The sequence below is a fragment of the Sturnira hondurensis genome, unplaced genomic scaffold (assembly GCF_014824575.4).
Source record: "Sturnira hondurensis isolate 20B ecotype Veracruz unplaced genomic scaffold, ASM1482457v3 Scaffold0021765, whole genome shotgun sequence".
In the NCBI taxonomy this organism is placed as follows: Eukaryota; Metazoa; Chordata; class Mammalia; order Chiroptera; family Phyllostomidae; genus Sturnira; species Sturnira hondurensis.
The window spans coordinates 1,485,829-1,588,916 of NW_028094396.1; the positions used below are offsets into that span (position 1 = coordinate 1,485,829).

Genomic DNA, 103,088 nt, shown 5'->3' on the forward strand with positions numbered 1-103,088 from the left:
ATAAACAACAAATGTTGGAGAGGGTGTGGGGAAAAGGGGACTCTGGTCCACTGTTGGTGGGATTGCAGACTGGTACAACCATTATGGAAAACAGTATGGAATTTTCTCAGAAAACTAAAATTGGACTTGCCTTTTGACCCAGCAATTCCACTGCTAGGACTGTATCCTAAGAACCCTAAAACACCAATCCCAAAGAACATATGCACCCCAATGTTCATAGCAGCACAATTTACAATAGCCAAGAGTTGGAAGCAACCTAGGTGCCCGTCAGTAAATGAATGGATCAAAAAGCTATGGTACATATACACAATGGGATTTTATGCTGCAGAAAGAAAGAAGGAGCTCCTACCTTTTGCAACAGCATGGATGGAACTGGAAAGCATTATGCTGAGTGAAATAAGCCAGGTGTTGAGGGACAAATACCATATGATCTCACCTTTAACAGGAAGCTAAACAACAAAACAAACAAGCAAGCAAAATATAACCAAAGACACTGAAATAGAGAACAGGCCTACAGTGACCAGAGGGGAGAGGGGAGGGAATTTCAGGGGAAATAGGGGAGGGATTTAAAGGAACATATATAAAGGATACATGGACAAACAACTGAGAAGGGTGGAAATGGGAGGGAGGGGGGGAACACAGGGGTGGAATGGGATGGGAGTAATAGACAGAAAACTGTACTTGAAAAATAATTAAATTAAAAAATTGGAAAAAAATAAAATAAAAAGACGAAAAAAAGAAAGAAAGAAGAAAATAAATAAAAAAGCAGTGTTTTAATACATAAATAATACATAATGGTGCAAAAATTCCACCAGTACTGAAATAATGTAAAAAGAGGCTGCTATTCCAACCAACTGCTGATCTATACCCTAAATGTAACCACTGACTCATTTAGTATCTTACCAAACATGCCCAAACCATCTGCAAACACACAAACACAGGAGACATAATCAAATCCTCCTTAAATTAAAATATAAAACTGGCTCATGCTGTACATACTGTTCTGCTACTTGGATTATTTGCTTTCTCTACAGGAGATATATTTTAAAGTCAATTCAGTGTTTTTAAGTCAATTACTTTTGTTTATTTTTAATCAGTTATCTGTCACATAATTTAAAAATTAAATAGTACTTAAAGGCTTAAGATAAACAGTAGCCCTCTCCCACTTTTATCTATTCCCCATTCTTCTCCTTTGCTCTTTTCGTTGTTTCTTCTGCCATTTACCCTTCTAAGCAATGTTTCTAATGTTATGTCTTCATTTATCAAGACATACATGATGATCCCTGGCCAGATGGCTCAGCTGGTTGGAGCACTGTCCCATACCCCGAAAGGCTGCAGGTTTGATTCCTAACTGGGTGCACACAGGTAGAAACCAATTGATGTTTCTTTCTCACACTGATGTTTTTCACTCCCTCTCTTCCTCTAAAATTAATAAAAATATTCTTGGATGAGGATTAAACACACACACACACACAGATGAGTATTTGGCTCTCTTAATCTACCTTCCAAACCAAACGAAAATTGTTAGCACCATGTTTGGATAAGCATCATGGCTGTCATGTTTCCATGACTATAATTATGTAAATTTTCTTAATTGTATTTATTTATTTTTAGAGAGAGGGGAAGGGAGAAAGGGAAACACTGATATGCAAGAGAAACATCGATCAGTTGCCTCTTGCATGCCCCCATCTGGGGACCTCGCCTACAATCCAGGCATGTGCCCTGACTGGGAATCGAACCTGCAACCTTTCAGATTGCAGGCCAAGACTCAGTCCACTAAGCCACACCAACCACAGAAATGTAAATATTTCAAACTGCACAGGCATGTAGTATGTTCTGATTATTATTCCCTCCCTGAAAAACTTTTTCTACTGAATATTATAACAGCCTTGGTTATTGCTTATGACATTTGCAATGATAGTTTTCTCCCCACCAGTGGCTAAATCAAGCCAGTCAACGGCCTTCAGATACAATATTCCACATTTGCCAACCTATACACAAGCCTACAATTCTAGCTTTTTCCCTGGTGATCTTTCTCCTTGCAGCCCTCCATCTGTGGCTCCACTGTGGACAGTGTCTTTCTGGGGCTCCTTTTCACCTTATCCGGGACATACCTGCCATCTCTCTTCTATGTTGGATCTCCTGTTTTCTATACCCCATGTCTTCCTGATTTTTGATCTATGCTCTTGTACTTCCTTTATTCTGCTAATATAGTGGATTATGGTAACTGACTTTTAATGTTAAACTAACCTTGCCTTTTTAGATAAAGTCTACTTGATCATGATATTTTGTAATGCTCTTTATATACTGTTGGGTTCAATTAGCTAACAGTAATGATTTTTGCATCTGTGTTCATCATGTATATCGATATGCCACTTTCTTTCCTTAGAATGTCTTTGGCCCATTTTAGTATTGTGGTAACACTGTTTTCATAAAAGAAATAGCAATACTCTTTGGTCATAAAAGAAATGAAACATAGCCATTTGCAACAAATGGATGGACGTTGAGGGTATTATGCTAAGTGAAATAAGTCGGGTGGAAAAGGACAAAAAGCACATGATTCACTGTTATGTGGAATACAAAAACACACAACAAGCAAAAAAGAAACACACATAGATACAGACAACAAATTGGATGGTTACCAGGGAAGAGGAATGGGTAAAGGAAGTCGAATGCATGATAATGAATTGAAACAAGACTGTTGGTGGAGTATGGTATAGTGTGTATGGATATGGAGTTATAAAATTGTACACCCGAAAATTATGTTATAAACCAATGTCACCTCAATTTAAAAAAAGACTGGGAAGAAAGTACTTCCTTTTCCCTATTTTCTGAAGTCTGTATAATTAACGGTTTTTCTTCTTTAAGTGTTTGATAGAACTCACCAACAGAGCTATCTGAACCTGGTGTTTTCTTCTGTAGGAAGATTTTTGATAATACATTTCTTTGATATAAAGCTATTCGTATTTTCTATTTCATCTATTAACAGTTTTAATAAGCTATATTTTTCAAGGAACTTGCTGACTTCATGTAATTTATTGGTTTAAAGTTGCCCATAATATTCCTTATTATCCTTTTATTGGCTGTAAGGTCTATAATAATATCCCCTCCCTATTTCATTCATGATAGGAATAATCCATGTTTTCTTTTTTCATCCACTTTTGCCAGAGGTTAAACTTTATTAACGTTCTCAAAGAACCAACTTTTGGACTTGTTAAGGCTATTATTTTTCTGTTTTAAATATCATTGATTTTTTTCTCTTTAAATGTTTCCTTTCTTCTACTTACTTTGGATTTAATTTGTTTGTATTTCCCTAGCTTCTCCCTTCCTTTCTAATATATACAAGGTCCGGCAGAAGTAAGGCCTGCTTGGGTGTGGTTGGTAGGGTTGTGGACAGCACAACTTGAACATTTCACCTGAAATGTCATATGGTGCATGTGAGTGTGATATTTCTGTGTTACAGAATTTTATGCTTATGATTTTGTAATAAAAGTTTCGTGATAAAAAAGGGGTGTTATTTGTGTCAGGCCCTGTATTTAAAGCTATATAATTTAGAAAATAAGTATAATTCTACTGATTTGGCCTTTATTAGTTTATTTCTATGGGTTATTCAACCTTGAAAGAAATTCTTAAGTCTATTTTAGGGGAAACTTTTTAGGAGAATCAGTAAATTCCACCCAGGAGGAGATTATTCATAAAAACCTAAAGAATGACTATAAGGATATCAAAAGCCTAACATTCCCATTACATAACTCTTGATTTTTCATTCCATTCCAATCTGGGAGTGTGTTTAGTCTAAGGATGCTCAAATCTTAAATATCCTCAGTTCCTGTTTTGGATGTTATGTTGTAATTACAAGTGACTCATTCATCTATACTCAAGCTTTTGGATGCAAATGATAGTATGACTTCACAGTTCATTTTAATTCTTTAACTAGATCAACTGCACACACTGTCAAGGTGAACTCTTCCTGTTGCTAAGTATTTCAATTAATGTAATGAGTGACTTTTAATTATTGTTTACATTACCTTTTTATATTCACCTTTGGAGATCTAACTTTCCCTTTTTAATAATTCATTTTGAGTTCTGATTTTTAAACACCAGAAGGGTTGTTGCATACGGATTTTATTTTCTTTACACTTGTTCTGGATAGTAGCAAACATTATTTCCATAAAATTCTTTTAAAAGTTTTTTTAAAAAAGAAATGACTGGTTTATAAAACGAATTTTTCAAAATCAAACCAAGCCAAATATTCCTAAATACACCTACAACCAAGTGAAAGTTTGTATATTTCAGAGAAGATAATACTTTTTTCTAATTCATTTTTAAAACAATGGCCTTATCAAATTAAAACAGCTAGTAGGAAAAAAATCTAATACATTTACATTTAGCCTAAGGTTAGTTTGAACAAGGTGTAGGGGGCTTTTGATTTTTTCTCTTAAGATTTATTTATTTATTTTTCAGAGAGGGGAAGGGAGAGAGAAGGAGAGGAGAGAGAACATCAGTGTGAGAGAGAAGCATCAAGAGGTTGCCTCCTGTACGCGCCCCAACTGGGGACCAAACCTGCAATGCAGCCATGTGCCCTGACTAGAAATTGAACCGGTGACCTTTTACTTTGAGGGAGGGATGCACAACCAACTGAGCCACACAGTCAAGGCAGGCTTTTGGTTTTTAAATCACAATGGAAAGTTATTTTATTCCATGAGTCAAGATATGATATAATTCAATGGAATGAAATGTATTATCTATACAGACTTTTGCTTCTAACAAATTTATCCTTAAAAAATAAGAAAAGTTTAAAAAATCATGTCTCATTTCAGCATATTTTTAAAAACCCAACATTTTGCCATAAGACAAGTTTGTATAATTAAACACTTCAAAATATAATGTATTGTTTTCTCATGGGGCATCACATACTAATATTTATAGATCACTTTAAAAATAACAGAAATTGTATGAAAATCAGCACAATACTTCATTTATTTATTGTATTTGGCAGAAAGCACAGAAATCCAGCAATATTTTAAACATGTAAAAAAGTCAAATGCTGAACAGTAATGGGGGTTTTCATTTTTTTACGTAATTACTAGTAATGAGCACACGTACGATTCTGCAAAGCTAGCAAAATAAGGGTGGCTTGGCTTCTGAACATATAGCACAAATACACACACCAAAAAACAATATAATTTATCTTTACAAAAATTACAGCCAAGCAATAGAAAAAAAGAATGTTAATAATGAAGATACTAACACATATGTTCACTACATATATCTCATACACTGAAATGCTACATCTTGTACCCTGAAATGCCATGTGTAGAGAGCCAAGCACAGTAAATTTAGGCTCATCATTGAGGTTGAGAATTATCTAAGAATTTAATGCTTATTTGTAACATACTCAAATTCTATGTAGCAATTCCTAGATCATAACAATGTACTCCACTATGTATCTGAGTAGATTCTTTGTTGGCAGTATAAAACTTCTGACCAGTACCAAAATTCTGGTAAAACACAAACTGAAGGCATTTTTTAGTGTATGCAAATGTTACAGGGGGCATCCACAACCGTGGGAGAAGGTCACAGATTTCACACTAAGTTTCTGCTGAGCTTTGTCAAACCAAACAGCTCAACTATAAGGCAAGAAAAAATACCCCCCTATAACAGATTAGTAGGTCTTACCAAGTAAAGATAGGAATTTAATTTTAGGAAAAAAATATCTATATAAACAGATCCAAAACAACTGGAACCGAAATGAACATCTAGAAATTACCCGACATCTTGACATTCAGTCCTTGGTTCAGAAGCCTGACAAACAATCTGTTGGTATATTTTATCAAATTAAGTTGGAATCAGCACCAGTCCCCAAAACCTAAAATTATTATATTTAATCTTCATTCAAATAGATCCTTTTGTGCTATTTAAACACATCTATAATTAAATTAAAGAAAGCTGAATTTACTCAACTTATGTATTTTTGTGTAGACTGGGTAGCAACTTAAATTTTGATTTACTTGTGCTTCTGTTCTGGGGCACTTTGATTGAAGAGAAATTCAATTCACAAGATTACATTTTGCTAAAGCATTCCTTAGCATTGGTCCAAACTTGAATTCCCTTTAAAAAACAAACAAAACAAAACAAAAACAACAGAATTTTAAAATGTTATTTTGAAAGGATCCTGGAAGCCCAAGTATTTAGATTGCTGGTATGGTACATTTGCTTTTTGGAATAATCAACAAGTCTAGCAACTATTGACACTTTCTGGAAATGGCTAATATAAGTGAAGGTCTAACCTAGGGGTGTCAAACTCATTTTCACTGAGGGCCACATCAGCCTTGTGGCTGCCTTCAAAGGGCCGAATGTGATTTTAGAACTGTATAAATATAAGTATTCCTTAACTAGGGGCAAGGAGCTTGGTGCTGCTGCTGGGTAGAAACAAGGTGCTGGGCCAGATAAACAAGGTGGGGGGCCGGATTTGACCCACAGGCCTTGTGTTTGCCACCTGTGGTCAAACCCCTTCTTTAAACAAGTAAGAAAATAATTTGTATGAGCCTACCTTCAAAATGCAGACAGAACTACCACTTCTTTTTCAAAAATTGAGTTTTCAAGGTTCAAAACATAAACTCATTTACTCACATTACATATTTATATCATTTCTATCTGTAAACCAAACATGTTTTCATACAGTTTTTCTATATAATTTTTTTAAAGGTTTTATTTTATTTTTAGACAGAGGGGAAGGGAGGGAGAAACAGGGAAAGAAACATCAATGTGTGGTTGCCTCTCACGTGCCCCACTACTGGAGTCCGGGCTTGCAACCTTGGTAGGCATGCGCCTTGACTGGGAATCAAACCAACGACCCTGTGGTTCACAGGTTGGCACACAGTCCACTGAGCCACACCAGCCAGGGCTCCATGTAATTTTTGGAAAAAAAAAAACAAAAAAAGAAAAAAAACCCATAAAACCCTTATTAGTCTAACAAATATAAATGAACAAATTATTGAACCATTACTCTAGAAACTTCTTTTAAAAGATTTATTAATTTTTAGAGAGAGGGAAAGGGAGGAAGAGAGAGAGAAACATCAATGTGTGATCGCCTCTCGCGCACCCCCAACTGGGGACTTGGCCTGCAATCCAGGCATGCGCCCTGACTGGGAATCCAACTGGTAACTCTCTGGTTTGCAGGCACCAGCCCAGGTTAGTAACTAATGTTTTGATAGAAACTAATTATACTAAACTATCAAATCCCTCTCAATGGTTCCTGGTAGGCGACTTTGCACAAAGCTAATGTGGATACAATATACCTAATATGCTTAAACAAAAGGCATGTTTGGAGAAATTTAACAGTAAAATCTAAGGAAGTGGTAGAAATGAAAATATTTTTTCAATAACAAGATACATATTCTCTAATAATTACTAAACTATGAAAAAGACATACTTTGATATTTAAATGTTAAAACATGTATATATATATATATTTTTTAATATTTTATTTGTTTATTTATCTTTAGAGGGGAAGGAGAGTGGGAGAGAAACATCAATGTATGGTTGCCTTCTGTGCATCCCCTGCTGGTAGTTAGCCTGCAAGGAACCGGCCTGCAACCCAGGCATGTGCCCTGACTGGGAAAAAACATGTATATATTTAACGAGGCTTCAAACAACAGAGGGGAAAAAAAACCCCCACAAGAATCCAGGCCCTGATCAGGTTACTCAATTGGTTAGAGCATTGTCCCAAAACACCAAGGTTGAGGGTCGATTCCCAGTCAGGGCACATACAAGAAACAACCAATGAATGCATCAATAAGTGGAACAACAAACTGATGTTTCTCTCTCTCTCTCTAAAAATCATTTCTAAAACAGAATCTTTTCAATTTTTTTCTTCCTTGATGGAATATAAAAAACACATAAATTTAAAAACACACAAAAATCCTTCAAAATGCCTCAGATTGGCTGGATAAAGTGGTATCTAATGAACAGAGTATCCATTTTTAGAAAAGATAAGATGGACCTCATGCACTGTCACAGCAAGATGTCCCTGAGACATCAATGTGAAATACCAGACTGGTGCAGTAATGCATACAATGCCATCTGGTTTGCTGTGGGGAAGAGGAAAGTGTGTATTTTCTGAACGACTGTATATGTATAAAAACGTCTGAAAGGATATACATGAAGCTGTAACAATGGTCAATTTTCTAAAAGAGATTTGGGTAAGAGGATAAGAATTTTTACTTAATAATACTTCTGGATTACTTGATATTTTTACAATGAACAAATGTTAATTTTAACACTTAAAATATTTCAAAAATTTATTTTCATCAGTAACATTGTTTAATTTAAAAATACAGCTTGAAAACCAATCATTCTTTAAAAAGCCTCGGCCTCCTGATTCAACAAATTAGACAATTCACTATCAAAAAGGTTGACCAAAGAAATACAAGTGATATTTAGTTTTAATGTTAATACTAAAATTTTATTAAAATTTTTGTTTTGGTTTATTACTACTGTAATTTAGTATTTGGTCATATTCAATCACCATTATAATTACATTATAACAGAGTATGATTTTAAGTTATATACAAGTAAAATATATAAAATATGGCCACCCATATTTATCCACAAAAAAAACTAACGTTATTCTTAACTTCTTGTACTTAATTTTTAAGTTTCAAAAGAAAAGAACACTGTAGCTCTAGCCGAGTAGCTTAGTTGGTTAGAGTGTCATCCTGATATGCCAAGGTTGTAGGTTCAATACCCAGGCAAGGCACATACAAGAATCAAATGATGAATACATTAAGTGGAACAACAAATTGACGTTTTTCTCTCTTTCTCTTTCTCTCTCCCCCCCGAAAGTCAATAAATTTTTTTTACAAAAAAGAACACTGTAGATTTTCAAATATACAATTTTTTTCCTATTATGGAAAATAAATAAAACATGACAAAACTTCATAGTACTATTCTTGGGAAATAAGGTGAACACACTCTTTATTAATCTCATGGGAGTAAACTACTGCTTACTATAGTTATTCTCTTAGGATACATGAGCTGACCCACAAGATACCCAAGGCATATCCAAATGTACCTACAGTAATATTCTTTTTTTATTCAGAGATTAATTTCTAGCACCCTCAATGGACCCAGTCTAAGCAAATGGGGGAAAAAGTTCTTTGAATGATTATATAAAGTCTGCATTTTGTTTTGGGGAAAGAAGCAAATGGGAGATCACAAGGAGCTTATTCATAAGTCATTTATAGGAAAGCAAAATGAAACCAACTCAGAAAACCTTTGTTACCTGATCTTTCAGACCACCCAAGATTGAAAAAGGCAGATTAGTTAAGACTGTAAATAAGAAGCACCCTGTGAAGCAAGGCAGGCGGTAGGAGTTGACAGGATAACAGCAACAGACAGAAATACCACCAACCTGCAATTGACTCAACCATCAGCATTTGCAGATTGGCAGGTCATGATTTTAACTTCTCTTAAGTGACCCAAAGATCCACAACATGAATTAACTTACAATTTCACTGAATCAAAAATATTATGTATTAGTCCAATACAAAAGGAGCCCACTTGACTATAAGTCTGGTATTTGTACCTGAAAATACGTTTGATCTTTACCGCTATTAGTGTTGATACAAGTGAAATGGTCTGGGTGGGAAGTGATGGTTCCTAGCCGTAAAAAATAGATTTTGGATAAATTAAAGCATAACAGTGTACATGAGCATGACTTTCCTTCTAAGAAGGTCTTCATAAATATGGAAATTCATCTTACTATATGATTTTCTGAGATAATGAATGTAAAATCACTTGATGAATTGTGAAGTGCTAGACAAATGTAAAGCACACAGGCAGATCTTGGGTTACGAAAAGAGGTTAAGGAATGTTTTTTATTTTTATAACAGCATTTTAGAAAGAGTTCCACCACTGGTGAAACACTTATTTTAACTAAAATGAGCTTCAATATTTGTATCTTCTATAGACAGCATTCTATAGCTTGCATTCATTTAAAAAAATGAGGTTATTTTTCAACCAAACTACTCATCTTTGTTAGAAGTCGTATTTTACTGCCCCGCCCAAAGACCACCATATAATACAAAGTGACAAATGGAACACACAAGTTTGGAACTTTGGATGAGTTGGAGACTCAGTAACTGATATTTTGATTATGCCCCTTCTTTTAAAGTTAAGTAGATAAATTGGGAAGTCTTTGAAAGGGAGGAAGAGTGGGCTTTAAAAATGAAAACAATAGATATTTTGATTCAAATATAAATAGTTTTTTAAAAACCTGTAGGTACTTCTGCATATACTTGTGTCTTCACTGAAATCAAAACGTACCTTTTTACACATACTGATCTGCATAACTGCATAACTTATGAGGGCCTCCTTCAAATCATGGTTCTTTTGCTCCTTGAAGCGTTCAATATCAGCCCAAGCATTTTTCACAAATTCTCTAAAATAAAAAGTATAGTCATTGTTATTATTATTTAAATTAAGTAAACTTATTTTATAAATCCAAATAACCAGTTCTCATTTGAGTTGGTTTTTATTTTTCTATACATGGGAAAAGGCTATTCCTTGTGTAAGATCTATTTTTCTCTTCCTAAAAATTAGTGGGAGAAAAAACAGACAAATATTCTACTACATTTTAATAATCTATATTTTTGCCACAAGAATTCCAGCTTCAAATTATTCCTATAAAACGGACAGAGCTAGCTCACTGCACCAGTTCACAAACCTAAAAGATACCACACGAAGTTGCCTGCCTGGGGTCACTGGAAAATATATACTCATCTTAACAAGATGGATTATGTATCACGTTTATCATGTACTTGCTTATAATGACAACTAAGTTTTTAAAATTCTGATAGGCATTTGTCTTTTTAACTGTATTCATGAAAGTTTACTTTGACTTATTTGGTGCCAAGAGTTCTACAAATTAATAAAACCACCTCCAAACCAATGACATTCTCTTTGTCTGCCTCAGTCTACTCACTGACTAGCATGCGAAAACAATAAGAAAAATGAACTGAACGGTGATGGCAGATCTTTGAGAACTGAATTTCTAGAAACATTTATGTAATAATTACATAGCAAGCCCTATGGAAGATGTTGGAGCATAAAAATGAAAAAGACAGTCACTGGCTTTGAAGAGCTTGTAATTTAGCTAGGGACACACACAGAGCAACTAACCACCAGTACAATGCTGTAGCGCGGCAGCATTACAATATTGAACCAAATGTTACAATAGCCTGTGAGGAAAACAGAAGGCTTCACAAAGGAAGTAATGCAAGAGCTGGGCACTAAAGAATGATCAGGCTTTTGTTTAGTGACAGGAAAAAAAGGCAGAGGGAATATGCAAAGGATAGAAATCATGAATAGTATAGCAAAATAATATTAGAAGCTAAAATTTTCTTCCTCCCTTCCCCATACTAAAACAACTGCTTCTATAACATATTTTTGACAACTCAAATTTCTTAGGAATTCAATAACTGCATTTTAGAAGAACGTGCTATATGCAGAGATACTAGTGAAACTGGGCATTATCATAAAGCAACAATCCACCATGTAGTTAGTCTACACAACTGGCTTTGTTAAACATCTCATTTTTACCTGCCTTCCAGATTTTTAGACTTTAGCTGCTGTTCTCCTTCACTTATTTGTTCTTCAAGCACCTTGATTCTGGCTTCTCTCTGCTCCGGAGTTTCTTGACCGAAAAGCTTCGTGGTCATTCCCTTCAAAGAAAATGTTCTCACAGTCTAAAAGGATACAGAAACAGATGAATGGATTAATATGATATATACACACAAAGAAATTTCAGTCATAAAAGGAAGAAAATTCTGACATATACTACAATATGGATGAACCTTGAGGACATTGTGGTAAGAGAAAATAAGTCAGTCACAAAAAGACAAATACTTTCTGATTCTACTTACAGGCGGTGTCTAGAGTAGTCAGATTCACAGACAGAAAGTAGAATGGCAGGTGCCAGGGGTGGCGGGAAAAGGGAAACCGACAGGTGATGTTTATTGGGTACAGTTTCAATTTTGCAAGGTGGAGAGTTCTGGAAGTTGGTTGCATGATGTGAATATACTTACTACTGAATTGTACACTTAAAAACAGTTAAGATGACAAATTTTATGTTATGTATATTTTACCACAATTAAAAACTAAAAAAAAAAGAAAAAGAAACTTTTCTCATCCCTCCCACCCCCCGCCCCGGATCAGACAGAGACACCATAAGCGTATAACCAAGGGGCTTCTAACACGACTGCTAGCACTGGAATAATATGGAATACACAAAAAGGTTAAAATTCTAACAGAACTTCTTAAAAGAATGGAAAACTTCTAGCTGAAGTAGTAGACAAATTATTTTTTTTTAAATTTTTTTATCTATGTTTAGACAAAGGGGAAGGGAGGGAGAAAGTGAGGGAGAGAGACATTGCCGTGCAAGAGAAACATGAATCGGCTGTGCTCATGTGCCCAGAACCAGGACCTGGCCCGCAACTCAGGAAGGTGCCCTGACTGGGAATCTAACTGGTGACCTTTCAGTTTGCAGGACAACATCCAAACCACTGAGTCATACCAGTCAGGGCACGTAAATTATTCCTTTATATTAGTAGTCATATTTCTCAAAGTTACTCTGATTCAACAGGCCAAAAAAAAAGAGAAATAAACCAAACTAAAAAAAAAAACAAAACATTTAAAATTGGCTTAATACACTGAAACTTGGGTATCTTCAATAAATACGATGCCCAAGCATTAAGCCTCACTGCAGGCTTCACACCTTCTTACTCTCTACAGTTTGCAAAGGGAAACACTTTTCCCATCACATGTAAGAGCAGAGAACCAAGATCCCTGAAAATGTACTGGGAATTTCCCCTGAGTTTTAACAATAAATTAAGCCTAGTATAAAACCATTTCATGGCCAAAGGTGTTTTCCTACATAAATCTATAATTTTTCATACATGTAGCAAGTGAGTAACCTTATAAGCACTTTTAAAATTAAAGTACTTGTTAGCTATGAAGTGACTTATAAATGGTAGCACAGCCACTGTGTCATTACTTCCAGATTGGGTACTCTCACTGTGACAGCAAATTTACTTCAATGACAGCCGGTAGAGTAGAAAGCTGGTTATAAAAATGATCTAAGCCCTGCCTGGGTGACTCAGTGGATTGAGAGCCAGCCTGCAAACTGAGAAGCTACCAGTTCAGTTCCTGGTTTGGGCACATGCCTGGGTTGTGGGCCAGGTCCCCGTCTGGGGGCATGTGAAAGGCACCTGACCAATGTCTCTCTCACACATCAATGTTTCTCTCCCTCTTCCTCCCTCACTTCCCTTCTCTCTGAATATAAATAAATAAAATCTTAAAAAAAAGATCTAAATCTAATACAATAAGATACAGAATTTTCTTCAAAAGACTCACTGTAAGCATTCGAGAATAAAGTAGACAAAAATCTCCCTGTAGAAAGATGGACAAATTCTAACTGGGTATTGCTTTACAAAATAAACTAAAATTTCTACAACATACCTTGTAATATTAAACCCGATGGAGGTCATTACTTCAATCCCCCAAATTAATGTTTTTTTCACGTGCACTTAATCAGAAATGACACTACACATAGAAAGGTTAGCAAAATATCTTACAATACTACAGCTTACATGCTTTTATATCAAGATCACAACCCAAAGAATTACCAAGTTGCCCCAAAATCATTCTCCTGTAAAAGCTATAGGTATCCTGAGTATTACAACTGCAGCTCATCCCACATTAAGGCTTGCTACGATAATACCAGAAACCTAAATGGAAAAACACTCACCCCAGTTGCCAGTTCCTCACATTGCTGCTTTTTGGATGCTAGGTCCTGAGCAGCCATCTCCAAGTCATACTGCATAAGTTCATGTTTCCTGCACACAGCCCTAGGGGATGGAAAAAAGGGATGCCATTTAATTTTTGTGGCTTCTCTTTTAATATATTAAAATTTTTTTCAGGGGAGGCATCGCAATGTCTTGGCAGAATGAGAAACTGTGTACCCAAAATTTCCAAGTTTAAATGTACTAGCCCAATATTAAAAATTAAATCTAGCAGGACCTAAGCATAAAAACCTTATATGACTTCAAACAAAAAGTTGTATTCTAGATACTTGTAATTTTTTTCAACATACAAAATTATCACATCATAAAAAAATATTTTGTACAACACAGAGACTAATGCTATAATCTCATGCAGCAACTGAATATTCTTTAAAATATATCTCAAAGCTTTCTTTTTTATTTAGATAATTCTATTAATTTTTATTATCATAAAAGTAATCCATGCTTATTGTGAAAAAAAATTCTAACACACAAATGTACAAAATAAAGTTTCAAGAACGCTGTCTTTTCCCCAGTCCCACTATCTGGACACAACCCATGTTAACAGATGGTACATACTCTTTCAGACTTTAGCTAGGCATCTACAAATACATTATCTACATGTCCCAAGTGATTCCACAGCTTTTCTTACTTAGCTATAGACCGTGAACACGTTTCCATATCAATACATGTTAATCTTTTCCGTAATTTTTAAGAGCCTCAGAAAATTCCACTGTATTGAACAACTTTCTACTGCTCGGTAACTTGAAAATACCTTGGTGAAACTACTTACTACTTAAAGCTCTAGAAGGAAAAGGGCTAATAATGTTATGTTTTCATACCAGCTACTGAACAGGTAAAGAAACAGTACCCCACTGTTTTACTAACAGAATATTTTTTGTAATAGAATTTTTATACTGCTTTAAAAAGTAACAGGAAAATTACCAAAAGTGGTTACAAACAAAAGCCATCTGTCATAAGAAAATGGCTCACTTTTCTAAAATCCAAAGAAAAAAATATGGAAACTTCTTAATTAATATGACTGCCTACCAGAGGGTTTTCTGTTAGGCTGTGTAGGAGATACCACAAAAAGAGAAGACCAAGTCCTGATACAAAGAAGTTTTATACACTTACTAAGGAGGTAAGATATGCAGGTGTGAAAAAATTACAGAATAAAAATGGCAACATACAACCTAGTAATGGGTAGTGTTACACACATACTCATCTGTTCTTTCCTTCTGATCTTCAAACAAAAGAAGTACAAAGAACATACGGAGACCTGATGCCTGAGAGTGACAGATTTTATCAATATAATATTCAAGGACAGGGATTATCTTAAATTTCCATGCCTAGCACTCTGCAACACAGAGGACTACAGAGAGATTTTATTCAACACCTGGAGGAATGAGTTCAATTAAAAATTTTACTACTTGTTAAAAAAAAACTCACTATTGCTATTTTGGAGAAGCATGTATGAAGACTGACTAGCCAGAGGGCTGCATCTGGAACATTTACTATACTCACCGTAGGGCTTCTGCATAAAAAAGGTACTCCTTTAACTGATCTGCATAATGCTCTTCATCTTCCAAAATATCATCAATAGAAGATGCATACCTGTTTAAAAAAAAACACTGAGGAAGTAACTTTTACTAGTTAGGACATTTTAAATTATGAAGCTATTCAAAGCATGGTCCACAGACCATTTGCTACCCATCAGTAACAAAGGTAGGTACAGAAAGTGAGAATAAACATTTAGAAATATTTATAGAAATTTCTAATTACCAAAATTTTGTTGCATTTTACTATAATGTTTCGATCAGCAATGGCTTGGAAATAGAAAACAAAACAAATCAGAAAATGGTCCTTTTTACAGGTAGCTTAAGAAACATTGTTAAGACTGTAATATATTTTGTTCAAAGATATTATAAAAGGGCTACAGCCCTGGCTGGTGTAACTCAGTGGATTGAGCACGGGGCTGTGAACCACACGAGCACGGTTCGATTCCCAGTCAGGGCACATGCCTGCGTTGCAGGTCAGTTCCCAGCAGGGAACTCACCAGAGGCAACCATACACTGATGTTTCTCTCCTCTCCTTCCCTTCCCCTCTAAAGATAAATAAACGAAATCTTAAAAAAAAAAGGGGGGCTACAAAATCTGTAGAAAGAATAACAGTTTAGTACAACTGGTGCACAAATGTTCTTGGTAGCAACCACATACAGTATTGCCAAAAACCTATCAAACGAAAAGTTAAGCAAATAATGATTACAGAAAAATTTAGAAGCCTTATTTTAATCAAATTCTCAACAAATCTCTGCTTTGATTCAAACAACCCCTCATTCTTATACTATTCTTGTTCCTGGACCTGAATCTTTCCTTGCACAACGATGGTTCCCTACATTGCCTCCCCAAATCCTACAAGGACATAACCTGAACACCTCTAGGAAATCCTGACAGACTACATAAGTCCATATTCATCATGCTACTTCTGATCTCTTACCAACAATATAAAACATATACTGTGCTATCTCAAGTATTGGTTTTATTTCTCTGATCACACTATAAATTCTGTAAGGACATGGGTCATGCCATTTACTGCTTCTGCATAGTATAATGGTCATGCTTTTTTCAAATTAATTCTGATTCCTTAGCATGGGAATAAAAGAAAAACTGTCTCTAGGCCTGCTTCATGTAGGTAAGCAAACAAACTCCACTGAAGTTCTAAAAATAAATAAGTAAACCTAAGTTAAGGTTCACTAAAAAGTGATGTGCTTATAGGATTTATACAAGTAGCAAGTTACATATTCTATACTAGTGCTTTAAAAATAGGGTAAATGATACATTCTTGGGTAGGAAAGTTTAACTGGTGAAGTATTTTAGCTATAAGTACTGCCCTGGCTGGTGTAGCTCAGTGTATTGAGCACAGGCCTGCGAACCAGAGGATCGCGGTTCAATTCCCAGTCAGGGCACATGCTTGGGTTACAAGCCAGTTCCCTGCAGGCCAACTCCCAGCAGGGGACGCCAAAAAAGGCAACCATACATTGATGTTTCTCTCCCTCTCTCCTTCCCCTCTAAAGATAAATAAATAAATAAAATCTTTTAAAAAATTAAATAAAAAATATTTTTTAAAAAAAGTACTAATATTAATTTTATTTAATACTTTATAGTCAACTGAAGGGATAATACTAAATTTCTGCAAATACTGAAAATGTTATGTCAACAGAATGAAGACTTCTTAACAAACTGGTTGAAAAGTAGCCAGTTAGCTGAAATATGGCCCACAGAAAAATAATATCTAGATAAAATTTATTTTAAAATTTTTTATTATTGAGCTGTGGTTCTTTACATATTAAGGTTAGAAATGTTTAATACTAGTCTGTGGCTTGCTCTTCATCATCTTAATGGTGTCTTTTGCGTGTATGTGGTTAAAAAATATGTAACATAAAATTTACCTTTTTAAAAAAAGTTTTAGCCCTGATTGGTGTGGCTCAGTGGATTGAGTGTTAGCCGGTGAACCAAAGGGTCACCAGTTCAAATCCCAGTCAGAGAACCCAGCGGATGCCTGGTTTGCAGACTAGGTCCCCAACAAGGGGAACATGAGAGGCAAGCAGATACTGATGTTTCTCTCCATGTCTTTCTCCCTCCCTTCCCCTCTCTAAAATAAATAAATAAAATCTTAAAACAAAATTTTTTAATCCTCACCCAAGAATATGTTATTGATTTTTTAGAGAGAGAAGAAGATTGATCAGTTGCTTCCTGTACACACCCCAATCAAGTACCAAACCCACAACCTAGGTATGTTGTGGGGATCAAATCCACAACCTTTCGATGTACGGGATGACGCTTCAACCAACTGATCTGCCTGGCCAGGGCCCTTTTTAAGAATTTTTAAGTGTACAGTATGGTGGCATTAAGATAGATTCGCATTTTTCAAAATTGACTAGAGAGACAGAGAAAGAGGAAAGGAGAGAAGAAGAGGTGGGGTGGCGGGGGGGGGGGGGGAGAGAGAGAGAGAGAGAGAGAGAGAGAGAGAGAGAGAGAGAGAGAGACAGAGGCATCAGTTTGTTATGCCACTTGCTGATGCATTCATTGGTTGATTCTTATATGTGCCCTGACTGGGAATCAAACTTGCAACCTGGGTGTATCAGGACCATGCTCTCACCAACTGAGCTATCCGGCCACAGCCAGGTCAGTCCAGTACATTCACACTGTTGTGCAACCATCACCACCATCCATCTTTTCCAACTAAACCAGTACCCACTGAATAGTAACTCCTACATTCTCCCTCCTCCATAGGATCAATTTGCCCTCTGATAGGCAAAACTTTAAATTTTGATGAAAAACAATTTACCACTTTTTTTTCTTCTGATGTCCTCTTTCAGAAATCTTTGCTAGCTCAAAGGTTGCAACAATATTTTCATGTTTTCTACCAAAAGCTGTAATTTTAAGTTTTGCACTTATACATATGGTCGAAATTGAATTAGTTTTTATACAAGGTATGAAATATGCCTCAAGGTTCATTTTCTTCCCTCCATGCAGATACCTAGTTAATTTCCAGAATCATTTCTTGAAATGAACTACATAAATGTAAGTCTATTTCTGCACTCTATTCTGTTCCATTGATTTATTTATTTCAATACGTTACTATCTTGGTAACTAAGTCTTGAAATCAGGTAATATACTCCAAGAATTTTTTCAAGATTATTTTGCCTATTCTGGATCCTCTGAATTTCCATATACACTTTAGAATCAGCTTATCAATTTCTGTTACAAAGTCACTGTCATTTTGATTAGGGCTATAATCCAGAAGAATGGTCATATTAACATTACTGAGTCTTCCAAACCAAGAACATGATTTCTCTCTCCATTTAAGTCTTCTTTAATTTCTCTTAGCAATGTTTATATATAAAGTTTTCAGTGTAGAGGTCTTTCACATCTTTCATTAAATTAATCTCTTAAGTACTCTGATTTGATGTTATCACAAATAGTACTGTTTCTTAAATTTTTATTTTTCAGTTGCTAGTATATAAAACAGTAATTTTTTTATATACTGCTAGCTCTGTAACATTTTTGGTTGATTCTTTGTTTTTTCCCCAAAGACTTTATTTATTTATTTTAGATAGAGGGGAAGGGAGGGAGATAAAGAGGGAGAGAAACACCAATGTGTGGTTGCCTCTCATGCACCCCCTACTGGGCACCCGGCACGCAACCCAGGCATCCACCAGGTGCCCTGACTAGGAATCGAACCAGTGACCCTTTGGTGCACAGATTGGCACTCAACCCAGTGAGCCACACCAGCCAGGAATGACTCCTTATGTCTTTTAATGTAAAAGATAATGTTAACTGCAAATAAAGACAGTTTTACTTTTTCCTTTCTAAGATTTATTCTAAGATTGATTTTCTGGCCACAACTAGGACCTCTAACACAATAGCAGACAACCTTGCCTGTTCCTGATCTTATGAGAAAGTGTCAATATTTCGCTATTAAGTACAATATTAGCCGTACATTTTATTTATTTTGTTTTTTGTTTTTTTTAATAAATATTTTATTTATTTATCTTTAGAGGGGAAGGGAAGGAGAGAGGGAGAGAAATATCAATGTATGGTCGCCTCTCCTGTGGGAACTGGCCTGCAACCCAGGCATGTGCCCTGACTAGGAATATACATTTTAGATTGAGGTAATACCTTTCATTCCTAATTTGATCACTTTTACTGTGAATTAACGCTGAAACGTTTTTTCTACATGTACTGAAATAAACATACAGACTTTCTTATTTATTCTGCTAATATGTGAGTTAGACTGATTGGTTTTTAAATGTTAAGTTAATCTTGCAACTCCTGAGATAATCTTCTCTAAGACAGATCTATCTACACAAAGCATAATATAAATGCCAGAAAACTTGGTAACAGAAGAACAGAAGAGTCACTAACACTTCACCGCTAGACTTCACCTTTGGTTCTACCTCATGCTCTCTGGGCACTTACACGTCCATGTGATGACCAGCGCTCTGCAGTCCATCGCCCATTTCTTTTTCTATGGCGCTCCATTCACTAGCAAGAAAAAGATAAAACCAAAAACATCTTGAATTAGATGTGGATTATTAGTAAATACAATCTTTTATAAGGCTTTTTTTCTAACTAGCTTTTAAACAATGTATAGTATCTACATTTGGATTTATTTTCTGTGACTCAAAATGCTGCTTTCCCCTTAAGTTTAACAACTAAATGCAAGTGAAGGCTATAAAATGTTAGTTCAAAGGTTGATAACCTGCTGCTGACAAGTGCAAAGTAAGTATCATACAAAACAACTTCTACTTATAGACAACTTTCTCAGTGAGGGTGCCTACTTAAATCAGTTGTGGAGCTTTTAGAAATTATGCTCTTAATCAACTTAGACAGAATCTCTGGGGTAGAGCTAGTCATACATTTTTAAACACTCCACAGACGATTCTGATGAACATACCTGATTACATGACACTATATAATGCTAACACAAAAAGATAATTGTACAAAAACATTAGGTGCACAGAGATTTCAATTATTTTCAGAAAGTTTACTAAAAATCACAAATTATTTTGTTGAAATGCTCCATGTAAATATTCCTTTTTATAGAAGTTATATATGTATATTACAGCAAACTGGGAGAATCAATATATGTGGTACAATGGTTTACAGCTGTATTTTACTTGCTGTATTTTGCTGCGTATATTGTGCACCCATGTTTCAGACCCAAACTTTCAGGGAGAAAAAATCTTTCGTTTTAACTTTGTAACTCCATTTTTTAGGTATTTATATTTAGAAACAAAACCAATTACTGTATTTCAGTGTATTATTCTGCATACAGATATCATTATTACTTTCTAGAGTGACACTTTTAACACTTAAACATAAATAAAAGAATTAAAAACATTTATATTGATATGGAATCAGCACTACCCATGCATGTATAATGAGCATTTTTATTTTTCCCTCAAAATTTTTTTGGGGAAAGTGCACATTATACATGGCAAAATGTGGTATTTTTTTTTATCCTCACCTGAGGAAATTTTTTTCATTGCTTTTTAGAGAGAAAGAAGGTGGTGAGGGGAGAGAAAGAGAGACATCTATTAGAGACATTGATTGGCTGCCTTCTCGTATGCGTCCCAACTGGGGATTGAACCTACAACCTTTTGGTGTACAGTACAGGACAACAACCACCTGAGCCACACCAGCCAGGGTAGTTTAACAATTTTAAATTCACTTTTTTATGACTTAAGTAAAGCTGTTATAATCCACTTGTTTACAACAAAGACAAAAAAGCAGTTGTTTTGCTATACAAATGAAGTAAGTTATTTTAGGATGTATCATCTCACCTAATGCCCCTGTTAAGTACCTCAGCAGCCGAACTGCTGAGGGGCCCTACTGGGGTCTAATCAATAAATATGTGTGGAGAGCATGGTAACAGATTTACGGTAGGCCTTTCTCTGTCGGCCTGTCATAGTGTTCCCACATCAGAGAAAACTGCAGCCCCCAGCCACTGCTCTGCCTCTTTACCAGTGGACTGTGAGCAATGACGGGGGTTGTACAATTTGAAAAAGGAAAGAGGAGGAAAGAGGAAAGGAAAGAGGGGGTAGGAACAAAAAAAGAATGTGTGGAGAAGCCATTATGGCCAGGGGACATTTAGACCATAAATACTGAGTTTGTGGGGACTATTTGAGAGTTCAATTTGGGTGAGGTGACTCTTCATCAACCAAAAATTTCTGAAGTCCCTTGGGGCATTAGCTCCTGCTATGGGCAGTGGCTCAGTGGCCCCATAAAGGAAGTCAACCTGCCTATCAACACCAGCTTCTTTGTTCCCAGCAACATGCTCTGGCAACAGAAGAATTTCACTTTTGCATGGGCACCTGGAAATCAGCTCTTGGTAGGTCACCAACTCTGCCTTGTATAAAAAGGTACACCTCATACTAAATTTGGACTTTATTCCTTCATTGCCCCTTACCCAGAACAATACTTGGATTAATCTGTCATTTGTTTAAAGTATGTTTTTTCTTTATTTGGTTTATTAAGAGATACTCTTTATTGGCTATTATCCTTTATGCCACTGGCGTGTAAAATTATTATAATTTCCACAGCTAAGCTGTGCTAAACAAATTGTTGCCAGCCCTGGCTAAGTAGCTCAGTTGGTTAGAATGTCGTCCCAATACACCAAGGTTGTGGGTTTGATCCCTAGTCAGGGCACATATAAGAATCAACCAATGAAAGCATAATTAAGTCGAACAACAAACTGATGTTTTTCTCTTTCTGCCCCTCTCCCTAAAATCAATAAATAAAAGCTTTAACCACTTAAACAAAAATGGTTGCCAAAAACAAAGTTTCTAAGTATAACTTTTGCTCCCCAAACAAAACAATCTATAATCCCAAATACCAAGAGATGACATAAGTTGATATATTTCCTATTCTTTTTATTTGCTCATTTTACTGTGTCTGAGATCACACGATATATACAACTTTATATCATGCTTTTTCTCTATAACAGTATTTACCCATATTACAAAAATAATTTGTTCTAAGCATTGTTACAAATAGCAACTTATAATTTTTTAAAACCATTTTCCTGGACGTTCATGTTGATTCCAATTTTTCTGCTATGTAAAGGATGTCTGATGAACATCAATTGTACCACAGCTTAAAAGAAAACAAAAACTTTAAAACACTATATACTACTCCCAAAATAATCAAATTATATGCTTATTGTATTAGAAGGAAAAAAGTCACATGTTTAACATTGCCAAAGAAGAAAACAAACACGTAAATCGTCTACATAACCAGTATAGTTACGATGAAATAAAATAGGCAGGAATACTTCTGATAATTTTCTTTCCTCATATGTTTAACTATTCTCAAAAAGTAAAGCAATAGTTAAACTTTTTTTAGTTCTTTGCTGTTTATGAAATGGATTTTTAACATCTCTAGCTACAAGCTCTAAAGCTGCATTTCTAATGGTTACAAGACAATTCTGCTTTTATATAGCTCTGTCACTTCAAATTCAACATATTCAAAACCCAGTTCGTTATGTGAAAAAGAAAATCTAGGAGTTTTGGTGGATTACAGGTGTGGTAGGCAAAGAGACAAAAGCAGAGCAAGGTTGATGGGCCAAGTACAGAAAGTCACTGAGATTGAAAGTCCAAGATGCCTAGCAATGGGCAAAACTTAAACAACAAGGCCCTCGCCCCCCATGTAACCTTTCCTCCCCTAGCAGATCTCTGGACAATCAGTTTAGACCTACCTCCGCCCACTCATATCATTCCTCATCAGGGTTAGAACCCTCCCAACCTTTCCTCTTTTCATGTCACTAGTCATGTGGAAGACCCTCTTACACGGGGAACAAGGAGCAGGAAAACAGCCTCCTGAGACACTGGTACAAGCCCTCGCACAACGGCTTTCTTAAGCATTACTCCTGGAGATAACATCTAAGCCTCAATTGTGTTTTAGCTGCAGCCCCAAAAGGCAGAAAAAACAGATGAGATACAGCCGGCCTCAGGAAAGGCTGTATTGACTAATGACCCCCTACACTGACACCAACAATCAGTGGAGACCATGACCCTGAAAGGACAAACCTGGAAAGGACACACCTGGAAAGCTGATGACTAGTCTATTAAAATTATCCTCTGGCAGGCCAAGATGGGGGCGTAGGTGGAAACACTGTGCCTCCTTGCACAACCAAATTTAAGGACAACAAAGATTTACAAACAAAAATACAACCAAAAGAGACAGAAAACTGAACTGTACTTAAGTCTGACAACAATGAACCACTCATCCAGACCGGTAAGAGGGGCAGAGTCGGCGGCCAGTGGAGAAGGGTTCCAGCAGGAGGAGGCGGTGATTGGCAACCAGGGTGGGCGTGGGACAAAAACCCAGTAAGGCTCGAAAGGCAGCTGGCTGACCGCAGACACACATTTGTGAGCAGAGAAATCAGGCAGGTTTAAAAACAGTCAGTGAGACAGACCTTACAACCCAGGGCACCAGCGACTGGAAATAAAGCCTAAAAGCACCGAATGGAAAAACTTTCAGGGGTTGAGGTGCTGGGAGAGGCTCCTAGACTCACAGGAGAGTTCGTTGGAGAGACCCGCAGGGTCCTAGAATGAACACAAGGCCACCCACACGGGAATCCACACCAGAAGGGCCCAATTTGCCGTGGGAAGTGGCAGAGGGGACTGAAATCCAAGCTCGAGCAGAAAAAATGCCATAGCTCCCTCTCTGACCCTACCCCCAGTTACAACCCAGAGACTGGGCTGACCCACCCCAAACTTTGAACACCTAAGCTTTCATCCCTCACACATAACAGGCACGAACAGACCAAAACGTTATGGCTCAAGCCGAAGAACAGGTCAAAGCCCTAGAGCCAATACTTCTAAGCGATCAAGAGATAGCCAATCTATCAGATGCACAGTTCAAAACACTGGTGATCAGGATGCTCACTGAACTGGTTGATTATAGTCACAAATTAGATGAAAAAATGAAGGCTACACTAAGTGAAATGAGGCAAAATGCACAGGGCACCAATAGTGATGGAAACAAATCTGGGACTAAAATCAACAGAGTGGACCAGAAGGAAGGAAGAAATGACCAAACAGAAAACAATGAAGAAACAAGAATTCAAAAAAAATCAAGGAGAGGCTTAGGAACCTCCAGGACATCTTTAAACTATACCCCCAATTATAGGGGGTACCAGAAGGGGAAGAGGAACAGCAACAAGTGGAAAACTTATTAGAACAAATAATAAAGGAGAACTTCCCCAGTCTGGCAAAGGAAATAGACTTCCAGGAAGTCCAGGAAGCTCAGAGAGTCCCAAAGAAGCTGGACCCAAGAAGGAACACACCAAGGCACATCAGAATTACATTAGCCAAGATTAAAATGAAGAATAAAATTCTAGAAGCAGCAAGAGATAAGGGGACAGTTACCTACAAAGGAGTACCCATCAGATTATCAGCTGATTTCTCAAGAGACCTTACAGGCAAGAAGGGCCTGGAAAGAACTATTCCAAGCCATGAAATCCAAAGACCTACAGCCAAGATTGCTCTATCCAGCAAAGCTTTCATTTAGAATGGAAGGGCAGATAAAGTGCTGCTCAGATAAGGTCAAGTTCAAGGAGTTCATCATCACCAAGCCCTTATTATAGGAAATGTTAAAGGGACTTATCTAAGAAAAAGAAGATAAAGAAAAATGAACAGTGAAAGGACAGCAAACTCACAGTTATTAACAACCACACCTAAAACAAAAGCAAACCAAGAGGACAGCTAGATCATGAGTGGAACCATAGAAATGAAGAACACATGGAGGGTTAGCAACAGGGGGGTGGGAGGAGGAGTAGGGGGGAGAAGGCACAGAAAATAGCATAGATGGTAGGTAGAAAATAGACAGGGGGAGGGCAAGAATAGTATGGGACATAAAGAATCTAAAGAACTTGTGACACATGGACAAACTAAAGGAGGGGAATGGTGAGGGAGGGAGTGTGCAGGATGAAGGGGAATGAAGGGGGGGAAATGGGACAACTGTAATGGCATAATCAATAAAATATATTTTTTTTAAAAAAGATCCTCCGTTCGGACCTTCCCTAAAATCCCTGCCCTTAAAAGCCCTCGGGATGGAGGAACCAGCAGGCTCTCCCTCCAGGAGCACACCCTCACCTCTTCCCTCCTCCTCATCTTCCCCGCAGGCACAGTATCTTTACCTTTCCCTCTCCCAAACTCCAAAGGCCCTTCTTTTGCCTCTGTAACTTGTTTCTTAAGCCCATTTATGCTACAGATCACTTCTATATCTGTGACTTTTAGATAAATTTTGTCCTACAGTTTGAGTCTTGGCTCTGAATTCTTTTCCAGCCAAAATTCAAGCACCAAGGTTGCAAAACCAAGGTCCAGTGTGACACCACCAGTCTAACACCTGGTACTGTTCTTGCACTACCAACACAGGCGTAACAAGCCCAATGTGTGATGTAGCAATCACAGTCAGTGCAGCGGTAGCTCCATTAACAGAAATGAAGGACAGTCCAGATCAACTGTCTATTGGATGCCCCACAGGTACTTCATCCATCTAATATCTTTGAGCACCTTTTTATGTACGACCAACTTGAAGTCAACATAACCAAATTTAATACCTTAAAAAAAAAACAGATGAAAAACTGCCCTGCCTGGTGTGGCTCAGTGGATTGAGCACCAGACTATGAACCAAAAATTCGCTGGTGAGATTCCGAGTCATGGCACATGCCCAGGCTGCAGGCCAGGTGACCAGCTGCGGGTGTGCAATAGGCAAAAGACTGATGTTTCTCTGGCACAGTGATATTTCTCTCCCTTTCTTTCTCCGTCCCTTCCCCTCTTTCTCTGAAAATAAATAAAATCTTAAAAAAAAAACCAGACTAAAAACTAGTTCAAGAAAAGGAGGACCTGCACTCAATCATCTATGTTTTCCTGTTAAGTAGTTTAGGTCCTGATAAATACTTGGCATTTACAGTTTGCAGGTAAAACGAAAGAATGAACCAATAAATAAGTAAATGTGAGAAGGGAAACATAATGAGTTCTTATGTATCACCACTGGTAGGCATGAGATCTAGTCTAGGCACATGTATAGTCTAGCCCTGTGCTATTCAAACTGCAGCCTAGCAACAGCATCACCTACAAACCTGGCAGATTGCAGAAGTCATTCCAGATCTGCTGAATCAGAATATTTAACAGTTCTCCAGGTGACCTGCATACCCATTAAAATTTAAGAAGCTCTAGCTAGGGTCGGCTTTAGCTCAAGTGGTTAAGCTCTAGCTAAATACAGGTCCTATTCTGGGGTCCATGGATATGTCTAGGACTGGAAATAAGAAATGTTAACAACCATTAATATTCAACGAACTCCTAAAGAGTAGAAGGACTTAGCATCAACTTCATAAGAGATAAGATTATTAATGGGTAGATAATTATCATAGATGAACCAGATCAAAGAGGGACCTGTGAGGATCTTTACAGCACCTAATTAAGACTATGGACCTTTCTCTTAGGAAGGAAAAATCACAAATGCAAAATTTTGTATATAATTTCAGAGACTTAAAACAACCTGAAATCCATCCTCACCTCTTATATTATGAACTCTAAACTATAAAACATGACTGGCCTCCTCACACAACCACATGAAAATTTCAACTAAAATATAGAACACCATTACTCAGAACCATCAGAAATCAAGCTGAACAGAAGTCTGACAACTATAAAATTGAAGAAACCACATGCAGACTTGTAGGAGGGATGGAAACATGAAACACGCTGGTACTACATTTACCTGTGGTGGATAAAAGTGTGGGAGGGGATATGCTGAGAGGGAGGAGTGCCAGCCCCACACCAACCCCTCCAACCCATGGTTTCAGTGCTAGGAAGGTTAAGACCCCATACCTCCTGACTGCAAAACCCAGCAGGGATAGAATGAATGGAAGAAACTTCTAGAGTCCCAAGCAGTTCCTCTGAAAGAACCCACACATAGACTTACTCAGACACACTCCCTCCGAGGTCCAGCACCAGGACAGTAGCTTGAAAGACACCAGTGGCAGACAAGGAGGAACTGAAGTGTCTGGGATCAAGGCGAGAGCTTGCGAACAGCTTTCTCTCAGACAGACAGGTGGTAGAAGCCATTGTCCCTTTTCAGGACCCTCCCCCCAAAGAACCACACAGGCGGCAGATGGGTGCCATATCTGTGATTACATCAACCTGGCTAACATTGTTTGGCCCACCTTGGAGATCCCACCCAAGCTGTTAGCTATAATTTTCCATATGATTGGCTGGTGTTGGCTCATGTTTCACAACTTCTTAAATCCTCTAAAACAAGGAACAGCCAGCATCAGGAAGACCCTAGTCCTTGTACCTCTTACTAAATGGCCCCAGGCCCAGCACTAGCAGCAACCAGCCTAGGCTCATAGCTTTACTTTGCATGGGAATCTTCAAGGCCAGCACAAGTAGCAGCCATCCCAGACTGCTTTATAGCCCAGGCAGGGCTGCTCTGGGCAAAACACAGATGGGGGCTGACCTTAGCCTACACCACCTGGGAAACCCCAGGGCCTATGCACCCAGTAGACAGACACAGATCATGCTGGAGCACCACCACCCTGCCCCTGCACCACTGATCTTCAAAGGAAGGTGGAGATTGGTGGTCAGTGGTCACAGACAGTTCTTGCAACTGACTGGCCTGGGTAAATCCTTCCCACTGACATGCTAACGGCAACCAAGGCTCAACTACAAGAGGAAGGTGTACCCAGCCCACACAATGGGCATACTTTAAGTACCCAGCTTCAGTGATAGGGGAGACTGTACCACTGGACCCTACAGGACACACCTCCTACATTAGGTCACACTACCAAGAGAGAAAGTCATGGCAGTTCTACCTAATACATAAAAACAAACACAGGGAGGCTGCCAAAATGAGGAGACAAAGGAACATGGACCAAATGAAAGAACAGATCAAAACTCTAGAAAAAGAACTAAACAAAATGGAGACAATCTATAATATGCAAAGTTCAAAACACTGTTTATAAGGATACTCAAGAAACTTAGTGAGTACCTCAATAGCATAAAAACAATCAGTCAGAAATGAAGGATACACTAATTAAAATAAAGAACAATTTACAGGAAAACAACACTAGAGAAGATGAAGCCAAGAATCAAATCAATGATTTGGAACAGAAGGAAGAAAAAAAAAAAAACCATTGGAACAACAAGAAGAAAAAACAATCCACACTGCCATGGCTGCCCGTGGCGCCATCACCCCTGCCAGCAAGGCTCTGTAGCATGTGGAGTACTCACTGCCCTCGACCAAACAACTGGATGTGGAAGTCGATCAGAGACTGGCAAGAAGCTTGATAGTTGTAGGGCTGGGTGTTGCAGCTTCTGCATTTGCAGGTCACTGTGTATTTCAGATCTGGAAACCTCTAGAACAACTAATCACAGAAACTGCAAAGAAGATTTCAAGTCCTAGCCTTTCATTCTACTTTAAAGGAGGATTTGAATAGACAATGAGTAGGCGAGAAGCTAAGTCTTATTCTGGGTATAAGCCCATCTGCTAGCAAGGCCATGATTAAAATAGCTCACAGAAGACTCATGATTTTTGAATCACCCAGATAAAGGTGAATCTTCATACTTAGCAATCAAAATAAATGAAGCAAAAGACTTGATAGAAGAAACCACCAAACACTGACTGATGCTTAAGGACTACTCTGAAGGAAAAAAGCTAGGGGAGGAGGGGATGTGAAAACAAAGTCCAGCAAATTTAATCAAAACCACCACTGTTATAATTTTCATACATGTACTAACAATAAATAATAATTTATTCCACTGTTAAGTGATATAATAATAAATAAAAGATTAATTATAAAAAGAAAGGAAGAAATAAAATAAGGATAGTGTAAGCAGCTTCTGGAACAACTTCAAGTGTTACAACACTTGCATCATAGGGGTGCCAGAAGGAGAAGGAGCAAGAAATCTGAAATGTATTTGAGAAAATAATGGAAAACAAAACAAAACAAAACACCTCCCTAATTTGCTGAAGGAAATAGACATGCAAGTTCAGGAAGCACAGGGAGTCCCAAACAAGCTGGATGCAAAGAGGCCCATTCCAAGACACATTATCATTAAAATTGTAACAGGGTGCAGCCAAGGGGGTGGGGCCCAATAGGGATTTGTAATGGGGTCTAGAACTGAGGGTATCCAGGAAATATTAGAAAAAAAAAATATATATATATACAGGATGTCCTCACCCCCACAAGTCTGAGCTGGGGGATGGGATGAATGGAGCAAGGCCATGGAGAATTGTTTTAAATAGCAACAGTTTTGCAGATAACCTCTAGAACATAAAGGTAACATATCTATAACCTTTAACTGGTTTCATAGATATGTTAAATAGCTGTGGTCATGCTTTGAGCCAGGGGGATGGGAGTAACTTCAATCCATGATATAACTGGGAGGCAAATCCCTCTGGGTACAGCACCTGCACAGAAGCTTGCAGATGTTTGGGTCCACGCGATAGGACCATGCCTGCCCAGATTTACTGTGGCAGCCCAATAAAGCTGCAAGAATACGGGAATGCTGGCAATAACTGCTTGTGGGAGGAGTTGGAAATGCTGCTGCAGAGGAAGACTGGTGCTAGGATTTTAACCCAGGTGCAGCAGCCATGAAGGAGCTTTTTGGGACCGCATGGCTTTGGCAAAAGCTGGGACCCTGCAGCTTTAGAGTGTGCCCTTTTTGCCACGTGGCTTAAGAAGCAGGAGAGACTTTTCCTGGAAGAAAAGGGATGAAAGGATTCTTGCTGGTGGGCCATGAGAAGGTGCCACATGGTTTTGAGTTAACTGGAAATCACGGCAGTACAGTTGATGGCGCTGGAACCGAGGGGCTGCCTGAACCATGGACTTCTACTTCTTTTCCTGAGATAGGGTATCCCAAACTGGGCAAAGGGGAGAAGGAAAGACTACACATTTGTGGGTATTCTAAAGGACTTTAGTATTTTTAACGAATATCACATTTAATGACATTAAGTCATTACTTTAAGTCTGTATAACTTTTAAAATAAATAATCCCTTTCCTTTTCACCAATCTTTGGCATTGAGAGACATCTTACCCTTGTACTAGGGCAAGGCGAACCTAGTACAGTGGGGAGACCCCAAGAGCACAAGGGTAGGTCCATTCAGTAATAGTGTATCATTCAATCCCTCCCTGGGTCTGTTCTATAACAAAATGCCAAAGGTTAAAGATAAAGACAGAATCTTAGAAACAACAAGAGAAAAGCAGAGAGTCATCTACAAAGGAGTTCCCATAAGACTGTCAGCTGATTTCTCAAAAGAAACTTTGCAGGCTTGTAGGGATTTCCAAGAAATATTCAAAGTCATGACAAGCAGCCAATACTGCTCTACCCACCAATACTATCGTTTAGAATCAAAGGGCAGATAAAGAGCTTCCCAGACAAGAAAAAACTAAAGGAGTTCATCATCACCAAACCATTATTATTTGCAACGTTAAAGGGGCTTATTTAAGGAAAAGAAGACCGAAACTAGGAACAATAAAATGGCAATACATACATGTCTATCAAAAATTGAATATAAAAAACAAACTAAGCAAACAAGAAAAGAGACAGAATCAAGGATACAGAAAGCATTTGATGGTTGCCAGATAGGGGCAAGTGGGGAAATGGGTGAAGAGGTGAAGGGAATTAAGAAGTACAAATAGGTAGTTCCAGAATAGCTATGGGGATGTAAAGTACAGTATAGGAATGGAGTAGCCATATAACTTACATGCATGATCCATGGACATGAACAATGGTGTCAGGATTGCCTGAGGGAGTGGGTAGTGGGGGTAGAGAGGGGCAAAGGTGGAAAAATTGGGACCACTGTAAAAGCATAATCAATAAAATATAATTTATAAAAATAAAGCCACCAAGGTACCTCCTGCTCTAGTATTATACAATTCCATTAAAGACAGAAAGGAAAAGACTCCAAGAATACCCAAGTGGCAAATTTTGGTACGAGATGAAAAATATTAAATTGCAATATATTTAACAAAGTACAGCCAGGGTGCCCCCAAAGAGGGATTTGTAATGGGGTCTAGTACTTGGGGTGTCTAGGAAATACGAAAATACAGGATGTCCTCACCCTCACAAGTCTGAACTGGGGGATGGGACACACGGAGCAGAGCCACTGAGTTATTTTGCACTTCAACAGTTGGCCAGCTTCATACCTGATATGCAAAATGGTTATTTCACATACCTATAACTGCTGGCTACCTTCAGCAGAAGGCTAGATCTGTTAAGTAGCTGTGGCTATGCTTTGAGCCAGGGAGATGGGAGTGACTTCAACTCATGATGTAACTGGGAGGCAGCTCCCCCTGGTTACAGTGCTTGCATGAGAGCTTGGAAATGGTTAGCTCCACGCCACAGTGTCACACCTGCCTGGACTAACTATGGCAGCCAAGAAAGGCCTGCAAAATATACGGGAATGCTGGCAGGTGTACCCGATTGTGGGAGGCGCTGGAAATGAAGTTGCAGAGGAAGATTTGTGAGGGGATTTAAAACCAGGTGTGGCAGCCATGCAGGTTGGAACAAAGCAGTTTTGGGGCTCTCTTTACCACACCGCTTAGGAAGTAGAAGAGACAATGCAGGACTTGAGACAGGCACAGTGTGAGACTTTGCAGGAAAGGAAAGGGTTGGAAAGGACCCTCACTGGTGGGCTATGAGAAGGTGCCACGTGGTTTTGGATTAAGAACTGGAGATCAAGGCAACACAGCTAATGGTGCTGGGAACAGCAGGAGGCCCACCAGACCAGCACAGACGACTGAGAGGAACCAGGAGAAGTGAGCTACAGACTTCTCTTTTTTCCCCCCTGAGCTATAATACCCAAGACTGGCCTGCCAAGGCAAAGGGGGAAGGACTGTATGTGTTTATGGGTGTTTTAAGGGACTTTGGGATTTTAATGAAGATATTATGTCATTACTCTAAGTCTCTATAACTTTTTTAAAAATATTTTATTTCTTTATTTTTAGAGAGAAGGGAAGGGAAGAAAAAAGAAAGGGAGAGAAACATCAATGTGTGGTTGCCTTTTGAGCATTCCCCAATGGGGACCTGACATGCAATCCAGGCATGTGCCCTGACTGGGAATCAAACCAGCAACCGTTTGGTTTGCAGGCCAGTGCTCAATCCACTGAGCCCCACCAGCCAGGGCAAGTCTGTATAACTTTTGAATAAACAGTTCCTTTCCTTTTCACCAAATTCTGACTTTGAGAGCCATAATTCCAATTTTGTGGCAATGGGCTAAGAATCCACAGTGACAGAGGAAACCCATAGCCCCTGGGTCCATTCTGTAACATATACAGATGATACACTTATAGACCTGTACACTTGACACTTATACAATGTTTTTAATCAACGTCACCCAATAAATTTAATTTTAAAAATTTATACATTACTACAACAAAAATAGAGATTTAGAGCTAAATTTAGTCACCTGATCTGGTGTTTGTTAGGAATACAGGCACAAGAGGGAAGTCTCCAGCCCCAAGCAGGTCTGTGGTAAAAGGTCTTATTTGTTTATACTTCTGTATAAGATTTCATTTAACAAAGTTCCATGCTAAGGGTTTGGAATAAACTCTCCTCATTTAACCCCAAATTTGAATAATGACATGAAGAAAATTCTGAAATGTCCTAAATTAAATTACAGCAGGCCAGAGGATGAAAGGTAAAGACAAGAGAAGTTAATCAGTTAACAGTTGCAGGCCAAAACCAGCAGAAGACTTCTTATGTTCCTCAATACACGAATGTTCAAACTTCAAATGAACGTCCAGGTCCTTATCTCCTCTGTTACATAGAGAAAACAGCAGCAGAGCCAACCATCAGGGGCACCAATGCACCTTGCCTGCCCATGAACTTTCAGACTGTTGCCACCACCAGTCCGAATGAGTGGCCACCTTTTCCTTACAGACTCTGTGCCTACTGCAGAACTAGCCCTGCTTTACCTTCTCCCACCCCTTACAACTTACATCTTTCTTCTTCAGACTTAATATATCAAAGAGCTCTGTCAGCTCTAGTACAGCAGCCTTGTCTTCTGCATCTAGCCCTGCTGCTGGTGTTTACAGTAAACATTCCACGACCTGGTCCTTTTTTTCTGGCTAGCATAAACCCTTCTTTCAGAAAAGCTTGAAACCATGAAGGTTTTTGTTTAACAACAAATACTTAAAATCAAGCTCAGAGATCTAATACAGACCTTTCTAAAAGACAGGCAGCTGATCAGAGACACAGCTGATATAAGAATTAATTGCCAAGTGTTCTATCTGCTAATCCCAACATACAACACTTTCGGTTTTGTTTTGTTTTTCTTATTCAAAACTATTCTTCCCCTCCACTCACCATGCAACTGACCAGAAAATAAAAAATACAGAATCATTAAATAAAATACATCCTGTGTCTGCCCTGGCTGGTGTGGCTCAGTGGATCAAGTGGCAGCCTGCAAACCAAAGGGTCACCCATTCAATTCCCCAGTCAGGGCACCTGCCTGGGTTGTGGGCCGGGTCCCCAGTAGGGGGCAAGCAAGAAGGCAACCACACATTGATGTTTCTTTCCCTCCCCCTCTCTAGAAATAAATAAATAAAATCTTTTTTAAAAATCCTGTGTCTTTAAGCTCAGGGGCACATCAGTTCTGTGTATCCCTAAAAATGTACACATGACTTTTTGAAATAATTTTCTTGTGTATTTTCCTTGAATGTGCCAAATGAATGTGCTCTTCCCACTGTCCTATAAATTACCACCATCTGCCCCTCTGAAGCTCCAGACCCCTATCCCTTTCCTTTGCTCAAGACAGCATACAAGTTCAAATGCATGACTTTCTCTTGAGTCTCAAATTAAATTTGTTTTTTCCCTGTTAACCTGTCTTTTGCCAATGTAATTATTAGACCAAAGAGCCAAAACATACAAGTAAATATTCCAAAAACCCATCTTGCAAAAGTCTTCAGAAATTATAAAGTGAGACCAAAAAAAAAGAAAATCACCTATTCTATAAAACAGCGATTTCCAATAAAATCTTGGGCATTCTGCTGAGAAAGCAAAAAGTGGCACTGCTTCAGAGTAGTTCTGATACAGGTAGACCTGGCCAGATGGCCTGGCCAGGTTCCAGAGTGAGGGAAGAGTCTCAGGAAATGGCCAAGGCAGTGGGGGTGAAACCGTGGTGCTAGCTCCCTCCGCATGTGCTGGCATATTTCCCTATCCCCAGGCAGTGATGTGGCAGGAGGAGGCCCTTCATGGAGTCTGCATGAGGCTAGAGAGTGATGAACAAAGGCAAAAGCCCTCCTATTCCCTTCTGGCACATGGTGGAAGGGGGAGGTGCTGTGATGGAGTAAAAAGACCTGCCGCTCTAGTCTGGGAAAAGGATAGGCCTGGCTAGCAAAGCTGAACCCTTCAGAAGTGCACAGAAGTTTGCGCCAGGATATTTAAATGGAGGGAAGACAGAAATATGGGCCCTTGTCTCTTGCTCTGGAATCCAGTGCACAGACGTGTAGGCCAGCGCATTTGTGGACAGGTAAGCCCTGGAAGCCACGGCCAGACAGCAGACCCATGCCCCGAGCATGGGAAGCAGCAGTGGCAGCTGGTGGCGCTAACTACGTGCACAGACTCCAGGAAGAAGCCTGAGGCCCAACAGTGATAAAGAAAGAAGCTGAGCTGTTTGGATGATTGCGCAGTGCCACCTGCTGGGTTCCCAAAGGACAGTACTTTTAAATGGGAGAGGAACTCCAGAAGCAACCTTGGACTGATCTGGCAAAGGATGGTGAGGTTTTCCCCTGGGTGTTCTGGAGGGGATGGGCTCTGAGGCAGAAGCCTGTCATTCTTAGACCAAATTATGCAGTTTTTGAAGAAAAGATCCCTTTTCCTTTTCACCAAACTTGTCTCCAATGTTTGCCTATGGGTGGCGGGCAACAGAACCCCAATTTCTGTTCAATAACAGTTTCACTACTTTGCTCAATATATTTGGTTAGTCAAAAGTCCATTTAGTTTTTTCCATAAAACAAAAGATATATTTTTCAATTTCACCAATAACTTTATTGATTTGGATATTTTCAGTATGTCAGCTATCTCCCACACAATAAAACACTGATTGTTCTCAATTAATAGCTCCATTTGATCTCTATCAACTTCGACTGGTCTATCTAATCACGGAGCATCACCCAGCGAGAAATCCGCAGCACAAGTCTTGGCAAACCACTTTTGACCTGTTCAATCAGTCACAGCACCTTCTCCATACACCACACAAATCATCTTTGTATTTCAGCTGCATTTTTACCTTTCTTGAAATAATAAATAATAATATGCCAAAAATATTGTTTATACTTTCTTCCATCTTCAATATGAAAATGTATACACAAAAATTCGCCAATTTTGGTAAGTTTTCTTTAAAAACGCACACTGATATAACAGCTGTCACAATGCAATCTAATAAAATTGTTTCAAATGAAGTTAGAGGCAACTAAGTGCTACAAAAGCCATCTTACAGAAAAAAAACAAATGAACGTTTTGGCCAACCTAATATATTGACTTCCTCATCATTTTTTCTTAAAAAGTTTAAAAAATTCTACCACTAGGACATCATTAAAAAAAATAATCTTCTGCTTTCCAGACTCATAAATTTTCAAGAATTATAGTTCCCAGGCAAAATGCTAATTAGAGCTCACTGTTATTGATTTAAAAGTTTATATAATGCTTACCTGAAAACTCGCCCGTAATTCCCATGTACTTTATATACACCATAGAGTCGATCTGCTACTCTCTGGAATAAATATTTTAAAAGAATTGCTATTATGTGGTCAAAGATATATACATTAAAAAAACAAAAACAATGCATGCCTAGTACAATATATTTGGAAAGTATGGAAAAGAAAATACTTCAATCTCCCTAAGTCTTATCACTTTTGATAAAGGACATTTAAAGGCAACAATTAAAATATATACAGAAAGAAGTATGAAAGTGGTTACATAAATATGACAGTGAGGCAGAACAGTAAGAAGCTAAGAAAATTTGTTGGCAAGTGGAATGGGGAAACTGAGACAGACAGCTGAACAAACTGGTAGAGCATTTTACAGCCAGATACAGAAGGTCATCAGGATGGAAAGTCCTGGGTGCCTAGCAAGGGGTAAAACCGGCACTGGACCTGGATTCCAGGGTGGCCCTTCTCCTGGTATATTGCTGGTCATGTGGCTGAGAATCCCTGACCTTTCCTCCCTAGACATAACACCTAATCCTCACTTGTACTTCAGCTTCAGGTCCATAAAAGCAGCAAAACCAGGGGGAATGAGCTAGGACCAGCTGCAATGACTAATGACCCCCTTGCCCTGGTACTGACCAATCAATAGAGACCAAAACCCTGAAAGGGCACAGCTGGGAAACTGATGAATATTCTATTGAAATCATCCCCTAAACTCCGAGCCTTAAAAAAAAAAAAAAAAGCTCTTTGGGAGCAGGCCTGCACCTTTCTTATAAGGAACTGTTTCACGTGGCGTGGAGAATGTAGAATGTAGCCTAGCCCCTGATTTGGAAAACCAACAGGGAGCAAGGTCCAGCACACGGGACCCACACCCACGGATAGGTTCTCCCATGGGGAATCAGGTCTGCATTATACCCAGGCTACTATGAGGCTTACTTTTGCTAAAACTCCCTCACCCTGAATTAAGGCAGAAGAAGTTTACTGCATATCTTCAAACTAACTTTTTGAAATCTGTGCTAAACCTCCCAAGTATGGAGTATAACCAGTTCAACCACTTTTCCCCTTGATCTGCAACATCCTTATGTAATGAGTAACATTCTTTCCTTTGGTATCTGTAAAAGGTAATCACCTACAGCAAACCTGTGCATAGTAAATGAGGACCACCCTCAATGTAATGTACCCAGAAAAGCAATAAAAGGGTGTCCAGGCAGGGGCTGGGGCCCTCTCTCACTTAGAGAGCAGCCATGCAATCCCTTTTTCTCCACAGGACTGCTGTAGTTTGTGTGAATTTGTTCATCACAGCCACAACGCATGGACCCTGTGGGCCGGAGTCCACTTCACTTTCCTTTCTCTCTTCTTCCCCAACAGATGTGCATCTCCTAAACTCTAAGAGACCCCACAAGACCTGCAACCAGGGGAGCAATGGGCAAAGGCAGCTCAGCTCATCCTGGGCAAACCCCCTGAACCTGTCTCCAAGGCCCCCTTTTGTTTGACTTCTCACTGATCCAAAGCAGCCCACCTAGTCTTATTTCTTTCCTGTAACATCTCTAGAGAGCCAAAGCAGTCCTGCTGGACTCTCCTGTTGCTTCTTCTATCCTATGCCCTTTCACACTCCTAAAACCACCTGGACTCGTGTTGTGAAATATTTCTTGCACAATGTCAAGAACCCACACATTACAGGCCTGCCCAAGGCAGACTCAATCCCAGTCCCCTTTCCAGTAACAATGCTATTTTTTCCATGTGATAATATTTTTATCCAGCAGGTTAACTGATTGCATTTTAAACAGCTGCATAAAATTCCACCTAGTGTATAGACTAAGCATTCCTTGTTGGATATTTAATTATCCTTAATTTTTTTAGTATTGTAAATAATCTTATAATTTTCTGACAATAAGGCTTTTCCATATTTCAGATTGTTTCCTTATGATAATGTCCCCAAAGTGGAATACAAGGGAAAGACTATATACATTTTCAATTCTATTGATAGTTTTACACATAAATGCTCAACACATGCAATATACTTCTGTGCTACTGTCAAGGTAATTCCTTCTAACCAACAAAAACATTAGATTTTAACTAACAGAATTTTAATTCAGATAACTGGGTTGAAATATGTACTGCCTAGCCACTCACACATATTTTACAAAAGACAAAATCTAACACCACATGTAATTTGCTTTACTTTCCCCCTGTTTTATGGACAGAAACTGGCAGACCAAAAGTTAATCCCAGCCCTGGCCAGGTAGCTACATTGGTTGGCATGTCGTTCTGATGTGCCAAGGTTATGGGTTTGGCCCCCAGTCAGGGCACATACAAGAATCAACCAATGAATGCATAAACAAGTGGAACAACAAATCAATGTTTCTCTCTATCTCAAATCAATTTTTAAAAGTCAACCCCACATAAAACCCTAAAAACAAAAATTGTATACAGTTTCTAAACATAAACCCTAAGGATAAATTAGGGCCCTAATTCCTCACTCATATAGGAGTAATTTGAGGAATTAGGCATTAACCATGAACAAATCTTAACCCTTTCAATACTTCAGCTTAAAGTGAACAGAACCAGCACTGCAATACTTGGAGCAGGCCTAAGAGGATCATAAAATGTTTTCCATCTCACCTTGGCCTGCTCTGGAGGCACACACATCCATTAGACAAGGGGGCAGCACTCTACAGGTTTGCAGCTTGTTTCCTGTAGCCTTTTTGGAACACAGTCATGCTCATTTGTGTCAGCGTTGTCTATGACTGTTTCCACAGCACAGCTGAATAGATTTGATAGGGATCATATGGCCCAAAATACTGAAAATATTTACTATCTGGCCTTCAGAAAAAGTTTGCCAACTTCAGTACTAGACTTACCTTTCAGGACAAAACTCATAGAAATGATTCTGCCTGAAACTTTCTGCAGTTGTCCCCAGGTTCTCTAAACTAACTTTAATGGCATATTATTTCCCAATAATCTTTTCAGAATCCTATGGAGTGGCAAAGGCTTTTTTTAAAAAGTGGTTTCTTCAAGTAAGTTGGGAAACGTTGAGCTAATAAAGTTTAACGGTTTCCTCTCTGCAGGACATTTTAGATCATTAATACTATACGAATCATGACTGTTCAAGAGAGAGAGAGTTTGCAGTGGGGAACATCTTACAGGACTGGCACTCCAAAAAATACAAAATAGAATATTCCACTCTAGATTACTAACTTTTATAGATCTTTTTATTTTTAAAGATGAAACCTCCCCCTGAGAGTTGAGCATTTTATCAGCCACCTAAAATATTAAGCATGAAGGAGAGGGAGAGAACTTGTTAGATAGCCACATAAGAAAAAAACTAGCCCTGGCTAGAGGACTTCTGGTCAAGATGGCAGCATAGGCAGACATGTCTGGCTTCTTTGCATAACCATGTCAAAACTACAACTAAAATATAGAACAACCATCACTCAGGAATGTCAGAAATCTAGCTGAATAGAAGTCTGACAATTACGAAATCAAGTTGAATGGAAGTCTGACAACCACAAAATGAAAGAAACCACATCCATCCAGACTGGCAGGAGGGGCACAGATGCAAAATGGGCTGGTCCCACACCCACGTGGGTGGATAAAAATTCAGGAGGACTGTCTTTGGGGCAAGGAGTCCCAGACCCATTCCAGTCCCCCAGCCCAGGATTCCAGAGCCAGGAAGGTAAGTCCCCACAACTTCTGGCTGCAAAAACCAGTGGGACTGAGTTGGTGGAAGAAAATTCTGGAGTCCCAAGCAGTTCTTCTTAAATAACCCACACATGGACTCACCTACACAGACTTATTCGCTCTGAGCTCCAGCACTAGGATAGCAGCTTTAAAGGCACAAGTGGTACACAGGGGGGAACTGAAGCATCTGGCATAAAGGCACGCAGAGGCCAGTGTCCCTGATAAACCCTTCCCACACAGAGCCAGTAAACTGGTGACATATCTAGGACTACACCAACCTGGGTAACACTGTTTGACCCACCTTGGAGATTGCCAGAGACTCTGTCCCACCCAACTTACGGGCCCACTCAAGCTGCTTTTCCACAAGAACAGCTGACTTGGCACCCAAATCCTATCAAACAAGTAACAACTGGCTTCAGTGAGCACTAGTAGCAGCCAGATTAGATTCACAAATTGGCTTCGCCTGGGAATCTCCAAACAGGGAACAAGCAGCAGCCACCTCAGACTGCTTTATACCTAAAGCAGGGTCTCTCGGACAAAACACAGGTGGGGGATGACCTTGGCCTACACCACTGCGGAAACCCCAGAGTCAATGCACCCCATGGACAGCTACAGACCACATCGGAGCACCACCACCTGCTGCCCTTGCACAGCTGTACCTCCAGGGAGAGCAGAGGTAGGTGGTCAGTGGTCACAGCCAATTCTTACAGCTGACTGGCCTGGGTAAATCCCTCCCATGATCTGTAAACAGCAACTTAGGCTCAACTACAAGAGGAGGATGTACTCAGCCCACATGAAGGGTGCACCTTGAATACCCAGCCTGGGTGACAGGGGAGGCTATGCCACTGAAACCTACAGGACACCTACTACATTAGGCCACACTACCAAGACATGGAGTCAAAGCAGCCCTACCTAATACATAGAAACAAATATAGGGAGGCTGCCAAAACCAGGAGACAAAGAAACATGGCCTAAATGAAAGACTGTATCAAAACTCCAAAAAAAGAGCTAAATGCAATGGAGATAAGCAATCTGTCACATGCAGAGTTCAAAACACTGGTTATAAGGATGCTCAAGAAAGTTAGGAGCTCAGCTGCATAAAAAAGACCCAGTCAGAAATAACAGATACAGTAATTGAAATAAAGAATAATTTACAGGAAAACAACAGTACAGCAGATGAAGCCGAGAATCAAATCAATAATTTCGAACACAAGAACGCAAAAAACAACCAAACCAATCAGAACAAACAAGGAACCAAGAAGAAAAAACAATCCAAAAAAGTGAGGATCGTTTAAACAGCCTCTGGGACAACTTCGAGAGGTCCAACATTCATATCATAGCAGTGCCAAAAGAAGGTAAAGAGCAAGAAATTAGAAATCTATCTGAAAAAATAGTGCAACAAAACCTCCCTAATTTGGTGAAGGAAATAGATAATCAAGTCCAGGAAGTGCATAGAATCCCAATTATGATGGATGCAAAGAGGCCCACTCCAAGACACATCATTATTAAAAGGCCAAAGGTTAAAGATAAAGAGAGACTCTTAAAAGCAGAAAGAGAAGATAGTTACCAGATGACTCCCAGATGGGAGGGAGGAGGGGAGGCATGGGTGAAGAGATGAGGGGATTAAGAAGTACAAATAGGGAGTTCCAGAATAGCCATGGGGATGTAAAGCACAGTTTGGGAAATGGAGTGGCCAAAGAGCTTACAAGCGTGGACATGAACAATGGTGGGGGAATTGCCTGAGGGAGTAGGAAGTGCTGGGTGGAGAGGGGCAGAGGGACAAAAATCAGGACAATTGTAGTAGCATAATCAATAAAACATAATTTTAAAAAAACAAATGAAACAAAAACTACCCCTGGCTAGCATGGCTCAGTTGGCTAGAGCACTGTGTCATGGAATGAAGGGTCATGGGTTAGATTCCCAGTCAGGGCACATACCGAGCTTGCATGTTCAATACCCAGTTGGGGCATGTTCGAGAAGGAAGCCAACTGATGTTTTTCTCTTACACTGATGTCCCCCTCTGACCCCTGTCTGCTGTCTCCCTTCCTTTCTCTCTAAAAGCAGTGAAAAAATATGCTTGAAAGAAGATAAAAAATTTAAAGAAGAAAAACTAGGAGCAACGTAAATACAAAATACAAATCCAAAATAACTAAGAAAAAGTTGGTCAATCCAAGTTTCTTTCTTTAAAGTATATCACTCCTGGCAGCTAGTATAAAAGGAACTCCTACCATAATAATTAGAAGTCTGGAAAATATTTCGATCCATAAGAGTATGATGAAAGGAGGCCAGAGTTTTCATCCCAAGTTTCCTCTGCAAGTGTAGCATCTCTAGGATCAACAGCAGCAGTGTTAAGCAGGAAGCTACATGCTGTTCCCACAGGGACAGCAATACCTTTTTGAATAAAGCCCCTACTAGAGAGGTAAGGGGCATCTTTGATTAGGGTTGCTGTTTCCAGCTCTACAAAAGCTTCTTCCTCCCCTGTGAAATTTTCTATACCCATCACCGATACTAAATATTGTGAGGTATAAAATCCTGGGCGACTGTAAAATACTCCTGTTAGTCCTCTGAAAACAGAGATATTGAAACCTATTGGGAAGTCATCTGTATTCCAGACAGTTTAGCCCCAAGAAGAACTAAATAGAGAAACTTGTCCACAGTCTCACTCTAAGAAGGCAAACCTACAACAGCAGGAGGAGCAAGTGTCAAGCCTTTCCTGGAACACTTTGGAGAACATTGTCAAGAACACAGCTTGTAGAACACCCGACAGTACCTCTATTAACACTCAAAATACAAGCCCATTTAGGAAAGATTATTAGAGTAAAACACATCTTCCTCTACTACCATGTAGCACAACAGGTCAAGCAGGAACATGAAAAAGAACTCGCATGTCTTTGTGGCTGATTCGACAAAGGCAATGTATGGAGTGCAGAAGAGGTGAAAATTCAAGAAGCAAACTAAAAAATGGACAGTAAATTCACTGTAAGAACACTGTCCTCAAAAAGCATCATGTTGTTGCCCTGGCTTGTGTTACTCAGTTGGTTGGGCTTTGTACTACAAAAAGCTCACAGACTCAGAGCAAATGCTTGCATTGTGAGTTTGGTCCCCAGTTGGGGGGTGTGCAAGAGCCAATTGGTCAATGTTTCTCTCTCACATTGATGTTTCTCTCCTTCTCCCTCCCTTCTCCTCTTTCTCGAATCAATAATAGAGAAATAAATTAAATCATGGTGTTTCAAACATCTCATTACTTCCAGTAACAAAAAAGGAAAAGGTGACAGAAAATTAGACACCAGCAAAATCTCCCTGTCCAGAACCTACAGGTTTCACAGAATGGAAAATGACGAAGTCTAGATTTTGAAAGTAGCATTGTTTTGGAATTTCCAGCCAAGATGGAGACATAGGTAGACAAACAATGCCTCCTCCCACAACCAAAAGAAAAACAAATTTAAGAACAAAAAGCAACCAGAACTGACAGAAAATTGAACTGTATGGAAGTCTGACAATCAAGGAGTTAAAGAAGAAACATTCATCCAGACTGGTAGAAAGGGCGGAGACGGGCAGACGGGCAGAGAGGACTATCGGCAAGGCAGAGCAGTCCCACATTCGCATGCAGATAAACAGGGAGGAACAACTGGGGAACGAGACAGACTTCACAAACCAGGATTCTAGTGCAGGGAAATAAAGCCTCAAAACCTCTGACTGAAAAAAGCTGTGAGGGTTGAGACAGCAGGAGAAACTTCGAGCCTCACAGGAGAGTTCATTGGAGAGACCCACAGGGTCCTAGAATGTACACAAGCCCACCCATCTGGGAACCAGCACCAGAAGGGCCAATTTGATTATGGGAAGTGGGGGAAGTGACTGAAAACTGGCAGAGAGCAGAGCAAGTGGCATTGTTTCCTCTCAGATCCCTCCCCAACATACAGCACCAAAACACAGCAACCTGGGTTGCTCTTCCCTGTTGAACACCTAAGACTATACTCCTTACAATATAAATGGCACACCAAGAAACAATGCCCCCCCCCAAAATGGCCCAAATGAGAGAACAAATCAAAGCTCCAGAAAAAATACAACTAAGCAACAAAGAGATAGCCAACCTATCAACCGCACAGTTCAAAATACTGGCAATCAGGATGCTCACTGAACTCGTTGAATACGGCCACAAATTAGAGGAAAAAATGAAGGCTATGAAAAGTGGAATAAAGGTAAATGTACAGGGAACCAACAGTGACAGGAAAGAAACCAGGACTCAAATCAACAATTTGGGATAGAAGGAAGAAATAAACACTGACCTGAAGAGAATGAAGAAACAAGAATTCAAAAAAAATGAGGAAAGGCTTAGGAACCTCCTGGGGAATTTTAAACATTACAAAATCTTAATCATAGGGGTGCCAGAAGAAGAGGAAGAGCAAGAAATTGAAAACTTATTTGAAAAAATAATGAAGAAGAACTTCCCCAATCTGGCAAAGGAAATAGACTTCCAGGAAGTCCAGGAAGCACAGAGAGTCCTCAAGAAGGTGACCCAAGGAAGCACACACCAAGGCACATCATAATTACATTAACCACAATTAAAGATAAGGAAAGAATCTTCAAAGCACCAAGAAAAAAGGAGACAGTTAACTGCAAAGGAGTTCCCACTAAACTATCAGCTGATTTCTCAAAAGAAATCTTGCAGGCAAGAAGGGGCTAGAAAGAAGTATTCAAAGTCATGAAAGGCAAGGACCAACATCCAAGAAGACTCTATCCAGCAAAGCTATCATTTAGAATGGAAGGGCAGATAAAGTGCTTCCAAGATAAGGTCTAGATAAGTTCATCATCACCAAGCCCTTATGATATGAAATGTTAAAGGGACTTATCATCTAAGAAAAAAATGATCAAAACTATGAACAATAAAATGACAACAAACTCAGTTATTAACAACCACACCTAAAACAAAACAAAACAAAAAACCAAACTAAGCAAACAACTAGAACAGGAATAGAATCACAGAAATGGAGATCACATGGAGGGTTATCAACAGGGGAGTGGGTGGGGAGGGGGAGAGAGGGGGCAAAGGTACAGTCTAAGTAGCATAAATGGTTAAGTAGAAAATAGACAGGGGGAGGTTAGAATAGAATAGGAAATGTAGAAGCCAAAGAACTTCTATGTATGATTCATGAACATGAATGAACTAAAGAGGGGGCAATGTGGGTGGGAGGAGGTGTGGGTGTGCAGGGTGGAGGGGAACAAAGGGGAAAATGGAACAACTATAATAGCATAATCAATAAAATATATTTTTAAAATAAAAACTAAATAAAAATTAAAGGGTATGTGCCAATATTCACTATATATTATGTAGCATCCTCTGTATATATTAAAGCTCCAACTGATTTCTCTTCTGTCATTCATAAATGATTGGAAGAAAATTCATTATAGTTGATATTGCTAAATCTTGATTTAAAAGTCTCTTTTTCCTAGAAATTTAATTATTCAGTTATTTATGATTTTTTTTTAAGTAAGAAACTTTAAGTTGTCTTCTGGGAGCTGTGGGTCTAAAGTAGAGAGTTCTCCCAGGGGTTAAAGGTCAGCATAGCCTCAGAACTTTTTTCTTTAGGTTGTGGTCCTTTATTGCAAATATGTTGTTACTAGAGTTTTGAAAAAATTTCCAAGGGACTCACAGGAACATTTTTAGTAATGGAGGTAAGGACTTTTTCAAAGAGTTTGAGGCTTTGAACAGGAGATGTGGACTTAGTGGATACTGTGTGAGATTTGGAGTGTTTAAGTGTTTTATTAGAAGTGTTTTATTATTAAGTGTTTTATTTAGAAGAACACAATGGTTTATATTTGCTCAGTTACCATAAATGCTGTGTGGGGCATATTTTCACAAAATATAGACTTTTAAAAGTAATTATTTTTGCTATATAGCTTACAGACTCCTCAAATATACTTAGCATGTCAGTTTCTTTCCATTCCTGTAACAAGAACAAACGTAAATTGAAGAATCTTTATATAAAAAAGTAAACTTCACAAGCTACTCTGGACTAATACTTTGCTTGACAAAGTTCTTAAACTTTTTACTTTTCATGTTGTCCATATTTAGACAGTGCCTCAAAATCTGTTAAGAAATCGTATGAAAAACTATTAAGTAATCTATTTCTTTAAAAAATCTAACACTTAATATTGTAAAGCATAGTCTCAAATTTTCAAGTGCACTTTGAATGTCTTGTCTAAATTGTTAAAGTTATTGATGACCTCATTTATAAACAGTAAATTCTGTCACCTGTCATTTTATCTTTTATTCATTTAAATGTGTTTTTCCTTTAGTTTTAAAAGATTTGTTTCTTTTTAGAGAGAGAGGCAGAGAGGGAGAAAGAGAGGGAGAGAAACATCAGTGGTGGGTGCCTCTTATGCATCCCATACTGGGGACCTGGCTCACAACCCAGGCGTGTGTCCTGACTGAGAATCAGAACACCGACCCTTTGGTTTGCAGGCGGGCACTCAATCCACTGAGCCACACCATCCAGGGCTCTTATGTGTATTATAAAAATGTATTTTATGATCTCTTACCTAAATAATTACTTGCAAATGAAAAAAAAAGGCAAAAGTTTTCATCCTCCAAAAAGGTGAGCAACTCCACGAGGAACTAGTTTACTCATGAACTAGGCAACAAGTATACACTCCACAATTATTAACCAGCAGTGCTTCTGGTGTGAACTGTTCATGGAAACAAGGTGTTCTAGTCACTAAAACATGGAGTGACTTGTATCTAGATCATCAGGGCAGTGAGAAAGAAGAGGAAGCAAAGAAAAACTATACACTTAGACCAAAAACCATCATTTCTGAAGAAAAGGAAAGACAAAAATGGCAGAGAAATAAAAAATAAATTACTAAAACCTGAAACCAGATTAATTCAATGGGTGGCAGTAATCAAGAATACTGGTGCCAGGAAAAGGGGGCTATACCCAATGACTGAGACTAGACTGCTGTTCAATTTCTTTTTTTGCCAAGTCTTTCTTTTGAAAATTGATCATCTGACAATTGACATAGAAGAGCTGACACCTAGCTGATTCCGTGACAACAGAAGAAACATGACAAACTCATCCTGACATCCTACCCAGTTCTGAATCATCTGTACTTAAAAGAATGTCTTCTTGCCCTGACTGATGTGGCTCAGTGGATTCAGTGTGGGTTTATAATCCAAAAGGTTGCCAATTCGATTCCCCAGATTCCTGGGTTGTGGATCAGGTCCCCATTTGGGGGGGTGTGAGAGGCAACTAATTGATGTATCTCTCCCATATTTATAGTTTTATCCCTTTCTCCCTCCCTTCCCCTATCTCTAAAAATAAATAAATAAAATCTTTTAAAAATAATAAAGTCTTCTCTATACTCACTGAAACTGCAGGGAATTAGATATTAAAAAAACAAAGTTTTATGGCACTCTATTAAATTATCTTATTTTGCAAATGTGGAAACACACAGCTTTTCTTTTCTTTTGAATTATCTCCTAAGAAGCCAAACATTGTAAGAATTTAGACTCATGATACTACCAAAATTGTTCCCAAAGGAGCGGTATGTAATACTTTATGCCGCCATCATTACTATTTCACACTAGACATTACCACCTTTATAAGTGAGTGCAAATTAAATAGTATCTCAATGTGATAATTTATATTTTTAGAGTATTAGCAAAGTTAAACACCCCCCCACCCATTTTAAATTTGACTCCCCCTAGAGAGGCAGTATATATGGTAGGAATAAGGGATTTGGAGTCAGACAAATGTAGACACGAATTCCAGCTCCTTCTTGCTTTAGAGTTGGACTTTGTGGACTCTATTAAACCACTCTAAGCCTTACTATTATATCTTCCTCTGTGAAATGTGAAAGTAATCTTCAACATATGACTGTGAGGATTAAATAAGATGACATTTGTAAGGTTCTTGGCAATAAGCAAGCTGATCAGTGAAAAGCAGTTCTCTTTTCCCTCAATCTGCTTGAATTCATGTTCTTTGTCAACAGAGCATTTGTAGTTGGTCAAAAGCGTAGGTTCTGGAGTCAGATAGAAAAGGTTTGAATTCTGGCTCCACACATCTCTTTGCCACTGTGATATTAGGCAAACTACTCAACTTCATTTGCCTCTGTTTCCTAATCTACAATATGGGGTTAATAAACAGTACCTACATTCAAAGAGCTACTGTGAAAATTAGGTACAAATAATATACAGTGGTATCTACTGTTAGATATCAATATTATTTTCTTTTGTGTTAGTTTACAAAACAAATGATCTCATCTGAGTCTCAAAACTCTATGAATAAATAAGGTACATATTCATATAATAAATATTTATTCAGCACTTCTATATGCCAAGCAGATATTCCTCTTTGCCAGCAAAGAAAAAAAACTATGAAAAGTTACTAGATTTGCTAGAAGGACCTGGTAAATGACAAACCCAGCCTCTCCCAGTCTTAAATTTTCCATCTGCTCTTTCTGGTTGTTCTATTTTGATGTCTTAAAGATTTAATACTTTAACCTACCTATATTTTTTGCCTTTTCTAGTTTCAAAAGAAATCTCTGACAGAAAAGACAGTCAATTAATTCTATTTTCACATCTGTTAACAATTCATTACCTGTCTTAGTGTCTAAGGCTTTTTCATGACGTTCTGAATGTTACAAAAAGGCCCTCCCTGTGGTGCTTTCTGCACTATTTACAGGCTCCTGTCAGTGTTGGCCTTTAACCTTCTACTTTTACTTTTCTGTTACTGTCCATGACTAAATAGGCTTTCTCCCAATTTTAGAACAATCAGAACTTTAGCTAGTCATAAAGCATTCTGTATTTTTCATCGACATTTCTCTCATTTACACACCTAATTTCAATGTGACTCCCAGATCAAGAGCTAGCTTTCCTTTGAAGAGTTCGAGCACCTTTCATATCAATAAAGTTTCTGAAGCTGCATTCATTAAGTTGAGGATAAATATTCACACCCAGAATTCTCTCACTTGTGCCTTACAAACTTTTTGTGACAAAGTTATTTTCTTTAGAGGTTCTTGTCATATACACAGTAGTTACCAGTTATATTAGTAGTTTATAACTAAATTCAAAAGCAATGTATCTTACTGCTTTTTCAGATCTTTTTAAACAAACTTACAGTTAACATATACTTTGTACATTCATTTATTCATCCATTCAGTTACTACGCAGTGAGTGCCTACTGTGCGTCATGAATTGCTGTAGAGGATTAGCAGCGAGAGAACAAAGCTCCTGCTCCTGTGGAGCTCACATACAACGGTAGGGGGGTCACTAACAAATGAATACAGAGTACACTGTTGGACGGCATTGCTATAAAGACAACAGCATTGACAGAAAATGATGGGGATATGATAGAAAACCGCATTTTATTTTATATAAAATGCCCAGGAAAGATCTCTCTGAGGAGGCATTTGAGCCCAAAACTGAATAACAAGAGCGAACAGGCCAAAGGAGGATCTTTTAGGGGGAAAATAACAGTATAAGCACTAAGGGAAAGAGCAAACAAAAGTCCTAGGGCAGAAACAAGTTTGGCATGGTTGAGGATAGTTAAAAGGATTAACAGTGGAGTGTAGAAAGAATATAAAGAAATACCAAAAAAAGTTGTGTGGGACACTCTTCAAAATTTTTCTTTAACATCATAGTTAAATTTTGTTATAATCTTTAAAGGTTATTAATCACATTTCTTAAGAGGGAGAAAAACACCAATGTATGGTTGCCTCTTGTGCGCCCCCCACCACTGGGGACACAGCCCACAACCCAGGCACATGCCCCAGCCAGGAATTAAACCAGTGACCCCCTAGTTCACAGGCTGGTGCTCAATCCACTGAGCCACACCGGCCAGGGCATTTAATCACATTTTTAAATATACTTTAAAATATTGGCAGAAAACCAAATATAATCACTTTCATATGTTGCCTTGTGACAATTTTCTTGTTTTACAAAAGGAATCATCCATATCTTAAGGCGGCATGATATGCAGCACAGCCTCACAATGACAAGCATTTCTCCTCCTCTAGGTCTCCCTTATATTCACCATGTTTCATGAATTTTCTGAGTATTTAACTGTTAACATTTGTTCAGTTCACCAATCATCTCTCAGATTTCTGGTAATTCTAATTCTGGCTGATTTTTCTGCTTTGTCTCCTAGTTTCTTCTGGGTATGAAAGAACCTGTCAATACCTAGGGTTAGTCACGCGACTGCTTAATAGCGTACCTTTGCCTACCCAAGACTCCTAGAACTGTTTGTCTTCCTGCTAAACGAAGCTTTCTACAGTGTCCCCCTTCCCTTTGATTAAAGGCCTTTAAAGAGGATACAGCTTTCATAATCAGCCAGACTTCTGATTTAAGTAAATTCTCCAAGTTTTCTGGCACAGAAGACAAAGCAGTATAAATTGTTCTTCCGTTCTTCTGAATTTTCTGTCTCTACCTCCACTTCCCACAAGAACTGCTGCCTCATTTGTTTGGGTAATCTGAAGGCAACTAAAGACCTAAAAATTTTAATTCGTTAACCCATAGTCCTTTCCAATACTTTGACTCTAGCCTAATAATCCACACAGGTACTATTTCCTTTCCTAAAAAGTATATTACAATTTATTTAAGGAGTCCAGAGGTACTCCGAATGGTTAAAGGGGACACTGGGCCAACATGGGACTCTTCAATGTTTTTATACTTACTGTGGAAATCTTCAAACATACAAAGAGTAGAAAACAGGAGGATATTTTTCCATTTCCCAACACTCGCCAACAATTATTATATGGCCAATACAGTTTCATCTAAAACTGTCCCTACTCTCCACCCTTTACCAGTAGATTCTTTTATTAAAATAAACCCTCAATAATATATTTCATTTCAGGAAGACTACAATCAGCATAAGATGTGATCCTAGACCTGGTAACTCAGCATCTTTCAGAGCTTTTAAGGCAAGTTCTAAGTCTCCTCTAGGTTACCTCAAAGAACCAGAGTGGATGACACAATTTTCTAGGTACATTGATTTACCCAAAACTATTTTTCTCCATGTCTGTTACAGCTAAATTATATGCTAAGTATAATGATTATTCCTTGATTTCTTGTTCCTTTTGTCATGGCAGACCATTACCTCAAATAAGTTTATTTAGCAGAACTGAACAGCACAGACACTAGATGGCCTAAATAGTGATTTTCAACCTTTTTCATCTCATGGCACACATAAATTACTAAAATTCTGCAACATACCAAAAAATTATTTTTGGCTGATCTAACAAAAAATAGGAATAATTTTGATTTATTCACACCAAATGGCTATTGTTCTGTTGTCTGTTGTCTTCTTTTTGGACAACTGAAAGAAAAGAGGTCAGTGCCCCTGACTAAACAGGCATTGCATGTTTTAAAAATTCCGGGGGCACACCAGTAGAAAACTGCTGGCCTAACATATATAAAGTATTTTACAAACCTTAAAAACAAACCTTGGAAAAAAAGATATTATTATATGCTAGACATAAAATCCCATTTAGTAAACTGTACTTCTAACACTGAAACACAGCTTTTGACAAGATGTCACAACCACCATATACAAATAATAGACTAAAATTCTTCAAGTTGTTTATGCCAGGAAACATTTTACATTTTTTTAAAATGCAGTTTGGGTGATAAACACACCAAACCTGAATGTAAAAATCAGTTATACATTACAAATAACATCCATTACTTAAAACTATAATGATTAAAGGAGCAGCACTTCCTTAGGTACACTTCCAAGGTACATGCCAAAAAAACTCCTGGGGACCACTTACTGCTCTGACTCGAAGAAGATGTGAGATGACTGACTGTAGTTCATCACTGTAGTGCTTTAGTTCAGTGAATCTCCTGAAACAGAAAGCGAGTAGCACATAATTTTTCTCATGAAGACACATCAAAATCTGAAAGATAAACAGTATGGCTAACCCTTGAACAATACAGGTTTGAGCTGTGCAGGTCTACTTATTTGTGGATTTGTTTCCAATGAACAGTGTAAATAAATGTATTTTCTTTTCCTTCTAATTTTCTTAGTATTTTCTTCTCTCTAGCTTACTTCCTTGTAAGAGTACAGTATATAACACATAGAACATACAAAATACGTGTCAATCAACTGTTTATGTTGTCGGCGAGGCTCTCAGTCAACAGTAGGCCATTTGTAGTTAAGTTCTGGGGGAGTCGAAGTTACATGCGGATTTTCTTCTGTGCAGGGGATGGCGGTTGGTACTCCAACTCCTGTATTGTTCAAGGGTCAACTGTAGTTCTTAAGAATAAGCAAAATTATTCTATTTAACCATATGCTGGCTTTGAATATTTATACACCAATACAAATTTTTTAAATTCTAAAATAAAACAACTATACTTTCTTATAATATTTTTAAAGCCAAGAAAAGATGTCATACTTCATAATTTGTAGTTAGACTAAGATAGAGATAGCTGTTTCTTGGTATAAAAAATTACTTGATTACAAAAAAACTGGAAATAATTTAGGAGGCTAAAAAAAATCTCATGGTACAGACATAAACTCATGGTCTCTAACCTCAATCTTAATGCTGCTCAGTAATCTGTTTTCCAAATCTAATAACTATCATTCTTCATTAAGACCTGAAACTTCTAACACTACCATCTGTTACTCTCTTCAAAGATTAAACAGAAGATATCAGATAGGAACTACCTCCACCTCCACCTCCTACCAGCAAACTTAGAAACTTTCCAATATTACATAATTTCTTCCTTCCCTCTAGGCTCCTTCTTCCCATCCAATATTTTAGATTCTATCCCAGCTAAACTCCATATTCCTCTTTTTTAACTTCTTCTCTCTACAAGATCCTTCTAATTAGTACGTCAATTAATTTAGGGTCTATCCTACATTAAAACACATATGCACAGTTTTTGACAACACACTCAAATGCTAACACCTCCTAAATACCTACTCCTCTCACAGCCATGCTTTTACAAGGTATTCTCTCTCTAGCAATGACCACTTTTTTCCTCCCCATTCACTGTTCAGCCCACTACAACCTAGTCTCACCTCCAGCACTATAGTGGAGAAACATTCCCAACAAAGCCACCTACTACTATTTGCATGTTGCTAAAATTGATACTCTAAGTCCTTATCTTACCTGATACTTCCAGCAATGCAACAGCTGACCCAACCCTCCTCAAAATTTGTTCCCTTGACATCAGTGTTATCCTATCATGATTTTCCTTTTACTCTCTGGTCACACCTGAAGTCTCCCTGGTAGTACTCACTTCCCTCACCCATCTCTTACACTCCAACTTTAGTATGCCAAGAATGCCTGAAGTATTTATTGCCCTGGCCAGGTAGCTCAGGTGGCTGGAGCATTGTCCCATACACCAAAAGGCTACAGGTTCACTCCCGGGTCCGGGCACTGGCCAGAAGCAACCAATCAATGTTTCCCTCTCTCTTTCTCCTTTCCTCTCTCTCAAAAATCAGTGAAACATATCCTCAGATAAGGATTTTTTTTAAAAAAGCCCTGGCCCAATAGTTGCAGGCCATATACCTAGTTTGCAGGTTTTATCCCTGGTTGAGGCTCATACGAGAGGCAACCAATCAATGTTTCTCTCTTACATCAATGTCTGTCTCTCTCTCCACTTCCTCTCTCTCCAAATAAACATATCCCTGAGTGAAAGTTAAAAAAAAAAAGAATGCCATAAGTGTTCATTAAAAGATACTGCTGAGGGCCTCTCAGTAAGAAAGAGTTGTGAATAACCACAACCATATACAGAGGCCCCACTGGGACTCAGAAATCTAAATTTATAAAAGCTCACCCACAAGATTCAGATGCCGTAATCTACAGTTTACACTTTGGAAAACACCTTTTTAGTGTTGGCTTATTTGGGGCTCAGTTCTGGGTCCTCAGCCAGCTTATAATCAATCTTTCAATCTAGATATACTATGGGACTTATCAATCACAAAGCTTCATAATGATGACCTACATGATGCTGAAATCAAATTTCTACCTCCAGCCCAACTCACTCTCTCAAAAGCCAGATCTCTAAAGCCAACTGACTAGAAGACATCTGTATTTGCTCACATCTGAAGCTCATCTTATGTTCTCTGACTTCCTCAAATTTCTCTCCTCTATCTTCCCCAGCATTTTAAACATGGAAAGAAACCTGGGTGCCATCTTTATTTCCTTCCCCCACTTTCATCCCATATATTCTACTAATCACTTGGTCTACATCCTAACTACTGCCACATACAAGTAGAGGACCCAAGATCCTCCTCTTCATGGTTCTTAATAGTCTAGTTTTAAGAAAGATAAATCTGCATGAAGCAGGTATCATTTTGGTAATCCTTCTGAAATAATCTTTCTGGTTTTCTAGATTTTAAGGATAGAATAAAAGTGTTTTAGTGGTGTAAACTATTTTAGTAATGGCAATGAATAATAATTAATCTATTGGGCCAGCCAGATGTAGAACAGAGATTCTATATATTAAGAATGACAATAACTGATGTAGATAATTCTCTAATCTAGAACTTGAGTCAAATTCTATTACTAATTACACAGTAATCATACACTTTAACAAGAACTTAGAAGTAAACAACTGCCTTGGTTATGGTATTCATATCACATTTAAAATTTTACACAGTCATACACCACTTAATGACAGGGACATGTTCTGAGAAATGTGTCATTAGGCAGTTTTGTCATTGTGCAATCATAAAATGTACTTACACAACCTTAATGGTACAGCCCAGTGGATCTCAACCTTTTTCATCTCATGACACACATAAACTAATCAGTAAAATTCTGCAGTACACCAAAAAATATATTTTTTCCAATCTAACAAAAAAAATAGGTATAATTTTGATGCGTTCACATCAGACAGCTACTGTTGTTCTGGCTGCTGTCATCTTTTTTTTACTTGATAATCTAGGGGAAAAGAGGTCAGTGCCCCTGACTAAAACAGTCAGGTAACGCAGGTTTTAAAAATTCTTGCAGCGCACCAGTGTGTCGCAGCACAATGGTTGAAATATCGCTTGTGTAGCCTATTGCTCTTAAGCTACTATGCTGTACAGCATGTTACTATACAAAACAACACAAGATTAAATCAAGCACAAGAGAAAATGATGTAATCGAGAAATGCAGTGAACATGAGGTGTATGAGGCTCTTATCAGTGTAACATGGCATATGGTTTTACAGCAAACTTTTTATATGTAGAAAGAGTACACTGTAAAATAACAACAAGTAGTATGGTAATACATGAACCAGTAACACAGTTGTTTATTACCATTATCAAGCTTTCTGTACATGCATAATTGTGTATGCTGTACTTTTACACAGTGGGCAGACCAGTGGGTTTATTTACACCAGCATCACCACAAACAGGTGAGTGAAGATATTTGAGACAGCTAAAACATCGCTAGGTGATAGGAATTTTTCAGGTCCATTATAATCTTAGGGGATCACCACTGTATTTGTGGCTTGCTGTTAACCAAAATGCTGTTAAGTGGCATGTGACTGTAAATAATATAGATATTAAATAAAATTTAGATATCTAGAAAACCTAGTTAGGTCAGAAGAGTGAAGACAAATATTCAATTGACAAAATATTAATAATATTCATTTAAAAAGTCAACATACTCCTCTAATGAATGTACATCCATCAATGTCATAAGCTTTGCTTATAAGATTTTCCAAAGCTTTTTTTCAGAGGATGACATAATTTTAGTTCTTACTCTAAAGAACGTCTCTTATATACCATGATGTCACTTTTAACCCTTAAAAAGACTCGGTGGAACCTTAAATGCATATTACAAAGTGAAAGAAGGCAACCTCAAAAGGCTACATGCTGTATGATAAAAGGCTACACACTGTATGACATGGTATGACATTACCGTATGACCACATGATATGACAGTCTGGAAAAGGTAAAACTATGGAGTCAGTAAAAAGCTCAGTGGCTGCCAGAGCTATGGGGTGGCAGGGATAAACAGGCAGGGCGAAGAGGACTCTAGGGCAGTGAAAATACTTTGTATGACACTATAATAATGTATACACTTGTCAAAACCCATACAATATATACAACACCAAGAGTGAACCCTAACTAACGTAAACTATGGTCTTTGGGGTAACAATGATGCATCAATTTAAGTTCATCAATGGCAACAAATGTACCACACTGGTGGGGATGCTGACAGACTGCGAGGAGCTATGGATGTGTAGGGTAGAATTCATATGCAGGGGTGGTGGGCACATGGGAGCTTTGTACTTTCTTCCCGATTTTGCTGTGAACCTAAAACTACTCTAGGTCCTGGCTGATGTGGCTCAGTTGGTTTAAGCATCATCTCATAAACTGAAAGGCCACAAATTATATCCCCCATCAGGGCACATACGTAGGTTATGGGTGTAAAAGACAACTGATCCATGTTTCTCTCTCGCATCAATGTTTCTCTTCCTCTCTTTCTCCCTCCTTCCCTTCCCCTCTCTCTATAATCAATAAGTATGTCCTCAAGTGAGAACAAAAAGAAAAAATAACTACTCTAAGAAACCAATTCAAATAAAAAACCCTCAACAGTTACCATCACAATTTCTTAATTAACAGAACTTTAAAATACTTATATTTTAATTCAAAATTCACCTTAAAAACCAAAGGCATTATACTAATTTATTATGGTTTACAAAGCCAGGGATAACAGGCCACCAGACGATGCAAACTTGGCCTTTGTCTGCTAGAATTTACACTACATAGAAATTAATGCCAAAAGCCTAACTAGAGAAATTCTAACAGACCTTTCATAAACTGGGTCACCAAAAATAAAAAAGCCTCATCTGCCTAAGCAAATTTCTAACCAAAAAACTCAGCAGAAGCAAACACCAGGTGAAAGTCCACATATCAAAGAGCCTGATTCATCCACCAAATTCAAATGCGCAAAACCAAAATCTTAAATACCTAGGTTGTATTCTAAGAAAATTATTTCTGAATACACTAGCTTCCTTTACTACAGAAATGCTCCCGCAAACACCAAACTGATATTAATGAAGTCAAGTAACTGTCATATAAATACACCTCTATGAAATTATTATACTAGTATGCATTATCTATCCAGTTTTCTTGGTATGTAAAGTAGAAAATTTATTATTAAAACATACATTAATAGACAATCTTCTTAGTTTGAACTTTGTATATATTTGATAATCAAAGTAATGAGAAAAACTATCTTATACAAAATTAAAATAGCTTTTCTCACGTTTCTGATACCTTCAACATTTTAAAAATTCATCTAGGAAAAAGCAGTGCTTTAATTTTCTAAAACTTCAGACAGTTTCAACCTCAAACCCAATAGAGTTACCAAATTTTAAAATCAGTTTTAGACTATAAAAGGATTTCACTGTATGTGAATTACTATTTAAAATATTTAGCAAATGAAGTGCATACATTCAGAAATGAAAAATTAAATAGATTGATAGGCACCATTCAAAACAACATTGTAACTGTTATTAAAACAAAACCTTACTTGTCTGGGTTTTTCACTCTGAATGTTGCATTAAGCGCTTTTAACCTGGAGTCTGCCTGAAAAAAATAATTTATTCACTTAATATAATTACATTTCAGGGTATAAATCCAAACAGTTTTATTTTCCCTTTAAAATTAAGATGCTCAAGTTCAGTTTTCTTCATATCATTTGTGTTAACATATTCAACATACCTAAAAAAACAGCTTAAACAACAAAAATGATGTTACAATCTTATAAACTGAATACATAGCATTCAATATCAAAGTAAAACAACTGCAAACACCAACACACTAACAGGCATATGGCTCTGCATTATAACTCAGAATAGATCATATGAGAAAAGTAGTTTACTTTTTCTCTAAATTAAGAAAAGCAAAATTTAGTATATATAAACTAAATAAAACTACTACTTTAAATGCTGTGCATTACTGAGCGTAGTTCTCAGGTGGAATCCAAACCAAATATACACTGGTTTTTCTCATTTTCATGATCAGTATTTTAGAAAAGAAAGAAATATGGAAATGCCTGTACTAATGTAAAAGAAGCTAGATGACATGAAATTACTCACTAGCTGGCAGAAAATGTTACAAGACAACACAACTTTTAAACTACCCATCTTTATTTCCAGATAACTGCTCTCAAAAGAGAGACAGAGGGATCAACACTAAATAATAATTTCATTGTATGAATTTATACTTAATAAATCCAAAATCCTATCCTAATTTCTCATTAAAAAAATTACTTTTCTGACCAAGCACAGAAACTATAGGGTTCAATAGACAGTAGCCCAATCAGGAATCAATTTTATAATGTGGTTTGGTTCTTAAAATTCCAGTCAGCTTAAAAATTTTACACTAGTCCAACTTCTAACCCATAATTACAAATACTCCCAAAATACTAAAACAACACAAAAACACTAGGGCCACCCAGATTACTTGGGTAAGAAAAGATTTTAAACATAACAAATGTGCTACTCCATAAACTCAGACTTTCTGAACTTCACAGACCAAAAGAATTCCAAAGGGTTATCAAGAATATCTAAAGAAACTCAATTTGTCACTGACTTCAGAGGATTCTCTTATTTCTAAAGTCAGTATTTGACCAATTCATGACCTTTCTTATATCTCAAGGGCATACCAGCTAATAATAAAGCATGTGAAAGTTCTTGCAAATAAAAGCACTTACAAATTTAAGACATATATTATTCCCTTATGTACTTTAATTAAAATCACTAAATAACAAAGTGTTAATGATTTCATAGTCACATACAAATTCATTTCACAAGATTCCATAAAAAGAGAAGCTGCCTAAAATGTCTCCAAACCAGAAACTTCTCCCCAAAGCTAGATCTCTAAAAAACTACCTGAGCTGCTGCAAACCTGCCAGGTTACCATCCATGTTATAAGAAGCCCTTACAGAAGTATTAACTACCAGGCATAAAATAAATCATGGGGAGGTAACACACAGCATAGGAATAAAGTCAGTAACACTGTAATCATTGTGTAAGTGACAGATACTAGACTTACTGTAATAATTACTTTGTAAGTTATATAAATGTTGAATCACTATGTTGTACACCTGAAAGTAATATAATAGTGTCTGTTAACTATAATAAAAAATAATGTTTAGCCCTGGCTGGTGTGGCTCAGTGGATTGAGTACCAGCCTGTAGACTAAAGGGTCGCTGGTTTGATTCCCAGTCAGGGCACATGCCTGGGCTGTGGGCCAGGTCCCCAGTACAGGGTGCACAAGAGGCAACCACACACTGATGTTTCTCTTTCTCCCTCCCTTCCCCTCTCTAAAAGTAAATAAATAGAATATTTTACAATAAATAAATTAGAATAATGTTTAAAATAAAAAAACTAAAAAGCCCTCACATCATTGTTTCACACCACCCTATTATTTCCTTTACACAGAACTCATTTTAGTTGTTCGCTTGTTTCTTAGCTGTCCACTGGAATGGAAAAGCCATTTTAAAAAAATCACAATGTGAATGGTGCCCCCTGGAGTTGCAAAGCAGCTGCCATGGCAATACTGTGATCTGCTTTCTCCTTTGTTCATTGCTGTATCCCAGCAGCTCCAATGCCTGGCACAACACAAACATACAATAAATATTGGCTGAATGACAAAAAACAACTTGACTATTCTATATCTCTAACTTAAAAACTTTCCCATGTATTCCTTCAAAACCCACCTCCCCATCCCTTTCCAACTCCTATTATGTACTTACTTTCCTTGTCCTGGACCTTGCCTTTCCCTTATTTCATTTCCTGATTCTTCTCTTCCCCCCAACCTTTCCTAGTAAACCACTACACAGCTTGGCCTCTCTAACACTGGCCCCCAAGGTTGACTCCACTGTAAGTCTCTCATTATTTGGGTCTCAGCTCAAATTTTATTAATCTCTTCACCCATGTGACCCAGTATGCCCAGAAAACTCCTGGTTTACACCTGTTGTCCTAATCTAATAGGTAATTGTGTGCCCCCTCTTACTCAGTATCCCCATTTTGTTAACTATTTCAAAATAACCCCAGGGGAAAACACCCTGTGCTGTCACACTTTTTCACAGAGTGATGACTTACTGCCTTTATATCACTTATAACTACTTTAAAGTATCTCATTTAAATGTTAATTTAATGTCTCCACCTACGAAAATATATGCTTCATAAGAACATGGGGTTTATGTTTCCAGCTCCTTTACTAGTAGGGACCTGACCCTATGGGCACCCAGCTCTTGGAATCTCCACGCTGACTCTCTCGGAGCTGCTACACCATACACAGAATGGCAGAGATCCCAAGGGCCAAGATCCTGTGGCTGGCAGTCCCTGCTCCAAACAAGAGACAGGGTTCCAGATTCTTCTTAGACTAAACTCATTTGAGGTTTGGGCACATGAATGACACTTTCATGTAAGGAACTTACTGAGTTAAAAATATTACTTTAAACTGATGTAATTAGTTTATATGTTCATTACTCTAGAGATAAACTCTGAATTAAATTCACTAAATTATTACATAAATATTTTTAAAAGGGAAAGCCAATATACAGCAGTAATAAAAAGGTCTGTTGCTCATGTTTATTTGAATAGGGTACAGGTAAAAAGAAACTAAATTTTACAATTATCTTGCTGGGCATAATAATTACTCTAAAAAGATTTAATACAATATTAATCTAGTAGGCCCAAATTAGAAATTAAACATCTGAAAAAAAGAAAATTAAGTTGATATTTCAATTTGAGGGTGACAATCTAACAGCCAAATATTCTTATGAAAATATAAACATTTGGTCAGATTCAGAATGATCTCATTTTCATTGAAAAATAGTTCCTGACACTTCCTTTACCAACCATTTTCACACACACTAATTATAAAACTAACAAGTGAAAAGAGAGGTAACATGGGGTGGTAATTAAGAAAAGATCTGAGTTAGACCCAGACTTGGATACAGACTCCATCACTTACAACCATGTGACTTTGGGAAAGTCATTTTCTAGGGTTCTTCATTTAAAAAAATGGGACTAATACTAAACTAACCTCAAAGGTACTGAAGCAATACTTAGCAAAAACAAACAAACAGAAAAACCAGTATAATACAGTGCTTTGTAGCACAGAGTAAATAATTATAATGCCAAGTTTACTCAGATAAGACACTATTTATTTATTTATTTTGAAGATTTTATTTATTTATTTATTTTAGAGAGATGGGGGAGGGAGGGAGAAAATGAGGGAGTGAAACATAAATGTATGGTTGCTTCTAGCACACCCCATACTGGGGATCTGGCCCACAACCCAGGCATGTGCCCTGACTAGGAATTGAACCAGCAACCCTTTCGTTCAAAGGTCAGCACTCAATTCACTCAATCCACTGAGCCACACCAGCCAGGGCTTCCCCAAAATATTTTTATCTATCACCTTGTAGCAGTAGTTGTTAAATTTTAGGCTAGTGGGAATCAATATGTATGGGATATACTCTAGGATTCAGTATTCTGAACAATCTCAAGAAACTGAGAAACAGTGTATTTAAAAGTGAAAATAACAAAAAAAACCTAGCAAGCTAAAAACAAAAGGAAGAAACACTGAATTATGAGTACACATAAGCGTACTTGAACTTCGGCTGTGATCAGATTTGTTAACTGCCAAATACATGACCTCCAAATAAGTGAAAGGTGACTATACATATATATGTATGTAGATAGTACCACACTCATATGTTATATGTACTCATGCATGTACATATGTGTTTGAGGTGGTCCAAAAACATCTCATTTCCTTCATGAAAAAAAGGACTTAAAACAAGCAAGAGTCACACCAAAATAAGGAATAAGGCAAGAAGTGGGTTTCCAAATTCTCTCCATACATTTTATTTCTGGTTCATTTCATTAAGTCTGGCTTTCCAAATTATTAATATTGTATGTTAAGTATAATTACCTTTCAAAGACTTTATGAAAGTAAAACCAAGGTTTTATCATAAGACTAGCCAAATACGATGTATCTGGACTCTTAAATAGCACCTACACACAAGATTCAAAGCACTCTGCACACAGCATAGTCTATATGGATGGAGAAATTTGGGAGTTTTCTCAAAGTTATGGCTAACACTGGGTTCAAGAACAAACAACTGATAACTAGTTACTAAACTAATAACTGATTCAATAACTAAAATTTTAAAAATTTTCTATTATATGAAGAGATGTCACCAAAACAAATATATTTTAGTTTGCTCTTTTCCTTACTAGCTCCTACCATAACTTACAGTAGTTCTCAGAAAATCCTATCAAAACACACATAATTTTTTAAAGTTTAGAGTCATTTCAAATCCCTTTATAAACTAAAATTCTAATATACTTCCTGAGTGCCATAAAGTAATAGGTTACAGCCAAGAAAATTTCATTTTTTCAGGTAATCTGCCAACAAAATATTTAAAAATTATAATCAGTTTATAACAGAATTAAATACTTGATTATATTATCTGTGCAGAAAAAAATTTTCATAGTTTTTTGGTGCTAAGTTTCAAATACCCATGTACCAATGTATAAAATCTCTAGAGGGTATTTTTATAATTACTGATAAAGGTATTTTGTTCTTATTGCTTAGACCTACTGAACTTTTGCTACCATACTAGCATCTGAATCGCTTATCGGGTTATGTATTACATCAGTTTGTGGACTTTTCTACTTACTTAATTTATACAAGAGATGAACACTTTCGAAAATTTGCAAGAACCACTGATAGATTACTTTGGTGGACAACGGGGAGAACACAATGAAGTCAGGGTAGCCATCTTACCACCGCTATGCTCTTCATTTTTTAGGTAACAATTTCATTCCCAAATACTAATTCTAATGACTAAATTTGAAATACTATACAAAAACTAAGTAAGTCCATTTCACTAAGACATGCTAATTCAAAATGACTCCTTTGCCCACTCTAAACTGGCCACCTTGTCCCAGGAGGAAGAAGGAGCATGGCTGACGGCTCACCTTTTCATTTACTATGATGGAGAACCTAAGTTCTCCATTTCTAAGTTGTTTAGAAATGTCTTTCATCCTTAATAAACAGTGAGCAATTACCAGGGCACCACTGCAAGTGGCAGTTATAAGGACAAAAGGATAAAAAAAAGATGCAAAGTATAATATGAATATACTGTAGGAAAATCTACAGCTTGTGTCTAAATTACTGCTTCAAAATGTTCTTTTCTAATAGAATTAAACTCATAAATATGCCCATTATAGTCTATTTACTAAAATTATACAAATCAAAATTAAATTGTAGTGTTTCCTTAAAAACCTTACCAAAGATACCATTAGATATAAAGCCTATTTCCAAATTCATTCATTAAATAAATGAATGAATAAACCAAGTACCCACTAAATATGTGGCACTATTCTGGCAATTGTAAAGGAACATGGCAAATTACTTCATACAAGTATTCTTACCTTCAGCTGAAATCCAGTTTCATAAACAGTCTCCTTCCAGTTACCTTCCTAAAAATTAAATTTTAGAAATCATTGCAAAATAAAACAACATAAAGAATATTTCAAATCAAAGAAAATACCTATCATTCTGTTCCTCTTTCAGGGGAGATGAGAAAGGTTAAAAAAATAATTCTTTCCCTTCAAAATTAAATATTCAATCCAAATTCCAAAAGATTACCAAAAGATGAACCCAAGATTTTACAATCTGGGCTTCAAAGAACTAAAGACTAACTTTGGTATCATTAGGTAATACCAAAAAGCATTGTCTTTAGTATCTTTCAGTATGAAAATGTTAGCCAAAAGAACAATGTAACCAATAATTTTCCATTTTAAAACAAACAAAATGCATACACAAAGCTGCTCCAAAATAACCCTTAAGAATAAGCATTCCAGCCCTGACTGGTGTGGCTCAGTTGGTTGAGTGTTGTCCTGCAAAGCTGGGATCACCATCACCAGTTCGATTCCCCAGTCAGGGCACACACTGGGTTGTGGCCAGGTCCCTGGTTGGGGCGCATGTACAAGAGGCAACCAATTGGTGTTTCTCTTACACATCAATGTTGCTCTCCTTCTCTTTCTCCCTCCTTTTCCCTCTCTCTGGAAATAAATAAATAAAATCTTAAAAAAAAAAAAAAAGAAGAAGCTTTAGCTACCTACACAGGTAACTTAAAAAAAGTTGATTAGGCATTCCAACTAAACAGGGTGATCACTTCATAAGTTATATAAATGTCTAATCACTACATTGTCCACTTGAAACTAATACTGTGTGTCAACTGTGATTAAAATGTTTTTAAGCTAAAAAAAGCAAGCAATTCACAATTCAAAATTTTAAATATCCCAAGTCCAATGAATTTTTTAAAAGACTAAATAAAAGAAAAATACCTGTGTCAAAAACAAATAGAAGATTTTGTCTCTACAAAGGATGGGATGTGAAGCAACCCTTAAGAGGAAGTTTTCTAAACCAATTCGTCGTCTTTCCACAAAATCTGGGTCCATGTTGTCAGCGGAGAGTTTATGCCAAACAAATTCTGCCTAGGTAGACAAAGCAATCATGAGGAATAGTCTCAACATTAAATACTTCGTAACTGTACTGCCATTTCACTTCTTACCCTTTTTTCTGGTAGAGGTGGCACAACAACATGTGGATAGTAAACTAAAAGGTAGTTTCTCAACAACTCAAATTCACTATACCGCCTCCACAGTGAATCTGTTAGGACACTCGGACCATCAATATGTTCAACTGACCTGAAAAGAAATAGAATGAGCTTGCTATTATTTTTTTAAATACAAATACATGCACATGACCCCCTTTAAATTCTATAACTCCATTTACTAAATGCTTATGAACCAGGCACTAAGTAAAGAAATTTCCATGTACTATTTTATTTATGACAACCATGTGAGGCATGGATTACTGTCCCCATCTTACAGACTAGGGAGCAGCTGCACAGTATACGCTTCTCCTACAATCACAACAGTCTGTGGGCATAGCACTCAGATCCCTTTGCCTCCAAAGCCCTCACTCCTAACCACTTTCCTCCTATTACATTCTTCTGTTATAGGCAACCTATAAGACTCAAGAGAAATAGTCATATTAGGGACTCTTTAAAAGCCTCAGTGTATTCAGGTAATGTATAATAGCTGATTTTACAATATAGTATATGCAATGATACAATATAGTATAAAATAACTGATTTTACAATATAGTATATACAATGATATATATAATATTTAATGTTGTATCATTAAATAAAAAATATTTGTAACTGCAGTTCTGCCACAATGAGAAGAATATTCATGCTGAAGACAAAGACGCTGCAAAAATCTTAATTCAAGATTATGAATAAATTGCCCTGGCTGGTGTGGCTCAGTGGATTAAGCACTGGCCTGCAAACCAGGAGGTCACCAGTTTGATTCCCAGTTGGGCGCATACCTGGGTTGCGGGCCCAGTTCCCAGTGGGGGGGCCATGGGAGAAGCAACCACACACTGATGTTTCTCTCCCTCTCTTTCTCCCTCCCTTCCCCTCTGTCTGGGAATGAGTAAGTAAAATCTTCATTTAAAAAAAGGTTATGAATAAATTGAATATATCCAAGAACCAAAATTTTAATTAACTCTAAAAGGATGGGGGAAAAGGGATATAAAAATTAACCTGAAGTTCTACCTTTAATATAAAGCTTTGCAGGCAATGTCTCATTCCTATATAAGTTCAACTTACAGCTGGAGAAATTATGGTAAAATTATATAAGGATATCTGAAATTATTTTGACTATTTGAAATTTCTGCTAGTATAATCACTGTTAGAAGGTATCAGTATTCTAAACATTATCAGGACCATCCTCTTTTCTCTTTGCTTGACAATAACATGCACAGAAACACAATGTACATTTGTAGTTAGGGCATAAAGGCACAGAAGCTAAATCAGTCTTGGAACAAAGTAAAATCTTGAGAAAGTATATATATACTAGGCCATGCTCAGCACAAGAGATGTTCAGTGGTTTTATTATTTACATATTCAGTTTGCCATTTTGTTTATTCATTGCATATTAATGAAAAGGAAACAAATTATGACATTCAAAATGCAGAAATAGCCCTAAACCATGTAGTTCAGTTGGTTGGAACACTGTCCTATAAATCGAAAGGCTGTGGGTTCAATTCCTGGTCAGGGTATGTGCCTGGGTTGTGGGTTCAGTTCCTGGTTGGGCCATGTATGAGAGACAACTGATTAATGTTTCCCTCTCATATCAAGTGGTCACATACTAGAGACAACCAATCAATGTTCTCTCTTACATCAATGTTTCTTTCCGTCTCTCTCAAATCAATAAGCGTGTCCTCAGGTGAGGATTTTTTAAAAATACAGAAATGGCTCCCATGGCAAAAATATAAGATTATTAAAACATGATTCATTTTAAAGAGCATACCCTAACCATTAGCTATGATTAATACTATTCCAATTCAGATTTTCAAATTCAGTTGAAAAATATCTAGGTTAGTATCAAATTTCAAATTATTGAAAAAAACTGCATCTTGCCAGTAATTAGATAAATATAGCCTAAAGCAATACACATATAAGGCTGTTAGAAGACATGCTAAGTGTTAAAAAAAACAGGGGGCACCTAAGGTAGGGTATAGTTGTTGGAAACTGACTAAAAACATGGAAAAGATTTTTATTCAACCACATAACTACCATTTAGTGAATCATGTAACAAATATTTAATAGCACATAATTGGTTTCACATGCAACATTTAATATGACACTCAAAATAAAATAGATAGGCCCTGGCTGGTGTGGCTCAGTGGATTGAGTGCTGGCCTGCCAGTTGGATTCCTAGTCAGGGCACATGCCTAGGCTGCAGTCCAGGTCCCCAGTTGGGGGACAGTGATGTTTCTCTCCCTCTCATTCTTCCTCTCTTTCCCTCTCTCTGCCTCTCTCTAAAAATAAATAAATAAAATCTTTAAAAAAATAATAAAGCAGATAGTATCCATAACACCATTTTACAAATTACTGGAAGAATTAAGTAATATCATACTGCCTCCCAAGCCACGGAGGCATCTTTACCTATTCTAAAAAACATATTCTTATCTATTTTAAAAAGGGTTCATATTCCACAAACAAGGAAACACAAAATGTCTGGAGTAATTTTAAAAAGCCAGTGACATCAGCCTTATTCAATTTTAGCCTACTAAACTGTAACATCATTGGCAATTTGTTAAATGGGTTTTCTGCTTGTATCCAAAGAGCCTTAGCAGTAGATAGCCATATGATAAAAGTTCAACTGTTAGTTAATAAGATGAAATAATATTTATATTATCCAAGATTATCTGAATAACACTAAATTACAGAAAGAATCCACATGATTAAGAACTTTAAGGGTTCTGTAGTTGTTGAAGGCAAATTAACCTTAAAGGTACAGTCATTACAAGATTCTATTCAAGACAGCAATTCTCAAAGAGGGCATCTGTATACAGGATAGGTTAAGAATTTCTTAAAATAGGGAAAACACAAATCATAAAGAAAAAAAGACATAAATTTGACTATCTTAAAATGTAAAGCTGCCCTGGCTGATGTAGTACCTCAGTGGATGAGCATCGGCCTGCAAATCAAAGGGTCGCTGGTTTGATTCCCAGTCAGAACACATGTCTGGGTTGCAGGCCAGGTCCCTAATAGGGGGCACATGAGAGGCAGCCACACACTGATGTTTCTCCCTCCCTTCTCCTCTGTCTAAAATAAAATCTTTAGAAAAAGAAATGTAAAGCCCTTGTACTTTAAAATATAATAAAAAGCATGGTCCATAGCCCATCCAACTGTTTGAAAACAGTTGTAGCCCTGGTTTAAAAATGTGAATTTCTGGGCCGCACCCAAAACTGTAGCCTAACAAATTCTTCAAGTGATTCATATGTATTTTAAAGTTTAAGAACCAGTTTTAAAATAAATTGATAATGAAATACAATCATGAAAGTCAACTCAGTAATCATTTTCTTTTGTGTGCCACACAATTACTGGTGGTCCACTTACATATGTGTTCATTGTCTTGCTCTACTACACAAAGTACGGTCACTTCTAACCTCCAGTTTCAAATTATGACACTCTATTCATTTCAAAGTTAAGAGTAAACAACTACAAATTATTCCAAATTATTTAAATCAAGACTCTCTTCTAGCAGTAAAAGTAATCGACAGCTAATTTCATTGCTCGATTTGGTAAAGAAATAGGCATACTAAAAAGGGGAAGGGTTTGCAGGAACAAGTATAAAGGACACATGGACAATAACAAGCTGGGGGGATGGAAATGGGAGGGAGGTGGGGAGAGCTGGGGGATGGGATGGGGGTAAAAGGCAGAAAACTGTACTTGAACGACAATTAAAATAAAATACATTAAAAGGTCCTTTTTAATTTTAAAAACACTAATTTCTAAAGTATAATTTTTTAAGTGGCTAATTTAACCAAATATACACAAACCCTCTCATGGGACCGTGATTTTTTTAATCACCTTAAAAATCTGTTTTGCCTATGTTACAAAATGATATAATTTTAAAAAGACCCACCTTCCTCTCTCTTTTCCTAAAATTTCTATTGTACACAAATTTCTCTTGTTTTTGGAAGATTCATTTTTCTTCCCTTTTTTGGTCTTTTTCCTTTATTTTGGTGGAGAAAAGAAACCATACTTGCAAAGAGGATTTTCAGAATTGTCTGCATATTAAACAAGTTTTACGAAGATTGTAACTTTCATTTTGTATAGAACCACAAATCTGGAGAAAGGCTTGAAATGTTATAGGGTTAAGTCTTAAGCTTGGTGACTTTTGGTAAAGCCTAAGAAAATGGAGGGTTTCAAACCTTTTTCTTAAAAATGTATTCACAGTGAAACATGGTTATAACTTTCTATCAACTAGGTCTGATAGTTTTATCATTTTACTTTACTGGCCACCAAAAATTTCTCTCATAACTGTTTTAATTGGAAGTATTTCTGCTCAGTCTGCATAAAGAAAAGAACTAGTCAATATAGTCTTTATATAAACTGTTTATGATGGACAAAATAAATTGAGTCTTCCCTTGTCTTGCTGTAGACAAAACAATCTAATCCTTTAACTCTCCCTTACAATATAAAAGAACTTTTCTGGTGAGTTTTGATTTCTTCCTCCAGGATTTACTTTGTCTTTTCCATTTTACCCCAAAGTCTAAAGCTCCAGTCTCAATCAATTTTTTCCGTTAACTTCTCTGTAATTCCCAACGCTTCTTAAACTCAAACTGTTTTTTTCCCTCCTAGACTTTGTTAACGTCTCCATTTACCTCAGAGGTATGAGAATGGTATCTAACACCAAGAACTCCACCAAAGCATCTGTCAAATAATATTCTAGACACTGAAAGTATTTCACTAACCTTCCTGATTCCCCCAAAACAAGTACATTAGAATACAGTTACTAGGAGTACCATAATAAAAGACACTGTTTACTTTGCCTGTTAAAAAGTTAAAACACACACACACACACAGAATCCCTAAAAAGACAATGACTTGTAAACAGTTCTGTCCTACAACAGAATTTACACCAATATCTACCAAAGTTTTTTCTATCTAAACCTGGGCCCAATTCTCATCACTCACCTTGTTTCAACGAGGTAAGCGGTATACGTTTCCTGCATGTTCATGGCGTTTCTTCCAGTTCGCTTTTCTGCTTCTGAAACACTAATTTCTATCTTCTTCAACCAAAAATTATTTTCTGTCATCTGGACAAAAATAAATGGAAGAACCAAAAAAGAAAATTTAAGATGGTATTTTTAAAAACCCATCTATTATAATAGCTATTATAATAAAATCCATTATTGGTATATATTTCAAGCTAGTCTGTTGTATTTCTTAAGTTGCTAGGGGCTTGCTAATGACAGCAGCAAATGATACGCCTCTCTCCATCAGCATACTATAGTACAATAAACTTTATGAGATGCTATTTAAATAGGTTTCTATGTTTTACTTATTAAAACATAGAAATATAATAGAAGATAAAACATAGACATTTTTGGTCTATGGTTTTTTGTCATACAAGTGACCAAGAATAAACCTATACAGAAATGCATAAGAAAAAATCTAAAAACATATTATGCAAAGGTGAATGATCAATATTGATACCTAATTTTTTATTTTACCAAACTCAAATCTCTCTCAAAAATATAACACTATACATAAGCCAAAAGGTTAAGATTTTCAGCAGACAGTTTCATTTAAAAATTATAAAAGCAGGAGTCATCTTATATTCAACTTTCATTTTGCCTAAACTTTTTGGCAGTGGTTAACAGGCTCCAACTGTGAGTTAGCAGCAGGGTTTAAGGAAAGACACCTTTGTTTTCCCAAGCTAAACATCCCCAGCTTGGTATCAAAGGACCAAAAAGAACAAAGACACCACTGGTGGTCCATAGGCTGTATCTGTGGGAAGTGCACCACTGAAGAAAGGTCCTGAATATACCCAAAGTTAACTCCAAATCTAAACAAGACAAAGTGACACCATGAAATCTAAACAAGACAAAGTGACACCATGTGATTAACTGCTGTGCTTTGGGGTTTTTCCTCCCTTGCGCATTCTAAAATTCAGATGTGGGTATTGACTTAAACCACTGTACTATACTATAATTGTAGGCAGTCTGTAAAGAAGAGCTATAAGTAGAAAGATGGATACACCACAAGGTAAAAAAAAAATTTATACAGTAAAATTTATGGTGCTACTTTAACACAAAAAATTAAGGCTGTGCACGGTGAGAACAGAAAAAGCTATGTGACAGTGTTAAAAATTAAATCAATGATGAGTGAAAATGACACACTAAGAAAATGTCCCCAAAATGGTGAAGAAAAATGGAGAAGAGTGCAAATGCTAAAAGAAAAAGGACAGAAAATGAAAAGCCAACCCAATGGAATGGACTTGTTATTAGTTAACGAAAACAAATCATTCAGTTACCAAATGACAACTTTATAAAAGTATAAGTTGTATGTTTATGTCCTAAGAGATAAAATAAGAGAGAGAAGAGGAAATCATTCAACTAAACGAAAACTCGAGAAATTACGTTAAGCACAAACCACTCACATCAGGATTATGAAGCCTTCATTGGTTAAGATACACATATAAACAAACCACTTTGACTTACCAGCTTCTATTCCACTGAAAAATCCCTTGAGTTCTGAAAGAACGTGACTGATAAAGCAATTATATACCCAGCCAAAAAGGTAATACATATAAGACATGAATTTTTAGTGTTATGCCACCCAATTAATTATACAAAGGGGAACAAAGAATAAAATCAGCTATCATAAAAACGAAAGAATGGCACATAATACCAGTAGGGTTTGAAAGATGACATAAAAATTGCATATGCTATCAACATCAGGAATAACTCAACTGGTCCTCACAGCCATTAAAAGAACACATTGAACAGGTTTAGAAATGGACTGACTCAATGCCTGGAAGATGAAACAAGGGGCATGTTTTAAAGACAGATACAATATTTTTGATGTATTCAAAGCAAACTTCTCATCAGAATGAAGAATATCATTAAAGAAAGAGTGACTCTAGCCTGGCTGGTCTATCTCAGTGGACTGAGCGCCAGCCTGTGAACTGAAGGGATGTCGATTGGATTCCAGGTCAAGGCACGTGCCTGGCTTGCAGGCCAGGTCCCCAGCTGGAGGCGTGAGAGAGGCAACCAATCGCTGTTTCTCCCACACATCATGTTTCTCTTTGTCCCTCCTTTACCTTCTCTCTAAAAATAAATAAATAAAATATTTTTTAACACTATCCTAGGATAAAATGGACCTCCTCAGTAGCTTCTGAGGCCAATACATTTCTATCACCACAATTACTTTAGCAAACCTGATTCCCTTCGCTTCTGCAATATCATGCAGATAAATAAAATCTTTTTTTAAACATTTTATTTATTTATTTTTAGAGAGAGGGCATGGGAAGCAGAAACAGTGGGAGAGAAACAATGTGTGGTTGCCTCTCATGTGTCCCCTACTGGGGACCTGGCCTGCAACCAAGGCATGTGCCCTGACTGGGAATCAAACCAGCGACCCTTTGCTTCGCAGGCCTGCGCTCAATCCACTGAGCTACACCAGCCAGGGCACATAGATAAAGTTAAAAAAAAAAAAAGTGGCACTGTATTTGTATCTAGAGGGATAATGTTCCAGATGTAGATGCTTGACTTGTGAATCACTACTTACCACCTGACTTAAGACTAAATTAATGTATAAGATGGACATATTTAAAAAGCTGATGAAATTATTTATTTCCAATTCAATGAGTAAAAATTAATATAATCTAAGTTTTTAAAATGTTGCTAACAGTGAGGATACTAAAAGTAAGCATAAGGCAGATAAGAGTGATAAAAGAAACAGTAAGAAACTATTAACTCATTACATAAATATTTACTGAGTATCTACAGTATCAGTCATTAGGAAGGAATAAGACTCAACCAATGAATGCATAAATAAGTGGAACAACAAACTGATGTCTCTCCCCACTCCATCCCTCTAAAAACAATTTTACAAAAGAAACCCTCTTGCTTCAAAAGACACCATAAAGAAAAAAAAATGGGTGAGGGAGTTACCTGCAAATCATATTATCTGATAAAAAAGACTTGTATCCAGAATATCTAAACAACTCAGTAAGACAATTTCAAAAATGAACAAAAGATTGAAATAGACCTATCACCAAAGAAAATACATGCACAAATGGCAATAGGCACATGAAAAAATACTCAACACCATCAATCTTTAGGGAATTGCAAACTTAAACTATTTCACGCCTATCAGAATGACAATAATCAAAAAAACAAACAATGCCAAGTACTGACAAGGATGTGGAGAAATGTGAGCCTCATACATTGCTGGTGGTAATGTTAAATAGTATACCCACTTTGAAAAACAGTGGCAGTGTCTTAAAAAGTTAAGCATAAACTTACCATATAATGCAGTAATTCTATAAATTGAACTAAAGAAAAATGTAAACATATGTCCCCACAAACACTTGCATGTGAAGAATGTCTACAGCAATAATATTAATAGCTAAAGACTGAAAACAAACCCAATGTCCATAAAACAAATAAACAAAAAGTAATATATCCATACAATAGAAAACTATTCAGTAATAAAAAGAAACTAATACATGCTATAACACAGATGAACCTCAAAAACATAAGTATAATAAGGCAGTCTCAAAAGACAACAAATTGTATGATTCCATCTTTATGAAATAACTCAAAAGGCATACTTATGTAGAAAGCCAAGTGGTTGCCTAAGACTAAGGGTGGGAGAGGGGATAAACTACGAACGGAAATGAGGGACTTTGGAGGAGATGATGGAAATGTTCTGAAGCTGGGATGTGGTGCTGGTAGCACGTTTCCACAAATCTACTAAAAAATTACTAAATTATATACTTATAATGAGTGAACTTTACGGTATATAAATTACACCTTAGTAAAGTTCTTAAAAAATAAAATCCATGAATCCATACTGACAGGGACAAATTAAGCACGAGGTATTTTCAATTTCAAAGTATATCCCCACAAAATATTGATTGCAAAAAAATAAAGTAACTTTACACTGGAGAAAGCTACCAGCAAAAAGTAATCATAAAGTATTGGGGCAAACCCAAATCACAAGAGAACTAATGAGATACAATTAGAACACAACTGATGCCACAGATGCAAATCCTGAGTTTAATCATGAGAAAACACCAGGCAAACCCAAACTGAAGGACAAATAACTGGTTTCTAATCTTCAAGGGATGAAAGTCACAAGAGCAAAGACTGAGAAGCTCTTCCAGAAGGGAGCAAACTAAAGAGACAAACAATACACCTAATGCCATACATTACTCTGGACTGGGTCCTTTTACTCTAACATAGGATTAGATAGCAGTAATTTATCAGTGTCATTTTCCTGATTTTGATGGCAGTTTATAGTTATGTAGAATATCCTTATTTACTCTTGAAATGCTAAAAGTTTCAGGGAAAAGATCGGAAAATACGATAGCATTTTACTCTTAAATTCAAGAGAAAAATGTTCTTTATACCATGTACTTGCTTATATACATTTTCTATAAATGAGATTTGAAAAAAAACTTTAAGTGGTCATCATGTTTATACAAATAATTTGTTTCAGTTACATTTGGGGGAAGAAAAAATGAAGAAACAGGCCTTCCAAGTCATTACAGAGGATAAAACCAAAGAAATTGTGGTCCAAAAAGGAAGACCCCAAAACAGAAACCAAAATAAGAAACTATAAAATGACAAAATAAAATCACTTAAAAATGCCCTGACCCATGTGGCTCAGGTGATTGGATGTCATCCCGCAAAATGAAGGGTCACCAGTTAGATTCTGGGCAGGGCACATGCCTGTGTTGCCGCTTCCTACTCAGTGCCTGGTCAGGGTGCAAACGAAGAGCGACAGATCAGTGCTGCTCTCCCTTTTTCTCCCTACCCTCCCTTCTCTCTAAAAATAAATAAATAAGCCCTGGTTGGCATGGCTCAGTGGACTGAGTGCCAGCCTGCACCAAACAGTCACTGGTTCAATTTCAGGCCGAGCAAATGCCTGGGTTGTGGGCCAGGTCCCCAGGTGGGGGTGTGAGCAGGTACTGATTGATGATGTTTCTCTCCCTCTCTTCCCCTCTCTCTAAAAATAAATAAATAAAAATCTTAAAAAAAGTAAATAATACTTCTGGCCAAGATGGAGGAGTAAGTAGATATACTATGCCTCCTCGTACAACCAAAAGGAGGGCAAAAACAAATTTAAAAACAAAAAATAACCAGAACTGACAGAAAAGCAAACTGTATGGAAGTCTGACAATCAAGGAGTTAAAGAACAAAAATTCATCCAGACTGGTAGGAGGGGCAGAGATGGGCAACCAGGGTGGAGAACACGCCGGCAAGGTAGCAGCTGGAATACTGAGTGGTCCCACACTTGTGAGCAGATAAACCTGGAGGAACAACAGGGGAGCAAGACAGACCATGCAACCCAGGGTTCCAGCATAGGAAAAGAAAGCCTCAAAACCTCTGGCTCTAAAAACCTATGGAGGTTGAGGCAGCAACGGGAGAAACTCCAAACCTCACAGGAGAGTTCACTGAGGAGACCCACGGGGCCCTAGAACATACACAAATCCACACACCTGGGAATCAGCAATAGAAGGGCCCAATTTACTTGTGGATAGCAGGGAAGTGATTTGAAGCAAGCAGAGAGCAGAGCAATGGGCATTGTTTCCTCTCTAACCCCTCCCCCACATACAGTGCCACAATACAGTGGATGTGGGTTACCCTGCCTGCTGAAAACCTAAGGCTCCACCCCCTACTACCTAACAGGCACAATGAGACAGAAAATATGGCCCAAATGAAATAACAGATCAAAGCTTCAAAAATAGAACTAAGCAATGAAGAGATAACCAACCTATCAGATGCAGAGTTCAAAACACTGGCAATCAGGATGCTCATAGATATGGTTGAGTATGGTTGCAAAATTGAGAAAAAAGTAAAGACTATGCAAACTGAAATAAAGAAAAATATACAGGAAACCAAAATGAAGGGAAGAAAACTGGGACTCAAGTCAACAATTTGGAAAGAAGAAATAAACATGCACCCATAACAGAAGAAAAAACAAGAATTAAAAAAACTGAGGAGAAGCTTAGGAACCTCCAGGACAACTTTATACTTTCCAACATCCGAATCACAGGGATACCAGAAGGAGAAGAGGAAGAGCAAGAAATTGAAAACTTACTTGAATATATAATGAAGGAAAACTTCCCCAATCTGGCAAAGGAAGTAGACTTCGAGGAAGTCCAGGAAGCTCAGAGTCCCAAAGAAGTTGGAACCAAGGAAGCACACACCAAGGTACATCATAATTACATTACCCAAGATTAAAGGTAAGGAGAGAATCATAAAAGCAGCAAGAGAAAAGCAGGCAGTTACCTACAAAGGAGTTCCCATAAGGCTATCAGCTGATTTCTCAAAAGAAAACTAGCAGGCAAGAAGGGGCCAGAAAGAAGTATTTCAAAGTCCTGAAAGGCAAGGACCTACATCCAAGATCACTCTGTCCAACAAAGCTATCATTTAGAATGGAAGGGCAGATAAAGCACTTCCTACATAAGGTCAAGTTAAAGGAGTTCATCATCACCAATCGTTATTACATGAAATGTTAAAGGGCCTTACCTAAGAAAATGATGATGAAAGTTATGAACAGTAAAATGACAACAAAGTCACAACTACTAACAATAAAACCTAAAACAAAAATAAAAACAAAAACAAACTAAGCAAACAACTCAACAGGAACAGAATCACGGAAATGGAGATCACATGGAGAGTTATCAGTGGGGAGGGGAGGCAGGAGAATGGGGGAAAAGGTACAGGAAATAAGAAGCATAAACAGTAGGTACAAAATAGACAGGGGGATATTAAGAATAGTATAGGAAATGGAGAAGCCAAAGAACTTGTATATACGATGCATGGACATGAAGTAAGGTGGAGGGAGTGCTAGTAGAAGAGCAGGTGCAGGGTGGAGGGGAATAAAGGGAAGGAGAAAATGGGACAACTGTAATAGTATAATCAATAAAATATACTTTAAAAAGTATGTAATCAGAAGATCAATTTTTCCCTTAGATTAGTAACCGTCTTGGCAGAATTTGAATCCCATCTCTGCCACAGATTAGTTGTGTAACTGGGGGAGTTATTCAACCTCACTGCCTCAATTTCCTCACCTCTAAAATGGGCTAAAAGTATCTAACCCCTAATGTTGTCAGGAGCGCTTAATGAGTTAATGCATGTAAACACTTTTAAAAGTTGTCTAGCATGTAGCAAGAGATCAAATATGACCTATCACCTATTATTTGCAGGTTTATATTTTTCTGATTATGAAAATTAAAATATGTTTAATGTATACAAATTCAAAAGTACAAGGGAAGAATTAAGTAAATACAAGCCACTTTATCCTACAACCCCATGCTAGCACTATTGATATATTGGTAAACTTTCTTAGAATCTTTTTTCTAGGCATGATGCTTCTATGTTACTGAAAAAGGTCAGAGAACTATCCAAAGAAAAATAGGGTTATAATACATGACCTTTTTTTTTGTGCTTTTTATCTATTGAAAAATATTTTTAAAATAGCATAGCTATTCATGCCCTGACTGGCGTGGCTCAGTGGACTGAGTGCTCGCTTGAGAACCAAAGGGTTGCTGGTTTGATTCCCAGTCAGGGCACACGCCTGGGCTGCAGACCAGGTCCCAGTTGGGGACACATGAAGAGCAACCACACGCTGACGTTTCTCTCCCTCTTTTTCTTCCTCCTTTTCCCTCTCTATATAAATAAATAAATAAGTAAGTAAATAAAGTAAAATAGCACAGCTATTCAGAAAACATTAATTCTTATTCAAAATAAAACATGTACGGGACTTCTGCCAAGATGGAGGCATAGGTGGAAACACTGTGCCTTCTCCCACAACCAAGTTTGAATACAACAAAGGTTAGGAGAAACAAAGACACAACCAAAGGACAGAAAATTGAATTATACGGAAGTCTGACTACATCTAACCGTTCAAAGGGGACGGTAAGAGGGGCGGAGCCAGCAGCGAGCAGGGTCGGGCAGGACGGGTCCCCCGACCCAGGCGCGCAGGCAGCCCGGAACTGGTTGGGGTGTGGGGCAGATTGACCCCACTCCTTCCACATTCGCGTGCAGTGAGACGGACCATGCAGGCCCCAGGGGAAGAGGGCTGACAGTGGTGGCACACTTGCGTGCAGTGGGACGAGGCGAAACGCGTGGGCCCAGTGATGGCAGGAACTGCAGCACCGGTGAGGGCCGCGGCGGCAGGCGGCGGACCAGACGCCATAGTCCCTCTTTGACCCCGCCCCCACATACAGCGTCACAACCCAGCAACTTAGTTGCCCTGTTCTAGTGAACACTTTAGGGCTCTGATCCTGCTATGGAACAGGCACGAACAGCCCAAAAGATGGTGCAAGAAGAACTCAAAGTCCCAGAGCCAATAACTCTAAGCGACCGAGAAATTGCCAGCCTCTCAGAAGCACAATTCAAGACACTATTTATCAGGATGCTCACAGAACTGGTAGATTATAGTCACAAATTAGAGGAACATATGAAGGCTAAACTAATTGAAATGAAGGGAGATGCACAGGAAACCAATAGTGATGGAAAGGAAACTGGGACTCAAATCAATGGAATGGACCAGAAGGAAGAACAAAACATCCCACCAGAAAGGAATGAAGAAATGAGAATTCAAAAAAATGAGGAGAGGCTTAGGAACCTCCAGGACATCTTTAAACGTTCCAACATCCGGATTATAGGGGTACCAGAAGGGGGAAAGAAACAGCCACGAGTGGAAAACGTATTTGAACAAATAATAAAGGAGAACTTCCCCAGTCTGGCAAAGGAAATAGACTTCCAGGAAATCCAGGAAGCTCAGAGAGTGCCAAAGAAGTTGGACCCAAGAAGGAACACACCAAGGCACATCATAATTACATTAGCCAAGACTAAAATGAAGGAGAGAATCCTAGAAGCAGCAAGGGATAAGGGGACAGTCACCTACAAAGGAGTACCCATCAGACTGTCAGCGGATTTCTCAAAAGAGACCTTACAGGCAAGAAGGGGCTGGAAAGAAGTATTCCAAGTCATGAAATCCAAAGACCTACAGCCAAGATTGCTTTATCCAGCAAAACTTTCATTTAGAATGGAAGGACAGATAAAGTGCTTCTCAGATAAGGTCAAGTTCAAGGAGTTCATCATCACCAAGCCCTTATTATATGAAATGCTAAAGGGACTTATATAAGAAAAAGAAGATGAAAAATATGAACAGTGAAAGGACAGCAAACACACAGTTATTAACAACCACACCTAAAACAAAAGCAAACCAAGAGGACAGCTAGATCAGGAGTGGAACCATAGAAATGAAGAACACATGGAGGGTTAGAAACAGGGGGGTGGGAGGGGGAAAAGGGGGGAGAAGGCACAGAAAATAGCATAGATGGTAGGTAGAAAATAGATAGGGGGGAGGGCGAGAATAGAGGGGGAAATACAGAATCTAAAGAAATTGAGACACGTGGTTATAAACTAAGGGGGGGAGAATGGTGGGGGAGGGGGTGTGCAGGGTGGAGGGGAATGAAGGGGGGGAATAGAACAACTGTAATGGTATAATCAATAAAATATATTTAAAAAATAATAATAAAATAAAACATGTACGTTAGAACACTTTTCCAAACTGAATCACAATACATTCATGATTCATAAAATTTATTTGGTGCATTGTGCCAACATTTCTTTTAAATGAAAAAAATATATAAAATATCACAGGGCATTGCGTGAAGTAATGCTTGTCTCCTGAAACAACACTCATTATGAAAGTATATGTTGATGATGTTATAAAAATGTATTTTGTACTATGAGTCACAGAAATATCTGAGAGCAACTGAGGTAGAAAAATAAGGAAATCACACTTGTATATGATTTTATCATCAGCTAAAAAGAAATGTGCTGTTTTATCAGCTGGTAAACTAATAAATTCTATAACTATGCCTATACATGTTTTCCTTTTTATGTTATCCTCACCCACAAATGCCTCAAATCTTACAGCTCTATTCTACCCCATTCAGTTCTCTGCAGCCAGTCACTGAAGATGCTAATTGTGTACAGGAATTGCTGTGGTTTTTTTTTTTTAATTTTAGAAAAGACAGAGAGAGGAAAGGAGAAGAGGAGAGATGGGGGAGAGAGAAAAAGAGGGAGAGGGAGAGGTATATCTCCCAGACTAGGGACTGAACCCACAGCCTTGGTGTATCTTATCAAGACAATGCTTTAACCTAATGAGCCACCTGGCCAGAGCTATAATAATTTCTAATTACCAGTTGCTCAAGCACTCTTTCTCCCCACCAGCACTCCCAGGCCTAGAGGGTTCTCCTTTCAAGAAATTCACTTGGGCAGTGGTTCTTCTCTGAGTAAATACTGTTAACTATCAACTAAGTGGAATCTTCCAGCCTAAAAAAGAAGTATTCTTACTTCCATTCCCTTGCCACTTCCTCTCTTATGCCAGGACTAATTACTACTTTCTTGGAGATTGAATTCCTCCCTCATTTTTCCATTTTCTAAATTACTTTAAATAAAATCGACAATACTTTTAAAAAATGCACTCTTACTTACATGAAAAAAGTACAAAGGGAAAAGAAAGGAGACTTCTAATTAGACAATGGAAAGAAAAAGAAATGAACATACTCACAGAGAGAAAAACAAGAGACTACAGAATAAAAGCTTGCAACAGAATTTAGAATACTGTTTATTGATGTTTAAAACCAGAAGAAACTTGAAAGTCTTAGGCAGTGCTCACTTGCACTACCCCTATGTGTAGGGAAATTGGTACAAATTACTCTCTGTCCAAAATTTGCAGAGTTAAAATTAAGGTTCATAAGGTGAGGTTTTTGCCATCCCTGCACACTATCTATGTACATACTTTTACAATAAAAAGCTGTGTGATTCATCAACACACTGTTCACACCTTTTTTTCTTTTTAAAATTACAACAATATAAACTAAAAATTTTAAATACAGTATTGGGGCAATTTACAGGACTTATTTTTAACTTTTTAAAAAAATGAAGCCACATGGCTTAATGGGCAGTCTAATTCCAAAGCCAGGCAGACCTGACCTCAAGTCCCAGCCATCCCATTTACCTTGGCCAAATCACTTATCTCTGAGCTTCTGCTTCATCTTTATCTGCCCTTTGGGGGTAACTTGAAAATTAAAGAGCACAGCCTTACTGTGAATAACAGACACAAAGAATAAATCTAACCTACCTTTATGCCCAGGCCACATCCCTATCAGTAAACAGCAGCAAGGTCATGATAGCTATAGTAATACCTTTCAGCTGGGGAGGGACTGGAATAAACAAAGGGACAGAAAGAGGGAAAAGGAGTATATGACCTTTTAAGGAATGTTTGGATAGTTTTTTGGGAGGAGTGAACAGTGTACAGAGTATGTGAATGTGTGTCTTTAAACTTCTGGTAATTCTGAAATATTGTCCAAACAGCTGTGTCTCTATGCATTACTAAGTTTGGTCACTAACAGACAGTCTCTTGGGACACATATTTACCAGCCCTTTCCTAAAATGTCAGGTAACACAACCCCTATATAACTACAACCTCTACTGTATGATGGCATCTTTGGATTTTCAAACATCTTAAACTGAATACAGGGGAGTTTTTAAAATGAGGTATTTACAATTACTTTTAAATTAACATAAATTGATTTTATACTATAGTTGTAACCTCATACTTGTTAACTTTCTAAAGGCTTTCACAAAAAAAGTCACCAAAATTTTTATCATCATAACCAACATTACACTCATGATGTAGCCAACAAAAAAATGATTCTTACCTTTTGGAACAACCTAAAATTGTTTTAACACATATCTGCAAGATTGACAAATATTTTAAAGTCTGAAAATATTAAGTATTTATGAGGCTAGAGGGTATCAGGCACTGCTGATGGGAATATAAACTGGTATATTCACTTTGAAAACAATTTGGCACTACCCCTACTAGGGTTGAACATGCTACTTCCCTACAATCCTGCAATTCCACTCCTAAATTTATAGACTATAATGCATTGGCACCAAGAGAAATATAGGAAGAAGTTCAGGGTAGTGGTAATTTTTTAGAAAGAGCAAGAATCTGGTAATAACTCCAAGAAAAGAGAAATCAGTTGAAGAATATCTATAAAATGGCTTACTATAAAGCCATGAATATAAGTGAACTAAGTCACATTTTGGATGAATTCTAAAACCATATATTAAGCAAAGAGAGAAAATCATAGTAAAATTACTCCAGTTATGTGAATTTCAAAATAAAAATAAAATTACACAATATATTCTTTAGGGATACACATGGTAAAGATTAAATAAAGCAAGAGACTTGTTACTACAAAATTCAAAATACTGGTTACCTCTGTGGTGTAGGGAGTGGATATAACCCAGAATATACTGGCTTCAAAGGATCTGATAATTATTTTGTGGGAAACTTCTCTGCATTAATTATACACTTCACAACGACTTTTTAAAAGAGAGACAACGGAAAAACTAAGTCACATAGCTGCATAAAAGCAAATCATGTCACGAGTCAAATTATGCACCACAAAAGTGCTCACACTTACCACATTTAAGATGCTGACCTCTTCACAAAAAATTCGAGAACTTATGGGAAAATTCAATGAAAACTTAACATTCACCCAAAAAATCTTCATGCTACCCTATATACCTCGACATTTCCCCAAGCAGACAAAACCTTCAATTTCTGTGTTGAAGTTCCTGGCTATCTTGTCTCCAAACTTAAAGTTAAGAGTCTTTCTGGTTTCATAGCTACAGTCGGCAAACAAGTTTAACTTTCCTTTATCCATCATAAGCAGTTTTATATTAGCACTAACACCAGTTTCAGGGGGGAAAAAAAGAAGAAGCGGCAAAACGGATGAGCAATCCGCACACTGGATAGGGTGCCGTCTGATGTGCAGCACTAGACTGAGTTTCAGAAACGCTTCTTTTTAACCTGGTCTATCCATTCACGCATTATGAGTGAAAACACTTTGGACTGAAAACAATTACAAATATAAAACGATACATTTTCTTTTTTCCTCAAGCAAATGAAAATCACTAATTACCAAAGGAGATTCACAAAGAAGATTCACAAGATATCTATGACAAGTTTCCACTGAACAATACAGCTGATCCACAAATTAAAGTACAGCCAAACAAGTAGTTTTAAATGTTTTTTTTTAACTTGTACCCTTTCTTGACTCCAACACTTGCAACTCCCTGATTGTGGCGCCAACCCAACCACCTTTAATGCCCCAGACTTGTTCCTCGAGTCCCCCACTATCTTCTTTCTCATACGCCGCTGCCCACACCCCACAGCGCCTCCTTTAAGCCATCTCCTCTGCACAACCCTTTGCCAGAAACATCAGCGTTCCTGTTCAGGTCCAGACTTCCGGGCTCCCGGACCGCTGAAAACCATGTCTGCCCCAGCCTGGACGGTTCGGAGCCCGGACCTCCACGCCCGCGGAACCGCACCCACAGGTACCCTCGGCTCCCCTCACCGCTGCCCCCTCGGCCGGAATTCGGAATTCGCTTGGTGCCGCTGCACCTGGCGCTCGCTCCTACCTATGACCCCTTTTTACAACGAGCCCGCTCCTTACAGCTCCAGTGGCCCAGCTTTCCCAACCCGATTCCCTGTCACTGCCCGGTCTCCTGGGCAAGCCGACCCGCCCCCGCCAGCCTAGCCCAGCCCGCTAGGCCCCGACACAGGCCGGGCAGTCTACGCCGCCCCTTCTCCTCACCGTTCCCCCAGGAACATCCTCGACCCGGACCCCCGCCGCATCCTCATCGACCACAGCTTCCAGCCCTGCGTCGGTGTGGCCTAGAGGCTCCAGCGGTGACGGCTGCAAAAGCCTCTCGAGGTCCGGGGCTGCCTGTTCCATGGCCGCAGCTTCTCGCGGCGGATCCAATGCGCGCCTGCGTCGCAGCTCCCCGGCAGGCCCCGCCCCCTGGGCCCCGCCCCCTCTGCTCACCGCAGCCACGCCACGCCCAGCCCCGACCTGTTAGTCTGGGCGAAGATCCCGAGGGCTGGCCCGCCCTAGGCTGCGTTAGGGGTAGAGTTGGGACTGGGGCAAAAGTGGAAGTCGCGCCTGCAAAGGAAGTGGTCACTACTAAGCTAGGAGGCCCAGAAATTCGGGAGAACTAATGGAGGGAGAGAAAGCAAGAAAGGCAAGGGGAATGTGTAGATTAGAGTAGGTATTGGATCCCATCAGGTTGGTGATCACCTAAAGAAAATTTGAAACTCAAAAGACACGGAAGCCCCTAACATTCTCCCTCTTGTCCTCTGTCTTGTATGACATTATTAGTTCCGTATCTTTTCCTGGAAAGATTGGAATGGTACAGATTATTGACTTTCAGAAGATTGAATAACACAATCAGCAAAAAGTAATATTTCCAAGTGTATGAGAAGAGTGAAGGGCTTGGCTGAAGCAGTGCTTGACTTCTGTTTTGAGTATTCCATGAAGCCCTGGAGATCTCCGATAATTTTCTACAAACACTTCATTCAGTTTTGGAACTTGATTCATTGACAATCATTCACTGTGGTAACCTAATGATGGAAAAGACTCACTGGCTGTACCACACTGTGACCTTGAGTTACCTCCTATACAAAGTCTCAGTCATCTGACCAGAAACGGATCTTTCTGCCCAAATACTTCACTAATTCAAGCCATGACACACCATTTCCTCTTCCTCCTGGAATATTTTCTCCCATACATCCTAAACTTTAAGTTATCACATCTGTGTGCTAAATATCACTTTGTTTGTAAATCAGTTATGACCTTTCTCATATTATTTTACAATTATTTATTTATATGTCTGTCTGCCCCAACCAGACTGTCTTTGGACTCCTTTAAGGCAAGGACCCTATCTTATTTTTTTCTCTTACCAAACCTAGGACATTTACTCAGTAGATATTTAAAGGTATTTTATCATTTTATCAGGGACTTTTCATGCTAGGCAAATTCTTAGGAAACATTTTTAATCAGAATACTATTTTGTTTTATCACAGGAGGGAAAATTATCTTTCCAGGGACAGATTTATTGTCCTATTCCCTTTTCCCAGTTTTAGAGATAGATACCCAGAAACGTAGGTACTAGAACCGTCAGAATAATTTCCCTGGGCTAGTGACTTGAGTGTCTCACCCTGCAGGTGGTAGGAATAAGAAGGAGGACTCTAGACTTTACAAACCAGTCTGTTTTTTCCCATTTGAGGGAAAGCCACAATGCAGTTTCTTTAAAACAAAACAAAACAAGCAAAAAATATAGTAGGTGCACTGTATTCCTTTCATTTACATCTCTTTTCTGAAGAGGAAAAAAAAACCTTTGACACTGCCTTTGATATTCATTTTAAGTTGTTTCAGCTGGATATAACTTTGTCCCTATCTCTTCTTAGAAGATTGCCTTGAAGAAACCAAATTTGAAAAATCAAAAGGGTGCTTGAAGAGTCTAAAATCAGGGCAAAAAGTGTCACATGATTATTTTCTCCTCCTTTATATATGTATCGCATGTGTCTATTGTGGGAAAATTAGAAAATACATAGTTATGGGTAAAAATAAAAAATTAAAAGCCATCTATACTCCCACACCCAAAGAAAAGCATTGTTCATACTTAACATACATCCCTTCTGCTATCACATATATACATAATAAAAATGGATCCACACTACAATGCTATTTTATAATTTATTCACTTAATACAGCAAAAGCACCTTTCCATGTGATTAAATATATTTTTACAGTATCTTCTTAATGGCTACATAGAATTCTACTGTAAAAAATTGCTATTATTTATTTAATGTTATAACCCCCTATAGGTACTTTTATAAACAACACTTCAGTGATCATCCTTGTGTATAATATCTTTGTGTACCTAACCAGTATATTTTGTTTCCTTAGACTAAATAGGAATTGGAGGATTTTAATGAAAAATTTCATTTAAGCTTTGATCATGCCTGAGAAATTACTGCAAAATCATATGATTGGTCTATTGCAACATAATATAATTCTTAAAAATTGACCCACTTTTGCCCTGGCTGGTGTAGCTCAGTGGATTGAGCGCGGGCCTGCGAAGCACAGGATAGAGGTTCGATTCCCAGTCAGGGCACATGCCTGGGTTGCAGGCCAGTTCCCAGCAGGGGCCAGTTCCCAGCAGGGGACACATGAGAAGCAACCATACATTGATATTTCTCTCCCTTTCTCCTTCCCTTCCCTTCTAAAGGTAAATAAATAAAATATTTAAAAAAAATTGATCCACTTTTGAGAATTGATATTGGTGTCAATTTTTTAAAATTGACATTGGTATCCACAAGCTAACAAATTCTTTTTTTAAAATATATTTTATTGATTATACCATTACAGTTGTTCTATTCCCCCCTTCATTCCCCTCCACCCTGCACACTCCCTCCCGCACCATTCTCCCCACCTTAGTTTATAACCACGTGTCTCAAGTTCTCTAGATTCTATATTTCCCCCACTATTCTTGCCCTCCCCCCTATCTATTTTCTACCTACTGTCTATGCTATTTTCTGTACCTTCTCCCCCCTTCTCCTCCTCCCACTCCCCTGTTGCTAACCCTCCATGCGTTCTTTCTTTTTTTTTTTTTATCTTTAGAGGGGAAGGGAAGGAGAGAGGGAGAGGAATATCAATGTATGGTTGCCTCTCCCGCACCCCCTGCAGGGAACTGCATCCCCTGCTGGGAACTGGCCTGCAACCCAGGCATGTGCCCTGACTGGGAATCGAACCCTGATCATGTGGTTCCCAGGCCCGTGCTCAATCCATTGAGCTACACCAGCCAGGGCCCTTCCATGTGTTCTTTATTTCTATGGTTGCACTCCTGATCTAGCTGTCCTCTTGGTTTGCTTTTGTTTTAGGTGTGGTTGTTAATAACTGTGTGTTTGCTGTCCTTTCACTGTTAATATTTTTCATTTTCTTTTTCTTATATAAGTCCCTTTAACATTTCATATAATAAGGCCTTGGTGATGATGAACTCCTTGAACTTGACCTTATCTGAGAAGCACTTTATCTGTCCTTCCATTCTAAATGAAAGTTTTGCTGGATAAAGCAATCTTGGCTGTAGGTCTTTGGATTTCATGACTTGGAATCCTTCTTTCCAGCCCCTTCTTGTCTGTAAGGTCTCTTTTGAGAAATCCGCTGACAGTCTGATGGGTACTCCTTTGTAGGTGACTGTCCCCTTATCTCTTGCTGCTTCTAGGATTCTCTCCTTCATTTTAATCTTGGCTAATGTAATTATGATGTGCCCTGGATCCAACTTCTTTGGGACTCTCTGAACTTCCTAGATTTCCTGGAAGTCTATTTCCTTTGCCAGACTGGGGAAGTTCTCCTTTATTATTTGTTCAAATAAGTTTTCCACTCGTGGCTGTTTCTTTCCCCCTTATGGTACCCCTATAATTCGGATGTTGGAACGTTTAAAGATGTCCTGGAGATGTCCTGTTCTTAAGCCTCTCCTCATTTTTTTGAATTCTCATTTCTTCGTTCCGTTCTGGTTGGATGTTTTGTTCTTCCTTCTGCTCCATTCCATTGATTTGAGTCCCAGTTTCCTTTCCATCACTATTGGTTTCCTGGACATCTCCCTTCATTTCAATTAGTTTAGCCTTCATATGTTCCTCTAATTTGTGACTATAATCAACCAGTTCTGTGAGCATCCTGAGAAACAGTGTCTTGAATTGTGCTTCTGAGAGGCTGGCAATTCCTTGGTCGCTGAGAGTTATTGGCTCTGGGACTTTGAGTTCTTCTTGTGCCATCTTTTGGGCTGTTCCTGCCTGTTACTTAGCAGGATCGATGCCCTAGGTGTTCACCAGAGCAGGGCAACTCAGTCGCTGGGTTGTGATGCTGTATGTGGGGGCGGGGTCAATGAGGAGCAATGGCGGTCCCGTCTGCTGCCTCCCGCCTTGGCCCCCACAGGTGGGGCAGCTGCCACTGTCACCGGGGCCCCGCGTGTTTCATCCCACTGCACACGAGTGCGCCACCGCCGTCAGCCCTCGCCCCCTAGGGCCTGCGTGGTCCGTCTCACTGTGCACAAATGTGCGACTGCAGTCAGTCTGCCCCACATCCTGAGTGGGTCCTGGCCACTTGCGCGCCTAGGTCGGGATCTGTCCTGCCCAACCCTGCTCCGCTGCTGGCTCCGCCCCTCTTACCGTCCCAGTTGAATGGTTAGTCGTTGTCGGACTTCCGTATAATTCAATTTTCTGTTCTTTGGCTGTGTCTTTGTTCTCCAAACCTTTGTTGTATTCAAACTTGGTTGTGGGAGAAGGCACAGTGTTTCCACCTATGCCTCCATCTTGGCGGAAGTCCAAGCTAACAAATTCTTATTGAGAAATAAACAATAATTATTGCTCATATAAAAAGCCTGGGATGGGAGAAGAGATGCAATCTTGACATCTTTAATGGGTATGGATGCCGTGCCCATAGTTTTGTATGTACTTGGCACTTTATGTACATTTTCATGAAATGCCCCTACAAGACAGGCATTATTTTTCCCATTTCACAGAGGAAGAAGTAGGCTTGGGTGATATTTGACAAGGTTGCACAGCCAGTGAATAAGAGCAAGACCTTAGATTTAAACCCAGATGTATAGGACACCCAGAATCCAAGCTCTTGAGCCATGCTGCTCTTCATAGAGAAGAGGAAAGAAGAGAGATTCTTCTCTCAAAGGAGGCAAGTAATATGGATGGAAATTGAAGGTCGATTCCTCACCCGAAAACCCAGAGAGAGAAGCACATTTCTTTGAACTGTGAAAGCAAATTCACTCCAGTCTGGCCAAAGCCTGGGAACACCCAAAGCTAACTCCATGGAGATTTCAGGCACAAGCGCTGCCCATTCTTCTGATTCAGGCAGGGGAAGGATACCGACACCCCAGCCCCACACTGGGGAAGGACTTGAGGTTTCCTGCTCCAGAGTGAATGGGAAAAGTCTCAAGAGCAAGGGTGACTAGCCAGGGACAAATCACCCTTTGTGGGGACACTCTCCCCACTTCAGCAAGCCAGAGGAACTTCAGTATCATATCTGAATAGCATAATTTAGATTTTCGCTTTGCCGTTAATTTAAAAAATAACTGAGCTCCTGTGCTAGCCTAGGAACACCATGAAACACCTATTCTTCACTCCCCACCATTCTGGTTCTGTTCACCCCTCCCCAAGATTCTTCTCCTGCTGTCTGGCTGGATACTCAGGCCCTATGAAGTCATGTTCTCCTTCCTCTGTATGTGCCTTCTATTGCGGCCACCCATCACAATGGAAGGATTCAGATCCTTCTTTTACTACTTCCAGGCAAATTATTTCAACTCAGCCACTCGGAGCCTGAAATTCCCAGGGTTTTGAATCCTAAATCAGAGGGGATGCCAGAGATTGGAGCCATCCATCGCTGGGCCAGTGATGGTGCTGGGGCCAGACTGTTCCCAAGTCATGAATTTCCTGTGGATTGTGTGCCAAGTTTCCAAAGCTACCTTGATTCTGTGACTTTCTGCTCCTGGATCTCTAGTCTTAATTCCAGGAGCTCCTGCTCTCTTTTCAGGATTTTCTCTGTTGACTTCATATGACTGGAGTTGGTTCGGTTCTATGCAGCACAAAGCTGTAAGTGAAACTGGCATCTTTCAATAAACATGCAACAAATATTTATTAAACACCTGCCCTGCCCCAGGCAATCTCCTTGTCTGCCAAGGTGGTTCTCCTAACTGATCCATGGCGTTTGGCCTGGGAGAAGACTGGAATATACACCCCGAATTAGCAGAACCATACCCTAAACTCCTGTGGCTTGAGAAACTCCACCAAAGTCCTCGTAGCAAGTCAGCAACTGGAATTTTCAGCAGCTAAAAGTCATGAAAGCTAACACAGCTTAAAAGTAGAAATACCTTTCCCCTCCCAGGTGACTTAAATATGCTTTCATAGAGGTCTTCTGAAGCAAATAGTTGTTCACAACCAGGAAACAAAACAGATAGGTTGGGAGGAAGCACTACGGCAGACCAGGGTATTTTGAGGGGTCGTGTGCCTTTGTGGCACCTCTTAAATAATATTGTACATGTGAGTTACAGCTTACCTGCAAGTGTACTTTGCAAATAATGCCTGGCAATTGACTCTCTAGAAATGGCAAATTTTGTTTGGTATTCATAAACTGTCAGACCCCCTGATCTTGGAAACTAGGGCTGCCTAAAAGTTACAAAGGATTTATTACATAATTCTGATGGGGGGCGGTGGTAACGTGGAGTTTTTCTGTTTTGTTGTTTTACTTTCTTCTAAAAAATTATGTTAAATCTATCTGAATGTTCATTTAGGAGGATTTGTTTTTAGGAGTTCAGGGGTCATAATATCGCTCTGTTCCCCCACTCCCAAAAATATGTAGAGACTGCACTGAGAAGAAAAAGAAAAAAAAATAGATCCTGACTTTGGGAAACCAGCCTATAGGTCATAGTGTTGCTGCTATAACAAAATCAGAGTTAACTGTTTCTTTCTGCTGAGTGAAATTAGTAGTAGGTCTAGGGACATCACATATATTCACTGTTTTAAGGGTACTCAGAATATCATTTTTACCAGGCATGGCACAGTGTGCCATGTGTGGGGACCACACGGGGAAGCAGAGTGAAAGGGGGAAACACAGGCACAAATCTTTGGTGTGGTTACTGTAGGAAGAATGGAAGAGGCAGGATAAACAAATTTGGGATTGGTTAGTTTGAATAATCTTAGCAGGCTCTGGTGTAGGAGCTGCCCTAGTCGTCTGGTAGCTGATCCTGGGATAGTTAGAGAAGGAGAATGGTGGCCCAGAGAATAAGAGCCCATGAAGAAGAATAAGAGCCCGTTTGGGAGTATGGGGTTTGGACTGGTTGGTTTACATATGAAAGCTGCCCAGGTAGGCAGTGGTTTACTATCTCTAGGAATTGACTAGCTCTGGGGGGGCAGTCTCTCAAGAGTCAGCAAGGCCCTAAGATGTCAAAGCATCAAAAATACAGTATAAAAAGACATGATTATGACACTCACAGATACATAGAATTGCACTAATATATATACAGTCATATATGTGTGTGTGTGTGTGTGTGTGTGTATAGACATATATGTGTACAAAAACATAAAATTACAAATAGATTAGATGGTATCTCAGAAGTTATCAAGTCCAACTTTCTACTGAATGCTTACTTACTGCCAACATACCTACCACAGGGTTGTCCAGACTCATGTTTCTAAACAACATATGGAAAACAATCATACTATTTCTTTTTATTCCTTTTAAATATTTTATTGATTATGCTGTTATGGTTGTCCCAATTTTTCCCCTTTGCCCCCCAACCTAGTCCCCCTACTCCCTCAAGCAATCCCCACCCCTCTGTTCATGTCCATGGGTCATGCATATAAGTTCTTTGGCTATTTCATTTCCTATACTGTACATCTCCACAGCTGTTCTGTAACTACCAATTTGTGTTCCTTAATCTCCTCACCTCTTCTCCCATTCCACCATAACCCCCTCCCATCTGGCAACCATCAAAATGCTCTCCATGCCCATGATCCTGTCTCTGTTCTTCTTCTTAGCTTGGTTTGTTTTTAGATTTAATTGTTGATAGGTATGTCTTTATTACCACTTTATTGTTCATAGTTTGGATCTTCATTTTCTTAAATAAGTCCCTTTAACATTTCATATAATAACGGTTTGGTGATGATGAACTCCTTTAGTTTTTTTCTTGTCTGGGAAGTTCTTTATCTGCCTTTCTATTCTAAATGATAGCTTTGGTGGGTAGAGCAATCTTGGCTATAGGTCCCTGCTTTTCATGACTTTGAATATTTATTGCCAATCCCTTCTAGCCTGCAAAGTTTCTTTTGAGAAATCAGCTGACAGTCTTACAGGAATGCCCCTGTAGGTGACTAACTGCTTTTCTCTTGCTGCTTTTAAGGTCCTCTCTTTATATTGACACCTTGGCCTTTTCATTATGAAGTGTCTTGGAGTCAGCCTCTTTGCATCCACCTTGTTTGGAACTCTCTGTGCTTCCTGGACTTGCATGTCTATTTTCTTTACCAAAGTAGGGAAGTTGCTTTCATTATTTTTTCCAATAGATTTTTAACTTTTTGTTCTTCCTCTTCTACTTCTGGTACCCTGATGATGGGAATGTTGGTACATTTGAAGTTGTCCCAGAAACTTCCGTCAAGATGCAGGCATAGGTGGAAACACTGTGCCTTCTCCCACAACCAAGTTTGAATACAACAAAGGTTTGGTGAACAAAGATGCAGCCAAAGAACAAAAAGTTGAACTATACGGAAGTCCAACAACAACCAACCATTCAACCGGACCAGTTGAGGGGCAGAGCCAGGGTCGGGAAGGAAAGATCCCTGGACCCCAGGTGCCCGGGCAGCCGGAGTAGCATTGGACGGACCCAGTGAGGGCGCAAGGTAGTGGGCTGACCTTGGTCGCACATTCGCGTGCAGTGGGATGGACTGCACGGGCCCCAGCAGTGGGAGGCAGCAGAGAGGACCAACATTGCTTTGCTTTGACCCCGCCCCCACATACAGCATCACAACCCAGGGACTGAGTTGCCCCACCCTGGTGAACACCTAGGGCTCCGCTCCTCATACATAACAGGCACAAACAGCCCAAAATATGGCTCAAGAAGAACTCAAAGCCCCAGAGCCAATAACTCTAAGCAAAAAAGAAACAGCAAACCTCTCAGATGCACAGTTCAAAATACTGATGATGGGGATGCTGACAGAACTGGTTGATTTTAGTCACAAATTAGAGGAACATATGAAGGCTACACTAATTGAAATGAAGGGAAATGCACAGGAAACCAATAGCGATGGAAAGGAAACTGGGACTCAAATCAAGGGAGTGGACCAGAAGGAAGGAAGAAATGACCAAACAGAAAAGTGTGAAATTACAAGAATTCAAAAAAATGAGGAGAAGCTTAGGAACCTCCAGGACATCTTTAAATGTTCCAACATCCAAATTATAGGGGGAACAGAAGGGGAAAAGAAACAGCCACGAGTGGAAAACTTTTTTTTAAAGATTTTATTTATTTATTTATATTTAGAGGGAAAGGAGAGAGGGAAAGAAATATCAATGTATGGTTGCCTTTCGTGCATCCCCTGCTGGTAGTTGGCCTGCAACGAACCGGCCTGCAACCCAGGCATGTGCCCTGACTGGGAATCGAACTGCGATCCTCTGGTTCACAGGCCTTTGCTCAATCCACTGAGCTACACCAGCCAGGGCTGGAAAACTTATTTTAACAAATAATAAAGGAGAACTTCCCCAGTCTGGCAAAGGAAATAGACTTCCAGGAAATCCAGGAAGCTCAGAGACTCCCAAAGAAAGTGGGCCCAAGAAGGAACACACCAAGGCACATCATAATTACTTTAGCCAAGATTAAAATGAAGGAGAGAATCCTAGGAGCAGCAAGAGATAAGGGGACAGTCGCCTACAAAGGAGTTCTCATCAGACTGTCAGCTGATTTCTCAAAACACACCTTACAGACAAGAAGGAGCTGGAAAGAAATATTCCAAGTCATGAAATCCAAAGACCTACATCCAAGATGGCTCTATCCAGCAATGCTTTCATTCAGAATGGAAGGGCAGATAAAGTGCTTCTCAGATAAAGTCAAATTCAAGGAGTTCATCATCACTAAGCCCTTATTATATGACATGTTAAAGGGACTTATATAAGAAAAAGAAAATGAAAAATATGAACAGTGAAAGGACAGCAAACTCATAGTTCTTAACAACCACACCTAAAACAAAAGCAAACCAAGAGGACAGCTAGATCAGGAGCGGAACCATAGAAATGAAGAACATATGGAGGGTTAGCAACTGGGGAATGGGAGGAGGAGAAGTGGGGAGAAGATACGTAAAATAAGTAGCATAGATGGTAGGTAAAAAAATAGATAGGAGGGAGGGCAAGAATAGTATGGGAAATATAGAATCTAAAGAACTTGAGACATGTGGTCATAAACTAAAGGGGGGGAATGGTGGGGGAATGGGTGTGCAGGGTGGAGGGGAATGAAGGGGGGGAATAGAACAACTGTAATGGTATAATTAATAAAATATATTTTAAAAAAATGAAGTTGTCCCAGAGCTTCTTACAGTATGCTGATTTTTTGCATTTTTTTCTTATTGTTTTTCTAATGGGTTAATTTTTGTTTCCTTATGTTCCATGTCATTGCTTTGATTCTCAGCTTCTTCCATTCTACTGTTGATTCTCTGTAAATTGGTTTATATATTTCCATTAATATACCCTTTATTTCTGCCTGGGTCTTTTTTATGCCGTTGAGGTATTCACTAAGTTCCTTGAGCAACCTTATAAATAGTGTTTTGAACTCTGCATGTGACAAATTGCTCATCTCCATTTTGTTTAGTTCTTTTTCTGGAGTTCTGTTCTGTTCTCCCATTTGGGCCATGTTTCTTTCTCTCCTCATTTTGGCACCCTTCCTTTTCTTGTTTCTATGTATTAGGTAGAGCTACTATGAATTCCTGTCTTGGTAGCATGGCCTACTGTAAGAGGTGTATCCCATGGGGTCCAGTGGCACAGCCTCCGAGATCACCCAAGCTGGGTACTCGAGGTACAACCTCCATGTGGGCTGAGTACACCCTCCTCTTGTAGCTGACCCTTAATTGCTGTTGGCCAGTCAGTGGGAGGGATTTAGCTAGGCTGGTCAACTGCAAGGATTGGCTGTAACCACCAACCACCAATCTGAGCCCTTGTGGAGGATTGATTGTGCAGGGACAGGGTGCTGGTGTTCCAACGTGGTCTGTAGCTGTCCACTGGGTGCATAGACTGCAGTGTTTCCCTGGTGGTGCAAGCCAAGCTCAGCTGCCCCCTGTGTTCTGCCGGAGGCCACTCACCGTGAACTACAAAGCAATCTGCAGATGGCTGCTACTTGTTCTGGGCTAGAATTTCCCTGGCAAAGCCAAGCTTTGATCCAAAGCTGGCTGCTGCTCCTGCTGGGCCTGGGGCTGCTTATAAGCCAGAGGTATGGGGACAGGGGGCTCTCTGAGGCTAGTTGTTGCTTGCTTGAGAAGATTCAGGAAGATGTGAAGCCTGAGAAAAGCCACTGTTAACAACTTGGGTGGTGGGGTGGACCCTTATGGATTCCACAGGCTGGAACAAACCCTGTGAGCCATGTTGATGGAGTCTCAGATATGGCCCCCACCTGCTGGCTCTGTGGCTGTGTGGAGATGGGGCTCAGAAAATATCAATGGCCCCAGCCCACTTTTCTGGTTGGGAGAAAGCTGTCCCCTAGCTCTTGCCCTGATATCAGGCACTTCAGTTCCCCCTCTATGCCTCTGGTGCCTTTCAAGCTGCTACCCCATTGCTGGAGCTCAGAGGGGTGAGCCTGAGTAAGTCCCATGTGAAGGTTCTTTGAGATACAGTGTGGGTACTACAGTAGTTCCTTTTATTGACTCAAACCTTGCTGGTTTTTACAGCCTCAAGTTATAGGGGCTTCTTTTCCTGGCACTGAAACCCTGGGCTGGGGGGCCTGGTATGGGGCTGGGACTCCTCACTCCTGAGGTATCTCTCTGGAATTTTTATCCACCACAATTAGGCATGGGACCAGCTCACTTCCTGTCTCTACGTCTCTTCTTCTCCTATCCGTCTTGATGGATGTGGTTTCTTTAGTTCTATAGTCGTCAGACTTCCATTCAACTTGATTTCTGATGGTACTGAGTGATGGTTGTTCTGCAGTTTAGTTATAATTTTGATGTGGTTCTGCAAGCAGGCAAGCCATGTTCACCTACATCCCATCTTGACCAGAAGTCCCAATCACACTGTTTCTTTACTGAACTTTTGTTTTTTTTTCTTGCTACAGAAACAATTATGTCATTATTTTTAAAAGTCAGGAAATACTAACAAGCGAAAAAGAAAAAAAATCCATAATATCAAGTTAAAAAAATCACTATAATTTTGAACAGTCTTCCTGCCCATATAGATGTACATAAATGCAATTCATAAAAATATGATATTTTATAAAATATTTTGTATGAAATCTGCTCTTTTACACCCAACAATATACTATTACCATCTTTGCTCACTTAGACTTGCCCTTCTCCTGTCATAGGAAGCTGGATCTCAGAATGGAAGGCGCATGGTCAGGATCCCCACTTTGATAGGCACTGCCACACCATCCTCCCAAAGTTGTGCTTGCTTACAGTCCCATCATTAATATTTGAGAACATACATTTCCCCTCACTAACACCCGTTGTGGGTTTTTTTAAAAAGTGTCTGCTAGTTGGAGAGATGGATAACAAGTAATCTCATGAGTGTTTTACTCTCGATTTGTTTTTGTATCTTGCACGTCACCACCTTCTGAGACAACCATTTCCTCTTTGCCTAGTTTTAGCTTCTCCATGTATTGAACGGACTCTATCTCGACTACTTCTGGCCCATCTTTTGGCAGACCTGACCATTTAAGTGGTCTACATCTGTGTTCATACAGGATATTGCCCATAATTGCCTTTTTCTGAAATGTCTTTGCCAGGTCTTGATATTCAGATAATACTGGCCTCAAAAAATGAGTTTAAAAGTTTTACCTTCTTCACTATTCTCCAATAAAGTTTATATAAGATTAGTGTTATTTTTTCTTCACATTTCTGTTATAAACCATTAGGGAAACGATCTGGGCCTGGAACTGTCTTTGTGGAGAAATTCTTTAAAAGATACAAATGCTGTTCAGATTTTCGTTTTATTTTGTGTCAGTTTTGATAAAGTTCTATTTTCCAAGGAGTTTTTCCACGTTATCTAAGTTGTCAATTTTGGGGATAAAGTTTTTCATTATACTCTTTGTCATCCTTTTAGTGTATGTAGGATCTATAGTCCTACCTCCTTCTTACTTCCGGTATTTCTGTTCTGTAATTTGTGTTCCCCTCCTTTTTTCTTGGTCCATTAAGCTAGGGCTTAACAATTCTGTGGTCTTTTTACAAATAATCAGTTTTCGGTGTTGGTGTTTTTCTCTCTGGTTTGTCTGCTTTCTCTATATTAATTTGTCTTTTATTATTCTCTGTTTTCTGCTTCTCTTGGGTTTACTTCTTTCTTTAGTTTCTTGGGGTTATACCTTGGATCATTGATGTTAAACTTTCTTCTTTGGAAATACAAACGTTTAAAGGTATAAATTTCCCTGTAAGAACTGCTTTAGCTGTTCTTATATCTACAGATTTTGAAATGATGCTTTTCATGATCATTTAGTTGGAAATGTTTTTAATTTCTCTTGTGATTTCTTTCTTTGACCATGTTTTATTTATTTATTTATCTTAAAATTTTATTTATTTATTTTCAGAGAGAGGGCAAGGGAGGGGAGAAGAGGGAGAGAAACCTCAATGTGCAAGAGATAAGTTGATAGTCTGTCTCTCGCACCGCCCCCAACTGGGGACCTGGCCTGCAAGCCAGGCATGTGCCCCAACTGGGAATTGAACCAGTGGCCCTTTGATTCGAAGGACAGAGCTCAATCCACTTAGCTACACCAGCCAGGGATAATTTAATTATGTTTTGGTAAGACAACATTATCTGTAGGATTTAAATCCTCTTAAATTTACTGAGACTTGTTTTATAGCCCAGCAAGTGTTTAAATTGGTGAATATACCATGCACACTTGAAAGATTGTTTTCTGCAGTTATAGGACACAGTGTTGTATAGATGAGAATTAGGTCAAGGTGATTAATAGTGTTGCTCAGACCATGTGGCTTTGCTGGCTTTCTTGTCTAGTTGTCTAATCAGTTACTGCAAAACATGTGTTAAATTTCCAACTATAATTGTGAGATTGTCTGTTGTCCTTTTATTTGTGTCAATTTTTGCTTCATGTATTTTGAAGCTATTAGGTACATACACATTATGATTATTACGTCTTTTTTGCGTTTTGAATTTTTTATTTATTTTTCATTGAATTTATTAGGGTGATATTGGTTAATCAAATTACATAGGTTTCAGTTGTATAATTCCATCACACATCATCTGTATGCTGTAGCACATGTTCACCACCCCAAGTGAATTCTCCTTCCATCACCATTTATTCCCCTATACCCTTTTCAATCTTCTTCATCCTCTCTTTCTTATGCATTTCTAATGGAATTGACATTTTTATCACTACAAAGTGTCTCTTTATGTCTTCTAATACTCTTTGTCTCCAAGTCTATTTTTCCTGATGTTAATATAGTCACACCAGGTATAATGCTTATTGTTTGCATGGTGGATCTTTTTCCTTTTAGTCATCTTCGACCCATTAAAGTGTGTCTCTTACAGACAGTACACAGTTTGGACTTGCTTTTTTACTCATTCTGACACGATAAATGACATGTCTTTTGCTTTGAGGAATTAAAATTATGAGCACTCTAAAAACCTGAAATTTTTTCTTTAAGGTAGGGAAGACAGGGTCTCCAAGACGTGGTGGTGCTTGGAGATGCCCCATGCTCCTTCCCACTCCGAGCTCGCCAACTGCATCCTCTGAGAGGGCCCCGCCCCCACTTCCTGTGGAAAATTTTTTGTACCCTCTGCACTATGTTTAAGTGCATTTGTGAACTATTGCTTATCCAAAGCTTCACTGATCATTTTTCAGAATAACCTTAGTGAATGTGGTGGTGGCGAGGAGGGAGGGGGCCTGCATTTGTGAGAACTTTTAAATTACCATGAATTAGTTTTAAACATTTGTCTTAGGTGGCCTCTTCTTCTTAGAACTTCTACCACCCGCCCCGTGCTATGTTGACTATCACAAGCGAACACTGTCGCTGGCACAGCCCTCCGAAGGGGATCCTGCCCTCAAAGAGCAGAGGTTCCTTGGGCAGCAGGCAAGGGATGGGACAAGCCTGTGAATGTGACACTAAGGAACAGGAATTAAGTGAGGGCTGGAGGCAGGAAAGAGGGAGCAGCACCCAGAATCTTACCTCTGTCCAACAAGCAGCTCATCTCAAACACCTTCAGAAAGGTGAGCAAGAAATGTGGGCTGTAGTGACTGATTAGTTTGGAAATCTTTTAAATTGGTGTCATGATGATAACTATTTTATCCTTTCATGACAAGTATAGAACAATAAAGTGAGGCAGGAGACAGCAGTGCTGTTACTTGGCTAGTGTCTAGCATCCTGGTTCCCAGAAGACGCCTTTTAGCACTTAGGTTGAAGAAGTAACAAACCAAGGCAGGGAGGAGGAGGGAGACATGTCTCACCCGCTAACTCAGCAGTCCTGAGTCTGGTCCAGTAATATTGCCAGGTGTTCCGACATCATGAGAAACAGCATGTTAACAGAGGAATAGGGCATTGAAATTTTTTGTATTCTCTCCACTATCTGGGAAAGAAAACCTTTGAAACTGCTTTCATCCCGAGGCCTGGAAGGCAAGACATCTTGCGGGCATCTTCCACAGTGCCAAAAGGAAGAAGCCCATGAAACAACTTTGGTTAATTGCCTACCTCTGGTCACTATTTATTTCATGAGGGAGTCTCTGATGCTTATAGAAAGAGCTCATAAATAACTCTTGGTAACTGCCCCAACTTTAATTAACTGCCCCGTGTCATGTATCTGTTTTACAAGAAGATGAACAAACATGGTCTGAAGCAAGCTAAGGATTCAGGCTAATAGACCCACACATATCTAAATTCAGGTAGTCACATCTCCCCTCCCCTAATCCCAGGAAAACTGGCACCACCTTTACCCATCAATCAATATGTAACATTTTTACCCCCATCCTACCAACTATATAAGCCCTCAGAACAAAGGACCCTTTTTCTCTTGGCTCTCCGGCCACCCAGCCTCTGGCCACACGGGGCTGCGCTTGCCACCCTGGCCTTCAGCCGGCCTTACTTTTGCTCCCCTGCTTTGCCCTGAGCCTACGCCTTTCACCCCCACCTTAGCTAGGCCTGTTCTCTTCCACGGGAACAGATCACTAATAAACCCCGATTGCACACTAATAGATTTGTTGATCTGTAATTCTTTACATGCGTCAGCAAGAGGAACCAGGCTTCTCCCATTGGCATTACTGATGAAGAATTAGTGGGATTTTTCAGATTGTATATAAGAAATAAGGTTGAAATCTTAAAAAAGAAATAAGGGAGGAGTTTAGAACATCCCCAAGCCTTGGCTTGAAGAAAAGTTCTTTCTGTTCTCTGATGGTTTCTTTCCCACAGCGTCTGTTCTTGCTTTAGTTATGCAATGTCCTTTCAAATCTCTGGAACTACTCCTCAGGGTTTTTAAATTGTGTTTTTCCTCCTTTCTTATTGTTTCAGTTTCCTCCTGGGTCATTTTTTAAAAATCAGTTACTTGCTCTCATTTTGTAGTTTTCTGAAGATGTCTGATGATTCAGCGATATTTCAAAATTTCAAATTTAGAATTTTTTAAAAACTCCAGCAACTGGCCCACTTTGCTCCGGGTGAGTTCGTGGCAGTCAGGTATTGATGCTGGAGGGGCCCTTAGGGCCAATCCAGTGCCACTTGCTGGGATTCCCAGCTCCCATACCCACTTTCTGCTTCTCTCTTTACAGAATCCTGACTTTGCTCCTTGTTATTGTATAAACTTCTTCTTGGCAGCCCATGTGCTTCAGGAAAAACTCAGTCCACCCTCAGGTTCAGTGTGGACCTATAGACCCTTCCATGAACACAAACGTGACACCCCCCCCCCCACCAGCCTTAAAAGCTAATGATGATCTTTACCGAATGTCTCTTGAGGTAATAAATGAAGAATTACATTAAATACCATACTTTTCATATCTCTATCTCTCCCAAAGTTCTACTCCTCAAAGAAACTGCTCCTCTTTCCCCCTCTTCCCTCAATATTTTCTGCTCGCTGAGGCTCACCTTTTTCCTGTCACCTCCAGATCTTTCCATTCCATCTCAAAGTTGCTCCTAGATCTCTCTTATGTAGGAAAATCGACTGCTTCTCTCCTCGTCTTCAGTTTTCCACCCCCGCCCCAGGTTATGACCTTGCTCTGAAAATGAAGAATGCCCTGGTAAACAGAGGACAAAGGGAAACTCTGATAATGACAGTAGTTTGATTTTTGTTTTGTTTTTTGTTTTTGTATCTGCCACAACATAAAGGCATGTGCATATGTAAGAAATGGATAGAAAAAGTGGGGTGGACAGGCACAACCGCACCGTTAATGGTTTGGGGGAGAAAACAAAGGGTAAAATTAAAGAGAAGCTTTAATTTGTTACTTTATAAACTTCTGTGGTTTGAATCTTTACAAAAGGAAATGAATTCAAATACTGCTTAAAAATTTTTTTTTCTAAAGTATGGAAAGTCACCCATTGGTATCCTTTGAAGTAGGAATGAAAGTTGGAAGGAAAAAAGTTCTTTTTCCTGTGCACATACACATCTCTACCACTTAAAAAAAGCATCAGTTACTTTTGCAATTAAAAAATACTTTCGAGCCCTGGCTGGTGTAGCTCAGTGGATTGAGTGCGGGCCTGCGAACCAGACGATCGCGGTTCAATTCCCAGTCAGGGCACATGCCTGGGTTGCAGGCCAGCTCCTGGCAGGGGCCAGTTCCCAGCAGGGGATGCACGAGAAGCAACCATACATTGATGTTTCTCTTCCTCTCTCCTTCCCTTCCCCTCTAGATAAATAAATAAATATTTTTTAAAAATACTTTAGAAAAAAACAGTTACAAAATTATATGATAAGTACAGAAACACAGAGAAGGAGCATTCATCCCAAAATGGAAGGAGATGGTAGTGAGAGAAAGAAGAGGTGAGAATTACTCAGGTCAAGAGGTGGAGTGGGCTACGAGTAAGGAGGTTAAAGGACATGCAAGCACCATAAGGAGAGACACTGAGGCATGAAACAGGTACATTTTGGAAAAACTGGTATTATCATGCCCTGGAATGCAAGAGTGAGGAATGCTGGGAAATGATGAAGAAGTGAATGGGGGAGCAAAAGGGGTGACAGGAAATTATCTATTTAAGCTTAGCCACAGGTATGGTCAGAAGTTTCATAAATAATATTAACTGACTTAAGCATGACAAGAAAAGCTCTCTTGTTCGGGCCTCAAAACTTATATTCAACTGTACAATTTCAATTCACTTCTACTTAATATTTTATTTAAAATTTTTGAAAAATAAATACATACTGTTGAATTCTATTCTAAGACTTCTGACCAAGATGGAGGCATAGGTAGATACTCTTTCCCTCCTCACACAACCAAAAGAAGGACAACAAACTAAAAAAAAAAAAACAGAACTGCAGAAAAATCAAACTGTATGGAAGTCCGACAACCAAGGAGTTAGAGAAGAAACATTCATCCAGATGGGTAGGAGGGGCAGAGATGGTCAGCCAGGGCAGAGCAGATGCAGGGCTAGGCAGGAGCTGGAGGACCGGGTGGTCCCACATTTGCATGCAGATAAACCAGAAGAACTGGGAGTGAGACAGAACACACCACCCAAGGTTCCAACATGTGAAATAAAGCCTCAAAACCTCTGGCTATAAAAATCCATGGGTGTTGCAGAGGCAAGGGAAACTACCAGACTCACAGGAGAGTTCACTGGAGAGACCCACAGGATCCAAGAATGTACACAAACCTATCCACCTGGGAATCAGCACCAGAAGGACCCATTTGCTTGTGGGTGACAGAAAGCTGGCCAAGAGCCAAGCAAGTGTCATTGTTCCCTCTCTGTCCCCTCCCCCCCACACAGCACCAAAACACAGTGGCCTGGGTTGCCCTACCCTGGTGAATACCTAAGGCTCCGCCCCTTACTGCATAATAGTCACACTGAGACCAAAGAAAAAGTATGGCCCAAATGAAATTACAAATCAAATCTTCAAAAAAAGAACTAAGCAATGAAGATATGGCCAACCTATCAGATGCAGAGTTCAAAACACCACTAATCAGGATGCTCACGAAAAAGGTTGAGTATGGTCACAAAATAGAGGAAAACATGAAGGCTATAAAAGTAAAATAAAGGAAAATATACAGGGAACCAACAGTGAACGGAAGGAAACCAGGACTCAAATCAATGATTTGGAGTAGAAGGAAAAAATAAACATTCACCTGAAACAGAAGAAAAAATAAGAATTCCAAAAAATGAGAGGCTTTAGGAACCTCCAGGACAACTTTAAATGTTCCAACATTCAAATCATAGGAGTGTCAGAAGGAGAAGAAGGGCAAGAAATTGAAAACTTACTTGAAAATATAATGAAGGAAAACTTCCCCAATCTGGCAAAGGAAATAGACTTCCAGGAAGTTCAGGAAACTCAGAGAGTCCCAAAGAAGTTGGAACCAAGGAGGAACACACCAAGACACATTATAATTAAATTACCCAAGATTAAAGATAAAGAGAAAATCTTAAAAGCAGCAAGAGTAAAGGAGAGAGTTACCCATAAAGGAGTTCCCATAAGACTATCAGCTGATTTCTCAAAAGAAACCTTGAAGGCAAGAAGGGGCTAGAAAGAAGTATTCAAAGTCATGAAAGGCAAAGACCTACACATCTAAGATTCCTCTATCCAGCAGAGCTGTCATTTAGAATGGAAGGGTAGATGAGGTGCTTCCCAGATAAGATCAAGTTAAAGGAGTTCATCATCACCAAGCCCTTATTATATGAAATGTTAAAGGACTTATCTAAGAAAATGATTATCAAAATTACTAACAGTAAAATGACAACAAACTCACAACTATTAACAAGTGAACCTAAAACAAAAACAAAAGCAAACAAGTAAACAACTAAACAAAAACAAACTAAGAAACTGAATCACAGAAATGGAGATCACATGGAGAGTTATCAATGAGGAGGGGGAGGGAGAATGGGGGAAAAAGTATAGGAAATAAGAAGCATAAATGGGACTTCTGGCCAAGATGGAGGTGTAGGTAGACAAACTTTGGCTCCTCACACAACCAAAATACGAAAAACGAAAATTT

General features: G+C 38.7%; 1 protein-coding gene, 2 non-coding genes and 1 pseudogene across 3 annotated transcripts; 2 read left to right on the forward strand and 2 right to left on the reverse strand.

Moving 5' to 3' along the window:
- Window positions 1–5,079: 5,079 nt before the first annotated feature.
- On the reverse strand, window positions 5,080–83,209 carry SNX4 (sorting nexin 4). Its single transcript, XM_037033671.1, has 14 exons — window positions 83,027–83,209; window positions 69,289–69,410; window positions 64,300–64,435; window positions 64,073–64,222; window positions 63,155–63,202; window positions 57,226–57,281; window positions 51,517–51,589; window positions 36,073–36,134; window positions 19,826–19,891; window positions 15,369–15,458; window positions 13,811–13,910; window positions 11,605–11,750; window positions 10,330–10,444; window positions 5,080–6,111 (listed from the first exon to the last, which is right to left on the reverse strand). Exons 1-14 carry the CDS (start codon window positions 83,165–83,167, stop codon window positions 6,064–6,066), a joined length of 1,353 nt encoding a protein of 450 aa, XP_036889566.1. The 5' UTR covers window positions 83,168–83,209; the 3' UTR covers window positions 5,080–6,063.
- On the forward strand, window positions 21,273–21,409 carry LOC118978325 (small nucleolar RNA SNORA42/SNORA80 family). The gene has a single exon (XR_005064693.1). It is a non-coding gene; the product is annotated as a small nucleolar RNA SNORA42/SNORA80 family (small nucleolar RNA).
- LOC118978298 (dnaJ homolog subfamily C member 15-like) lies at window positions 28,587–29,160 on the forward strand (annotated as a pseudogene).
- Window positions 71,457–71,589, reverse strand: LOC118978324 (small nucleolar RNA SNORA66). Its single transcript, XR_005064692.1, has one exon. It is a non-coding gene; the product is annotated as a small nucleolar RNA SNORA66 (small nucleolar RNA).
- Window positions 83,210–103,088: the final 19,879 nt, after the last annotated feature.

Coding starts and splice junctions, on each gene's coding strand:
- SNX4 (XM_037033671.1), bottom strand. CDS start 83,167: ATGGAACAGGCAGCCCCGGACCTCGAGAGGCTTTTGCAGCCGTCACCG. Junction 36,135..51,516: donor ATCTTCTTCGAGTCAGAGCA/GTAAGTGGTCCC, acceptor TATTTATTCCAG/AGAGTAGCAGATCGACTCTA. Junction 6,112..10,329: donor AGATCAGTATGTGTAAAAAG/GTACGTTTTGAT, acceptor TGTTTTTTAAAG/GGAATTCAAGTTTGGACCAA.